This window comes from Neovison vison, chromosome 7 (assembly GCF_020171115.1).
Source record: "Neovison vison isolate M4711 chromosome 7, ASM_NN_V1, whole genome shotgun sequence".
NCBI classification, from domain to species: Eukaryota; Metazoa; Chordata; class Mammalia; order Carnivora; family Mustelidae; genus Neogale; species Neogale vison.
In genome coordinates this window covers 51,366,864-51,500,569 of record NC_058097.1, presented here as the reverse complement: position 1 = coordinate 51,500,569, position 133,706 = coordinate 51,366,864, and the positions used below count along the sequence as shown (strand labels likewise).

Genomic DNA, 133,706 nt, shown 5'->3' with positions numbered 1-133,706 from the left:
CCCCATGGGAGGAGGGTCAGAGTGGAGGTCAGGAGGCTGTCCCTCCATGTGAAGGCAGCAGGGAAAGGGCCTTGGGGGCTTAAGGATAGGAGAGGCCTTGAGTCAGAACTTGGGGGAGGAGGGTCTGGGAGCCTGGAATCCTGGTTGAGGGCCCCAATTCCTGGAGCCTGGGGGAGGAAACACTGGGTGGGATCTATGAAGGGAGACCCTTCACCCACGGGGTGAAGGGACAGCTCAATATTCTGAAGGTACTAGAATCCAACACCCTTGATCAAGAGGGGAAAGGGACCTGGTAGTTCCTGGGGAATGGGAAGGGTCTTTGCCACCTGCGTGGGTGGGTGTCAGCCACCATGGTCTGTGAGGAAGGGACTGGGACCAGAGAGGTGACAGAAGAGTTAAGGTGGGATCCCCCCGCCCCCATCCCAGGGGCTTCTCACCAGGTGAGCTCCGCGCAGCAGTGCTCTGGAGCGGGTTGAGTCCCCCGATCTAGGCTGCAGGCCGCAGGGTCCGCCCCACCAGCCTGGGACCGCCTAGGACACCCCTTTCTAGGGCGTGCCAGGAGCCTGTGGAATGGGGCGGGGCGGGGTGGGGGAGACTGGAGACCCGCCTGGGACCCTGAAAAGGGGCGGGAGCACGGGTTGGGAGGGACTGGGGCGGGGCGAACGTCGGGGTTCCCTGGGTCGCTCCTCCTCTGCGTCCTGAGGCTGCGGGGTCGGGCGGGGCAGCGGCGGGCGGACTGACAGACGCAGGTGCCTGGAGAGGGGCGCCGGTTGAGCAGCGGGAGCAGGTGGTCGCGACCCAAGCCTGCGGGCAGGTGCCACCTGTCGCTTATTTTTTCCCTGACGCAGCAGCAGGAGTAGGATTTAGGGGAGTGGAAAATTCAAACTGGAGCCCCGAACTCCTGGATCCGAGGAAGACGGGGGCTGGGGACCTGGACTCCCGGGTTTGAAGGAGGAGTTGGGTGGGGGCCCGGACTTCCGGATGTGAGGAAGGAGGGATGCCAGCACAAGGACGAGAGATGTTGGGATTCAGCAGTGTGCCCGACAGGCAGAAATGTCCAGATGGGGGCTGGGGACCCGGACTCCTGGGTCTGAGGGAGAAGAGGGCTGGACTATAGTCTTTGGGGTCGGAGGGAGAGAAGTCTGGCTCCCTCCGGCAGGACTAAGGGCCTGGTATCTGGCAGACCAAGCTTAGAGCTCTGTCCTGAAATGCGTGGGAGGCCCCAGGTCTCCGGGTTTGGATTTCACACAGCAGGGCAAGCTGAGGCCGAGGCTATAAATACCTCCTCGGACTCGGCAAGAACCCAACACTCTAGTCGAGGACCCTGGTGCTCTAATCCGCAGAAAATCATCACCACCAGCGTTCCCGAGTCTTACAAGTGAGGCGTTGCCAATACCACAGATACCTTTATTGCTCCTTGCGCTCACATCCCAAGCCCATCTTCCCATTGTCCCAACCTCTACTACCCGAAAACTCAAACTCCCGGCATCCCACGCGGGGAAAGAACTACAACTCCCAGAGAGCTCTGAGGTCAGACGGGCTCCGGGGAGTAGCAGCTGAAGAATTTTTCAAGGTTCGCGCGCTCGTCTGTTATTGGCTTTCAAGGAGGCGTGGCCACGGGAGGTCCGTGGCGGTGATTGGCCGGCAGTTCCTGCTGCTCAAGATCCCAGAGGAGGCGGCGGAGCCTGCGCAGTTCACGGTGTAGGGCGTCGTCCGTCACAGGACCCGTGAGGCGCAGGCGCGAGCTGCCCAAGGGCAGGATGAGGGGAGGATGGGAAGAGAAGCTTTCGAAGATGTCCCCTAAGAGACCAAAGAAGACGGAGTCAAACTCTGAAAATGGGCGTGGGGCAGAAGTGTTGGGGAGAGGCTGTGTCACGCCCGAAGGAAGGAAAAACTTCGAAACCCCAGCAATTCCTAGAGCTGGATCCACGCCATCAGGACTCTCGGGAGTCCTCAAGGATCATGGGAGTTGTAGTTTCAGACAGAGAAAGGCCACCGTTGCTCGGGAAACGGACGAGGTGTTGGGTTCTTAGCTGCATAAGGAAGGAAGGTCTGGGAACTTAGTTTTACGGAAAGGAGGGGACTGGAACCTGAACTCCTGGGTGAAGAGGGAAGGTTGTCGGGGGAAGAGACTGGGGCCCTGAAGCCTGGGGGAAAAGGGATCTAGGGGTTGAACTTATATACCCTGGGGGAGGAGGGTGTTGGGGTCCATCACTTAAGTCTTGATGGAGGAGAGGGCTAAGGGTCCAGAATCCTGGGTCAGAAGGAGGAAGGGGCTGGCGCTATGGATTCCTGGGTCCTGAGACCAAGAAGAAACAAAACAAAACAAAACAAAAAACGCTGAGAGCTCCAGTGCCTCTGTCCCCGTCTCTCCTCACCTGTGTCCACAGCATCTCGCTCTGCAGGGGGAGGGTCCCAGGCAGGTGGTGGCCCACGGCCAGGACCCAGCTGGTAGTGGCTGAGCAGATGGTGGAGCTGAGCAGGGGTCAGTGTGGGGTGGTCAGTTCGTAGGCTGCTCCATGAAGCCTGGTGGGAAGATCAGGTGAGAAATCTATGGTCATTATTGGGCAGCTGAGAAACCCTAAAATGGAAGGCCCTCCATAAAGGGCATGGATGTGGTGGGTAGATTGTGGTGTCTGTGCGATATCTTCCAGACACTGTGAGGCCAGGCTGTCAGCCAAAGTGACAGTGGGAAAGGGCGCTTTCAGTGGGAAAGGGCACTTAAATAAAATGTGATTTGGGGCACCTGGGTGGCTCAGGTCTGTTGTCTGTTCAAGTCAAGATCCCAGGGTCCTGGGATCAAGCCCTGCATTGGGCTCCTGGCTCAGAGGGGAACCTGCTTCTCCCTCTCCCTCTGCCTGCAGCTCCCTCTGCTGTGTGCTTTTGCTTCCTCTCTCTTTCTCTGTCAAATAAATAAAATCTTTTTTAAAAAAGTGATCTGCTTCTGCATAGATGAGGATGTAGGAGTTGGTGGGGAGGGTGGAGAAGAACAAAATTGGCCATTAGTTTGTATTACTGAAGCTGATGACATGTACCGAAGCCTTCATTACTGTACTGTAGCTGCTTTTTGTATCTGAAAATTTCTACACCCAACTGAGATGACATCTGAATCATCACTGGAGTAAAACCCAAACGCTTGGAACCCAGACTGCCTGGGTCCAAAAATCCCAGCTTGACTACTCATTACTTTCTGGCAAGTCACTGTCCCTCATTTTCTACATCTGTCAATTGGGTGTGGGCAGGAATAGCGACTACCTAACTGGGTGGTTCCAAGGATTCAATAAGGCAAGATTGCAAAGTGCTTTGGACACTGCCTGGTGCTTATCGAATGCTCTATAAAAGTTTGGTAGATATAAATAAATGAAATCAAGTCACTTATTCTACCTGATTCTCAGTTTCCTTGTCCGAAATGAATTATCAGTTAATAACCTATTTCATGAGGCTTAGTCAACATTCGGTGAGAAGCGCTAGACAGTGTCAGGTGTGTCGTTTATGTTCCATGCATGATTTAACTATCACATTCCTTGGTCTCAGAGCAGACTTTCTGAATCAGCACGTCTGAGCGTGGGGGGCCTTGGAAACTAGCAATAGTGAGTCCCATGGGATTCAGATGCAGTTGGGGACACTTGTGGCTGATTTCCTTCTACTGTCGATGCATCACCCACAGTGTCAGAGCTGGGACCAGGGATAACACAAAGTCCAAGGGGAGATCCGAGGGTGACTTGAAAACAGATGATGGCTGAGTGGGGTGGGGAATCAAGAGGTCAGGGATCAGCAGTCACCTTGAGAAGGGAGGTGCGGGGCACGCAAAGGAGGTTCACAGCTATCGAGAGTTTCCGGAAGAATTCAGTGGCAATGTCACCCAGCCCAGCCCCCTGCAGCCAGTCCAAGACAAGGTCCAAGTTCGTTCGGATTTGGACCGCTCGGGACCATTGATAGAAAGGTCGACCTTGACCTGTGGGGAAGAGTATGAAAGGCAATGGGTGTGTGGACCTGGCCCTCCCACATCCCAGATCCTTCCTATCCTTCAGCTTGGGATCTGGAGCTTGCTCTCCAGAGTCCCTAAACAGGCTGGATCCTGGGGCGTGGTGTCTGATTTGATGGGTCTCAGAGGTTCCCATGCTTTCCTCCCTGCCCCTTCCCCAGTCTGACCCTCACCTCGTTCCATCAGCGAGTTGAGAAGGGATGCATTGGAGAAGAAGAACAAATAACCGAAAGTCTGAGACACAAGGTCCGGGTGCAGCTCACACTGGCTGGTCAGTTCCAGGGCCGCCTGGAACACGCCCAGGGTAGGTCTCAAGCCTGGAGGCATGGCCCCCAGGTCTGCGCCAGGCCCTGGCAGCTCTGCCCCAGCTGTGAAAGGGTTACTATCCAGGAGAGCCGGCAGGGTTGAATACAGAGTCTAAGAACACACAGAGATGAAAACAAGTGATTGGACTGCACTTCCTGGAAGTTTCAGGGTGACAGAGCTTCTGGGAATTCTAGTCCACTCTACCTGCAACACGATAAAGGTTCTTTGTGAGAAAATCCCTACTTTCCAGATGGGCATCTAGCATTCATCAGGCAAAGGACACCTCAAGTCTTAAGAAAACCTCCCGGAGTTTCTTGGGAATTTTAAAACCACCTCTCCTACCTCATAGGACTTGTAATTCTCAACAGAGACAGCCCAGAGTTCCCGAAGGAAAGAAAAAGAATGAAGAGTCAGGAAGTGGGGGTTGCATGGCAGTGAGCCAGTGGAAAGTGAGATCAGGCTAAGGACAGGAAATGAGGTCAGAGGCAAAGAAAAAATAAAGCTACACTTGGCAGGGATGGACAAGAGGCGAAGCGTTGGAGGAACAGGCTTCACCAATCAAGGCTGCTAAAGGAACAGAAGGACTCTCCCCAAAGATCTCCTTTGCTGTTACAGATAGGGACTCAGGCCCACCAGAAGTCTGAAATCCTAGAATTCCAAGACACCATTTTAAGGTCAAAGGTGGTGGGGGACTGGGGCAAAGTCCTGCAGGACTAGCACTCCAGGGAGAACCTCTGTGGCTCGGAAAAGGGAGTGAATTCAGAGCTGTAGGAAGTAAGTCAGCAAACACCGGAAGTGAGGCCAGATTCGAGAGGACCTTTCATTTAAATGACAGTGTCCGGCACTGTTTGAGTCCTATCATCTATCCATTGATTGATCATCTATTAAATTTACCAGTGGACTTAGAAAACAGGAGCTTAAAAAAGTGAAAATGGTGATAGAACCATAGGTAATAAAGTTAGCCTGTCAAGAGGGGATCGTTATAGAGACAGGAAGAGAACCGGAAAGACAGGAAGTGATGTAGGCTCAAACAGGAAGTGGTACCAGAACAGCAAAATGCTTCGGTGAATGGGAAGTGATGTCAGAGAAGCAGGGACTCTTATAAGGTCAAACAGGAAGTGACATAGGAGCGATCTGACATAATTCCAACCGGAAATGAGATTATGTCAGACAGGAAGCAGGGGAGGAGACCAACCTTGGTGAGGTAGTAGACAGACTGCTGGAAGGTACACATGATGACCTCGTCCAGGAGGGCCATGGCCTCATCACATAATTCCAAGTCATTGCAGAGCTGTGGGTCTGAGGACAGACCTGGGGGTGAGAGAGAGAACCGGAGGCTGACAGGCAGGAGCCCAAGTCCCCAAGCAGCAGGAATGACAGGGGGCTTGGACAGGCTTGGGCTTGGGTCAGAGCTCACCCTCCTGGTCAGCCTCCTTCTCCATCTCCAGCACCTTCTCCTGCACAAAGCTCAGCAGCTCCGTGGTGTTGGCCATCCATAGCATGAGCGGCCGCAGCTCTACGGACACAGCCTCGGGAGTCAAGGGCACCTCCGGGACTCCCTCCGGGTGGCTGGGGAAGGAGAAAAGGACCTGTGATCTTTGCCCAATCCCCACTTTGTCCAAACCCCGAAATTAGACCCCAAGGTCTAATTGGGGACCGAGACCAATCCTCATTTCAGGGCTGGAAAAGTTGAGCGGTGAGGAAGAGCAAAAACCTGCACTAAGCCAGGAATGGAGTGAAAGAGCCCCCGCTGCAAACCCCCACCCCTGCATCCCTTTAATTCCTTCTCCCCAGAACTTCTCTTACTTCTCGGGCTGACGGTCTCCAATTTCCTTAATCTTTTCCTGTAGAACAGAAAGATCAGAGTCAAGGGTGGGGGGGGGGGTTGGGGAGAGGCCTACGAGTTAATACCCTAGTGTTTCTAGAAGCACCTTTTTGACAGAGACTCTCCCCACTCAAATGGACTCTAACCCTCAAGCATCAGAATGGTCTCTCCTCTTCTTACCTTTTAAAACACAAACCCTTATGATTGTGAGTGGTCTATCGCCCTCAGGTCCGCTCAAATAGTATCTTCTTACCCCGCCCCCGCCCCCCCCCAAACAAGACGCTTCCTTAACCTTCTAATGAGCCCTAGCTCAGTGGGCTGGAACCCATTGAATAGAACCATATAACTCAGTGGGAATGGAAACCCCATTCTGGATGATTTCTCCCAGGCACTTCCATCTGTAAATCGGACAAATTTGTTCTTCCTCCCCTCCAAGAATGGTCTGGACCGCGACTACTCAAAGCCCCGCCCAAGGGGCTGCGGTTCTCAACTCCCACAATGGTCTCTCCCGACTTCTCATCCAACGGGATCTCGCCCGATCTCCCAGAATGATTTCTCCCGTTATCCCACAGGTGCAAAGGTGGTATTTCACTGCCTTCTCTTCTAGCACCGTGGATGAATCCACAGCTCCCAGTATCCCCGTGAGCCCCCTTGCGTAATAGCCCCAAACACCCCCCCACACACGAACATCCTGGAAGGAGTGGTTTCAACCCGCCCACACAGCTGGAAGGTGGAGAGGAGGCGTGGCTGGGGAAAGAACCTAGGGCGCCGACGGTGGCGGGCGGCACTCACCCAGACAGCCTCCTTGATTAGACGGGCCAGGCGGCCCAGCAGGCGTGGGAGGTGGCCCAGCTCCAGTTCCCGGGCTGAATGCTGCACGCACAGCGCCAGCAGCGTGGCGGGCCCGAGCGGTGGCAGGTCCCCAGCGCCCGCAGCCGCAGCGCGCACAATCTCGCCCAGGAGCGCCTCTTCCTCGCGCGGCCGGAAGCGCAGCACCGGCTCGCGGCCGTCTAAGTAGGCCGCCAGCGCCTCGCCCCGCTCCTGCAGGCCCCGGCCGCATAGGCGGCAAGAGAAGGCCCAGCCGGGACCCGGCGGGGCGGCCCCAGGGCGGGCGGGCAGCCAGGGTGGCCGCGCCGGCCCCGAGCCTCCAGTGCGGGGGTCCTTGTACATGAAGAGGAAGTGCTCGCCCAGCCCCAGCAGATCGCCAGGGTGCAGCTCCGCCTCCCGCAGCAGGAGGCACCCGTTGTGCGTGACTGGGGCACCCCGGGATGGGCGCACCATGGCCGGGGGCTCAGGTCCCGCTCGCACAGTGCAGTGCCGTGGCAGGATGTCAGGGGCATTGAGAAAGGTGTCCACATATGGGGCCGGGGACCCCCCGCGGGCCGAGGAGTTCCCGCCCCGGCCAAAGACATGCTGCTCCCGCGTCATCACATATACCACGAAGTCCTGGAGGGGAAAGGAAGATACAGGAGGGACAGCTTCAGGCGAAATGGACACTTGCAAGGAGGACCTTTTGTCACACTCAACTCGCCCATCAACCACCTTCCTTAGAATGAACACTTCCAAGGAGATCTCTTGGGATGTCAAGGACTCACCAATTACCTCCACCCAAGCATGCATGAGTGGACTTCTCAAAGGCACTTCCTGTGACAGACTGCCCCCTAACACTCATCTTGAAGATCAGCTGCTTATAAGGAAATCCCTTTCTTTACAGGGGCTCTAGAATTCCCCTCCCTCAAATTGTTGATGCTTTCCAGGAAGCCTTTGTCCAGTAGACTCTCCCATCTTCTCACCTCCTCTGAATGGACCCTTACAAGGCAATCCGTTCCCACAGTACACTTGTCCCACAACATCCAGCTCAAAGAACAGGTGCTTCCAAGAATACCACACCCCGCTACTAAAATGGACTGTCCTATTACAAAGAAAGAATGGAACTTTCCAAGGAAATCTTTCTTTTAGGAACCCCATGATGGAGACTACCAAAGACGTTTCTCCTTCCAATAACAGCTTCTCTGAATATTTCCAAAACAAGGGATAGATATCTCTAAAGATATTCCCCCTTCGAACAAAGGTTTCTTCCATTTTCTCCACCCCACAAGTATGCACTCTGGGGAGATACCCCTTTCTACAATGAACTCTCATTTTTCCCCAACCCATGCTGGACTCACTTCCAAAGAGACATAGTACTACAATGGACTTGTCTACCACCCTCATTCCCATGATAGAGAATTCCAAAGATGGCCACTCATGACTACATGAGTGCAGATAAATTCCCCTCTATGAGAGATTCACCTCTTACTCCTGATCCCAAGGAAGAAAGACTTCCAATGAAGCCTCTTTCTTAAAAAGGAATTTCTTGTGAACCTCACTCAAAAGAATGAATGCTTCCAATGTTTTCCCCTCTTCCAATAAGAGACACTCCTATACTCCCAGAACAGATCCTTCCGATCTTCCCAAAATAGACCTTCCTATTCTCCAACCTTGCCTGGAGAAATAGGCTGTTGTAATATATGCAAACTCCTCCCTATAATGAACTTGCCCCATCCTCTTGCCCCAACAAGGAAGAATGAATTCTTCTAAGCGAGCCCTTCTCTAAATAGTCTTCCTCATTCACTCAATTATAAAGCCAGGCCACCTAACCCGATTGATCACTCTCTGTGACAGTAAAAATGGGACTAATCACTAAGTTCCACCAGTGGCCTTTCCCACTGATTCCCAGAAGCACCTGTTGAACGTGGCTTGTACCACTTGGCTGTTACCCAAAGTTGAACAACATCATGAAAATGACTCTCCCAATCATCACCTGCACAAAAGTGAGTATTTCCAATAATACATTATGTTTCTATTAATGAAATAATTTCCCAGTAACTCACTAGTAATTTTCTAACTCCTAATCCTTTCTCCCCCTCTGCTTCCTAACACTCAAGCAAGTTCTATTGTCACCCAAATATAAAAAATAGAAGTATGAGTATCACCTACCCCCATCAACAATAGTCAGATCGTTCTAGTGTAAACCAGCACCTTTAAAGAATGGATTAGTCCACTCCTTTCCAAAAAAATGCAGGCTTATTCAGAACAAGATTCCATTCATCCATCAAATTATCTTCTTCCCAAACAAGACAGACACTTCCATTACTCCTCATCAAGAAACAGAACCTTACATGGAGATCCCTTTTTTACAATAGACTCTCACAACCCCTCCCCACCAAAGACAGTGCTTTCCCTCAGTTTGGCTGAAATGAGCCATGGGCTACTTATTCTTCCATCCAGATCTTTTCAGCCATCAACCCCCACCACTACCACCATCCCCCGGCCCTCCATGCCCCATCTCTGACAATGACATCTCCTACCCTGGAACCTTACTGGGGCATACCTGAGACTACCAAAACCCAAGGAATTCTGGGAGTTGTAATTTTGTCTCCCTGCCACGGAAGGGTAGAGCATAGGTCTCTCCCAGTGGTTTAGACTGCGCTTACCTGGGCGTCTTGATAGCCCTGGAGCAGCAGGAAGTAGGGACGGTTGCTGGGAGCCTGGATGAGGCACTGGGTTAACTGATCGAAGTCGCCAGGGTCTGCGGGTCCGATCTGGGCGTCCGCTGCCCCCGGGGCCATGCTAAGTGCCTGCTGCCGGCGCTCCTGCTGCCGCCGCCGCCGCCCCTGCAGGCTGAGCTCCGACACGCTGCGCCGCAGGGACAGGTTTTCCGAGCGCTCTTTGCCTCCGGTCCCAGCCGGGGGCCCTGACCCGGATCCCGGGCCCGGACTGGCTAGCGCCGCCCCGCCGGACGCCGCCCGGGAGCGGTTCTTTTGTGGCCGCCACGAGGGGGCGCCCGTGCCTGCCGAGAGACACCGAGGGATGAGGCTGAGACTGGAAAGAGGCCGATTGTTAAGAGACGAAGAATTTACCAGAGAAATGAGGCGGTTTCCCACATTTAGGTTTTTGCATACGCAGTTCCCTGTGCCTGGAACACACTTTCTGCCTGACTCCTACCCACTTTGCAGTTTTCAGCTCAGAAATTCATTCTTTCAACTGTTTTTTGAGGGAGAGGGGGCACCTACTACGTGCGGGGCACTGCTGCACCACACCGGGCCCAAGGAGTGAACTGATTGTTCTCACCAGGCTGTAAAACATAGCAGGGTGGGACCTTTACCTGTCATGTGCTCACTGCATTCCCCCACGGCCCTAAATAATGTGTGGCCAACGGTAGGCGCTCAACGAATGCTTTTGGGAGTTGGGGGGAGAGAGCGATGGTTATAATCGCCATTCTTTATTAAGCAACTACTATGTGCCAAGTCTTGTACTAAAGCCCTGTTATACATGATCTCATCTCACCTTCGCCTAGGGTTTCGCTCAGTTTAACTGGCAAAGGATAGATTGGAATTCAAGCCAGAGTTCAAAGCTCATGCGTATAACTACTACAACACTTTATCACTCAAAGGGAGATTCAGAAACAGAAAAGCTGTAGAAGGCTCCCTGAGCGGCCCGTGGCCCTGAGCCAGGCCCCATCCCTGCCAGACCCGGCTCCGCGCGCCCTGTTCCACCAAAGGCATCACCTGCTGTTCCAGGCCCGGCCTTCTCCGTGACCGGGCCCGCATGCAAGCATGACCTTCCTCGGCCTCTACAAACACTCTCTCTCTTCATTTCCCTTGAGCCACCCTCGTCTCCCATTCACACTCTGCAGTCCACAGAGCCTAGGGCACCTGCTCCAAGGCCAGCTCCCTTGAGGCTCCGCCCTACTCTAGGCCCAGATCAAGGAGTCCATTTCTTCACTTCCCAAGTCCCTTCCCCTTATACGCTTAATCTACACGGGCCTGGTCCCTCATGAACCCCTTCAACCTATTGCTCTGCCAGAGGCCAGGCTGCCACTCAACACCTCTGTTCTGCAGGCCCCGCCCACTAGCTCTGCCAAAACCTCTGGCCTGGCCCCAGCTCCACTCCCCACTAGACCCGGTGCTATAGGTCACTCCCAGCCCTCTTCTCTACGACTCGTCGCTCCAGTCCCGCCCGGATCCTGCCCTGCCCCGGCCCCGCCCCCAGCCCCGCCCTACCTCCCGCAGGCCCCGCCTTAGCCCGCAAAGCCCCGCCCCCAGAATCCGGCTGGCAGGCTCACCATCGCTGTCCGCCGCCCCGAACGCCTCCTGCTCCAGGCGGCGCGCCTCCTCGCGGCCCCGCAGCTCGAAACGCCGCGCCCAGCCGGGCCGCGCTCGCCACAGCTCCTGCACCAGCAGCGGACGCTCCGAGTCGCCCAGCACGCGCAGGTGCTCCGCCCGCCAGTCGCCGCTGCCCACGCCTCCCGCCGCCGGCCGGCCCAGCGCGTCGCACAGCGCGAAGGCGTCCACGCAGCTGCTCTCGCCCGGGCTGCCGGCGGGGCTGCCCGCCAGCCCGTAGCGCTCCAGCGCCTCGGCCACCAGCTCACGTGCCGTGGAGCGCGCGGTGGCCAGTACGCTCTTGTAGTTGGCTCCCGACGCCAGCCCGGCGCCGAAGATCTTGAGGACCCCTGGGGGCGCCGTGGCGCGCGTGGCCAGCGGGGGCTCGGGGGCCACGCCGGCTGACAGCTCCGGCAGTTTCTTTTCGCTGGCCCAGCGCTGGGCGCCCCCTGGAGTCCCGGGGCCTCCCGCGCCGCCGGACCCCGTGGCCCCGGTCCCCGAGCCCCGAAAGAGTTGGGAGATGCGCTTGGCGCGACTCCCCGAGGCTCCTCCGGCCGCCTTGACCGCACCCACTCGCCGCAACTCCACGTGCGGCGGCGGCGGGGGCAGCGGCTCGCTGCTGCGGCTTCCCGTGTCCGAAGAAGACGACCTGGGAGCCCGCCGGGGAGTGGAGGCGGGAGAAAGACCCAGAAAGACAGGCAGAGAAGGGAGTAGATGGTAGAGAAGGAGGGAGGTGGGCAAAGATCCAGACAGAGGGGACAGAGACCCAGGGAGGAAGGGATGGCGGCGGTGGGGGCGGGGGCGTGGACAGAGACCCATTGAGAGGGAACAGGGAAGCAGAGAAAGGGCAACAGAAACCCAGAGAAAAAGAGGGACGGAGCCCCAGAGAACGAAGAAGATGGGAGACAAGGTACCCACAGAAGGGTGAGAGATTGGGGTGGGGGCGGGGGGGTGTGAAGCAACAGAGATGAGGTTGGGCAGAAGCCAGAAGCAAAGAGAGAGATAAATACATAAATAAAAGGCAAGTCCCCCAGAAGGAAATTCCAAGAAGCAGGGAGGGGAGGAAGGAAGGTGAACCAAACCCCTGTGTCCCCATCCCCGTGTCCATCCAGCCTAACCCCATCTACAGCCCCAGGACTCCCCACCCTGGGCCTGAGAGCGCTGAGGCCCACGGTCTCCTCCTGCCTGCCAGCTCACTTGCCGTTCAGGACAAGAACTGGAAGCCAATCCTTGGGGCCCCTGGCATTACCTGGCACAGAGACTGGGTTATAAACGGGGACAAATGGGAAGCAGATGGGACAGGGGAAGGAGTCGGGGGGGTGGGGGGACTCACTTAACAGAGGCAGCACTGGGCCAGCGACGTCCCAGCTTGGCCAGCTGCTTCCTGGGGGAATTGATCCACAGGCCCACGGGGAGATGTAGCTTCCCGAAGCGGGGGCTTCCGCCCTCCTTCCGCTCACCAGATAGCATGGCCCTAAGGAAGAGTGGGTAAGACCCCAAATTCTGAGGCCCTGAGTGGCAGGGTAGGGACAGAGGGGGACTGGGACTCCTCAGTCATAGAGGGGGGCTGGGGCTCAGACATTCTGAGTAGAGGAGAAAGATGGGAGCCTAGACTCCTGGGTGCTGAGATGCGAGGTGGAGGAGGACTGACTCCTGGGTCTGGATTCCTGGGACCCTGGCACTTACCCTGCGTCAGGTCCCAGCAGCACCCTGGGGCCCTGGCTCCGTTGGCCCTGTTGGTTCCTGACCCCGCTGCTCCTGTTCAGCCTTTGCCTCTGCCCCAGCTCCCAGCACTGGGTGGGGGACAGGAAAAGGCAAGAGGAAACCCGGCAGGAAGAGCGGGGAGGGGGCGTCCTGTGAGGGGACTGGGCCTGGGGGAGGAGATCTGCGTAGGGCTGGCCTTTCCCTGCTCCTTGATTCTGGAATTACGTCTCAGCCGGTTGGGCCCTTCCAGGACTCCAGGAGCTGGCTTCCCGGCCCCTCCTCTTAGACAGGAGACCATCCCCAGACCCCGACCTCTGGGGAAACCAAAAGTTAGGATCAGACCGGAGGAATGAGTCAGATATCGAGACAATCAGACAAATCTTTATTTGTGCCTTGACGATGTGACTTTTTCCTTTGAAACCTGTGGTGGCGTGGCAGACTCCTTCATGGTGCCCAAACAGTCTTTGATGCAACTGATCACCCTCTCAGGCCGAAAGCAAAGTATCCTGGGGGTGGGGGTTGCAAACAGCAGAACCAGATTAGGTCCTGCGTGAGGGACACCCCTCCCAGCCTCCCTACATTTGATCTAATTCTAGCAGTGATCCAAGCTTAGCCCACCTAGATAAGCCCCACCCTGTTTTCTAAGACCCATCCCCAACGGAAATACAGCTCCCAGTACTTCTCCCTAGCTCCCAGACCCCCTCCGGCGTTAGGAAGTTGGAAATCCCGCCCCTTGCTCCAAGCCCTGCCTTCTTCAGTGGGCGGCTCACGCGGTCGCAAAGCCGATTATCAGCACCACAAAGCCCCAGATCAGCAGTCCGATCAGACGGCCTCTCAGCATGTTCTCGGACTTCGGACACTGTGTCGATGTAGGCTGGCCGGCTGGGGGCCTCGGGAGGCTAATCGAATCCCCCGGACCTGCGGACTCCCCAGCCTGGCCTGACGGTAGCTCTTCACGGATCCTTTCGGGCAACACTGACAGAAGAGAGGGAAGACGTCCCGGGAGGGCACGAAGGTCCCGCCCGAGCAAACGCAAGCCTGCTCCACTCCACCCAGCCCCAGGACCCACGCCTTGCAGGAAGGAATCCAGCCCCTAAGTGACTGAACACTGTGTTGGGAGGGCCACACCCAGGGCACGAAGCCACACCCTCGTGACCTGAAACCACACCCCTGCAGAAAGGGAATGTGGCCCAGACCACGCCCCTGAAGGGGACTGCTTTCCCCGCCCGGACCTTGAGTCCCATACTGCTGTCAACAATGCAGCACTAACCTGTGACTCGAAAGCGGAGGACCGTGGCGGGGATGGACTGGACAGTGCCCAATCTGCAGCGGTAGACGCCTGCGTCATCTGCGGTCACCGCGGTCTTGGTCAGGATGGGATCTTTCCCCTCGGACAGCAAGGTCTCAGAATTTTGCCCCCAAACCTAGACCCAAGCTCAAGGGGTCACAGAGGCCTGGGGAATTCAGGGTTTGGGGTTGTACAAGGGTGAGATCATCATGGGGCCTCAGCGGGGGAGATGGGAGTCCCGGGTATACTGGTCGGGACATGGGGCCCTCAGGTATCAGTAGAAACCAAACCTGGTAGGTAGGTCATGGGTCATAGGGATTGTGGGTGCAAGCCTGTGGTGGATACAGGGATCAAGGAGCTCACACAAGCCTGATGGACTTGGGGATCAAGGATTACAGGATTTAGAGGGCCCCACCCTGAAAAAGCTGTAATCGGTCAGGCCTTGAGAGAGTCGATGCCAGTTGAGCTCACAGTTCAGGATCATATCTTCCTTCTCGTGGACGAGTACTAGGCGCTCTGAGGGTAGGGGGTTACGGTGCGATGCTTCTTCCAAGTTCGGTGCCCTTCAACTCCCTCCCGCTAGGTCTCCGCCCAGCCTTCTCCTGTCTGCCGGCTCCAGGCTCCGCCCTCTCTAGATTCAGGCTCTCCTCTGGCTCCGCCCCTCTTGCACCGCCCCCACTCCTGCCGGCCCCAGCTCTCTCACCCCCGCAATCAGGGTGCTTCCGACAGGCGTGAACCTGCCTCTCGCAAGAATTGCACCAGACCAGACTCTGCAACATCACACCTGAAGGAGCGGGATCAACGCTGTATTCGCCCTGAGAGAGGAGGCTAAAAGGAGAGGGCAGGGCCAAGGGCTGGGGCGGGGTCAGGTGCCCAATCCCGGGGAGGTCAGCCCAAGGGGCGGGGGTAGAAGGCACCCCCGCTGGAAGAGGAATGGAACCAGGCTCGGTAAAGAGTGCAAATACAATATGACGGGCTCTCCAGTAAGCCCGCAGTAGGAAAGGACTGTGGAACCTCTCAGACGTGGAGAAGGGAGAAACATCGAGACCCAAAGGGGGAGGAGAACGGCTGGGTATTACCGGAGCGACCATGAGGGATAAGGACCAGTTCCCAAATTCGGACTCACCACATTGGTTGGGACAAAAAACTGCCTCAGAAGAAAGAAAGAAAAAAAAATGATTATCAGATTGCTAAGTTAAAGGAGATGAGAGGAGGCAATGGGTTGGGGTTTGAACTCTTGTGTTTGAGGGAGGAAGGACCCAGGTGCCTGGATCCCAGGGTCCGAGGGAGGACGGAGTTGGGAGAGCGGAGGGGCGGGGGGGCGGGGGGGATGGGGACAGGGACTCTAGGACTGTTGAAAAAGGGGCTGTGGTCCCTGAGGGACTCGCGTCTTCCCTCACCCTCTTTTTGGAACTGAGCTGCAAAGCGGGCAAAGATATCCTTCTGCAGGCTCAACATCCAAAACATCTCCTTCACGAAAAGCTCACCTGGGAAGGAGCGGGGTGACACAGGCCCTCACTCAAAGCCATGCGGCTAGGAGATGACAGAGCCGGAATTTGAACCTGGGCAGTTTGGCTCACAGAGCCACTACCAGACCAGTTGTCACCAACTACCATTTCTCCGAAAGATTCTGGAGCCCCTCCCCTGGCCCCTCTGTGTATTTACCTTCTACGTTACTGTCTGTGATACGTTTCAAATCCTTCAGAAAACTCCAGGATGCGTTTTCCAGTGTGGGCTCATCTGGAGGGGTGGGAGGCCGGGATGCGGGGAGGGGGAGATAGAAGTCCAGATTACAAGCCCTACTGCCTCATTGGCTCGCCTAGTGTCAGAAACTACAATACCCATGAGACTACTGGGCAAAGATAAGACTGGTAAAGGGCTTGTCTGCCCATTGCCTTCTGGGAGTTGTAGTTTTTTAAAATGTAGCTTTAAATTTTGTTTTATTTTTAAGCACAAAAGTGGAGGCTAAAGTGGGGGAAACAGCATTTGCCAATCCTGGGTAAGGCCCAGAATCTGCATTCCAGCCTTCTCCATTCCCGAGCCCAGTAGGCTCTGCCTCCAGCCCTGCCTTCCCTTCCCACTAACCCTGCCCCCGCCCCGGCACCCCGCTATCCTAGCCACAGACCCCTCCTTTCCCAGGACTCAGGATTTCTACGCTCTTCCCTGCCCTCACCAAGAACCCCCATATAGGATTCCTCGTGAATTGGCAGGTTCTTGAAATCCAGCACGGCATCTTTCACCCTTTTCATAAAGCTTCCGTGGCTCTCGGCCGGCAGGTGGTCAGGCAGGTAGTCCTTCTCCAAGGAGTCTAGCGCCTCCACGACCTTTGTAGCACACATGAGACAGGCCCGGGCAGGAAGCAGGCAGCTGGCCAGCGCCGCCACCAGGAAGGGAAGTTGCGGACCCATTGCGACCGGAGCGCTCAGGCCGCGCCGAACCCCGGGGAGGGTCCTTTTACCCCACACTTTCACGCTAAGTGGAAAGATGCCCTTCTCCGAGACTAAGACCCTTAATTTGCAGGGCGCACACTTCTCGGTTAGGAAACCGAGGAGTCCGGAGACCCGATGAGCCCTAAACAGCCGCTGCCCGACCTTGAACTTGAATGCTGTGTCCTCAAATACAAGGACCCGCTGAAGAGCCGAATCCAGGCTGAGGGCTTTTAGGCAGGATGAGCAGGCCACGTCGTTCCACTCTGCTATTTTCCCACGACTAAAATTAAGGATTTTGTTTGGGGGCGAGGGTGAGGTCGGTCCCGTGATTTGGAGAGCTTTTTGACTGGAGTCACGGTCACGGTTCGCCCCGGTCTACGAGGAATTTCCACAGCTTCCCCTTTCTAGCTTCTCACATGGGCCCAATTCCCCAAAAGATACTCCCAGGGAGTTTTCTCGGCCCCGCCCACAAGCCCAACGCGGAGTCTGAGAAGACCGCAACAAAGGGAGACTCCGCCTATCGTTCCATGATATCACAGAGGCGGCCGCCTTTTCAAACTAGAATTTTCCCCGCGCCTACCCGAAAGGAAAGTATCTTGTCCCCTCCGGCTTCTAAAACCAAGGAAAGGACTTCTGGCTTTCAGCTTCCTCCCCTCCCTGAGCCCCCGGACCCAGGCTTCCGGCTAGGTGCACTTGGCCTTTTGCAAACCTGGCGTGGAGCCACGAAAATGAAGAAAGGGGCCCTTTCTAGCCCTAGGACTACGACTCCCAGGAGGCCCTGGGGTCTCGCCCGGCCAGTCCGATGGCTCTATGGGAAATGTAGTTCCGGAGTTGCACACTTCACTCGCTTCCTCCTACACTTTCTCTCCCTACCCCTTGGGGCTTGATGCCCAGGTCCCAGAGGAGAGAGGCCTAGGGCTAATACTGAGGAACTGGGGTTCTTTGGGTCCTGGAAGGTGTCTCCTTTTCTGCATCATTGAAACAGGCCACCAGAAAAACAGGGACCATGACTCACACAATTCTGAGAACAAGAGATGGCCAGATTTGAGCAGGACAATATCCCTAGATGTGAATGAATCCCTAGCGGTTCTGAAACTTTCCTCCTACACACACACACACAGGACTCCAAAACACTGCAGGGACAGGCATTAGTGATGTGGCCTTTTAATTCATACCTCCCTCTCCCCCACCTGTGGCAGCCGAATCAGGAATAATCCCTCAAAACTCCCTTAGGAAGACTGAAAAAGGGGTGTGCATTCTTCTGGGTGGACAGATGTGATCAGAGTTGTCTGTAAGAAAGCTAGCAGGCCACCTTCAACCCCTTCCAAAAGCCTCAAGGCGTTCCTGGAATCTGAGTCCAGAATCCCATCCTCCTTGGCCAGACCCTGCATTCCCTTCTGCCTGGGTCTGAGGACAGCCTGGGTCTGAGAACTGCTGAGGGTCTGCACACCCTCCATTCGTTTCAAACCTGAAGTCAGATTTAGTGGTTCTGTGATATCAGGGGCAGACCAGGGTTGGCAAGGGGCACAATGCCAGGAGCTTTCTGCAAGGAAGAAGGAAACATTTAAGCTGGCTGAATTGCAGAAAATGGATTCCATCATCCCTCCCCACCCCTCACCCCTTCACCCCCCCACCCCCACCTCCCCCAGCCCAGTGGGTGGGGGGGGGATGAGGGGGTGAGGGAAAGGGACGCAGAAGAGGAAACTTCCGTAATTGGGAGGGGCCACCTCAACTCAGACCTGCCTTGTGGGGCACTTGTCTTTGACAGTTTTTGAGCTTGAAGAAAAAAGAAAAGTGTTCCCACATTTCTGAAAAACTTCACTCCAGGACTGGCTACACTTCTGAATCTGTCCCCCTCTCGCCACCTCCCACATTTTCGTCCATCTGCTCAAAAAAGAGTCTTGGTCTTTCTTTTCAGGGGCTGAGAGGTCAGACATTTCGGGTCAGCTCTCAGCTAGCTACACATAATCTGTCTTCTACCCATATTCCCGGCAGTGGTTGAGGTGTTAAGATTTGGATTGTACCTTCCTGAGATTCTCCTGGAATTCCAGAACCCCACCCCTCTGGAAGATCCCTGCAGGATTCTCCACAGGTAATCGAGCTGGGGCTTTCTAGAATGACTCCAGAAACACAGAACGGGAGTTGGTGGGTGCTTGCTCTAGGACACCCACAAGTTCCCTCAGTCCTGGGGACTGGACCTCTCTTCTCAAGAAGACCAGGGGCAACATTCGAAGGGGGAGTTGCCTGGACTTGGGTGCAGCCAGCCAGAAAGTACTCTGGATATGGGCTGGGATGAACAGGTAGGCGCTGCCTTCTAGAACTGATATGAGCCTCTCTGGGCATTGCCAACCCACAGAAAAAGATCTTCTGCTGGTTCTAAAATGTCCAGACAGCTACAGAGAGCCCTCCTTTCTCTCGAAGTCTAGCCGGCTAGAACTGCTCTAGAAATGGGGGGGAGGGCACCAGCTGTGGGGCTCCCATAGGTTTCCCCAGAAGCTGCCAGGTAAATGCCGCCCTGAGACTGATCAGCGATTCCGGAAAGTCTCCCTGCTGCTCACAGCCCCGCCAGCGACTGGAGTGCAGACAAGTTGGCATTAATGCCCACCCACTCGGGCAGGAAGGCAGCCTCTGGCTTAAAGATCTTCAGGAAGTTGGAGTCAGGCAGGGTGAAGTTGGCCAGGTAGACGGTGTCTCCACCAGCCAGGTAGGCGGCCCAGAAACCGAAGGTCCCAATGGTCATGATGGTATGGTTACACTGCATGAGCAGCGCAAAGTCCTTCCCCGGTGAGCCCTCCTGCCCATCGCCAGCAAAGATCACGTCCCCACGGGAGGCGTCGATGTTCTCCCGACACCAGGCCATGCCATTGCTGACAACCACAAAGACAGGGGCTTCGTGCCGGGCCCGGAACCAGTCCATAGCCTGCTGGAGGTAGGCGCGATCGCCCACCACCCCTTTCCAGCGCTGGGGCATGACTTGCAGGTAGTCCCCACGGCGCACGTGGACCCCCACGAAGGTGCGAGGGCGGACCCCTGCGCGGCCCAAGCGGAGCTGACTCAGGAGACCCTGGGCCTCCTGCCGTAGGTGGTCGTGCAAGGTGAACTCCCTGCGGATCTGGGCGCGGAGATGGTGGAAGAAGGTCCAGGAGCAGGGGAAGCCCGTAAGCTTCAGGAAGGCGTCCTCCAAGTGTGCGTAGTCCTCTGACATCCAGTCGTGCAGCTGTAGCTCCCGCCACGGCGTGCGGCCATCCACCTCAGCGGCGAGCACGGGTAGGCTGATGCGGAACACGGGGGCGAGCGCGGCGTGCATGGCGGGCAGGATGAACGCCTGGCGACCGTTGAGCTGGGCCAGGGCCAGCAGCGTGGCGTACTGCCCCATCTGGTTACCAAAGCGGCCATCTGGGTAGATGGTCCAGATTCCTGAGAGCGAGGCAGGGGGCTTGAGACAGGGAAAGGAGGCGTTGGGCGCCATCGGCGTGCCCGACAAGCAGAAGACGGCCACAGGGGGTGTCAGCAGGTGGCGGGCCGGACACAGGGCAGTCAGGTCCAGGCCACTGTGAAATAGGTCTTGGTGGATGTGGAGGAAGAAGACAGCTGAAAGAACACAGACTAGCAGGAAGGTCAGACAGAGCTGCCGCCGGCTGGGGGCCCACATGGCTGAATGGGAGGAGAGATGAGTTAGCAGTGGCACAAGGGGCCCAAGGACGTATGTCAAGGAGCAGAGGCCAGGATACTAAGGATTCAGACTCCTGGGTCCGGGTGAAGGGGGATCGGGGTCCTGGATCTGAGGGCGGAGAAGCGGGATCTTGGAATTTCAGGGGACGGGGATGGAAAATGGTGTTTTCCAAGAAAGCAACAGTCTGGGACCCAGCAGTCATCTCCGCATCTTGGGATCTGGTTCCCCTGGGGCCCCGGAGGCCCACTGAAGTTGGGCAATGTTCCACCAACTCCTTTCTCCGGTGTACCCGGGGCTAGGGAGAAGTGGGGAGGTGGGCAGCCTCCACTATGAAGGTGAGGGGAAGACACAGGCCAAGCAGAACAGGATAAGTCTGGAGGCCCAGACTGGAGGAAGGGATCTTGGTTCCTGGAGAAGCAGGAGTTGCAGGCGGGGTGGAGACTCCCCGGATCCTAAGGGGCGAGTGGTTGGGGGTGCGCCTCCCGGGAAGGGAAGGCCCAGGTTCCTAGGTGCCAGGCATCTGCTAGGCCCACTCACCTGAGCTTCTGGCGGATGGCAGATCCGCAGTCGGCTTGGCGAGACTGCAGCGAGCCGTCCTCAAGTGCAGTCCACATCCGGCCGCCCCCGGAATCCCGAACTCCAGGTCCCAAGGCTCAGCAGCCCTCCCCTCCATGCCGCTTCCCCCGACTGGCTCCAAGGGCTCGGGGAGGAGAGGAAGGAGATGGGCGCGGTTCCGAGGCTCGCAGCCTCCGCCCCTCCAGGGCCAGGCAGGTAAGTCCGAGGCGGAGCCCCGCCCCCGTCCTGGAGCCCCAGGCTGGGGTGGGAGCCTCCGCCCCCTGCCCTCCCCAGACCCCGGGACCGGCGCCCAGCCCAATCCCCTCCGGCCTCGGCCAGCCACAGGGCTTTCCAGGATCCGCCTACCTGGCCTCCAGCAGCGGCATCCTTCCGTGGACGTGGACTTCTAGCGCCGGACGCGATGCTGGACCCAGGTGTTCGGGTCCATGGACTTCTCCCCCTTCTCTGGCGCCCGGGCTCACAGCCTGCCCCGGGTACCTGGAGGCTCGGAGTCCGGCCACTCCCCGGACACTAGGCCGGGGCTGGGAGTAAGATCCTCCGCCCTCTGTCTGCCTCGTCCTCCCTGTGGGGGTGAGGAACCCGTTCGCCAGGCTGCTCCTGGAGCGGATGGAAAACCTCCTCCAGCTGTCAGGGTCCCAGACGCGGGAGCCTCAGGTCTGTGGGTGTCCCCACGCACACCAGGTGCCGCTGATCGCCTCTGTCCACACCGCACACCTCCAGATGCCAGAGCCGGGGCCCCCAGCCTCCTCCGTGGGGAATGGATGGTCTGGTGCCGACAGCTCCTTTCTAGACGGGCCCCTCCTGGTGGCAGCCTCTCCTTGAGCCCGGAAGGAGCTGGCAGGAGGGAGTGGAAGCCTGTTTATCCTCCCACAGTCCCAGGTTGGGATTCAAAGGCTTTGCTTTGCAGCACACCTGAAATTGTTCCCATGGTCAAGGTGGCCCTACCCAGCCCCACCCTGGGCGGCTGCAGCAGGTGAGCATGAACATTCAATAGGGATTTGACTTCACTGTCCAGAGACTTGTCCATAAATGTCTCCAGACCCAGGAGTGGGGCCCCCAGGCCTCTCCTTCCTCAGACCCTGGACTTCCAACCCCAGCCCCCTCCCCTCTTTAGTTGGAGAAGTTCAGGCCCCCAGTGCCCTCCTCGCTCAGACCCAGGTGGCCAGTCTCTGTACCTTTGGTTTCCAGGAAACTGCCCACCCCCTCATTCCCTTTGGGCTCCTGCCTCTCAGCTCCCCCTCCAGAGCCTGGCTGGGCCACCAACGCTGAGTCAGAGACTCTCACCCTCCCCCTGCCCCAAGCTATTTTGAGAGCACCCTTCTGGGCCTGGGGATAGCTTCTCTGGTGAAAGAAACACCACGATTGCATCAGGGAGGAGAGAGAGAGAGAAACTAGGACCTTTGGTGCAGGAGGAGCATCTGGGCTGGGGTTGGTGACTTTGAGGTCAGGATGCCTCTGTCCCTGCAGGGGACGGTTTGGTCATGTGGCATTCGCAGCCTTCCTGATGATGAAGGAACGCGTGTGACCCCCCAGAAACCTAGAAATTCAGGTGGCGTGCAGAAATTCCAGTTATGGGACACAGTCTGAGTCTGTCAGTCAGGGAAGCAGATTTCCAGCCCCCTGCCCCCCCCCGAGATTCCAGGGGTCCCGGCCCCCCAGCCCCTGTCACCCAGGTCCCAGTTCTTCCCACCCCTCTCCCCCTAATTCCTCAGACTGGGAAGTCCAGGTCCCCACCTGGAAGGACCCCCCGGATTGCATCATCCGTTCAGCCCGATCTGGCCACCGTGGAATCCTGGTTCCTGCCAAGTGGGTCAAATATCATGGGTCAGGTGTGGGGAAGGTGATGGGGCGGGTCTGTCTGGATATAAATTTTGGAACGCCTGCATCCCTTCTAGGAGACCTGGGTGTTCGGTTCAGCTGGGAATCCATGTGCGAGAGGACCCAGGCGATCAGGCTAAGCAGCGATCCGTGACTCTGCTCTCCCAGACAGCCAGGATCTGGAACAAAATCTCTACCATTCCGCTGGCTTGTCAGACCCCAGACCCCAGATCTCGCCCGAGGACGTGAGCCATTGATGGGCTGGGAGGAGGCCAGGTCCGAGCACCTGGGGCTGTGGGTCCCTGTGCTGGCGGTCCTTTTGCTGGGAGCCTGCCAGGCATACCCTATCCCTGACTCCAGCCCCCTCCTCCAATTCGGAGGCCAAGTTCGACAGCGGTACCTCTACACAGACGACGCTCAGGAGACGGAGGCCCACCTAGAGATCAGGGCTGATGGCACGGTGGCGGGGGCTGCCCGCCGGAGCCCCGAAAGTGAGTATATAGACCAGGGGTGGTCTGCGGGAGGAGGGACTGGAGGCCTGGACTCCCAGGTCCAAGAGAGAGGGGCCTGGGAAGAGGCCCTCTGAGTCCCTGACCACTTTCTCCCCCTCAGGTCTCTTGGAGCTGAAAGCCCTGAAGCCAGGGGTCATTCAGATCTTGGGAGTGAAAACATCCAGGTTCCTGTGCCAGGGCCCGGATGGGACACTGTACGGATCGGTGAGTTTCCAGGGTGCCCCTCCTTGTGCTCCACTCTCCCTCCTGTCATCTTCACCCATCTGGGGTACCATGTCTGACACCTGTGGCCTGGGCCAGGCTTGGTCCTGTGCTCTCCACGTTCCTGCACCATGCCAACCCCCCTACCTGTGGGAGCTGACCTTGTCCATGTTTACAAGGAGAGGAAACTGAGGCTTACACAGGGACACGCCAGCTGCGAGTCACGAGGCCTGCGAATGAGAGTGGCCTGAGAGGCTGAGTCTTGTGACTCAGAACCCCTGGTGGCCACATGGTCCTCCTACATGTCCCGTTCCTGCTGGGCACAGGGTCCCTCTGAGGACCCATGGCCTGTAAAGTGACTGTGACCCCTGGGAGGAAGCCAGATGCTGCTGTCTGAACTCAGAGAGCCTCGACTGCTCCCTGGGCTGGAATAATCCTCTCTGGGAAGTGGAGTTGGGAGGTGGACTGCCCAGAGGGAAAGGAGGAGCCTGCTTCTGTTTGTGTCTGGGGACTTGGACTCTGGATCTGAGGGAGGAGGGGCTCCCCCAGCTCTCTAGGGGGAGTCTGGACTCCTGTATCCTGTTGGAGGGGAGCACTCTGTGGTCAGAAAGAAGAGAGAGCTGGGGGCCCCCAGACGCCCAGGTCCGAGGGAAGAGGGCGCCGGCCTGGATGCCTGGGTCCTGCAGCAGAAAGATGTGAAGGGATCCCATGTTTCTGATCTCTCTTCTTGTTCCCGCAGTTACACTTCGACCCCGTAGCCTGCAGCTTCCAGGAAGTGCTTCTGGAAGATGGGTACAACATCTACCACTCTGAGACCCTGGGCCTCCCACTGCGCCTGCCCCCCCACAACTCCCCATACCAGGACCTGGCGCCCCGGGGACCTGCCCGCTTCCTGCCCCTGCCAGGCCTTCTTCCGGCCACCCCGGAGTCCCCAGGGATCCCAGCCCTCGAGCCTCCGGACGTGGGCTCCTCAGACCCCCTGAGCATGGTGGGGCCTTCGCAGGGTCGTAGTCCCAGCTACGCTTCCTGAAGCCGCGGGCTGTTTATTACGGGGTCTCCTCTTTATTTATTGGGTTATTTATCTTATTTATTTTTTTTTTTTATTTTTCTTACTTGGGATAATAAAGAATCTGAGAGGAGGACCCGAGTGAGCCTGTGTGAGTTTTTGAGGGAGGATATGGATCTGCTTCCCGGTCTCCCATCCACCCCAAGCACCCCTGCCGCCATTGTCAGGAAGCTGTGGGAAGGTCCCAGTTGCCCTCTGGGCCTCAGTTTTCTGCTCTGCTTTGGTGTCCCCAGGGACTCTGGACTATCCCTGCCCTTTGACAGGAGAAGGCTTGTTAACCTCCCATCCCCTCCCCAACCCACCCCCAACCTCGTGCTTGTGGTGTGCAACTATTTTTCTGAGGTACCTCAATAACAGGGAGCATTTAAACAATGACACTGCAGACCTACAGCCTCATGGGAGATGTAGTTTTCTGGATCCACTTAGCACAAGGAATGGGATGACATCTGGGTCCTCAGGGCCCAGGCAAATGCTCTTGGATCCTAGGGCTATAATTGGTGTGAGATGGGACTCTTGAGTCCTGAGGGATCGGAGAGCTGGATATCTGGACACCTGGGTCCCAGGAGAACAGGGGAAGAGGAATATGGAACGCCGGTCTGAGGGCAGACTCTGGAGACTGGGAGTCCTGGTCCTCAGGAGAACACTTGAGGATCTAAATGCTTCCATCCAGGTGCTTAGGGACTCCAGAACTTAATGACTATTATAGACCCCAGTCCCAGGGAGTTGCCTGTTCTCCCTCCCTCCCCACCATCCAGATTTCCACATTGCTCCTAGGGTTATTTCCCAGTTAGGAAAGACAGGAGGACAGAGATACAGATGACCCCTCCCCCGGGGCTCATGGTCAGTGCCCTTTAGGTCCTGGGTGTCTGACCAACTACCGCAGGCCCTTGGGACTTGTGGTTTTGGACCCCTCATTTTAATTCCCCTGTTCCAATGAGAGGAACATCTCCGTGGAAGAGTAGGGGGATATCAGTGCAGGTCCCTGCAGATCATGGGAGAGAGTCAGTGCCCGGAGGAGATGAAAGTCTGTATTTGTGGAAGGGCAGTTTTCTGCTCTGATGACAGAGGTTGGCTCAGATGGGGGAGAGTATTTTCACCGGAAGCAGGAGCCGAGATGCCACAAAACTCACCGGCAGCTTTCACAGGGTGGGGTGCAAAGTGTGCTCAGTGGGGAGTTGCAAAGTGCACAGAAGGACAGCAGGGTCTGGCCCTTGAAATTGGCAGCAACCTGGGGAGCCAGCCTGGGAAGGGATCCCAGTAAGTGAACTTATTGGTTCAGCTCTAGGGCCTGGGGTGCCCTTTGTCAGCTCTTGGCAGGTGCTCTAGCGCTTGAGATGCTGCAGAAAGGCCAACAGCATCAGCACCGCCTGGGAACTTGCTAGAAATGCACGTTCCCGACCCCAGACCTCTTGGATCAAAAAATTCTGAGGACTAGGCAAACTCCTAGACACAGAAATCAGTTTAGTGGTTGCCACCAACCGGTAGGAGGGTGGAAAGGGGAGCGTATGATTTTCCCCAGGGGCCGCCATACGAAGTACCACAAACTGTGATTTAAAACAACAGAGATGTGCTCCTTCACAGTTCTGGGGCATAGAAGTCTGAAATCAAGGTGTTGGCAGGGACAGCCTCTCTCCCAAGTCTCTTGGGAAGAAGACTTCCTTGCTTCTTCCCAGCTTCTGGTGGTCCGCTGGCAATCCTTGTCATCCCTTGGCTTAGAAACATGTCACCCCAATCTCCGTCTCCATATGGTCTTTTCCCCAAGTGTCTGTGTGTGTCTGCGTCTAAATCGCCCTCTTGGGGTGCCTGGGTGGCTCAGTGGTTTAAGTCTCTGCCTTTGGCTCAGGTCATGGTCCCAGGGTCCTGGGATCGAGCCCCGAGTCGGGCTCTCTGCTCAGTAGAGATCCTGCTTCCCCTTCTCTCTTTGCCTGCCTCTCTGCCTACTTGGTCTCTCTCTCTCTGTCAAATAAATAAATAAATAAAATCTTAAAAAAAAAAGGGCTCAGTAGGAAGAGCATGGGATACTTAATGTTTGTAGTTTTGAGCCCCATGTTGGGCATAGAGATTACTTAAAAATAAAATCTTTTTTTTTAAGATTTTATTTATTTGACAGACAGAGATTACAAGTAGTGGAGAGGCAGGCAGAGAGAGAGGAGGAAGCAGGCTCCCTGCTGAGCAGAGAGCCCAACTCAGGGCTCGATCCCAGGACCCTGGGACCATGACCTGAGCCGAAGGCAGAGGCTTAACCCACTGAGCCACCCAGGCACCCCTAAAATTTTTGTTTTTTTTAGATTTTATTTATTTATTTGGCAGAGAGAGGTCACAAGTAGGCAGAGAGGCAGGCAGAGAGAGAGGAGGAAGCATGCTCCCTGCTGAGCAGAGAGCCCGATGTAGGGCTCGATCCCAGGACCCTGGGATCATGACCTGGCCCAAAGGCAGAGGCTCAACCCTGAGCCATCCAGGTGCCCCAAAATAAAATCTTTTAAAAAAGGAAAAGATACATATATATAACCTCTCAGTACATCAAGCTCTCCAAAATTGTATAGACAGGTCAGTTTCCTCTCCCACTAGTATCTGAAGCTTTTCTCTCCTTTACTCCCAGAGCTTCAGTTTTCACAAGACTAGAGCTACTAGACTAGAGCTATCTTTTCTAAAAAGAAAGGATAATTATGTAATCCAATAGAAGTGTCCATTATTGCTATAATGACAATCATATTACAGTATGTAAATGTATCAAATGAACAGGCTATGTGCCTTGAATTTATACAATGTTTTATGTCAACTATAGTTCAATAATACTATTTTTTTTCCTTTTTAAAAAATTATTTTTTTGTTAACATATAGTGTATTTTTGCCCCAGGGGTACAGGGCTGTGAATCATCAGGCTTACATACTTAATAATACTATTTTTTAAAGCATGGAGTTTTGTCCTTCCAAATGAGACATTCTGGGGGCGCCTGCATGGCTCAGTCAGTTAAGCTGCAGACACTTTTTTTTTAAGTTTATTTATTTATTTATTTACTTACTTATTTGAGAGAGTGCACGAGAGAGAAAGAGAGAGCACAAGTGGGGCTGGGGCTGTGGAGATGAGGGAGAAGCAGACTCCCCGCTGAGCAGGGAGCCTGATGCAGGGCTCAATCCCAGGACCCTGGAATCATGACCTGAGCCAAAGGCAGAAGCTTCACTGACTGAGGCCCCCCAGGCACCCAAAGCGTTAGACTCTTAATCTCACCTCAGGTCTTGGATCTCAGGGTTGTGAGTTCAAGCCCCATGGAAGATTAAGAAACCGTGCCACCCAGCCTGAATCTAATCGAGAGGAGACATCAAACATTCTCCAGTCAGGAGACCTTCTGCCCAAGAACTGGCCTTGACTCTTCAAAAAGGTCAAGGTGGAGAAAGAGGAAGAGGGAGGAAAGTCATACTAATGGACTCCAGAGGCAGTCCTTTGAGCAATCAGGTGATATCCCAGTTGTAGGACGCTTTATGAAATTTGAGTGAGTTCTGTGCATTAGATCATAGTAATTGATCCACGTGAAGTTTTCTGACTTGAATCATTGCATTGTGGTTCTTTTTTTTTTTTAAAGATTTTATTTATTTATTTGACAGAGATCACAAGTAGGCAGAGAGGCAGGCAGAGAGCGTGAGAGGGAAGCAGGCTCCCTGCCGAGCAGACAGCCCGATGCAGGACTCGATCCCAGGACCCTGAGATCATGACCTGAGCTGAAGACAGTGGCTTAAACCACAGAGCCACCCAGGTGCCCCTGCATTGTGGTTCTTAAAAAGAATGTCCTTGTTCTTAGCAAATACACACTGCTGTATTTAGGGACAAAGGAGAGTGGTACCTCCGGTGTTTTCTCATATGCCTCTGGAAATGTAAATATATAATAATACAGAGAGAGAACAATGGGATGATAAGACAAAAGGGGGGTGGGGACAGCGAGACCTGGAGCCTGGTAAAGCATCTGTGAAATTCTTTGCACTAGTCTGGGAACTTTTCTGTACGTTCAAAATTATATCAGGTAAAAGCTACCTCTGTGGGGGCAGGGTGGGGGGGAAATCCAAGCTGTGACCTCATTGTCACCTCACCTCTTTCCAAACATCCTTCTAAATGTATGGAGAGCCTGTGAGAAGACAGAAATTTCCAGATCTCCTCCCTCACAAAAGAAGACGATGATGAAGAAGAAGAAGGAGAAGGAGAGGGAGAGGGAGAGGGAGGAGAAGAAAGAAGGAAAGAAGGAGGGAGGGAAGGAAGGAAGCAGGGAGGGAGGAAAGAAAGAAGAAAAGGACAGAAGGTGACAGGAAAGGTAAAAGAAAGGGAGGGAAGAGGCCAACACAGGAAACAGTGAAATCAGAGTAGAATGCCAACTGAGCAGGAAGGAGCTTTCTGGAACGTTCAGACACTATGACAGGGATGTCTATGAAGAGAAAGCTCCACGGCCAGAATTTCAGTGAAAGCCTGACGTTTAGGGGCCCCTGGGTGGCTCAGTGGGTTAAAACCTCTGCCTTCAGCTCAGGTCATGATCCCAGGGTCCTGGGATCAAGCCCTGCATCAGGCTCTCTGCTCAGGAGGAGCCTGCTTCCTCCTCTCTCTCTGCCTGCTTCTCTGCCTACTTGTGATCTCTGTCTGTCAAATAAATTAAAAAAAAAAAAAAAAGCCTGATGTTTAATAAAAATCCCACCAATGGAGGGCGCCTGGGTGGCTCAGAGGGTTAAGCCTCTGCCTTCCGCTCAGGTTATGATCCCAGGGTCCTGGGATGGAGCCCCTCATCAGGCTCCCTGCTTGGCGGGGAGCCTGCTTTTCCCTCTGCCCCTCCCCTTGCTCATGCTCTTTCTTTCTCAAATAATAAATAATCTTGAAATAAAAGAAAATCCCACTGACCTACCTCCAATGAGACATTACTTAGCCTTAAAAAGGAAGGACACTGGGACACAGGCTTCATGGCAGAGGAAGCCTGAAGCCATTTAGGCCAAAGGCCACGATCTGGGGGAAAGAGGATGGTGTGGAGTTGCCCATTGGATGGGCAGAGTCTCAGTTTGGGAAGATGAAAAAGTTCTGGAGGAGGAGTCCTGCCTGGGTGTCTCAGCGGTTGGGCGCCTCCCTTCAGCTCGGGTCCTGGTCCTGGAGTCCTGGGATCAAGTCCCATGTCCGGCTCTCCACTCAGCAGGGAGTCGCCCTCTCCCTCTTTCTCTGCCCCTCCACGTGTTCATTCTCTCTCTCACCCTCTCTCTCTTGCTCTCAAATAATTAAAGTTTAAAAGAAAGAAAGAAAAAGTTCTAGGGGAACAGATGACGGTCATAGTGGACCTCAGCGTGAATGCTCTTAACGCCACCAATCTGTGCACATATGAACAGTTAAAATGGCAAGTGTCTTGCTATGTGTCTCTCACCACAGTAAAAATGAAGTCTCTGGGGCGCCTGGGTGGCTCGGTGGGTTAAGCTGCTGCCTTCGGCTCAGGTCATGATCCCAGGATCCTGGGATCGAGTCCCGCATCGGGCTCTCTGCTGAGCGGAGAGCCTGCTTTCCTCTCTCTCTGCCTGCCTCTCTGCCTACTTGTGATCTCTGTCTGTCAAATAAATAAATTTTAAAAAAAATCTTAAAAAAAAAAAATGAAGTCTCAGGGTGCCCGACTGGCTCAGTCGGAAAAGCACGTGACTCTCAATCTCAGGGTCACGAGTTCCAGCTCCACATTGGGTGTAAAGATTCCTCATACAAATAAGTAAATGGACAAAATTAAAATAAAAAATAATCACACACACCCCCCCAGAAATAATCACCCAGTGGCTCTAGGAGGACCTCCAGGAGCTTTTCCTATTTGTGCTTGGGCTCTGGATGGCAGAGAAATTATTCTCTACTGATTTTTTAAATTTAATTAATTAGTTAGTTTTAATTAATTAATTAATTAAATTTTAAAAATCAGTAGAGAATCATTACCCTGCCAACCAGAGCCCAAGCATTAATTAATTTAGTAATTTGAGAGACAGAGCGAGAGAGAGCAAGAGGGCACAAGCAAGGGAGTGGCAGAGGCAGAGGGAGAAGCAACACAAACCCCACACCCCACTGAGCAGAAAGCCGGATGTGGGACTCGATCCCAGGACTCTGAGATCATGACCTGAGCCGAAGGCAGAGGCTTAACCCACTGAGCCACCCAGGCACCCCCTCCACTGAACGCTGAGTGACCACCCAACCAGTCTCATGTGGAATGGGCTGGAAATCAAGCTGGGTGGTTGAGGCACTGACAAGCTGAGAAATTAATGGTATAGCGGTTGGGCTGGTGATGTCCCTAGGTCTCCCGCCAAAGCAAAGAGAAAGCTTCTCTAGAAAGACATCACCCAGCTCAGATTGAACAGAGGAAGGCTTGAGTGAGCCCATCATGCAAAGTCACAAAACACAGGAGGGAACTAGGCACATAGCTGGTAAGCCAGCAAGGACATTGTCCCACCCCATTCCACCCCTTCTCACCCTGCAATAATTTTTTTTTTTAAGATTTTATTTTTAGGGGTGCCTGGGTGGTTCAGGCGTATGTATGTTACACAACATAACAATCACTCACTTAACCATTTTTTTAAAAACATTTTATTTATCTGACAGAATACAAGTAGGCAGAGAGGCAGGCAGAGAGAGAGGAAGGGAAGCAGGCTCCTTACTGAGCAGAGAGCCTGATGTGGGGCTCGGTCCCAGGGTCCTGGGATCATGACCTGAGCTGAAGGCAGAGGTTTTAACCCACTGAGCCACCCAGGCACCCTCACTTAACCATTTTTAAGTCTACAGTTTAGCAGTCTTTTTTTTTTTTTAGATTTTTAAAAAATTTATTTGACACAAAGAGAGATCACAAGTAGGCAGAGAGGCAGGCAGAAGAGAGAGGAGGAAGCAGGCTCCCTGCTTAGTAGAGAACCCCTCCATCCCCGATGTGGGGCTCGATCCCAGGACCCTGAGATCATGACCTAAGCTAAAGGCAGAGACTTAACCCAATGAGCCACCCAGGCGCCCCTACAGTTTAGCAGTCTTGAATGACTAATGTCATGGGGCAGACAGTTCCAAGAACTTTTTTCATCTTGTAAAATTCAACCTCTGTACCTATTGAACAACTCCCCACTCCCTCCTTCCCCTAGCTCCCCACCACCACCATCTGCTTCCTGTTTCTATGAATTTTACTGCTTCAGATAAGTCAGTGGAATCATAGAATATTTCTGTGTGTGTGAATGTCTTACTTCACCCAGCACAATGTTTCCAAAGTTCATCCAAAGTGGTGTACAATGTATCAACATACCCTTCAAGGTTACCTAGTATCCACTGTAAGGACAGACCACATTTTCGTTTCCTGTGTACCCATCCATGGGCATCTGGGCTGCTTTCACCTATTGGCCATTGGGGAAAAGGCTGCGATGAACACATATGTACAAATAGCTCTTCAAAAACCATGGTTTCCTTCTTTGGGGGATACACTCAGCATTGTATTGCTGGATCATATAGTAACCCCATTTTTATAATCTTTTGAGGAGCTGTCATGGTTAGTTGTATAGGTCAATTTGACCTGACGGAAGGGATACAGAGAGACGACAAAACATGATGTCTGGGTGTGTCCGTGAGGGTGTTTCTGGAAGAGATTAACATTGGAATCAGCAGACCCATCAATGTGAGTGACATCATAGAAAGCTGTAGAGATACACACTAATCCCTAATCACATATGTGATTTGCAAATATTTTCTTTTATCCCGTGGGTTGACTCTGTTGACTGTCTCCTTTGATGCACAAAGGTTGTCCATTTGGATACAGCCCCGTTCTTCTATTATTACTCTTGCTGCCTGTATTTTTGTTGTAATATCCAGGAAATCATTGCCAAACCCAATGTCATGACACGCCACCCCTACCACCAGCCCCGCCATGTTGTCTTCTATGAGCTTTATAGTTTGGGTCTTTACGTTTAGGTCGCAGATTTAATGAGAGTTAATTTTTGCATCTGGCGTTAGGTAAGGATCCAACTTCATTCTTTTTTGTGTTGACATGCAGTTTCCCCAGCATCATTTGCTGAGAAGACTGTGGTGAGGTCTTTTAATGTCACTAAAGCTTTTATGGATGGACACAAATATTCACAACTATTTGTTTCTCTGGTAATGATTAACGAATTTTTAAGCAATCCACTTTCCTCTAAACATTAGCTGACGACATCTACCGCTAAAAATAGCAAGCTGTGCATTTCACAACTTTAGATTTTTCCAAACATTTGAACATTGCAAACGTAAATCAATGAACTTCATCTCAGATTCCCTTAAATGAGTGAAGTGCCTTGAAGAGAAGACAAACAGTAATACAAGCTTGATCGTATTTTTTGCAAATCAAATATACAAGATTTTTCTAAATGCCTTAAAATCTCAAGGACAGACAGACAGGAGTATAGTGCATTCAAAAGCATATCAATTTCTTTCTTTTAAAGATTTTATTTATTTATTTGACACAGAGAGAGACAGCAAGAGAAGGAACAGAAGCCAAGGGACTGGGAGAGGGAGAAGCAAGTTTCCCGGCTGAGCAGGGCACCTGATGTTGGACTCGATCCCAGGATCCTGGGACCATGACCTGAGCCAAAGGCAGACACTTAACAACTGAGCCACCCAGGTGCCCCAGCAAATCAATTTCTTTACATTCAACTGGTTACAAGGGTGCCAGTGTCCTGGATATAAATCTGTTTCTTCAGAACCTCTATTCTGATCAGGATTTTGACTTCACAGTCTTGATACTTCTAACTTGTGATTTTTCCTACCTTATACCTTATATACCTTATAAGGAGGCTTCACTCACCCAGGAGCTGAAGTTAATAGTCTGAGGGTTGAAGATTCAGTCCTAGGACATGAGCTGGCTACCTTCCAAGGTAATTCCCACCACGCTCGAATTCCATCCAAGTTAGACTTTGTCACCATCACACGGATGAAGAAATTGATTTTGGGGGGCGTCCAGGTGACTCTTGGGTTCGGTCTGGGTCATGATCTCAGGGTCTCAGGTCACGACCTCAAGGTCATGAGATGTAGCACCGAGTCAGGCTTCATGCTCAGCGGGCGGTCTGCCTGAGGCTCTCTCCCTCTCCACCCACCTCCCTGGCCCAGGTTCTCTCTCTCTCTCAATTAAGTAAATTTTTTTGTGTGTATGTGATTTAACAGGGGCACCTGCATGGCTCAGTTGGTTGAGTGTCTGCCTTCTGCTCAGGTCATGATCTTGGGGTCCTGTGATAGAGTCCTGCATCAGACTCCCTGCATCAATGGGGAGTCCACTTCTCCCTCTCCCTCCCACTCCCCCTGCTTGTGCTCTCTCTTTCTCTGTCAAATAAATGAATAAAATCTTAAAATAAAGTATTATTTTGTTATATTGTCAGAAAATCCCTGAAAGATAAAAGCAACATTATATCCCCATTTTGCAGATTAGGAGACTGAGGCACATATGGCTCATAGTTGGCTGCTATAATTAAATGATGGGGGCACCTGGCTGGCTCAGTCGGTTGAGCATGTGACTCTTGACCTCAAGGTTGTGAGTTTGAACCCCACCTTGGGTCCATGTGGAGTTGGCTGAAAAATAAAATCTTAAAAAAAAAAAAAAGATGTAACTCAATACAGCTTTATCAGCAAACAAAAGATTTGAAGCTCCAGATGAAAAGGATATAGCCTAAGGGGAGTCTGCTGACACCAATTCTTCTAGAGGTGTCTCCAAATCCCAGCACGGTGAGGGGGGGGGGGTTCCCCTGCCCCACAACACCAAGCAGTTCCTGCCCGTGTCCATGAACTCAACTCCATTCCGACACTCTCTACACAGAGGCAGCCTCAGACGCCACAGGTTCATACGGCTGCCCACCCCACCCTCCAGACATCAGTCTGTCTAAACCTCGGGCTGTGCATCTGACCCCCCCGCCATAGATTGGTGGTTCCAACGACCGTCTCTGTGATGCTTTTAACTGGCTAGGCTGGCTCAGGGAAACACTTACTTGTGTTTAGCCGCTTATGAAAGGATACGATAAAGAAAGTGAATCAACAGCCAGATGCAGAGATATACAGGGTGAGGTCTGGGAAAAAAACAGGGAAGCCTCTGTACCCGCTGCAAGTCCACCCCGCTCTCCCAGACCTCCACGGGCTCACCAGCCCAGAACTCTCCAGACCCCAACCCTTTCGGGTTCTTATGGAGACTTGACTGCAGAGTCACGATTGACTAAGTCATTGCGCCATTGGCTGATTCAGCCTCGCCTGCGGTTGGGGAAGTGGAGGTGGGAATGAGAGCTCCACCCCCTCGGTCACAAGGCTGGTCCTCCTGGTAACCAGCTGAGTCTTTGGCTGGGGTCCAAAAGTCACCTTCGTGAGTTACGAGACAGCCCTGGGGCGCCTGGGGCGCTCAGTCTGGCTGAACATCCGACTCTTGATTTCGGTTCAGGTCTTGATCTCAGGGTGCTGGGCATGGAGCCTGCTTAGGTTTCTCTCTCTGCCTAGAATGGACACGATTCCCGCCCCCCCCCCTTCATGAAGGGTCTCTCTCTCTCTCAAAACAGAAACAAAAACAAAAAACAAGACAGCCCTTTCACCTGCAGGGCTCTGAAGCATTTGCAGGAACTGCATGAAGACGAAATACAGCTGAGAAATATGTATTTTGGTCATCCGAATGACCAAAATACATATTTCTCATAAATCATTGTATTTCAGGGAGATTGATACAGAAGAATAATCAGTATCAAATTGTACCCTATTGAAGTTAACGGACTTTAAAGATTTTTTTTTAAAAGATTTTATTTATTTATTTGACAGACAGATCACAAGTAGGCAGAGAGGCAGACAGAGAGAGAGGGAGAAGCAGGCTCCCCGCTGAGCAGAGAGCCTGATGTGGCGCTTGATCCCAGGACCCTGGGATCTTGACCTGAGCTGAAGGCAGAGGCTTTAACCCACTGAGCCACCCAGGCGCCCCTAAAGATTTTATTTTTAAATGATCTCCACACCCAACGTGGAGCTCAAACCTACAACCCCTGAGATCAAGGGTGGCACGATCCACTGACAGAGCCAGCCAGGTGCCCCAAAGTTGATGGACTTTAAAAGTAAACAAAGTATCCTCTCAATAACCAAGCAAAATGTTTAAGGTTTGTTTGTTTGTTTGTTTGTTTGTTTTTTCATTTATTTGACAGAGAGAGACCACAAGTAGGCAGAGAGGCAGGCAGAGAGAGAGGAAGAAGCAGGCCCCCAATGAGCAGAGAGCCTGACGTGGGGCTCCATCCCAGGACCCCGAGATCATGACCTGAGCCGAAGGCAGAGGCTTTAACCCCCTGAGCCACCCAGGCACCCAAGTTTTTTAAGAAGAGAAACTAAGGGATGCTTGGGTGTCTCAGTCAGTTAAGCATCAGCTTTTGGCTCAGGTCATGATTCTAGGATCCTGAGGTCCGTATCTGGCTCCCCACTCAGCAGGAAGCCTGCTTCACCCTCTGCCGGCTGCTCCCCCTGCTTGTACGATCGCTCTTTGCTGTCTCTCTCTCTCTCTCTCTGACAAATAAATAAATAAAATCTTTTTTTTTTAAGATTTTATTTATTTATTTGACAGAGAGAGATCACAAGTAGGCAGAGAGGCAGGCAGAGAGAGAGAGGGAAGCAGGCTCCCTGCTGAGCAGAGAGCCCGATGCGGGACTCGATCCCAGGACCCTGAGATCATGACCTGAGCCGAAGGCAGCGGCTTAACCCACTGAGCCACTCAGGCGCCCCTAAATAAAATCTTTAAAAAAATAAAGATCAGGGGCACCTGAGTGGCTCAGTGGGTTAAAGCCTCTGCCTTCAGCTCAGGTCATGATCTCAGGGTCCTGGGATTGAGCCCCACACAAGGCTCTCTGTTCAGCGAGCCTGCTTCCCACCCCCTTTCCCCCGGTGCCTCTCTGCCTACTTGTGATTTCTATCTGTCAAATAAATAAATAAAATCTTTTAAAAAAAAAAGATAAAAAACTTTTGCACAGCAAAGGAAACAGTCAACAAAACCAAAAGATAACTGACAGAATGGGAGAAGATATTTGCAAATGACATATCAGATAAAGGACTAGTGTCCAAAATCTATAAAGAACTTATCAAACTCAACACCCAAAGAACAAATAATCCAATCAAGAAATGGGTAGAAGACATGAACAGACATTTTTGCAGTGACATCCAGATGGCCAATAGACACTTGAAAAAGTGCTCAACATCACTCGGCATCAGGGAGATAAAAATCAAAACTACAATGAGATCCCACCTCACATCAGTCAGAATGGCTAAAATTAAATCAGGAAATGACAGATGCTGGCGAGGATGCAGAGAAAGGGGAACCCTCCTACACTGTTGGTGGGAATGTCACCTGGTGCAGCCACTCTGGAAAACAGTATGGAGGTTCCTCAAAAGGTTGAAAATAGAGCTACCCTATGACCCAGCAATCGCACTACTGAGTATTTACCCTAAAGATACAAATGTAGTGATCCGAAGGGGCACGTGGCCCCCAGTGTTTATAGCAGCAATGTCCACAATAGCCAAACTATGGAAAGAACCTAGATGTCCCATCAACAGATGAATGGATAAAAAGATGTGGTATAGATATATACGATGGAATATTACGCAGCCATCAAAAAATGAAATCTTGCCATTTGCAATGACATGGATGGAACTAGAGGATATTACACTAAGTGAAACAAGTCAATCAGAGAAAGGCAATTATCATATAATCTTGCTGATATGAGGAATTTGAGAAACAAGGCAGACATTCATAGGGGAAGGGAGGAAAAAATGAAATGGGATAAAACCAGAGAGGGAGACAAATCGTAAGAGACTCTTAATCTCAGGAAACAAACTGAAGGTTGCTGGAGTGGAGGTTGCTGGTGGGAGGGATGGGGTGGTTGGGTGATGGGCGTTGGAGAGGGTATGTGCTATGGTGAGTGCTGTGAATTGTGTAAGCCTGATGAATCACAGACATGTACCCCTGAAACAAATAATACGTTAAATGTTAATTTAAAAAATAAAGAACTATACTACTTAAAAAAAAAGACTATAGACATGCTCATATATAAATATAGACATAAAGCTATGATATATATATTTCCATAGTATATGATGTGATATATATATGTAGATACTACTTAAAATGAAATCTTATTTATTTATTTATTTTTAAAAGATTTTATTTATTTATTTTATTTGAGGCAAAGGCAGAGGCTTTAACCCACTGAGCCACTCAGGCGCCCCCTTAAAATGAAATCTTAAGAATAATAATTTTTCTTAACTTTGAAACAATCACAAGCGTATAGAAATTCTGGAAATACGTACAAAGAAGAGTTATTTTCCAGAACTTTCTGAGTGTAAGATATTAACTAAAAAAGCACATAATCGGTCACCCCTCATGACCCCCATGCAGCTCTTTCTGCCCTCAGGTCCTGTTCCCATGCTTTAATAAAAACATCTCTTTTTTGCACCAAAAACGTCTCAAGAATTCTTTTCCTTTCTTTTTACCTTAATTTACTAGCTTCTTTTTCCCCCTTTCAATTTTTATTTAAGTAATCTCCACACGCAACGTGGGGCTGGAACTCACGACCCCAAAATCAAGTGTCCCATGCTCCACCTACTGAGCCGGTCAGGTGCCCCTGGAGAATTCTTTCTTGACTGTTCCCTCCTTGCCCTGCAAGACATCATCTGTTTTCCTTAATAGACTTCTTCATTCAGGTTGTGTGGCTGGCTCAGTCCAGGGAGCGGGCGACTCTCGATCTCAGGGTTGTAGGTCTGAGCCCCAACACTGGGTGCAGACATCACTTAAAAAAAAAAAAAAAGCAAAATCTTAGGGACACCAGTGGGTTAAACCTCTGCCTTCGGCTCAGGTTATGATCTCAGGGTCCTGGGATCAGAGCCCTGCATCGGGCTCTCTGCTCCGTGGGGAGCCTGCTTTCCCCTCTCTCTGCCTGCCTGTGATCTCTGTCTCTCTGTCAAATAAATCTAAAAAAAAAAAAAAAAAAAGCAAAATCTTAAAAAAAGAAATAGACTTCTTTGATCAGTTCCCTTGTCTGTTACACCTCCCCTCCTCTGCCCCCACCCAAACCCTTGCCACCTACCTTGGGCTGCTTCCATACCAGCTGGCCACCCCAGCTCCCAGCAAAAACCCCTTGGGCGCTCCCCACTATGCTGAGCCCTCCCCAACCCACTAAGGTCAAGACACCCCATTCTGGACCATTGTTCCTGCATAAACTGACCTTGTCTGCTCCACCCAAGGGCCTTAGAACTACTTGTTCAAAAAGAAACAAAAGAAGAAAGAAGACGGTTTGATTCCATTCCCCGTGTTTAAATGCATCAGTTTTCTTTTTCTTTCTTTCTTTCTTTCTTTCTTTCTTTCTTTCTTTCTTTCTTTCTTAAAGATTTTATTTATTTATATGACAGAGATCACAAGTAGGCAGAGAAGCAGGCAGAGAGAGGAGGAAGCAGGCTCCCTGCTGAGCAGAGAACAGATGCGGGGCTCCATCCCAGGACCCTGGGATCATGACCTGAGCCAAATGCAGAGGCTTTAACCCACTGAGCCACCCAGGCACCCCAAGAAGTCCTGTTTTATTTCTCTTTCTCCTCTCATACCTGACTGGTAGGGGTGTGATCTCATGCATCCCGTCTGACCCTTTGGTCTGACCGTCAAAATGCACCAGAATCCCATGACTCTTTGCTTCTGCCACAGTAACCTCCTTGGTCTTGCAACCTCCCCCCACCCCGCCCCCGCCCACGGGGACTGTTCTGAGTCCTCCCAACTGAAATCTCCCCGCATCCATCCTCTCCTCCCTCAGTCTGTTCTCCAGACGGCCGCCAGAGGGCGCCCGTTCCCACCTACCGAAGGTCAAGTTCCTTTCCTGCTGGGAACCTTTACATAGCTCCAGGCTCATTCCTAGAAAAGCCTCAGGGCCAACGGGCTTAGAAGTAGCTGGCCCCTTCTCTGTCTGCCCTCACACGCCACTGTCTACCCTTGGCTCGCTGACTTTGTGCTGGCCACACCTGCCTTACATTTCCTAGAACACTAACGGCAGTTTCCAGTCTCAGTGCCTTGTACTGCTGTTTTCTCTGCACACAGTGCTCTTCCCCCGGACACCCACGTGGCTCATCCCTCACCTGCTTCAGCGGGCTGCTCCAGTTCCACCTGCCACGGGCAATTAAATGACATTAGGAAATCGGTTTTTTTTTTTTTTAAGATTTTATTTATTTATTTGACAGAGATCACAAGTAGGCAGAGAGGGAGGGGGAAGCAGGCTTCCTGCTGAGCAGAGAGTCCGATGCGGGGCTTGATCCCAGGACCCCGAGATCATGACCTGAGCTGAAGGCAGAGGCTTAACCCACTGAGCCACGCCGGTGCCTCGGGTATCATTGTTAATTTCATTATGTGTGGCCAAGTGATTTATAGTAGAGAAAAAACGGCTTCATTGTTGGAAGACACAAAGTGAAGGGGGGCGGTGAAGATGTCTGAAACGAACTCGAAGAACTCCAAGGAATCTGGGTGGTTCAGTCGGTTAAGGGCCCTTACACTTGATTTCTGCTGGGGTCCTGCTTTCAGGGTCATGGAATCCATGCCCCAGTAAGGCTCCCTCAGCAGGGAGTAAGCTCTCCTCCCTCTGCCCCTCCCCGCTCCCTTCACCTTGTGCTCCTGCGTGCTCTTTCTCTCTCTAAAATAAATAAATGAATACTTGAATAAATAGATACAATCTTTTAAAAAATAAAAAATTTGGGTTGCCTGGGTGGCTCAGTCGGTTAAATGTCTGCCTTGGGCTCCAGCGGAGAACCTAGAGTCCTGAGATGGAGTACCACTTCCGGCTCCCTGCTCAGTGGGGAGCCCGCTTCCCCCTCTGCCTGCTGCCTCCTCCCCACTGGTCATGCTCTGTCTCCCCCTCTCTTTCAAATAAATGCATAAAATCTTTAAAAAAAGGAAGTGGATTGGTTGTGGCAAGGGCCCTTCCTTTAGGGGACAGCAGGGGACCTCAGGAGGGCTGATGAGGGGATTTGCAAATAGTTTAAGATGCCATTTCTGAAAGGGGCTGAACCCTTACCTAGATTGGGTATCAGTCTCTGGTGATGTGGGGCTGGCCTTTGCACTAGTTACTCCCTGTTGGACCTTGTGTCTCTTTTCAAACAGTTTCGTGTTTGGTTTTTAACAATATAGGGACAGCTCTCTCCAGCTACCAGCCCTAGCGTGACCCGGTAGCCATAAGGGCAGTGTGCAACATCAAGGCAGCCGGACCCCAGGCTCCTTCCAGCAGTGACACCTGGGCCGAGACTTGTGGCCACTGGGACGCTGCCAGCCTCTTTTTCGGCTTTGAGGGTGGGCCCCATTCTGGTCACTGAAGTGTGGGAGGTACGTCTTGGGAATCTCGGTGTTGAATTGCCCCCAGATAGGCAAGGGCATTGCCAAGAAACTGACCAACGTTCCTGGATGGTTGAGCTGCTGATTTAACAGAGCCAGGACCAATGTTCTTGCCTCCTTCTCTTTACCGTTATTCTGCACGACTTTTCAGGCCATGAAAGATCAGAAAAGATGCAAAAGGGGGGCGTGGGTGGGTGGGGCCTCAGTGTGTGAAGCACCTGACTCCTGATCTCCACTTGGGTCCCGATCTCAGAGTTGCAGGATCGAGCCCCGTGTTGGGTGCCAGCCTCAAAGAGGAGTCTGCTCAGAAATTCTCTCTCTCCCTCTCCGCTCCCCCACCGCTTTCACGTGCTCTCTCTCCAAAATAAATCTTTTTTAAAAAGAAGGGAAGAAAGAAATGACATAGGACGTTCCCCCCCTGGGAAGAGTGTAAGCAGCCAGGTGGAGAATGGAAATGTGGGATCTCAGATTGGATCTAGATCACTGGTTGGTTGTAGCCGGATATAACCCAGGAACGGGCAGACGATAAGACACCGAGGACCAGGCCTAGGGAAGGGCAAAGAGCTTCCAAGGCCTCCCCAGGTATCTTTCCCCCAAAATAAGTCCTGCAATTAAGAAGCTGCAACAGGAGCAGATCTGTTGCTTATTTTAACATTTAACCAAGTCTCGCATGAGCTTGCTAAGTGCCAAGCATCGCTCATGGACTTTTTGGTCCTGAGACCTCTTGATCTTCCTCAAAAGCCATGAGGACCACCCCCCCACCCCCACCTCAACCAAGGGGCCTTAATGTGGGTCACATCTACCCATATTTACAGAATTAGAAATCGCAACGATTAGCCAAATAGGTATTCATTAATTCATTTTAAAAATAACAATCCTTAACTAATGATAAGTTATGTTTACTTCGCAGGGACTCAGTCTCTATTGGAGGGCTTCTGGTTTTGTTAACTTCATAATAATAGCTATTTACGCTGTCCTTTCCCTTCAGATGGAAATCTATGATAAAAATGTGGCCTACGAGGGCACCTTAGTGGCTCAGTGGGTTGGGGCCTCAGCCTTCGGCTCAGGTCATGATCCCAGGGTCCTGGGATCAAGCCACACATCAGGCTCTCTGCTCCGTGGGGAGCCTGCTTCCCCCGCTCTCTCTAGCTGACTCTGCCTGCTCATGATCTCTGTCAAATAAATAAATAAAATATTTAAAAAAAAATAAAAATAAAATCTGGCCTACCCTTTTGGGGCACAGTTACTGCCCAGGAATTCAACTGGCTGCCAGAGTCAGGGATTCTCCTTGGGTATAATTAGCTCTGGCCATTGGGACAAGTAGCAAAGAAGCAAAGAATCTTTGACTGCAGGTCACAAAGCAAAACAAAACAAAAACCCTATAAAATACAAAAAAACCCAAAAGCAAATCACAATCTGACAAAAGTGGCTTAAACCAGTTTTGTTTGTTTGTTTTAAAGATTTTATCTATTTATTTGACAGGGATGACAAGTAGGCAGAGAGGCAGGCAGAGAGAGAGGGTAAAGCAGGCTCCCTGCTGAGCAGAGAGCCTGATGCGGGGCTCGATCCCAGGACACTGGGATCATGACCTGAGTTGAGGGAAGAGGCTTTAGTCCACTGAGCCACCCAGGTGCCCCTTGGTTTTTTTTTTTAAAAAGATTTTATTTATTTATTTGACAGAGAGAGATCACAAGTAGGCAGAGAGGCAGGCAGAGAGAGAGAGGAGGAAGCAGGCTCCCTGCTGAGCAGAGAGCCCGATGCAGGACTCGATCCCAGGACCCTGAGATCATGACCCGAGCTGAAGGCAGCGGCCTAACCCACTGAGCCACCCAGGCACCCTGTTGGGGTTTTTTTGACAGAGAGAGATGACAAGTAGGCCCAGAGGCAGGCAGAGAAAGAGGAAGGGAAGCAGGCTCCCCGCTGAGCAGAGAGCCCGACGCGGGGCTCCATCCCAGCACCGTGGGATCATGACCTGAACCGAAGGCAGAGGCTTCAACCCACTAAGCCACCCAGATGCCCTTAAACCAGTTTTTGTTTAATTTTGACTTTTTAAAAAAAGATTTTATTTATTTATTTGGCAGACAGAGATCACAAGTAGGCAGAGAGGCAGGCAGAGAGAGAGGAGGAAGCAGGCTCCCCGCTGAGCAGTGAGCCCGATGTGGGGCTCGATCCCAGGACCCTGGGATCATGACCTGAGCCGAAGGCACAGGCTTTAACCCACTGAGCCACCCAGGTGTCCCTTGACTTTTTTTTTTTTAAAGCAAAACAATCTAGAAATCAGGTGGGTTTTTTTGTTTGTTTGTTTTTTAAGTTTTATTTATTTATTTGTCAGAGTGGGTGAGAGCACGAACAAAGGGAGCGGCGGGCAGAGGGAGAAGCAGTTTCCCCCCGCTGATCAAGGAGCCTGGGATCTTGACCTGAGCCGAAGGCAGACCCTTAACCAACTGAGCCACCCAGGCATCCCTAGAAATCAGGCTTAATGGCTGGAGAACCTGACATCTGTGTGTTTGGCAGTCAGTGTGTGGACAGTGTCACTCTTGGGTGTGAAATGGCTGCGGCCACTCTAAGCATCACAATTCCAGATAATCGCAGCCAAAGGGAGGGAAGAAAAGAAAACGTTGTCTTCTTTCAGAATTTCTTTTATGGAGGGAAGAAAGCTTTCCCAGAGGCAACCACACAAATATCCCCATAGCGCGCATGACCTTCTCTTGAGCAATCACTGACAAAAGGAGATGAGAGGGGATGACAATGGTGATCCACTAATTGGAATTTTGTCCCAGAGCTGATAACTAACTGCTGGACAGACTGTGTCTGTCCTCGTCCCACGTGGGTCACAAAGGGAGTCAGAGCAGGTCAGAGATAACGACCAGCCCAAGGTCACACACCAAGCAGATAACGGAGGCATGTTTGTCTCTACACCTGCAATCGAATGGATATGGCTGCGATGTGGGATGCAAAGGCAAAAGAAACATTCAATTTCCTTATCACTTACAGCCCATTGACAAGTCCTTGAAACAGGAAGCATGACATTCCTCTAGAAACTCAGCTGCCTCCATGTTAATACTTGGCTAAGCGCAAAAGGCCGAATTACCTTAACATTATCCATCCCGAACCCCCAGGGTCCTGTCAATCCATTTTAACATATAAAAATTTCTTTGGGGAACGCCTGGGATCCTGGGGTCCTGGGATCGAGTCCTGCATCGGGCTCCTTGCTCGGCAGGGAGCCTGCTTCCTCCTCTCTCTCTGCCTGCCTCTCTGCCTGCTTGTGTGTACTCTCTCTCTCTCTCTGACAAACAAACAAAATCTTTAAAAAAAAAATTTCTTTGGAAACTTCTCTTATTTCTACCTGCCCCTCCCCCAAGATGTATGTTGACTGTTATCCCCCAAGCATAGGACCCACTGATATACATCCAAAGGGTCTCATGACAGAGGTTTTATTAGACAGTAATAAATGATCTTCTCCTAACAATAGTTAGCCCCCTCAGGGTCTTGGAAATCTTGCTTCCAAAATTTCTTAGAGACTTACATCATCCCTAACCCCCTTCCAACTTTGAAGTATGTAACAGGCCACTCCTCATGACCCCAGTACAGCTTTCTGCCCAGAGATCCTATCCCCATGCTGAAGTAAAATCAGCTTTTTGCACCAAAGACATCTCAAGAATTCTTCCTTGGTTGTCGGCTCTGAACCCCAACATTTTCCTACATTAGCCCAGTCCTAAGGTCTGGCTCTTTCTATAGCTACACATGACCATTATTAAAGTATGTGTGTGGGGGTGCGTGGGTGGCTCAGTGCCTTTGGCTCAGGTCATGATCCCAGGGTCCTGGGATCGAGCCCCACATGGGGCTCTCTGCTCAGCAGGGAGCCTGCTTCCTCCTCCTCTCTCTCTCTGCCTGCCTTTCTGCCTACTTGTGATCTCTGTCAAATAAATAAAATCTGTAAAAAAGAAAAGTGTATGTGTGAAAGAGCCAAGGTTGGGACACAAGGTATGCCACAGGGAGGGAACGGGGACTAGGTTTTACAGACTTCTGATGTTCACCCTCAGCAAAGGGTAAAGCATCCTGCCCCACTGCTCACCCACCAGGGCCTACTATCTGCAGTATTGGCCATGGGTGCTGGGACAACCTGGGAAAAGAGTGAGCAGAGGCAGCTTTGGGTGGACAAATACCCTTTGGGGGCCTGACTGACTGCAGAGAGCTGGCTAGGTAGGGCAAGGGTCTGGGCAGGAGAAGACAAGAACTGGGTTGAAGCGGGGCTGAGAGGACACAGAGGAGGAGACAGGGCAGAGCTGGGGACAGGAGGACTGGGGTTTTTTGTTTGTTTTTGTTTTTAGATTTTATTTATTTGAAAGACAGAGATACAGCGAGTGGGAACACAAGCAGGGGGAGTGGGAGAAGGCGAAGGAGGCTTCCCACCAAGCAGGGAGCTGGCTCGGGATCGATCCCAGGGCCCCAGGATCATGACCTGAGCCAAAGGCAGAGAAGCTTAATGACTGAGCCACCCAGGTGCCCCAGAGGACAGGACTTGAGTGTGATGGACTTTGGGGAGAAAGGCGTACAGCCCGGAGGGATCTGGCCTAGTGACTGGATGTCCAGTGGGGCTTTCCCAAAGATGGGAAAGTAGAGGAGGCAAGAGGCTAGACTCAGGGTGTGAGGAGGTGCGAAAATCTCCCACATCAGAGAACCCGCCAGGTCACTGGGTGCCCGGATTGCTGGGTCTTTGAAAAAAAAAGAAGGCCCAGGACAAGGATCGCCTGTGAAAACCCTAGAGCATCTGAGTTGCATCATTGGAGAAAACAGTTAATGGCTTGTTCTTTGGCATTTATTTCAAAATTGCAGCAAAAGGAAAAAAAAAATCAACAGCAGCACCGGGAGATCCGGTCCGAGAACGGAGAGATGCGAAGTCGAGTTGGGTCGGGTCAAAGTGTATCCTTGACCCCACAACACGGAGCAGCGGGGAGCCCAAATCCCCCAAGATCTGAGAGGCGGGGCTGGGGCCTAGACGCCTGGGTCTGACCCTTATGGCTTTGGGAGTGTCAAGACCATTTGGGGGCGCCAGAGACCCAGGCGTCCCGGCAGCCTCCGGCCTTTTATTTCATATTGCACTTCAGGTGAGTCATTGGTAGGGAGGGGAAGGCCCGCGGAGGACTAGATGCCGCGGGGGTGGGGGTGGATCCGGGAAGAGGTAGGGCTGAGTCTCTAGCGTCACACTGGCAGCATCCAGTCGTGGGCTCCTGCTCCGTACTGAGGGACAACAGAAGCGAGGTGTCAGAGGAAAGTCACACTGCAATTTCTAGCAAGCCCGGCGGCCCAGGCTAAATGGTTGCGGATGTGCGCCCCGGGACCTCATGGGAAATGTAGTCCACTTCCCGCAAGCCGGCCTACAGCCGTAGGGAAGGGGAACCGTGGCGGAGTGGGCCCAGAGCTTAAGGGAGATGGAGTTCTGCAAAGAGTTACTGGAAGGCCTGAAAGGCTTTCGGTGGAAAAGGAGTCGTTTTCGGCTGAGATGTCCTGGAGAGTGAGGAGAGGTGTTGTTCTAGGTCCCGATGCGCAGGACATTAGAGAACCTCACAGGAAAGGCAGTTCTAGGTCGAGTGCCAGGAAAGGAGCCCACAGGTTCTCATGAATGATACCTCGGCCGAGATGTATGGAAACACCTCCGGAGGCTTATGAGAGGGAATACTCCTGGGCCACAGAGGGGCACGAGGGTCCAGGGACTTGCAGAAGGAAATTTCTCAGGCCAAAGGGAAAGCCCAGGGCTCCACGGGCTCCCCGCGGGGCTTTCAGCCCGAACTCCCACGGGTCCCTGGGAAGGGGTCCCCACCGCAAGGACACCTATGAGCCACAGAGGCGGAGGGAAGGGGATTTCTCGAGTCACCATTTAGAGGTTCCCAGGAAAGGAAGAGTGACTCGGTCTGGGGCCCAGAGGCCCACGGCAGGGGCCTAGTGGCTCTTGGGACTGCGGGGCAGGAGGGCTCCCAGTCCAAAGGCTCCTGGGACGGCAACTTCCCGGGGAGCAAACATCCAGCCCACGTCCTAGCCGGTGCATCTCACCTGGATCGCCTTCAGCTCCTTCAGGAAGCGGAGGATAAGCTCAGGCCCGTTTTCCATGGTGGGAATGTGCAAATGCTGGAGAAGACCGTGCCGTGAGGACCGGGAAACCCCTCTTCTTCCCTCCCGTTTCCGAAGGCAGCCCCACCTCACCTTGCCTTGGTACAAGATTTGGTGCACAGGGCAGACCTGGCAAGCGGTGCCAGAGCCAAAGACTTCCCGGACCCGCCTCTCCTCCAGCGCCCGAGACAACTCCTTCATGGTGATCTTCCGCTCTGCCACCCGGAACTCACCCTGCCGGGCGATTCCCGTGAGCCCAGGACCAGCCCCCACCGCAGAGCCCTGCCTCATCCTCCCAGGGCATGGGGAGGAGACAGACAGGGCATGACCCGAGGAGACAGACACCCAGAGAGAAGCGGGAGTAGAGACGTGCTGATGCGGTGTCACAGCCCCCTCTGGAGCCTCCTGAAGTTCTGCGCCCGCCCCCCGCCCCGCCCCCGGCAGTAGCCCATCATTCCAGCCACCCACGGACACGGCGCCCTCACCCAGGTCCTAGCCAGGTCCAGCAGACTCTGTCTGACGACTCCGGGCAAGATGACACCGTCCAGTGGGGGGGTCACCAGTTCCAGCACTGGGGCAAGTTCAAGGGCTGGAGGGTTACCTCATGCCCTCGGGCACACCCGCCCATCTTCTTAGAGACCGCCCAAACCCACCCCCCACCACACCCCCGATCCCCCACAGCCGGCTAGGAGTTATGATAGACCCACTTCCGGGAGGGGAGGGGGATGTCACGGAAGGGCTCACCCCCATCCTCGTGGGTCCAGTAGATGAAGATGTTCATGGTGCCCACCTCGGTGAGCTGGTGGTCAGGCCCGTAGAGCCAGAGCACCTGTTCACAGCCCCTCTTTTTCGCCTCCTGCTGCACCAACACGGTGGGGCCGTAATTCCTGGCAGAGAGCAGCGTGATTGACCAGGAACGACTCCTCCCTCAGACTCACTTGAGGGCTCACTCCCCATCACAGTGAGCAGTGCCCCAGCCATTTCCATCACAGCACCCGGGGCTCTGGGTACTGGGGCGCCCTCTAGCCTGGGAGCCCCTGGAAGGCAGGGCCTGCACCTCATTCATCTGTGTCCCCAGCTTCGCTGGGCACAGGGTCTGGCCCTGGGAGCCTCACAAGGGAGGTTTGTGGAAAGGACCCGTATGAATCTCCCAGCTGGGGCCACACTTGGTATCCCCAACACACCATCACTCCACCTCCTGCCTGGATCACCTGGGGGGAGTACCCTCCCTGCCCTGCTGAGCCAAGGTTCCTGGCTTTCCACAGGAAGCCCCCACAGAGCATGGTGGTCACTGGAGGCCCAGGGGACTAGGAGAGCTGTGTGTTGGGGTGGGGAGGGCAGGGTGCTGGCCGAGCCTCGGTGCTCAGGGGAGACACTGATGAGCTAAAAATAAACTTCATTTCTGAAGGCTTCCCGGGTGACCAATCAGGGTTTCTCCACTGACTTTTATCCTCCCCCAGCCAAATTCTGAGCCAATGTGTCCACAGCACTTAGCACAGCCTCCCCTGGCACCCCCACCACAGTGCCAACAGCATCCCATTCCCAAGGGCAAGCAGAGCTGTCCCCAGCCACGTGAAACAAGACAGGAAGGGCAACTGACATCCAAAGACACAGATCCAGGGGCGCCTCGGTGGCTCAGTGGGTTAAAGCCTCTGCCTTAGGCTCAGGTCATGATCCCAGGGTCCTGGGATTGAGCCCCGCATCAGGCTCTCTGCTCAGCAGGAAGGCTGCTTCCCTTCCTCTCTCTGCCTGCCTCTCTGCCTATCTGTGATCTCTGTCTGTCAAATAAATAAATAAAATCTTAAAAAAAAAAAAAAAAAGACACAGATCCACACCTGAAGCACGACAGCCAGTGTCTCGGATGTCCAGCATCCCGGACAAGTAGGGGGATATGGAGGGTTGGGGGAGGGACTGCTGCAGGGACTACTTACCCCCCCAGCTTGTAGTCACCCACCCCACCTGTCCAGGCCCGGATGAAGGTTGGGTCGGCCAGGAGGGAGACAGGATCCACGGCGTCTCCAGGGAAGTATGCGCCCACGGGGCAGAGAATGACAAACAGGAGCGCTTGCGAGGAGCGGGTGACGCCTAGGGAGGGCTGCGGTGGGCGGAAGGTGGCATCAGGGACCCAGGAGTCCAGGCCCCCAAACCCAGCCCCCCGCCGCCCCCAAGTCAGGGAGTCCAGCCCACCTCGTTTCCGATGAGCACAGGCCGGATGTAGAGGCTGGTATCCTTGCCCTCAGGGACCCAGTCCTTGTCCACTTCCACCAGCCGGCAGATACACTCGAGCAACTCGACCTTATCAAAACTCTGGGCAGGATTCCCACGAGTCAGCCCCCTCCCCCACCTTACCCCCCACCCCCACCCCCAATCTGCTTCCCTGGGGCCAGCCAGGGTCCCTCACCGGCAGGCAGAGGCGCAGGGCCGAGCGCAGCATCCGGTCCATGTTGAGCCAGGGGCGGAAGAGGCGCACTCGCTTGTCGCTGCCTTTGAACGCCTTCATGCCCTCGAAGAGCTGCGGGGACGGGCGTGTGGGGGACGGAGCTCAAACCCCACCTCAGGGAACCCCTGAGCCACATGGAGAGATCCCGAAACAGCACCTGATACGCAAGGACTGAGACACAGATGCAGAGACAGACTGGAGGAGAGATCACCCGCTGAGCTCAGAGAGGAAGAGGAGGAGGCAGAGACAGAGGGACAGAGAGAGACCAGAAGACAGGAGACACACTCCCAGAGATGCCGAGGGATCACCCTGCTTAAATCCCTTCCGTGTTACTGGTCCGATTTCTCCGGAACAGCGATGGCATGCAAGTTCTGTTTTTTGTTTTTGTTTTTTTCCTTTTAAATACTTTTATTTATTTATTTATTTATTTATTTTAAAGATTTTATTTATTTATTTGACAGACAGAAATCACAAGTAGGCAGAGAGGCAGGCAGAGAGAGGGGGGGAAGCAGGCTCCCCGCTGAGCAGAAAGCCCGTGCGGGGTCTTGATCCCAGGACTCTGGGATCATGACCTGAGCCGAAGGCAGAGGCTTTAACCCACTGAGCCACCCAGGTACCCCTGCAAGTTTTGTTTTTAAAGAATCCTGGGGCATCTGGGTGGCTCAGCCAGTTAGGCATCTGCCTTCAACTCAGATCATGATCCCAGGGTCCTGGGAACAAACCCTACCTCTGGCTCCTTGCAATGGGGAGCCTGCTTCTCTCTCTGCCTGCAGCTCCCCCTGCTTGTGCTCTCTCTCTTTCTTGCTGACAATAAATAAAAATCTTTAAAATAAAAAAAATTAAAGATTCCTTGCATTCTTGAGAAGCACTGAAGTTGCTATGGATGAAATACAGAAAAGTCCAGGGTTTGCTTCAAAATCTTAGAGAAAGGTGGGGCACGAAGATGGGAGTCCAGATGGGGACCCGCAGGCGCTCGCTGATGAAGCAGGGTGGTGGTGGGGGGCTTATATATCATTCTATTTTTATGTTTGAAATTTCCCATAATAAAAACTTTAAAAAAATTTTTTTAAGTCCTCTCTACAGCCTTTGTGGGGTTCCAACTGATGACTCCCGAGATCAAGAGTCACATTTTCTACTGCCTGAGCCAGCCAGGTGCCCCAAAACATTTGTAAAAGTAACAACAACAACAACAACAATAAAAAAATCCCACGAAGTTGATCTGCACCCCCAGCCTGTTGTTGACCTTGGCTTTGGAGGCCTCACAGGATCTGGTCCCTCTTATCTCAGCCTCCTGAGCTGACACTGCAAACCGGTTACAAGGGCGGAAACATGTTCATCCAAATTCTTGTCAGCACGGAAGCTGCCTCAGGAAGACTCTGCTTCTAGCCATAGCTTTGAGTCATCACCTGAATGCCTCCTAGATCTCTTCCCTCAAAGGCCCCTCAGCAAGTTCGGCAAAGCCGATCTCCAGAGGAGTTCCCACAGGGGGACAGCCCCATGGCCTAGCTGGTCACCTTGCCCACACCTCTGGGCGCCATGCTTGGCCCTCCATTCTCTGATCTTGTCCAGCCTGCCAGACCCTTCCTTCTGTCCCTCCCCCGGCTCTGGCTCCAGCTCTCCCCTCCAACCCATCCTCCCATCAGCCTAAAGGGGGTCACTACAGCCAGAGCTGACCTGCTCCATGCCTCATCAGAGCCCTCCATGGCTCCCAGCGCCCTCAAGGGGGCTGCCCTCCTGACAAGGTGCCAGCCCTCAGCCCCTCTGAGGTCCCTGATGACATCCTCAGTCTCCCCTATCACGTTCAACCCCCCAATTCCCCTGAAACACCGGGCTCTCCTTTGTACTGTGTCTTTGTACTGGTGGCTCCCTGTCCCACTGACACCCTATGCTTTCTTTGCCAAAAGAGACCCTACCACCTTTCAAGTTAGAGGTGGGACCGGTGCCTGTTCTGGCTCCCACCATGCCTCAGCGGCCTCCCTCAGGGCACAACTGCCTGGGGCTATAACCCAAACATGGGGTTTTCGAGGGGAAGAACTGGGTCTGCTCTTCTTGGGGACCCCGGCATCCCACTGCAAGGGGCCTGGAACACGAGAGACCTCAGGGAACATATCTTGAGCAAGAAGAAACACACAAAGCACGCACGCCCAGGGAAAAATAGACTCAGCAAGAGACACAGCAAGGGGGAAGAGATGCAGAGAGACGGGGAGGGAGGCTGGGGCCATGCCTGCATCGAGTAGTGGAGGCCAGAGCAGGCGGGGTGCAGCATGAGGTTCTGGAAGGGCTGGATACGGGGCTGGCCCCAGCCCTTCTCCTCCTTCCATTCTACCACCAGCATGTGGTCAGTGAATATCTTCCCAAACACCAGGGGCTTGCTGGGGTCAGGCTTCTGGTGAGGCTCCTGCGTCATTTCCAGCTGCAGGTCTGCAGCCTGAGAAAAGACGGGGACCCAAGCATCCTGAAATCCGGTCGCAACTTCAAATTGAAAAACTACAACTCCCATGAACCTCTGGGGCTAAGATCCAAAGACGAAAAAGACCTGTAGCCCCAGAGGCTTCTGGGACATACCCTATCTCATCTTTCCCACAGCCTTACAGCGGACTAGTAGGACCCCATTGCCAAACACCTTCACCTTTGGACCCTGGACCCTTTTGGAGATGCCCAAATCCAGCTGCCCACCTCTTCCCTCAAACCTAAGAGTCCTGAACCCCCACCCCCTCCCCCCCTCAGGCCCAGCAGTCCTGGCCCCAGTCCCATCTTGAGATCCAAAAGTACATTCCCCTCCATTCACCTTGAAGTTAGATGAGGCATATCTTCTGGGGCCACATAGAAGCCAAGAGGCAGGGAGGAGTTTTCGGGCCCAAATCTGGGGATGGGGACAGAAGTAAGAAAAGCAGTGAGGCCAGGAAAGGTAGAGAAAGCAGGGGACCCTGGTGCACCTGCACTTTTCCACCATGCACTTGGGAGGCCCATCTGCCCTGGTCTGTCCAAGGCCCAGTGCATTCTAGATGGACAACGTGTTCCCGGACAAGTCCACTCCCCTATCAGATCAGCACCTTGTGGGAGGAAGTCTGAAGGAGGCTAAGCCCCCTCCCTGTCCTCACAAGGACAATCCCCAGCAAGGGCTGAATCAGCTCCCATCGCCTCCCAGCCAGGGCAAAGTCAAACACAGGCACCTCCCACCCCTGGGAACTTTGGCCCCAGCCCTGAGATCAGCTCAGACAGAAGACAGCGAGGCACACTGCACAGGTAAGTGAAAGCCTACCCCGGGGACCCAAATCCTGATAAGAATTAGAAAAGAGGAATGTAGAGGCCATATTTCCCCAGAACCCAGAAGCTGGGCCCCTGTCCCCCTCCTCCCTCAGACCTAGGAGTCCAGACCTCTGACCTCGTCCTCCCTCAGACCCAGGAACCCAGGCCCCAGCCCTTCTTTCCTAAGACTCAGGAGATCAGTCCCTGGTCCCACCTTTCTCAGATCCAGGAGTCCAGGCCCCCAGCCCCCTCGTCCCTCAGACCCTGCTGTCCAGACCTCTGGCCTCCTCCCCCCTCAGACCCAGGAGTCCAGACCTCTGACCTTGTCCTCAGACCCAGGAACCCAGGCCCCCAGCCCCTTCGTCCCTCAGACTCAGGAGATTAGTTCCCGGTTCCACCTTTCTCAGACCCAGGAGTCCAGGCCCCCAGCCCCCTCATCCCTCAGACCCTGCTGTCCAGACCTCTGGCCTCTTCCTCCCTCAGACCCAGGAGTCCAGGCCCCGAGCCCTTCTTCCCTCAGACCCAGATCATCAGTCCCCAGTCCTTCCTCTCTCAGACCCAGGAGTCCAGGCCCCCAGCCCCTTCTGTATCAGATCCAGGAGTCCAAGTCCTTATTCTTTCAGGATATTAGACCAACTGGGCTCAGATTACCTAAACTCCCAGCCCCATACCTTGGACACCAGTGACCCCAATTCCCTTCAGATCCCAGGGCTGAGAGGCAGCCCCATGGACCTGGGGTGTGATCCTAGTCATTAACAAAGACCCTGCTCAGAAACATCTGTGGCCTGCCTGAGACAAACAAGGGAGAGCCAGTCTGTCTGTCCATGAGGGTGGCCTCTCCCCAGTATTCTTTGACCTCACAACACCTCTTTCCCAGCCCAGCAGGAAAGCAGCTGGGTCCTGAGACTGGTGTAGACAGAACAGCCTAGCCATTTCCTGCCCTGTGAGCTGGGCGAGCGGACACCAGTCAGTGAGAACCAACATGAATGGCAGCGGTCACCGGTCAGTAGGTGAGTCATGGGCCGATGCGGTCTGTGGAGCGTGAAGTCTGAGGTGTGGTTCCCCATCGTGCAGGGCCCAAGGGCTTCTGGGCGGATGAGAGTGTGGGTCCGCGGCATGGCCTCTAGGTGGCGCCGTGTAGCACACGCAACTCTGGCAGTGAGCCCCAGAGCACAGAGAAAGGATAGACACCCAGGGCAGACACAGCCAGTATCTGGGCAGGAGAGCAATGCTCAGGAGAAGCCAGAATGGGGAAAAAAGGGGGGGGGGGCAGGGAAAAGCAAGAATGAGAAAACAAATAGACATAGAAATAGAAAACACAACCGAGGTGGGTGCGTAGCTTGCTCAGTTGGAAGAGCAGGTGATTCTTGATCTCAGGGTCCTGAGTTCGAGCCCCAGGTTGGGTGGAGCGATTACTTAAAAATAAAATTAAAAAAAAAAAAAAAAAGGAAACAAAACTGAGAACAGAAATCAAGAACACAAGATGCCAAAGCAGGTATGATCATAAACAGAGACTGATACAAGAGACAGATTGGGAGACAAACTCAGGTTAAGTCAAGTCTGGAGAAATCTAGACAAATGCCAAGGGTGAGATACAGAGAGGCTGAGGGAGGAGAAAGTAAATAGACAAAGACCAGCCTTCAGGCGAGAGCACAAAGTGAAAGGAGACCCAGAGAAAGGAGAAAAGACAAAGAGCGATGCCAACACCTGGAAAGAAACTAACTAGAGTATATCCAAGAGATAGAGAAGGGAGAGGCAGAAAAACACACCCACGGGGCAGAGAGAAGGAGCCGGGCAGTGCCCAGGTTGACAATCAGCAATGGCCACCACGCACTTGGGAGGTCCCTCTGGCCATCAAGACCCTCTTGCCCTGGAAGAAGCTGACTTTATCCTTCCAGGACATTTCTGTAGGGGTGTGTGTGGGGGGGTCTCACCTCAGCTCAGGGAAGGGGCTTTACCATCTGACACCCCATGCCATGGGGGTAGACCAGCTACTGGGACAAAGAGTGTGAAAAGATTGGGCGGAATTAAAAAAAAAAAATGGGCTGAATTAAAAAACAAGGAAGGGGAGAGGGAGGGGGACAGGCACAAAGTAGGGCTCTGCAGCGTGATGGAACCTCCTGGGGTCTCATTACAGCCTAGGACTGTCCCCAGCACAATCCAGGGGTGTCCTCTCAGCAGGGATGTGACCATCAAAGCCCAGCACGGTCTTTGCATAGCTCAGCACTGCCCTTCATGCTTCAGGACTGTGCCCCCATCACAGCCCAGGAAGGGTCCCCCTGGTAATGCAGTGCTATCTTTTGTCTCAGCCGGGGAATGTCCCTATTACAGCTCCAAACAGTCCCAGTCAAAGGCCCAAACTGTCCTCATCATGGCCCAGGACCGATCCCATCACAAGTAGATCTGTCCCATGATAACCCAGGACTCTCCCATCGCAGACCAAGACTGCCTCACAGCAGCTGAACACTCCACCAAACTGCCAGGGACTCTCCCACCGCAGCCCCGGAGTGGCACCATCAGAGCCCAGATGGTCCCAGGGATAGCCCAGCGTCAGTCACCCCAAAACTCAGAACAGTAACAATGGGCCCTGCTCTCGATCAAGCTGGAGCAGGAGTCCCCGGGCGGGGCAGGAGCGGAACAGGACGCGAACACCCCTTTTCCTAGTGGGACGGTGCTGCTGGGCACGGCTGTACAGATCCCTTCTGCGAGCTGTTAGCGTTTCCTTCCTGGCGGAGAAACTGTGCTGTAAAACCCCACTCTCCGAAACTCTGCGGGTCGACCTCTTCGGGGTCAGAAGGGACCGGGAGGACCCATCTCTGGGACAGCGGGAAGCTGGAACGCTGATGCGCAGCTCTGGAGGAGAGCTTGCAGGGACAGTCCGCATACATCTTAACTTCTAGTTCAAGAGAACTGGGCCGTGGGTCCAACTCCCAGTCCGGACCTGAGATCCGCGCCTTCATCCTACGCGCACCCCCAGAAGTTCGGGGCGTCTTACCCCGGCGCCCCCACAGGCTGGCGGTTACCCCCTCCTTAACCCCCACCCGCCCCAGCCTGTCCCATTACTGTACCCTCTTCCGTGTTTCCCTCGCACCTCCCGCTGGTGGCCCCGTCCCACCAACTACCTCCCTCCACCTCCCTCGCCCTTAAAGCCTCGTGCTCCTCTCCAAAAGACCCCCTCATTCTCGGCGCTCCGCAGCGGAACCCGAGCGCCGGGGGCGCGAAGCCGGACGGGGCCGGGAGCTAGTGGTCCACCCGGAAGTGGGCCTCCCCCGCCTCCCCACCCCCTCTCCCGTTTCCCCGGTCCGGGGCCGCGAACCCACCTGTCCCAGTGCGGCTGCGGCCATGGTCGGTGCGGCGGGTAACTGTGCCCGCCCGGGGCGCGGCCCGGGAGAAAGACGTTCCGGCCCCGCCCCGCTCACGCCCCCTCCCGCTGGAGGGCTACTTGCCCTACGCGGCAGGCGGGTCGGGCCGCCCCAATTATAGGGCGCGGGTGGGGTGCTGGGTCCTGCCAGAGGGCGCATGCGCTGGAATCAGGGGGGCTAGGGGAGTAGGTGGACATGCACCCTCCTCTCAGCTCCCACCCAGATTCTGATCCCGCCACACGATCGCTGTGCAAGACAGTGCATGAAGTTTTTTTTGTTTGTTTGTTTTAAATGCATTTTAATAGGTACTGTCACGGAACCCTAACAAGGATAAGCAGCCTGAGGTAAGAGCTAAAAGACCAAGAACTGGAAAGTCTGCGTGTCTCCATCCCTTGGTGATAAGGCAGAGAGTGCTTTGCTGTAAGTGTCGTGGCGGGCGCATATAGCATGCAAATGAAAAGGAAAGGGACCCTGGAAGAAGGCCTCTGAAAAGGGTGGCACATCGGGATGGATGAAGAGGTCGCAGTCAACCCCCCAGTTGGAATATAGTTTTTCCTTCCAAGGAGAAAATGTATGTGTATTCTTTATAACTTTTTTTTAAATTTTTTTAATTTTTTTTAAGATTTTATTTATTTATTTGACAGAGAGAGATCACAAGTAGGCAGAGAGGCAGGCAGAGAGAGAGAGAGAGAGAGAGAGAGAGGAGGAAGCAGGCTCCCTGCTGAGCAGAGAGCCCGATCCGGGACTCGATCCCAGGACTCTGAGATCATGACCTGAGCCGAAGGCAGCGGCTTAACCCACTGAGCCACCCAGGCGCCCTCTTTATAACTTTTTAAGAGATCCAACACACATGGGGCTGCTGGGTGCCTCAGTCCGTTAGGCGTCAGACTCTTAAGTTTCCACTCATGTCATGATCTCAAGGTCCTGAGATCGAATCCCACATAGCGCAGAGTCAGCTTGTGATTCTCTGCCTTTCCCTCTCCTTCCCCCTCTGCCCCTCTTCCATGCTCACATATTCATTCTCTCTAGAATGAATAAATACCTGAAATAAATAGGGATGCCTGGGTGGCTCAATAGGTTAAGGCTCCCGCTCTTGATTTCAGCTCAGGTCATGCTATCGGGATCAAGAGATAGAGGCCGTCGCTGGAGCCAGCACAGAGTCCGCTTGTCTCTCTCCCTCTCCCTCTCCCTCCCCCGCCCAAAAGTAAATAAATATAATTTTTAGAAAAGATAAAATACACATGGTTCCAGTCCCATCAGTGAGACCCGAAAAACTTTAATCCACCAACGCATGAGTGAGCCTCTAAGGACAGAGGCCCTAGAGGCCCTAGGGTAGGGTTAGCTGGTTATGCCCCCTTGTGAGTGTCTCCCCAGTGACAGAACCCCCAGGGACAGTGTTGCTAATTACAGCTCATCAGGATCCTTCTAATCCCTAGCAATTCAAACCTGCATCAGTGCCCCCTATACCGAACTCCTCGGTCACTGTGGCCCCAAAACCTCCTGAGGTCAGGATTCCCCCAACTCCTGCATCCGGATTACAAGAACCAAAATCTTGTTCCTGTTGGGTCCTCAAACTCCAATTCCTGGGCCACTGTGCCTGCATAATTCTACTCTGGGATATTCTGCCCCGAAATCTGTCCCCGGGTCACTGTCACCCAGCCCTAACACCACAGGCCTCGGCAAATTGCCAGCCTTCCCACACAAAGTCTCACCAAGTTTGGTTTCCTATGCCCCAGTCTCCCTCTCCCACAACCCGGCCTGGAGGCCGAGGGGGCGTGGCAGCCACGACCGCACCCACCCCCGCCTCAGCCAATCAGCGGTTGCCGCACACCCTCTGAAGCGGCCAATCCGCAGCAGTCCTGCGGCCCCACCCCCCCACTGGGGAGACTCAACCCAAACTGGGCCCCGCGCCCCTGAGGGAATCCAGGGTATGCTCCTTCCCTAACTGGGGAGTCCACGCCCCATGTTCCCTCCTCCCACAAACCCAGGAGTCCAGGATCCCAGCCCCTCCTCCTTTTGACCAAAGGACTCTCAACCCTTGCTGCTGCTTCCCGCAGAACTTCTGGAACCCGCCACCCTCCTATTCCACAGCCAGCGAGCTCAAAACTCCATTCCCTTAAGGACCTAGAATAACGAGGAGGCCCTTTTGTTTCACCTCCACTGTTATCTCCTAATACGGTTTAATTTTTTCTCCCCTGCGGGCCTTTGTATTAGCTAGGGTAAAGCCGACCGGCAATACCTCCCCCGGAGCCTGCTGCAAGGCCTGCCGGGAGTTGTAGTCCCTCGGGTCGAGGCTACGCGTGGGAACACCTGGGACTGGGAGCGCGGACGCCGTCCTTGAGTGGCAGAACTCGAGGATAGAAATAATTGTCGTGATGCCCTGCTTCTCCTGGCTGCAAACTGGTTTTATGGGAACTCGCGGGGTGGTTTGGCACATTGGTAAGTGGAGTTAATGTCTAGAGTTGGGGTCTGTAGATGGTAGAAGCTGAAATCTGGGATACTGAGTTTGGGGTGGGAGTCTAATCAGGAAGGCCCGCGTGGAAATTTGGGAAATCAGGAAGGGATGGTGGGGGGCTCCACGGGGGTGCCCGGAATGGCCTTGCGCCCATACCCCAGCTCTGCACCCCCAGTCACAAACAGCTCAATCCCGGTGCAGAAATTGGCTTCCGAGGCCAGGAACACGGCAGCGGCCGCCACGTCGGCTGGCTGGCCCATGCGGCCCAGGGGCTGGGGAGAGACCAGAGGCAAAGGAGAACACGTGAAGCACCTGGCCTGGCTGCCTTGCCCTAAGCCACTCCCACAGCACCTGGATCGGGCCCCCACCCCTACCTGGGCCAGGGTGCCCTCTCGGATTGTGGCGGCAGGGTCAGGCGTGAAGGCTGCCAGCTCCTCCCACAGTGGGGTCCAGATGTTTCCTGGAGAAATGCTGAGGAAGGGAGAAGAGGGGGTCAGGGATGGGTGCCACCAGCGTGGCCTCTCGGGCTCACTTCCAGCCTTCTCTGCCCAGCTAGAGCTGCTCACCAGTTGACCCGGACGCCATATTGACTCTCATCCAGGGCCAAGGCTTTGGTCATGGCTGTTACTGCCCCCTGCAGAAGAAGATTTGGAAGCAAAGTTCAGTCCAGGGAAGAGAAGTTTCCTCCTGTTCTCTCCTCCAGCAGCGGGTGTCAGGTTGGGGCATGAAAACAGGGTAGTCATGCCTCGGGGCTGAGGTAACTGGAGGGCCCAGCAGGGAGTGAAGGAAGGGGGAGGGTACCTTGGTGGCCACATAAGGAACCGCCTGGACCTGGCCAATGGCCCCCACCAGACTGGAGATGTTGATAACGTTCCCCCGGCTCTTCCGCAGGTGGGGTAGGGCAAGCTGGGGAGACAGAAGGCAACGTCAGCCACGCGGCCCCTTGGTTCCACCAGCCACACCAAAACACATCCTGAAGCTTGGGTCAGTGGCCATTGCCCTGGTATGCTCACTAGCGGATCGCAGTGCCTTGTGGGGACAGCATTCTAGAACTCTAGAAGGCCTTCACCGGTTTGCCCCACGGTCTCCGGGTCTGTCTGGTTAAGGAGTCCCTCCATGTCTGGAAGGCATTTTTCTCCATGTCTCCTCTCCTACCTTCCTCCCTCCCCTTTGTGTCCCTGACCCTCTCCCCTACCTCCCTCCCCACCCCAGCACGGCCTGCCCCCCTTTCTCTAGGTCTCTGTCTCCCCCCTCTAGGTCTTTGTATGTTACTCTAACTCGGGTCCAGATCAAGACAGGAAAATGCAAGATGGCTGCATATTTTGCAAAAATGGAAAAAAAATGGGTCCAAAAATGGACCCAGAGGTCCCTAAACTAATTCTTTCTCCCTCTCCTCCCTTCCTCTGTCTCTCAGCTCTTTAACTACACATGACCTTGAATAAATTCAAATCCTATCCTTCCCCTCACTTTCTTTTGACAGCTGAGCTGGCCAGTCAAGACCTGTTCCTGCCACTAAACATTAATGAATGCAAGCAGGCTCCCCTGGGGGTTCCCAGAGTGGGAATTGAAATTCCCTCCCTCTCTGGGTCACCCCACCAGCAATTTTAAACTTTCTCTGCTCCCTTCAAAAACAGCCTTCACCTTTTCTGAGGACCATGTCTTCAAACATACCCTGCGTGTCCCAACCTCAGGGCCTTTGCATTTGTGGTTCCCTCTGTCTGGAGTACACATGGGACTCACTCCTAGAGTGATCAGCCACTCATCTGCCCAGCACCGAAGGGCTCCTGGGGACATGGGATATTCAGTTCACTTTCATGGCTCACCTGGGACAATCCTGGGTAAACCGAGTCCCTCAACAATTCCAAATCTCATTCAGATGTCACATTCTCAATGAGGCCAACCCTGACCATCCTATTTATTAATTTAAAGATTTATTTATTTGAGAGAGAGCACAAAGAGGGAGAAGCAGACTCCCCGCTGAGCAGAGAGTCCGATGCGGGGCTCCATCCCTGCACCCTGAGATCCTGACCTGAGCCGAAGGCAGACACGTTTAACTGACTGAGCCACCCAGGTGCCCCTGAATTTATCTATTATGTGCCTGGCCCTGTTGTCAGCTCTTCACACAGATTAGCTCATTTAATCCTCAGGACAATCCTAAAAGGGATAGTCCATAGCTCCTTTTTCCAGGTGAGGAGACTGAACAGGTGACCGAGGCTCTGAGGGTCATGTGACAACTGTCAGAGCCGGTATTTCCACCCACAGTGAGCAAAGACCAAAACCCACAACCACAAAAAGAATTTCTGACAATCTAAGTCTTAAGAACTTTAAGATAGGGGCGCCTGGGTGGCTCAGTGGGTTAAAAGCATCTGCTTTCAGCTTGGGTCATGATCCCAGGATCCTGGGATTGAGCTCTCTGCTCAGTAGGAAGCCTGCTTCCTTTTCTCTCTCTGCCCCTCTCTCTGCCTGCTTGTGATCTGTGTCTGTCAAATAAATAAATAAAATCTTTTTTTAAAAAAAAAGAACTTTAAGATAATATGAGCACGAGTGCCATCATTATGTGGGCACTAGGGGGGTTGACTCCTCCAACCTCTCCCCGGGGACCTGAATCCCTCCCATCGCCCCCCCATTCCTTTCTCTCCTCTCCCTTATTGACCTTGGAACCCTCCTCCCTCAGCCTGGGCCTTGCCCCTCCCCTCCCCCAGGTACTGCCCCTGCCTTTTCTTTCCTTTTTTTCTTTTTTTAAAAGATTTTATTTATTTTTTTGACAGAGAGAGACACACTGAGAAAGGGAACAGAAGCAGGGGGAGTGGGAGAGGGAGAAGCAAGGAGCCCGATGCAGGGCTTGATCCCAGGATGCTGGGATCATGACCTGAGTCGAAGGCAGATGCTTAATGACTGAGCCACCGAGACACCCCTGCCTTTTCTTTCCTAAACCTTCTCCTTGCCCAGCCTTATAACTCCCTCCCCACCCCCACCCTGCAACCTGTGAGGTCCCTAAGGACCTCACAGGTTGCATGATATGGGTCATTCGCCACCCTTCTCCTAGCACTGGGCACACAGCTAGCACTGAATAAATATTTGTCCCACACTCCCTGAGGTCCTTTTCTCAACCTTCCCACACACATTCTTTGGCCCATAGCCCAAACCCCACCTCCAAGGTCACCTAGGACCTCGGAGTAGCCACATCAAGGATGCACTGGAATCTTACTGGCCTGCCCTTCCCTTCTCACCCTCCCTCCCTTCGGACACCTGACTGTCCCAGGGAGCCTGCAGCCTTGCTCTGGCCTGACTCCATTTCTCCTAAATGTTGGGGTTCCTGGGTCTGCTTCTCCCTGAGATCTGCCAGGGGAGCCCCTGCTTTGCTGGTTTCCCATCAGTGTATGCTAAGTCTCCCTTAGAACCACCTTCTGGAGCTCCCCTGCCACCTTTGGTTCCCTCCATCTCTGAAGTCTCCAGGGCAAAACTCACTCCGTTGTCTCCTCCTAGAATCTGCCTTTCTTCCTGATTTCCAGCCTCAGACCTGGGGTCCACTCACATCCAGCTTCTCAAGGCAGAGAGGTGAGAGCCTTCTGGAGCCTCCCTCTCCCTAAGTTCTCAACTGATTGCTCATCAAGCCCTGGCCATTGTGCCTTCTAAGGATCTAAGGACCTCCAGAATCTCTACAATTGTCTCCCCCTCATTCATTCGACGAACATTAACGGAACACCTCGTATGTGCCAGGTACTGTGGTACATCAACAGGGATACCACAGGAAATAAGACCAAAACTTCTGTCCTCACAGAGCCCAAGATCTGGGGAGGAAGCAGCAATAAACAAATAAAAGAGTATAATGGAATGTGCTAGAGTGTGGTCAGGGAAAGTAGAGCAAGATGAGGAGAATGGGAGTATTGAGCTGGGTGCAGCTGCAAACCCAGATATGAACTGTGGGGAGGTCTTGAAGAAGCCTGGGCCTGGGCCAGGCAGAAGGAACAGCATGTGCAAAGCCTTGAGGCAGGACAGAGCTGGTGCGCTTGGCACAAGGTCACAGTGGTGGGAGGAGAGATCAGAGGAGGAACCAGGGCCAGATGATATGAGGCTGTGAAGGCCACCTCTTTTTACTTGCACAAATGCCAGTGTCCTAATACTGGTTTTCCCACTGCCACACTCTGTCTTCTGATTTGTTCTGCAGACAAGAGCCAGAGTGATTTTTTTTTTTTTTAAAGTAATCTCTACCCCTGACATGGGGCTCAAACTCATGACCCTGGGATCAAGAATCGGGTGCCCTACTGACTGAGACAGCCAGGCGCCCCTTAAGTGATCTCTTAATATTAATGATCTGTTAGCATTTTTTTAATTAAAGCTTTTTTTTTTTTTAAACAGGTTTTTTTTTTTTTAAAGATTTTATTTATTTATTTATTTGAGAGAGAGAGACAGTGAGAGAGAGCATGAGCGAGGAGAAGGTCAGAGAGCGAAGCAGACTCCCCATGGAGCTGGGAGCCTGATGCGGGACTCGATCCCGGGACTCCAGGATCACGCCCTGAGCCGAAGGCAATCGTCCAACCAACTGAGCCACCCAGGCGTCCCAAAGCTTTTTTTTTTTAAAGATTTTTTTTTAAAGATTTTATTTATTTATTTGACAGACAGAGATCACAAGTAGGCAGAGAGGGAGGCAGAGAGAGAGGAGGAAGCAGGCTTCCTGCTGAGCAGAGAGCCCGATGCGGGGCTCGATCCCAGGACCCTGGGATCATGACCTGAGCCAAAGGCAGAAGCCTAACCCACTGAGCCACCCAGGCGCCCCTAATTAAAGCTTTTTTAAAAAATATTTTATTTCTTTGACACACAGAGAGAGATTACAAGTAGGCAGAGAGGCAGGCAGAGAGAGAGGCGGAAGCAGGCTCCCTGCCCAGCAGAGAGCCCGATGCAGGGCTCGATGCCAGGACCCCGAGATCATGACCTGAGCCGAAGGCAGAGGATTAACCCACTAAGCCACCCAGGCGCCCCTCTGTTAGCATTTTTTAAAAGATTTTATTTATTTATTTTGAAAGAAAGAGAGCGAAAGAAAGAGGGTATGTATGCATGTGTGGGGGAACTCCACACCTAGTGCGGTGCCCAAGAGGGGCTTCGACCTCATGACTGTGAGATCATGACCGGAGTAAAACCAAGAGTCAGAAGCTCAACCAACTGAGCAACCCAGGCGCCCCACAATCTGTTAGTATTGATGGCATCACATCGCTTCCTTGCTCAAATACCTTCCATGGCTCCCTATTGCACTTGAGAGGAAGACCAGACACTTCAGCATGGCCCTCGGGTCCCCATATGATCTGCTTCCCCAACATCTTCCTCACCAGCCCCTTGGCTTGCAGGACTCAGCCTCTCCACAGTGCCCAGCTTTCTGTGGCCTCTGTGGCTCTCGAAGGCCAGGCCTTCGCATCAGCTGTTCCCTCTGCCAGGAACACTTGGACCTCAGTTGTAGCCACATCAAGGACCCCTTTGGACTATGGTACGTCTGGCTCTCCTCCCCCCTTCTCCCAGCCTGGAGAGCCACCCCCCACCACCTTACCCCACTCTCTAGTCAATGCTATTCATTTTTCACTTACACTGGGAAGCCCACCCTGAAATTACTTAAAAATAAAATCTTGGGCTCCTGGGTACTCAGTCAGTTGCGCATCTGCCTTGGGCTCAGGTCATGATCCCAGGGTCCTGGGATGGTGTCCTGCATCGGGCTCCCTCTCCCCCTGCTCCCTCTCTCTCCCAAATAAATAAATAAAATCTTTTTTAAAAAAAAGAATTCTAATAATCTGAATAAGAAGAACTCTGGATTACCCAAGACCACGGTGTCAATGTTAATCTTACTGTGACTGCATGAGAGAATGTTCTCATTTTTAGGAAATATTCCCAGATTTGGGGGGGTGAATGGACATCAGACACCTTAGGAGACAAGAATGGACGCCTGCAATTTACTGTCAAACCAAGAGGCAGAAAAATAAAGCAAACAGAGTAAAATATGAGCAACGAGGACTCTGGGTATACAGGCGTTCTCCGTACTATTCTGACAAGATTTTATGAGTCTTAAACTATGTCAATAACTATAAGTAAACATTTAAATCCATTGGTAGTATTTGTGAAGTTCCTACTGATGAAATTATAGGATGTCTCGGTAGGAGGTGGCAGGAGGCAATGGATAAAACAATTAATAAAACGCTTCTAATTGCTGAGCTACAGGTGTGGATGGGAGATGAGCCTCTCTTATTCTTAAAACACACCTGGGTGGTTACAATCCCCAGGACGTTTGCACAGTCTTTTTTTGGTAAATGAAACACTCTATGGCCTAGTTCTCCACTTCCCTTCCTCCCACTCAGGATTCAGCTTAAAGCTCACCTTTTCCCTTCTAACTTCTGCCAAGTTTCATCTGCCCCATGTATATTTCTGTGAGCTTGACCTGAGTGGGGTAGATTACTGGAAACAGAATGGGGCAAAGTTCACGACAAGCCATAAGAATGTGCAGATAGTAAACTGTGCCAGGCATGTTCTAAGGGCTTTATGGGTATTTTATCCTCACACAATTCTCAGGAACAACCCAGTGAATGAGATGCCATGATAAGCTTCATTTTTCACAGGAGAAAACCGAGGTGTATCAAATAAATAAACAAAATCTTAAAGCAAATTTTTTTTTGAATTCCCATGTCTTTTTTATTTTTTTAATTTTTTAAAAAAAGATTTTATTTATTTATTTGACAGAGAGAGATCACAAGGAGGCAGAGAGAGAGGGGGAAGCAGGCTCCCCGCTGAGCAGAGAGCCTGATGCGGGGCTCAATTCCAGGATCCTGAGATCATGATCTAAGCCGAAGGCAGAGGCTTAACCCACTGAGCCACCCAGGTGCCCCTCGTATGTCTTTTTTAAATAAAGATTTTATTTATTTGACAGAGACACAGCGAGAGAAGGAACACAAACAGGGGGGTGGGAGAGGGAGAAGCAGCCTTCTAGCCAACCAGGGAACCCAATATGGGGTTCGATCCCAGCCTGGGATCATGACCTGAGCTGAAGGCAGAGGCTTAATGACTGACAACCCAGGCGCCCTAATAAATAAAATCCTTTAAGAAAAATAAAATAAAAATAAAAATAAAAAATAAATACTGGGCACTGAAAGATTATATATATAATTACGTATATAATATTTAATTAGATATATACCCTCTTTGTGGGCTGTGGTATATGTCTTACCATATACAGGTGAACACAAGTGAGGGCTAGGAGTGAGCGCTCATGGGTTGAACAAGGGCACCCAAATGCCCAGAAACATTTCACCTGGAACTCTGGTGAGACCTCAAAAACAGTGCCTGAGGGGCACCTGGGTGGCTCAGTGGATTAAAGCCTCTGCCTTTGGCTCAGGTCATGATCTCCGGGTCCTCGGATCGAGCCCCGCATCCGGCTCTCTGCTGGGCGGGGAGCCTTCTTCCCCCTCTCTCTCTGCCTGCCTCTCTGCCTACTTGTGATCTGTCAAATAAATAAATAAAATCTTAAAACAAAACAAAACAAAACAGTGCCTGAGCTTCCTCACACTGGTGACCACCTTTCTCCCAGCCCCGCCCACTCCTGGGGCTCCTCCCTTCTCTGTCTACAATGTCTTTTCCGATCTACCCTAGCTTCAGGCTGGTGAACTCCCAACTGATGACTCCAGGCCTCTCCCCAAACGCCAGACCCAAGTATCGCAAGGGGACATGGGCTAAGCACCCCACCCCCACCCTTACTCCCACCCAAAGGGCGTCCCGGTGGCAATGGATGGCAACTCAGTTCCATGGCCAGTTGCTGGCAGTAGGGGCGGGAGACCAATAAACCAAAACCTCCACTCTGTTCTTTTTTGAGTCCACTCCCCCACATCTAGTCTACAAGGAAATCCCAACGATTCTACCTTCAAAATGGATCGGGAATCAGAATGCTTCCCTACCAATCCACAGCCACCCGCCTGGTCGGATTCAAATCACCTCCTGCCTGGAACACTCTGGGGCCACTGCCTCCACCCTCACCCCCACCTGTTCCGAACGCAGCCCTCAGCCAAGGTAGGGCTCCGATTCCCACTAATGGCCACTCACTCCGTGGGCTTTAGGTTCAAGTGCCAAAGTACTGTGTGGTGGATAAAGCCAGATAGGATCTAGGCCCTTTCGTCATCGTTATGTGCCCTGCTTCAGTCGTGCTGGCCTCTCACTGTTCCTCCTCCGCTTGGAGGCCCCACCCCAGGGCCTTTGCACAGGCTGTTCTCTGCAGGATCACTCAGCCTCACCCATATCCTTGACTCAAGGATACCTACACCTAACTCAGTCAGTTAAGTGGCTGCCTTTGGCTCAGGTCATGACCCCAGAGTCCTGGGAATGAGCCCCGCATTGGACCCCCCGCTCAGTGAGGAGCCTGGTTCTCCCTCTCCCTCTGCCTGCTTCTCTGCCTACTTGTGCTCTCTCAAATAAATAAATAAATAAAATCCTTTTTAAAAAATGATACAAATAAAAATAAAATACTCCAGCAAAAAGAAAGAAAAAGAACAGGAAAGGAAAGCAAAGTAAAGCAGGAAAACAGTAAGAGGTCCACGGGAAGAATGACAGAATGTTGCTAAGGGTTGCTGGGTGATAGGTGTGTGGAATTCGGTCCACAATCTCTCTGCTTTTGGGTATGCTTGCAAAATGTCAAAATAAGGGGCGCCTGGGTGACTCAGTGGGTTAAGTGTCTGCCTTTGGCTCAGGTCATGATCTCAGGGTCCTGGGATCAAGGCCCCTCATCAGGCTTCCTGCTCAAACAGGGAGCCTGCTTCCTCCTCTCTCTCTCTCTGCCTGCCTCTCTGCCTACTTGTGGTTTCTGTCTGTCAAATAAATAAATAAAATCTTTAAAAAATGTCAAAATAAAAAGTTTCGTAGGGGCGCCTCAATGGCTGAGTCGGTTCAGTGTTCCACTCAGTCTCAACTCAGGCAGGTCAGGGTTGTGAGTTCAAGCCTCACACTGGGCTCCACAAGGAGCAAGGAGCCCACTTTAAAAAAAAAAAAAAAGAAAGAAAGACAGAAAGAAAAGGGGGCGCCTGGGTGGCTCAGTGGGTTAAGCCTCTGCCTTCGGCTCTGGTCGTGATCTCGGGGTCCTGGGATCGAGTCCCACCTCGGGCTCCCTGTTCAGTGGGGAGCCTGCTTCCCCCTCCCCCTCTGCCTGTCTCTCTGCCTACTTGTGATCACTCTCTCTCTCTTCTCTGTCAAATAAATAAATAAAATCTTTAAAAAAAAAAAAGTTTTCTAAAATAGTCTTTACACTTGCCCATCACCCTTCTGGCCAGCATTTATCACTCCCTGGCATTATATTCTATTTACTTGCTCACTGCCTGTCCCCCACTACCAGTCTGTTGGCTGCCCAGGAACAAGGATGTTTGTCCTCTGTTGGGTGCACACGGCGGGTACTTAGCAAATAATTGTTGAATGAATTAAAATGTGCTCTGATGAAAATAAACAAGCTGTTACAGAGAACAGATATGCACGTGCATGCACACTGGTGCTAGAGAAGCAAGGATGCTTGGGAAGGAGAGGCCCTTAAGCAGGAGACCTTTATGGGATTCAGAGGGCAAGATGGGGGAGGTAAAAAAGCTCTTCATTCCCCAGAGCTCTTCACAGGGTGGCAAAGCTGTTAATGCCTATCACGGACCCCCTGCCCCAACACTTCGCCCCTGTTCCTAACATCCCCCAACACTACCAGCATAGCACTCTGGAATGTTCTGGAAGGTTCCTAAGGGGACTGGGCTAAGTAGCCACACAATTAAGCTTTGGCTGGATGTTGGGATTTGCTCCCACCTACTTGCTGCAAAGAACTGAGTGCTTTTGGAGTCAGGTCAAACCAAGGCAGAGGAAAACTTCTGCTCTGAGAAAAAATGCATCTGAGAATCTCATCATCAGGAGGCCCCCTGGCCTGGCAGCCAGGGCTGTGATCCTCACCTTGGTCAAGGTGTATGTCCCCAGCAGGTTCAGCTCCAGCAGCTGCCTGAAGCCCTGGGCAGAGGTCTCCTCGGGCCACTGCGGAGGTGGGTCTGAGGGTGAAGGACAGAGAGGTGGAGAGAATGAGGGAGTGACACAGAGAACAGGGAAGAAATAGAGATATGGCAAGGAGGGGGCACCAGCGGAGGACAGGGGACAGACAAGAGGGTCAGGGATCCTGAAAAGGAAGGGAGGTTGCATAACAGTGAATTAAAAAGCCACCTCAGGCCAGAAGGCCTGGGTTCTGATATGAGCCCCTGCCACTTCCTGGCTGTGTGACTCTGGGCAAGTCACTTTGCCTCTCTGTGCCTCAGCCTCTCTATCTACAGAAGGAGGATGACACTTTGCTCTCAAGCTTAGAAGTTTCTCAAATCTGGGGTCACCTGAGTGACCCAGTGGGTACAGCACTTGATCTCAGGTCTTGATCTCAGAGTTGTGAGTTCAAGCCCTATGTTGGGCATGGAGTCTACTTTTAAAAAAAAAAAGGAAATTTCCCAAGTCAGCACACCTGGCTGTCTGGGTCAGTGGAACAAGTGGCTCTTGACCTCGGGGTTATGAGTTCAAGCCCCCACGTTGGATGTAGAGATTACTTAAAAATAAAATCTTTTTTTTTTTTTTAAAGATTTTATTTGCTTATTTGACAGGCAGAGATCCAAAGCAGGCAGAGATGCAGGCAGAGAGAGAGGAGGAAGCAGGCTCCCCGCTGAACAGAGTGCCCGATGCGATGCGGGGCCCATCCCAGGACCCTGGGATCATGACTTGAGCTGAAGGCAGAGGCTTTAACCCACTGAGCCACCCAGGCGCCCCTTAAAAATAAAATCTTATACTCTATGTTGGCTAACTGAATTTAAATTAAAAAGATAAAAAATAAAGTCTTAAAAGGATTTTCTTTTCATGAGTCCATATGTGTGCCTGACACTTAGTCCCATAACGTATTTGTAAAATAAATAGGAGGAATTGGGGGTAGGGGTTAGGTTTAGAGAGACAGAAAAACCAATGTTCAGAAGAAAAGGAGCTGGGAAGATAGAAGACAAGGGGAGGAAGAAAACAAGACGGCGGCCAGAAAGTTGAGGGAATCTTGGATTGTTCTTTCCCAGGGACCCAGAGCTTGTGTCCTGGCTTGCTCAGGGAGCTGTTCAAACATCTTTAGAGAATCCGCCCTGGATCCTCTGTTGAAAACAGCCCCTGCCATTTTCTAGACCCTAATCTTTTTTTTTTTTTTTTTCCTGGAAGTAAGCTCTATGCCCAACGTGGGGCTCAAAATCACAACCCCGAGTTCAAGAGTCGCAGCCTCCCCTGACTGAGCCAGCCAGGCAGGCTGACTTTATTTTTATTCATAGCCTTTATCACCACCGGACATACTCGTATATACAGCCAATCCTGTTATTCAAGGCATTACGCTCTATAAAATTCCAATGACAATGAATTAGTGATCATTCATCCACTGCTCCCAAGGGAAATAGGACCTATTATGTAATAAGATGTAAATATTATGGACCAAACGTGTTCCCCGCACCCCCCAAATTCATATACTGAAATGCTAACCTTCGATGTGATGGCACTTGGAGGGGAGGTCTACAGGGGGATTTTCCCAAGGATGGACCCCCTTAGAAAAGAAACCCAAGAGATCCCGTTGTCCTTTCCACCCTGTGAGGATACAGCAAGAAGCAGGCCCTCCCCAGACACGAATCTGCTGACCTCTCCGTCTTGGACTTCCCAGCCTCCAAAGCTGTGAGAGATCGACCTTTGTTGTTTAAGCCCTCCCCATCTGTGGCACTTCTGTTCTAGAACCCCTAAGACACTATATATATATGTCTGTATGTAGACACTGTATATACATAAACTTAATAGATATTTGCAAATCAGATTAGAGCCTTAAATCCTCAAAACAACTCCTACCAGGACACTCTATTTATTTATTTTGCAAACAAGGAAACAAGGATCAGAAGTGTTAAGCCATTAGCTGGAGGCTACCAGAGTTGGGATGCTAAATCATCCAGACGGCCCCAGGGCAGGTCCATCCTCTGAAACTAGCAGGCAGGGGTAGACCTGGTCTGGGAACAGGTGCTTTGGGCAACTAGGACTTTTCTCACCACTCCCCATGCAAATCTGCAAATCCCTGGGAAGCAGTGAGGACTGAGGCTGGTGTTACAAAAAAAAATTTTGTGTGTGAGTTGGTGATTTCATGAATACGGAAACCACAAATGGGGAAACTTAACTGTATCCTTTCTTGTCTATTTCCTTCCTCGAGTGTGTGAATCCCAAGAAAGCAAGAATGTTTTTGTCTGTTTCATTCACTGCCTACTCCGCCATCCCCAGGAAAGTACTTGGGACATAGTAAGCGCTCAGTAAATATCTCTTGAATGTACACAGAGAGAAAAGGATGAACTAGTATTCGCCATCTTTTTCACCTTTACAGCAATTTAAAGAGGAAAATGCAGCCCAGAGAGGTTGAGCCACTTGCTTAAAGTTGCCCAGCCAATAAGCAGGGGGAGGGTAATAGAAGAGGGTGTCTCTTTGATCACCGCTTTGCTGTGTGACCTCAGTGTGAACAATTCACCTCTCTGAGCCCTGGTTTACCAGCAGAGAGATTCTTAGGAAGGGTAGTCATTAACCTGATGGCATTCTCCCTTCCAAGTCACCACACTAAGACCCATAAACTTTCATGCATAAGGATAACTTCATAGTCATCAGCAACGAGAAGGGCCATCCACGTCACTGCATGGATAAGCTAATTGAGACCACAAGATTTCTGCAAGCTGTTTGCCCAAGATGGTTCTGGTAATTACGAGGCTGAGTAGTTCACCTTATTCAATGCTCACAACAACTCTGCAATGATGATGATCGTTACCATCATTCCCATTCTAGAAATATAGGAACTGAAGCATGGAGAGGAGAGGGCATGGGTCTGGAGGCACCCGGCAGGGACAGAACAGAGCCAGGACGTAAGCCCAGGAGCTGGGGAATCCCAAAGCTATACTGTCCCATCCAAAGGGAGAGAGAAGGGGATGGGGAAGATGAAGGGGAATCTGAGATGGGGGGAGGAAGAGATGGGAAGCCGGGTTGACAGCAGCGGAGAATGGCCTGTGGGCCTCACAACTCACGGTAGCCAGCGTTGTTGACCACACAATCCAAGCGGCCAAAACGGCGGACGGTCTCAGAAATGAGGGTCTGGGGACAAAGATGTCTTGTAAGTGAGCATTGCCGGGCACCCAGCCTGGACTCCCAAAAGCAAGGTGGGGAGCAGGAAGCTGGATCACAGCTGAAAGGGGACTCCCCCAAATCACCAAGCATGGCAGGATAAGAGGAGACAGGAAGCCAGGGTTGCCAGAGACCAGAGGGCTGGTTATATTCACACAGCAGAGAACTCAGCGGGGTGGGGGTGGGGGACGGAGGGCGCATATCAGAGAGACATTGACTGAAGGGAAGGGTTAGACACCCAGAGGCAGGAGAGGAAAACTCTTCCGGAAGGAGGTCCACTGTAAGGAGTTTTTTTGTTGCAGACTCTGTGACAGGTGTGACAAAAGCCCTGAAGTAGGGAGAGATAAAGAAGAACTTTCCCAGGAGACCCAGAACCTGGCCAGCAGGGAAAGCTTGGAAATGAGGCTGAGCCTAAACCTTTGGGATGAGACAGGGATGAAAATAGCTCACCCTCACATCTTCCTCCCGAGTCACATCACAGAGGAGAAAGACAGTTCCAGCAAGCTCCTGCTCCAGGGCCCGGCCCCCTGACTCTGCAGGGAAGAAAGGGCTGGAGGCCTGGACGCCTGGGTCTGAGGGAAGAGGGGGCTGAGGGCCAGGACTCTTGGGTCTGAGGGAAGAGGGGCTAGGGGTTTGGACTCCTGGATCTGAGGAAGGAGGGGGTTGGGGGTGAGGACTGAGGGACACTTACCATCTTTGTCACAGATAACTACTTGGGCGCCGCTTTGCACTGAGAATGGAAGAAAAGGTTAGCACCCCCTGCACAGACTCTGGCAAAGGCCTCTGCTGCCCTCTTGTGGCCACCTGGAATGGGGGCCCATCTTCCCGAACGTTCCCCTCGTGACCCCAAAGTCTCATGATGATCCTCCAGAGCAAAGGGCAGAAAACTTGACACATATTCTCCCTAGCCACTCCAGGTGCCTGCTGGGGTTCCTGAGCCCCCCATCCTCGGTTCCAGAATAAACCCCAAACCCGCAAGCGCCATTTCCCAACCACCCACTTTGTAGGTATAATAACTGAGACCCAGAGAAAGGGAATAACAATTTCTGGAGACCCGCCAAAAGCTCAGACCCCAGGGTTATACTGCCTACCCCTTCATTAGCATCGCAAATTGGTTTTTTTTTTTTAAAGATTTTATTTATTTATTTGACAGAGAGAGATCACAAGTAGGCAGAGAGAGAGAGAGAGAGAGAGAGGAGGAAGCAGGCTCCCTGCTGAGCAGAGAGCCCGATGCGGGACTCGATCCCAGGACCCCGAGATCATGACCTGAGCCGAAGGCAGCGGCTTAATCCACTGAGCCACCCAGGCGCCCCGCAAATTGGGTTTTAATAAGAACGTTGGCTCCAGTACTGAAGATCCCACGCCCACTAGTTCCCAGGGTCCCTCATCTGCTAGGCTTCACTATTCCTGAGCAGCCAGAACCCTACTCACCGAAGGCTCTCACGATCCCGGCTCCGATGCCGCGCCCGCCCCCTGTCACAACCACCACCTTCCCGGCATAACGCGTTCCCGTTGCCATTCTGCTTCTGTCTGTCTTTCCTGTCGCTCTTCTGTGCTTCTTCCCACCTCCAAAGTCGGGTGAGGCCGTGGAGCAGAACCATTAAATAGGGGCTGGTCCACGAAGCCCGGCCCTTGGTGGGGGCGTTGCCAGGAAGGCCCCAAGCCTGGCAGCTTGGCCCCGGCCCCCTCCGCCCTCAGACCCAGGAGTCCGGCTCCCCCCGCCACCCATCCCCTCCTTCCTCAAAGTCAGGATTTACGGCGTCCAGCCCCCTCCTCCCTCAGACCCAGGAATCCAGGCCCCAGCTCTCCAGGTCAGACCTACAGGTCCCAGACCCTCAGGACGCAGGAGTCCACGACTAGCTCTGCCCCGAAAAGACCCCGCGTCACAACCCCAAACAGACAGAGAAAGCTATTGACTAAAAGTTCAAAGTTTTAATCCGAATTTGGACAAGCGTTGGGAAAACCAAACTTTGGCCATAGAAACTTCTCCCTCTCCTGGCTACCGAGGGGACCGGGCCACGCCTCCAGGCGCCCTGAGTGGCTCCAGATCGCGGGGCGGTACCTCCGGGCCACGCCCTCACACTCCGATTGGCTGCGGCGCGCCGGCGGGTCAGAAGCTGGACTGCAGCAGCGTGACTCGCAGAGGCCACGCCCCCTCCTCTTGGGTCAGGGCGGGAGGGGCGGTCCCGGATTCCCAAGTGGGCTCCCAGGAGGCGGGGCCTGCGCCGCGCCCACTACCTCCGCGGGACAACCCCGCGGAGCGGGAATTAGCCACTGGAGATCTGGGGGGCGAGGTCACCTGGGGGCTGGGGTCTGACGGAGGCGGTGGCGCAGGGGGAAGAGGGTCTCCTCGGGAGTCCAAGTTTCCACCTGGACGGCACGAGTGGGTAGTGAGAATGGCAAACTTTGGGACACAGGAGTCCGGACCCCCAGGGCCTTTCCTCTCAGACCCGGGAGTCGAGCCCCCAGTCCCTTCCTCTCTCAGGCCACAACTCTGGTCCCACTCCCACCACCAGACTCAGGAGTACCAAACCCCTGTCCCCTCCTGCCTGGGATCTGGAACTCCCAAACCCCCTAGGGCGCTCTCCCCATCCGGATATAGGATCCCAGCAGCTCTCAGAACCCTCCTGACCAGAAACAAGGATTCCAAGGCTCTGGCTCCCTCTTCCCCCAAACCCAGGAATCCAAGATCCCCAGCCCTTGCTCACCTGTCATCATTCTGTGCCACTGCGACGCCTCAGTAGCCAGAGCTTGAGAGAGGCTGAGGACTCTCTCCCGGTGCCCTTCGGCTGTCGGCAAATAAGGGGTGGTATTCCTGGGACTAGGAAAAAAAAACAGATTTGGGGGACATCTACAGGGAGCCAGTTCCACTGTGCCGCGCGTCTTTCTGGGAATTGTAGTCCCTAGCCCGTGTCCCTAAAAGACTTTAAACAGGCCGTGGCCCTCAAAAAACCTGTGTGCGTCGTGGGATTTGTAGTCTAGCCCTCCCTAAATTTCACCCCCTTTCCTGACACAGGAGCAGGAGTTAGATACCGACCCAGAGAAACTGCAATTCTCATGCGGATCTATGTGCTTTCTGATGCCCCAGGAAATCAAGCATCTCTAAAAGGTTTTGCAGTCTGTACTTTAGTACTCAAAAGGCAGCAATAATAATGCTTTCCCTTTGACAACTTGATTTCCTCCTTCTTGCCTCACTCTCGGTTCTTTACCTGCTCCAGGATCCAGAGCTTCTGAGCCATTTGGGGGCTCCTGAGTGTCCCTGGACTGGCTGCAAAGGAATTGGGGCATTAAAATTCCTCCTCATCAGGAAGTTCCCATGTTCTCATTTTGAGGGCGAAATGAGGGGGACTCTAAGAGGGAGTGAAATTGCCTCAGAGACAATATTTAACTTTACATGCATTCCTGGAAAACAGCAAGCATTAAGAAAATCCTCCCCACCCCCAGCCCCCAACACAGATCCCTTTGACTTCCGGGAAATGGCCTACCACAGAACCTCTCTTCCTTTGTATGATCTCCACAGGGCTGACAGATGACCACCCCCTAATTTACCTATGACAAGGCCAGGAAAGGGCCCTCCAAATTCACAATTTTGGGCTCATAAAGAATTAGCTGAACTGCTTGTCCCCTTCAAACTAACTAGACACAGAGATAAACATTCGGTGTTCAACCGAGATGTCTCCTGATTACAAAAATAATCCCAGCTGTAAAATCACCCCACCTATGACTTGTCTAATTACTCCCTAGAAAAGTCTCAGATGAAACCATGGGCCGAGACATTTATCTTCAGATCTGGAATGCTCTCCCCATTGCGACAGGATGAATATAATCATTCCCTTACTTGCTCATTGTTTTCCCCTTTGATAACACATAATAACGAAAAAAAAAAAGTGGGACCCACAGTCCTGAACTGTGACCCCCGTCCTGAAGGAAAAACATTGGTGATGTGAAGAGGTCTCTGCCTCCCCCACCTGCACCCCCCTAGGGGAGCCATCAGCAGCACAGGGACATATTGGGGTGAACCTCGAATCCCAGCTCTGGGAAAAGAGGGAGGGAAATGCCCATTTCACAGATGGGAAAACTGAGGCTTGCACTAGGCACGGAGGACCCACTACCACCCCACCGCCCCACGTTGCACCCTCTGTTCCCTTCACCCTTGGTTCTGTGTCAGGCTGGCGTCTGGCAGGGGACAGCGTCCTTCCCAGAGCGAGAAGCCGGGGGGAGGCTGGGCGAGGGAGAGGCCGTCCAAACTCCTGGTTTCGGCGTATTCTCTCCATCTGCTCCTGAGCGCTCATCCGAGGCCGGGCAAGGGGAGCCTGGGGAGATGAGAAACACTTTGAGCCCCCAACTTTAGGGCTCCTCTTTCTCTCTTCCCTGAACTACTCAGCCTCCAGTCCTGCCCTTTCCAGTAAGTTCCATTCCTAGACTCAGAGGGATTTTTAGGCAGCCAGAGCTGAGGCTGTCCTCCCAGGTCTCCAAGCACTCTCAGGACAAAGGTCTCTGAGGCCCTCCCTGCCTCTCTGGCCTCATTTTCAGCAGCTGCCCTGCTTGGATCCAAGGCCACAGCCTAACAAACACCCACAGGTCCTGGACACTCTCAGCTTTCTAGCCCTGGTAGTCAGGAGCCGGGCTGTCAACTCTCAGTTCCTGGTGATGAAAAACAACTCTGAGTCAGCTTAGACCCAACAGAAGGAAGAATGACAGACATTCACTAAATTATTACGAGGATCCTTTTGGATTGGTCTTCAAAAGGGCTTTTCTGAGCTCGCTCTCTCTCACTCCTAAAACCAGATGGATGACACACACAGGGACAGCGCCATAACGCTATGTGGTAAGTCCAGGGGCGTGGCTACAAGCCAAGGACCTTCCAGAAGCTAGGACAGAGGCCTGAAACAGATGCTCCCCCAGCACCTTTCAGAGCGAGTCTGGCCTCACTGACAACTGAACCATGGCCTTCTAGACTTAAGAACTTCAAATGCGGAAGGACAGAGACAAATCAAAGAAGAAGGAGGAGGAAAAAAACACTCAAAGGAAACTAGAACTCTGGAGAGAATCCCAAGGGTGTTGCTGAGAGATTAGGCATGTGATGTGCGCATCTGGGAAGTCAGCTCAGCGGAAATGCCACCAGCCTGATCTAAAGGGGAAAAGGCTGGGGACGAAATGCAGGAAGGCTGTCATTCGGGCAAGAACCAGGCAGACAGATCTCTTAGGCCTCAGACGTGTCATCCTTCAGGAAAGGGGGGCCATGTGGACACAGACACATACAGTGAGAATGACAGGGGCCACCTGGAGTTCTCTTGCCACTAGCCAAGATGCCTGGGAACAGACCCCTTCCCACGTGCCTTCCCCAAGGGCATGCTTTTGGACTTCAACAAACAAAACCAGAGAGAAGAGAACCCTTAGCTGCAGCCTCTACCCAGAGGATTCTAGGGAGCCGCCTTGGATCAGCTGCCTAGCGGAGGGCCAAACGCTGCTGTTTACTCTGGTTTGCCCTGATCGGGGCCATTGTGAGTCACAGGTCCACCTGCTGTAAAAATGATGGCCCCAAACCAGCCATCACCAAATTCCAAGGTTCACACACGGACTTGTTTTACACATAGCCCACATAGGCACAAAACTGTAGCCATTCACAGCCTGCCTGCTTTGAGGACTCCAGGAAACAGTGTCCCATGTCTGCGAACCACAGATAAGATAAACTCACAGCTATTAAAAAACCCCAAGTGGCTGCTGCCCTCAGGAGCTCTCTGACACGGAGACCCACCATTGAAGCTTCTGGGCTGCGGCCTCCAGGCAGTGACCTCTGCCCCAGTGTGGACCAAACACAGCCCGCGGGTGTTCCTTCTTCCACCTCCCCAGTCATATCACTGTCCTTGCTCAGCTCTGAAATCCTTGGAACTCACAACAGACACCATCCCAGAGCTGTAAACAGCCACAGTCCCCAGAACCACGTGACTGGTTCAGCCTTATTCAAAGCAGCCCCAACTGTCCCCGTCCTAGACACACCCCTTTGAGAATCACACAGTGCCTCTCCTCCTCGGAAACGACGGACGGACTGTTTTGTATCTGCGATAATAAAGAAATCACCAGACATGCTTTAAAACGTTCGATCAAGAGGTGCCTGGGCAGGGAACCCTGGGTGGCTCAGTTGGTTAAGCGGCTGCCTTTGGCTCAGGTAATGATCCCAGCGTCCTGGGAGTCCCACATCGGGCTCCTTGCTCTGCAGGGAGCCTGCTTCTCCCTCTGCCACTCTGTCTGCCTGTGCGTTCTCACTCTCGCTTTCTCTCTTGCAAATAAATAAATAAAATCTTAAAAAAAAAAAAAAAAGAGGTGCCTGGGGGGCTTGGTCATCGAGTGTCTGCCTTCGGCTCAGGTCATGATCCCAGGGTCCTGGGATTGAGCCCCGCGTCAGGCTCCCTGCTCAGCGGAGAGTCTGCTTCTCCCTCTCTCTCTGCCCCTCCACTCCCCACTCGTGTTCTCTATTGCTAGCTCTGTTCTCTCTCCCAAATAAATAATCTTTAAAAAAAAAAACTAAAAAACTAAAAATAAAATATAATAAAATGACACTGCAAGTGAAACGTATGGGACCTCCTATCCCAAAGTCCTCAAGCAAAGATCTGGGGTCTGGTGAGAAGATAATCCCCAGCCTTGTTATTTCCACCCACAGTGGTCAGGTGTATATAAGAAGCCCGTGCTGGACCTGGCAGTGACTTAGTGACCCGCCAGGTGGGCATTCATTACTCTGACAGTCAGAGATTCAAGAGGATGACCCCTTGATGATGTTGAGGACATTGGGGGCACAGGGGAGAAACTCCCCATGGAAGAAAAGGTGAAATGAGTGATCATTTGTTGGGGGAGCAAAAATTCCTGTGCCCATCAAGAGTCCTTCCAGCCAGACCAAGCATCGAATTGACAAAGGATAGTATTAAGTGGAGAAATTCCGGTTTAATAGCATGTGCAAGGGGAATCCACACGGATTTGGAAATTCTAAAGGTGGATGGGCAAAATGAGGTTATGTGTGTTGTTCTGAACCAAGAAGGGGGTGGAGTGTCTGGGACTTCAGCGGGGAAGGAAAGCACTTCACAGGGTGATTAAAAGGGGAGATGTTGGGGCGCCTGGGTGGCTCATGGGGTTAAGCCTTTGCCTTCGGCTCAGGTTATGATTTCAGGGTCCTGGGATCGAGCCCTGCATCGGGTTCTCTGCTCAGCAGGGAGCCTGCTTCCCCCCTCCTCTCTGCCTACTTGTGATCTCTCTCTCTCTGTCAAATAAATAAATAAAATATTTTTTAAAAAAAGAGGAGATGTTTAGGAATTAGATGGTTTGCCCTGGGGGCACCTGGATGGCTCAGTCGTTGGCATCTGCCTTTGGCTCAGGATGTGATCCCAGGGTCCTGGAATTGAGTCCTGCATCAGGCTCCCTGCAGGGTAGGTCTGCTTTCCCTCTCCCACTCCCCCTGCTTGTGTTCCCTCTTTCCCTGTGTCTCTCTCTGTCAAATAAATAACTAAAATCTAAAAAAAAAAAAGAAAAGAAATAAAAAGTGCATATTCATAATGGGTTTTTATTCCACTCTGACCCAATCGATTATTTAGTTGTTCAATGCTCTATTTTTAAAAACCACAAATTTAAATTGAGACGTTATTTATAAACTGAAACCCATTTAAGTACGAATCATCATATGTATAGCTAGAGGAATGTAATGTGTCTGATTAAGGGCTCTGTGCCAGACACCGCTAGACGTCTTATATAATACACAGTATCTGAATCCCATTACCAGCCTAGAATTGGCAAATCCTTTGCCTAATCATATATTTTTTTTATTTATTTGAGAGAGAGAGAGCGCGTGCACAGCATGTACAAGCAGGGGGAGCGGGAGAAGGAGAAGGAGAAGCATCAATAGGAATCTGACTGAACTATGAGCAGGGAGCCTGACTTGGGGCTCGAGCCCAGGACCCTGGGATCATGACCTGAGTTAAAGGCAGATGCTTAATGGACTGAGTCACCCAGGTGTCCCCAGAATCTGCAAATTTTTGCATTTTGAATTAAATATGGTTCCCAGGGTTTTGGATATATTTTGAAGAGCGGTGTAACTAGAATCTACCTCCCTCTCAACATACCCAGTTCTTCTAACCTAGTGGGAATTACCGTTATTTTCCATCTGGACTGTCCTCAACGGGTCTCCTGCCTCACTCACTGCTCACCCCACAGCTTGTTCCCCGCATGGCCGGCAGAGGTCGCCAGCTCCCCTGGCGTTAAGAACCCTCCTTGGGACTCCCCTTGAACCACAGTCCCAACACCGTCCAACCCCATACCATCTCTCCTCTTCTCTCCACCACTCTCCCCCTCGCTCCCATACTCGGTTCTAGCCACTCTAACTTTCTAGCGGCTCCGGCAACACGGCAAGCCCACTCCTCCACCCCTCCAACTCACAACCACCCTCCACCCCCCCACCTCCCCCCAGAACTTCTTCAAAGGCTGTTCCTTTGCCTGCAACGCTTTTCCACCCAAGTCTACCTCCCTCACCTCCTTCAGGGGGCTGCACAAACGTCACTGGTCCAGACCAAGCCATTTACAATTGCACCCCTTCCTCTGCCATCCAAAACCTCCTCACCATGTTCGTGTTGTTTTTCCTTCTTTAGCACTCATGACGTTAAAATAGTATAGAGAAAGTTGATTATTATGTGCCTCTTCCCGCTAGAATGACGGATTCATGAGGGAAGGATTTTTTTTTTTTTCTCTACTTTGTTCATATTTGTGCCCTCAGTGCCTGGACAGCTCTATGCAAGAGAATTTTCTGGAGGGTGGCAATGTTCTGTATCTGCTGTGTCCAGAAGGATAGCCACTGGCCACGGGGTGGGGGGGTGGGGGGCACTAAGCACCTGAAATGCAGTGAGCGCAAGTGATGTTTAAATTTTATTTCATTTTAATTTAAATAGTCCCATGTGGCTATTGGCTACCTTATTGGACAACCATGACAAGACATAGAGATATATAGATATTTTAAAGATTCATTGATTGATTTGAGAGAGAGAGATAGAGCATAAGCAGGAGGGTCAGAGGGACAGGAAGAGGGAATCTCAAGCTGACTCTGAGCTGAGCCCAGAGCCTGACTCGGGGCTCAATCCCACGACCCTGAGATCATGACCTAAGGCGAAACCAAGAATGGGATGCTCAGCAACTTAGCCACCCCGGCGCCCCCAGCCATAAGGACATTTAATAAATATTTGTCAAATGAATGAATGAAGTCCTTATCACATGTAAGCACTATTTTCTTCTTTTTTTAAGATTTTATTTATTTGAGAGAGACATAGGGAAAGAAAGCAGAAGCAGGAGAAGGAGAAGGGGAGAGAGAGGGTCAGAAGCAGGGCTCGATTCCAGGAACCTGGGATCAGGACCTGAGCCCAAGGTAGCTGCTTAACTGACTGAGCCACCCAGGTGTCCCTAAGCACTATTTTCAACCTTAGCTTGAAGTCCACTTTGAATCCTCACATTAGTTTTAGGCAGAGGTGGGTGGGGGTAGGGGGGTGAGGGGGTTAGTGCCAGGAGCTCCATTTTGCAAATGGGCACACACGGGCGGAGAGGTTTCATAACCGACTCCAAGTCACGCAGCTTAGAAGTGGTAAAGACATGCTGCAGGCCATGGGTTGGCGGGAAGGCTCCGGTTTGGGACGAAAGTGTCAAGGCATCACAGCTCCCATCGAGGCTCAAGTCCGGCTAAAAGGAGCTGGCCTGGGAGCCAAAGGCAGCGCATATGGACTGTCGGGTGCAGATTCCTACAAAGATGCTGTCCGGAAGGCCATGTTTGCTCGGTTCGCTGAGATGAAGTGAGGCTCAGAGAGAGAGGGAGGGAGGGAAAGATGACAAGGAGCTCCTCGGAGCACAAGGAGTGGTCCATCTCCTGAATTCACTCTTAACACCTGTCTCTTTAAGGGCATGCCTTGTGCTGTTAATAGTTTTTAGGGCGAACCACTCCATTCTACAAGGTTCTCCCACTTACAGGAGTTCTCCTTATATGGACTGTCTGGCGAATGGCCTTCCTTCCTGCCAGAGGGCTTGTGAGCTGGCCAAGGGGACAGTGGGTCTTTTATACTTCAGTGTACATAGTGTAATGTAGTGTGTTTTACGTGTATAGCCCATGTCATGGTCTGTCAGCCCCTCACACTCCTAGGGGGTGTTGAGATGCCCTAGGTGGTATGTGACACCAAAGCCGCCTCTGTCATTTGTTGTGCTGTCTTTTCTTGGCAAAAGCCTTGTGTATATTTGTATATTACACATTTGTACAGAATTTTGGAAGATTTTCAGTCTAGTTGCCAAATCTGGCTCCTTTACAAAAGAAATACCTTGAAAAATGAAAAAAAAAAAAAGAAGTGGTAAAGACAAAATTCAATCCCAGCACTCAACAAATCTCACTCTCCCTACCCTGGGGTGTGATCTCTGAGCTCTTTTCTCGCAGCTGTTCCCCCTGAGTGGGTGGCAGTCAGGTTAAAGGGTTAAAGATGGGCATGAGGATGTGGAGATGGATCCCCCCCTACCTTGGTTCCTGCCTGTGGGGAAGCCGGGCGGCGACTCTCGGGGCTGGAAGCCCGGGAGACCCTCGGTGATCCAAGACCTGAGAGGGCAGAATGGGACTTGGTGAGGCCAGGGAATGCCCAGTAAGTCCCATCCAGCCCCAGACGCTCACCTGAGCGAGGGCTGGAGAGGTCTCTGTTGCCCCCAGGGGGCCGCCCCCAGTCAGCCTCAGGCAACCGGGTTGAGCTCAGTTCCAATGACTCAGGCAGGCTCTGGAGGGGTCAGGAGAGGAAAATACTACTTATCATCATCATTCTTACTAGTTGTCAGGCACTCAGCAATGGAGACACAGCATCAATAGGAATCTGACTGAAAACTGGTCTGTTTTCAAATCTCAGCTCTGGCATTTTGAGCTGTGTGACGCTGGGCCAGTCACTTTACCTCTCTGGGCCAGCCATATTTCATCTTTGCTATGCAGATTGAGTCCATACACGTAAGGCACCTGACACGTGGCGAGGCATTGTAAGCACAGGTTTTGTAATGATTGTGCAGTTGGAGCTGTGATAAGTCCTTTACCTGCATTATTTCATTAAATCTCCTCCATAAACCTACAAAGTGGCCATTATTATCCCTACTTAGTAGACGGGGAAGCCAAGGCTCCAAGAACAAAGTCGACGAGTGATATCACAAAAATGGCAGAGCTGGGATCTGAGCCCAGGTCTCTCGGATCCATGATCTGAGGGCCAAGGCACACAGCCACTCTAAGCCAGCTCGGACAACAGCGGTTCTTGCCTGCTGAGGGCCTACTCCATGTCTGACACTTTCTAATCATCATCTCTCCTTTTTACAGAACCCTACAAGTTGGGGGTTATGATCAGCAGTGTCTCGTAAATGCTAAGTAAATGTCTCTCCGGGAGAGAACAGCCCCGATATGTAGCGATCGCCAGTCTCTGTGGTGCAAATACTGCCACCATGGTCAATTTCAAGCAACCAACAGGAAATCACTGAACACGGTGTTGAGAGGAGATGCGCCCAAGTGGCTCCTTAGGAGGTGTTGGGAGCTAGCTGGAGCACACCGCTGGACTACGATCACAATCTAACAAGCAAAGAAACAAAGGCTTCTGGAGCTTACAACATTTGCCTGTGGTTGGTTAGCTGAGAGAAAGAAAGGAAGACAGAAGAAGGTGGCGTGGGTGAGGAGTTGGCCAGGGCAGATGAGACAGGAAGCTGGGGGTGGGGAGAGAGGCTTGTGAGTCTCACCTCCCTCTCTGATGACTCCTCCGCTTGGAGCGCAGGGGAGGGAGAGTCAGGTTCTGTGTTGGGGGGTGGCTTCTGGGGGCCCCCCAGACCTGCCAGCGTGTCTTCCACCATCCATAGCTGTTGCTGAGCTGATGCTCTGTCCTTGGGGGGAAGGAACGGAATCTGTTACTCAAAGGTGGGAGAATGCCAGAAGTGTTAGAACTGGGTCTGAGGGCACCTGGGTGGCTCAGTGGGTTGAGCCGCTGCCTTCAGCTCAGGTCATGATCTCAGGGTCCTGGGATCGAGTCCCGCATCAGGCTCTCTGCTCAGCAGGGAGCCTGCTTCCCCCTCTCTCTTCCTGCCTCTCTGCCTACTTGTGATCTCTCTCTGTCAAATAACTAAATAAAATCTTTAAAAAAAAAAAGAAAAAGAAAAAGAACTGGGTCTGAAATCAGAGAGGCTTTATTTATTTATTTATTTAAGGGTTTTTGTTTTTTTTTTAAGATTTTTATTTATTTATTTATTTGACAGACAGAGATCACAAGTAGGCAGAGAGGCAGGAAGAGAGAGAGGAAGGGAAGCAGGCTCCCTGCTGAACAGAGAGCCCGATGCGGGGCTTGATCCCAGGACCCTGGGATCATGACCAGAGCTGAAGGCAGAGGCCTTAACCCACTGAGCCACCCAGGCACCCCAGATGTTATTTCTTTATTAAAGAGAGTAAGAGAGCAAGTGCACAAGGGGTGGGGGGGCGGCAGGCAGGGGAAGAAGGAGAACCAGGTTCCCCGCAGAGCAGGGAGCCCAACACAGGGCTCCATCCCAGGACCCAGAGATCATGACCCCAGTCAAAGGCAGATGCTTAACGGACTAAGTCACCCAGGTGTCCCTGCGAGGCTCTATTTATGGAGTCATAAATGGATTATGTATGCAGGGGAAGAGATCAAGACCTCTCAGGATGTGAGATCAAGAGTCAGACACTTAATCAGCTAAGCCACCCAGGCACCCCTAGAAGTCAATATTTAATGGGCACCTGGGTGGTACCGTTGGTTAAGCCTCTGACTCTTGGTTTTAGTTCAGATCCTGATCTCAGAGTCATGAGGTTGAGCCCCGAATCCGACTCTGGGCTCAGCCCAGAGTCTGCTTCAGATTCCCTTTCCTTCTCCATCTGCCCCTCCCCCCCTCTAAAATAAATCTTGAAAAAAAGAAGTCAACATTTTAAACTAAAGATAGATGATTTAGAAACTCAATTATTCATCTTAGATTGAAGAAGGCGGGGGAGGGGGGCCTGGCGCACGTGACTCTTGGTCTCTGGGTTGTAGGTTCCAGCCCCACCATGGGTTTTGAGATGACTTAAAAATAAAATCTTGGGGTGCCTGGGTGGCTCAGCGGGTTAAAGCCTCTGCCTTCAGCTCAAGTCATGATCCCAGGGTCCTGGGATCAAGCCTCGCATCGGGATCTCTGCGTGGTGCGGAGCCTGCTTCCCTCTCTCTCTGCCTGCCTCTGCCTGCTTGTGATTTCTGTCTGTCAAATAAATAAATAAAATCTTAAAAAAATATATTAAAAAAAAAAGTGGGCCTGAGGCTAAGCAAGGGGACTTCTACTTCAGAAGTGGAGCTTGAACCAAGGGATTGGATTTAGAACTAGAAATTCCATAGGATAAATATAACAACGAAAGTCAGGACGCAGGATGGGGACAGGGCTGAGGGGTGGAGCTGCGAACTGGAGGGCCGAGCTCCAAAATTAGAGGAGAGAATTTAGAACCAGAGGGGAAAGTGGTTCCGAACCTGAGGCAGGTGTTAAAATAAAATGCAGGATTTGAAGCACAAGAAGGGGTTTAGAATGAAAGGACAGGATAGGAGGGAGGAGCTTCAAAAGAAATGGGAGGAGCTTTAATGGCCTGAAGGGTTTCCAGGGCAAGATGGCGGAGAGGGTGGAGTTTGCAGGGGACATACCTGGGGGGAACCAAGGTGCAGCAGGTACTCCAGGGTCTCCCTCAAGGTGCCCAGCTCCTGTTCCAAGCTGCTGTATGCGTCCCAAACGCGCTCCCGCTCCTCGGGTCCCAAAAAGGGGGAGACACAGGGTTAGTACGCCCACCCACCAGATCTTTCCCGACTCCCATTTTTTTTCAATTGACGAGGAGGAAGAGAAACAGGGTCCCTGGGGTGTCTATGGACTACAACTCCCAAGAGCCTCTTCACTCAGACTATTAGACTCCTAGAGTCTCTATGGAACGTGCCATTCCAATGATCCGCTAGTATTGATAACTAACAGATTTCCCTGAATTCTCTGCTGACTTCTGGACTACACTAGGGTGGTAAACTCTACAGATCCAGTAAGTTCTTGTAAGAGTCAAAATAATAAGCCCCAAGTGCCCCTGGGAAGCCTCACCATCATCGCGATCATCATCACGGCCGCTAACAGTGATGAGGCACTTAACCACGTGCCAGCCACTATTCTCAACTCTCGTTTAATTAACGCGGGGTAAGTATTATTAATGTCTCCATTTTACAGGTAATAATTATAACTAACATTTCTTACCTCATTAAGTATTCATATATTTATATGATATATATTTATATGTAAATTTATATTTATATATTAAATATATATTTACAAGATAAATACATAAAATATATGTGTGTTAAATATGCATTTATTATGTTGTGTATAAATATATGTATTTATGAAATTCTTGCAAGGACTCCATGAAGTAAATACTGTATTTATCACTTCAGTTTTACATAAGAGGCATCTAAGGCCCAGAGAGGTTAAGTAACTTCTCTAAGGTGACACAGCTACCATGAGTAGGAAGTAGGGGCTGAGTTTCAAAGCGAGGAAGCGCACGTCAAATTCACCTTCTCAAACCGGTAAATTAGGTCTGCTGTTTCTTGGCTGCTTGCCTCTCACCCTCTAAGACTGTCAAGATGACTGATTTAAAACTTAGGGAGGGGAGGGGAAGGGGAGGCGGGAAGAAGAAGGGGAGGGGGAGGGGAGGATAGGGAAGAGAGGAGGGGAGGAGGGGAAGAGGGAGGGCTCGTGGGCAGTTGGGTCAGTGAAGCGCTCCAATCTTGAAATCAGCTCAGGTCACAATCTCAGGGTTGTGAGATGGAGCCCGGGGTCCAGTTCCATGATCGACGTGGAGCCTGCTTAAGATTCTCTCTCTCCCTCTCCCTCTGCCCCTCACCCCCCTAAAAAGAAAATTTGAGGGGATTTATCCAGAAAACCTTGCAGTGGGATTCTCAAGAACGACCTTCCCATGAGCTTCTGCGGGAGTGCACACCCCTTCCCAGATGCTCACCTGAGTCAGGTGACAGAGAGTAGCCCTTACACTGACCAGCCGGTCCTGCAGGAGGCGCTGGCGCCCCCACGCCCTCCCTGGAGCCCCTGCCTCTCTGGCTGTTTGGCCCAGTTGCTGCCTGGTCAGCTCCAAGGCTGCTTCCAGCTGCTCCTGCACGGAGAGGGAAGGTGGTTAGACTTCTGAATCCACATTTGGCCCCAGCAAGAGAGAAAAGGTGTCCTCCCAAATCCCTGGGCATGCTGGAGAGCAGGAGGGGAAAGGCAGGTGGAGAAGCCAAATGTCCCTCCCCATCTCAGAGCCTCACACCTTCTCCTCCTGCCTCTGGTCTATCTCCTCCCGCAGCATCCTCAGGAGCCGGTCCTGCCCACACAATTTGGTCAACAGAGTCTGGAGAAAGGAGAACAGGAGCAGCTTATGGACCAGATCTGGCTCTTCCCCGTCCTCCCCGCCACACCCCACCCCATCTAAAGCATTCTCCCCCCAGCTCTGAGTATTTGGAAGGGTTTACACCACAGAGAACTTACATCTGTCTCCAAGCTATGGTGAAAAGTTGAATCCAGCGGGGGACCCGGCTGAGGAAAAGGAGAAAAGCCAGGTGCCACATAGACAGACAGTCTTTATTGTAGCTCAGTGCTCAGTCAAGTCCTGTTTCTCAAGCCCTGCTTCTATTGGCAGATCCCCCCACCCTTCTTCTTACTAGCTTTTTTTCTTTCTTTCTTTCTTTCTTTCTGGGCTCAACCTGGGGCTTCAACTCACAACCCTAAGATAGAGACCTAAGCTGAGATCAAGAGTTGGACGTTTAACTGACTGAGCCCCCCAGGCATCCCCTTATTAGCTTTGTTCCAAGCTTTAGCAAAACTTGGTAGACCACCTGCCAAATTCCTGGCCTTAGGAAGATCCAAGGACTCTGTTACCAAAAAGCTTCAGCAATGTTATAATTGGTGGAGAACATTTAGACATTTCTTTTACAACTGAAAATAAAATAAGGATGCTTACTACTACTGTTACAGTTTAACACTGTTTTAGAGATCTTGACCTATGCTATGAGAAAAGAAAAAGGAAACAAATAGAAGTGTTAGGATGGGAATTATATGCTTATCGACCCAGAGAAACCAACGAAATCAAAGAGTGATTAGAGTAAGAGAATTCGGGGTGCCTGGCTGACTCAGTCAGTGAAGCATATGCCTCTTGTTTTGGGGGTCTTGAGTTTGAGCCCCATGCTGGGTGTAGAGATTACTTTAAAAAAAAGTTTTTTTTTTTAAAGAATAAGAGAATTCGGCAAGAGTGCCAGGTGAAAGATGAGTTTCCAAACATCAATAGTCTATCTCTACACCATCCATAGCTAGAAGATATAATTTGAAAAAAAAATAAGATACCATTCAAATAGCTATAAAAACTATCAGGAATTTAGGAGTTACCTTAACTAAGAGTATACAAGAGCTCTATGGAAAACAAAATTTAAAACTGAAATAAATACCTAGAAGATGATATCAGTGAATGGAGAGATATTCTATATGTATGCTACCCAGTTTGTGGCAGTCCTAAGAAACTAATGAAAGCATTGATCAAGGGACCTTAAAATATCCAATCTTCTCTAGGCACACTAGTCCAGGAGATGACATTCATCATAGCCAAGAAAACAAGGAAGGGGGCTCTGGCAGATTCGAAGTACCAAGGACACCTACCAATAAAACCATGGAAGCCCGTGTCCCGGGAGCTCTCGGGGGTAGTTGGAGATATGTGGAGGAGCCAGAGGGGGCCTGGGAGGAATAACAAAATAGAGATGTTTCAAAATTCACATGTTTAGTAACTGATATTACAGTGGGTGCATCCAGAATTGGTGTGACTTAGGAGAGTCTCTGAGGTTCAGAACAGGCCCCCTGCAACTTCCTCAACTACCTGTTCTCCAGCTTTGTGCCACTGCGGGGACACATGGGATGATAATAAATGGAGAAACCTGGCAAAACTGCCCCAGGGGTCCATAAATGTTGCAATCTACTTTCAGTCCCACATTTGTGGTTAACTATGGATATTCTGGGCCTACAATTCCATCTTGGAAAGATAAACTGGAGACACAAGACAGGTGCAATCCCCACTACCTCTCCTGGCATTGTCCAGGACAGTATTCTGGACTACAATCCCCATAATACATAAGGTGTAATGGTCAGAGGCTTGAAAAGACTGCCTTGAGAACTGATGGGAGATGAAGTCCCCTTTCCCTCATATCTGAAGCCAGCTGTGATTATGTTGAACCACAATTCCCATGATGCCAAGGGGGCCATGGCCGGCCGACCAACCTGGAGAGACAGACCATGCCCATCTGCTCACCTGTGTTCTGGCCTCCTGACTCCAGTGCTGGGGACTCCTGGGGGGCCTTCCTCCCCCAGACTCAGAGGAGGGTCCTCGCCGGGGAGTTGGGGGCCTGGAGAGTGTCTGGCGCTGAGGGCCCCAATCCAGGAGAGGCCGGACATCGATGCGACTCAGAGGGGTATGGGGTCTAGCAAGAGGTGCTATGTCACCAGAGGATGGAGGGGGTCTGCGCACAGGAGCAGAACGGGGCCGGGGAAGGCTCAGAGGGGAGGGAGGGCGAGAGAGGGGTGTGAATAGGCTGTTGGGCAGAGAGAATCAATCAGGAAACTGGGTGAACTAGAGCCTCCTCAGCCCACTACCCACCCAGTCAGCTTCATGTACATGTCCCCTTTCAGTGTCTCACTGTCTCTCTAGAGTAGAATCCCTCTCTTAGCCTGATCCTGAATAATTTCCACCTTTGAGGCATCTCCTCCTTAGACTACCCCCTATGGGTTCTGATCCACAAGAACTCCAACAACTCACATCCACTGAAGGAAGAGAGCACTAAGCCCTGCCCTGAATCAGCCACAGTCCCCGCCCTTCTCTTAGACCACGCCCCCAATATAGCTCTTCCTCTGAAGCTGTGGCCTGTGGAACCTTCTTGTCCCCAGACTCCCTCAACTCACTCTGGGCTCCTGGTCCTCCGGATCCGAGGTCCAGATTGAAGGTCGGCTGTGGGGCTGGGAGTGGGCAGCCCAGGTCGTCCACGAAGTCTGGAGAGCCGAGCCACCTCTGGTGACTCTAAGCCGTGTCTCTCTTCCCCTCTGCTCACCTCTGGGGGGCCACCAGGGCCGCCAGGGCCCTCTCCAGGCTGGGGACGTGGGGGTGACCTGGGCCGACCACTAACGAGTGTGCACAGAAAAAGACATCGCTCCTTTGTACCTCGTTACAACCCATATTTCCATTTCACAGATGAGCACACGGGAACCCACAGAGTTTAAAGGGTAAATGGTGTACTATAAATCATTGTTCCCTCTTTGCAGATGGGAAAACTGAGGCCCCAAGTGTGGAAATGACTAGTGCAGGGCTACAAGGTCCTCTGGGGTCACTGAGCCCAAATTCCCAGACTATGAGTCTCCAACGTGAAACTTTGGAAAGGAGGACGGAGTTTGAAAAAAGCCTTTCTTTTTATATTTGATCGTTCTTAAGTAGCAGCCTTGGGGGTGGAGACTTTTTAAAAAAATATTTTGTTTATTTATTTGACAGACAGAGATCACAAGTAGGCAGAGAGGCAAGCAGAGAGAGAGGAAGAAGCAGGCTCCCCACTGAGCAGAGAGCCCCATCCAAGACCCCGGGACCATGACCCGAGCCGAAGGCAGAGGCTTTAACCCACTGAGCCTCCCAGGCGCCCGACATTTTTTTTTGTTTAAGATTTTATTTATTTGGGGTGCCTGGGTGGCTCAGTGGGTTAAAGTCATGATCCTTCACCTCAAGTCATGGGATCGAGCCCCGCATCGGGCTCTCTGCTCAGCGGGGAGACTGCTACCCTTCCTCTCTCTCTCTGCTTGCTTCTCTGACTACTTGTGATCTCTGTCTGTCAAATAAATAAATAAAATTCTTTAAAAAAAGATTTTATTTATTTATTTGACAGAGGGCGAGAGATCATAAGTAGGCAGAGAAGCAGAGGGGGAGGGGCGGGAAGGGTCTCCTCAGCAGGGAGCCCAGTGCGGAGCGTGGGATCAGAACCTGAGCAGCGGAAGGCAGAGGCTTAAGCCACTGAGCAACCAGAGTGAGGGGCGGGGTGGGGGACGTGGGGGGAGTGCGGGGAGGGGGGAGACACGGATGACACCGACGGGGACTTCTGAGGGAGCCAATCAGAGAGTATGGAATATTGATGAAGGGTAGGTCTGGACAAAAATGGTGGGCGGAGCTTAGAGGAGAAAGACTTTTTGCAGAAGTTCCCTGGAGTAGGGACCTGAAGGGCGGGAGCTCCTTAGCTAGAAGACGCGTGATTGGACGTTGAAGAGGCAGGACCTAAAGGGGAGAGGCTGGGGCTAATTAGATGGACTAGGATTAGAAGTGCAGGTCAGGGGCGTGGCCAGAAACTATACGCACAAGTCGTCCCCCTCCGCTCTTGAGGCCCGGCCCAGCGCCTTCAGCCAGCCTCGCAGGTCCTCCAGAGTGTCCGCGGCCAGAACATAGGTCCTCATGCCTGGGTGCTCAGCCTGCGAGGGAAGAGAGAACTGGGGATCTGGACGCCCGGGCCCTCTAAAAAGGAGGATGCCATGGACCCTGGTCAAGGCTTTTTTATCTCCAATAATGGATGTTCCCATGGCTGCCCCCATGGCCTAGTGCCTTAAGTGCCCACGGGGGATGGACGGACTCACGGTGAAAGTGAATCGCCGCCCTCGGGGAGCTCCTGGCCCATCAGGCCTGATGCTGTAGCTAGGGAGCAGGACGCTGCCCAGGACGCTCTCCTCGCGGCTGTCTGCAAAAGATGGGCTGGGATCAGGCAACACACAAGAGGCTAAAGGAAAAAGGGGGGGGGCGTCCACCCTGTGCCAGCCGGGGCACTGACCCTTGTAATAGAAGAGGCAGTGGCCGGAGAGGACGAACCAGCGGCGTTTCCAGAGCCGGAGCCCGGAGCTGTCCTGGGGAAACAGCGGGAGGCGAGGTCTGAGTAGAGGGCCAGTGGGGAGAGGAAACGTGGAAGTGAAGACAGTGACACCCGGGGACAGATAAACCCAGAAAGAGGAGAGGAACAGACACGTGTTTGCTGCAACAGAGTGAGCGGAGAGCTGTACAGGGTGTACAGGGGTTGGTTGAGCTCACAAGGATTCTGGACACAGTCAGACCTGAGTTGGGCTCCTGGCTCCGCCCCCTCAAACTATGCCATTCGACTAGTCATTTCCTGGCTAGGACACTTGTGTTTTTTCATCTGTCAATTGGGGATTGAGAAGTTACCAGAAGGCTGGAACACGCAACTGTACAGCCCGTGCACCAGAACTTTACATACTCAGACTTTTGATTGGATTCTTCTGGAGTCTGAGACACAGAGGCCAGGAAGGTGGTACTGGGACCCATAATCTGAATCCTGCGTCTCCCATCTCCTCTGCCAAAACCACTCCATCTCCAACCTTGTGCCCCTCTTCTCGCCAATCCATTCCCACTGTAGTCAGTAGGATCTTTTTCAATTATGTCAGATGGTGGGAGTCCCCTGCTCAAAACAGAGCCTCCCATCACACTCAGAATAAATCTCGAATTCCTTCTCCTCTTTTACTGGCTTGCAGGGAGCCTCAAATATGGGTCTGCACAAAAACCACCAGGGGAGCTTGCTAAAATACAGTTTCCTGGGTCCTACCCTCAGAGTTCCTGAGTCCATAGATCTAGGGTGGGTGGGAGCTGACAGTCGGCATTTCCAGCAAGTTCCTAGCAGGGACACGTTGGGAACCACTGCCCTGCCATCGCTCCTGTCTCGACCTTTGGCTGGCTCCAAACACCAAGCTTTAGGCTAAGCCTTTTGCTCTCAGATTCCCTCCATCCCCCAGCTCTTAGCATGTTGGGTTCCTTCTTGTCTGTTCGTTCTCATCTCAAATGTCATCTCGGGGACACCTTCCCTGACCAAGAGTCAAAGGGCAGCCTCATCCCTCTGCCACTTTTGTGTGTATCCTCCTGTGTTATTTCTTCAGAGCAATTCCAACAATTCCTAGAATTGAAATAGGCTACTGTCGTACCTGTCCCTGCCCCATCCCCTCTTGAACGTAAGATAGATACTAGTTTGTCTTATCTGCTCTTGGAACATTACGGATATTCAGGAAGTGCTTGTGGAACGAACAGGTGCATGGAACAAGGACAGAAAAAGGAGAAGTCACATCAGGAAAAACGAAAGGCATTTGGAGACTGGGAAGGAGAGAAACAGTGGACAGCCAGGGGCCCAGCCTCTAGCGTCACTCGGTGTCCCTTCCCTTCTCAAGCTCACTCCACCTGCTTATGAAGCCAGCCTCGGATGTGCACTGGGAGGTTGGGATCTCTTCGGAGAGCATTGCCTCTTTTCCCAAAGGCATGCACCTTGCTTACTGCCCGGGGAGGCTTCTGAGGAGAGAAGGAGGACAGAAATGAACGGGGCCTCACTTGGGCTTGGGGAGGCGGTGCTGGGGGTTGAGGGGAAGGCAACCCGAGGCCCTCGCTCAGCTGCCCTTAGACACCAAGCCAAGGAAGGAACTGAGTTTTGAGATCAGAACTGGATATTCATGGTACAGAGCTGTTAGTCTGAATGGGTGGCTAGAGGTGTTTGGGGGAAAGGAAGAAGCTACTGGCTGAAGGGGGAAGGACGGGATTCAAGGGTCTACTGCCAAGGAGAGGATGCCGTTGGCCACCAGAGCCTGAAGTGTAGTACAGTCTTTGGGATCAGAATTGGAAATACTGGGGCGCCTGGGTGGCTCAGTGGGTTAAGCCTCTGCCTTCAGCTCAGGTCATGATCTCAGGGTTCTGGAATTGAGCCCCATATCAGGCTCTCTGCTTGCCGGGGAGCCTGCTTCCTCCTCTCTCTCTACCTGCCTTTCTGCCTACCTGTGATCTCTGTCTTCAAATAAATAAATACATAAAATCTTAAAAAAAAAAAAAAGAATTGGAACTATTGGGAGGTGCCCCCTTAACCAGGAAGGACTTCCATGCCACGTTCTGGGTGCTGGATAGGTCAGCTGAGGAGGATGTCTCCGTGCCAGGGAGTGACATCCCTAGCAACCATGTCCAAGGCAGAGAGATGACTCCCAACCCCTCCACCCACAACAGATGGAGCCCCTGTCCCGTCCATGCAGGCATCTCAGGTGTCCACAGCCAGAGTCCCACAGGACTTCCTACGGGATGGCGCTGACCAAGGTTGGGATCGAATCTCTAGATTCTGAACTGGGGAAACTGGAAATGAGTAGAGGGTGGCAGAGGACAAGGAAACGAGTGTTGTCACTGAACTTTGGGTGACAATTTGTGATGCCAGTTTCTTGGACCTCTTGGAGACATTGTCAGAGAAAGGTTCTTTCCTTATCAGATTTCACAACTGATAAGGTAGGTTGGTTAGAGGTAGGACAGGAAGTGAGTTCTCAGTCCCAGTCAAGGGTAGCGACAGCCTGACTTCCCGGAGGGACCCTCTTGGCTGGGGAGTAGTCCTATCTTAGCAACTGGAGTGCAGCGGGACTGTTACTTTGCTTGAATTGGGAAAATCCAAAGGGTGGGGACAGCTGGGAGTGCCTCTGAATTCCTAGCTGGGGCCGATGGGCAGTTTGGGACCTTACTGGGTGTGGCCAAGCCCATCGCTAAGGATCCTTACCCTTAGCAACGGGAAGCCCTTGGGTTGGCATGGAACCCCAACCCCCGGTGCTGGGAAACAGGAGGATGGGGCGGCCCAGAGCCCCGCCCTCCTCCCCGGCCCCTCCAAGAAGCTCGAACCTTGGTGCTCAGGCTGCCCAGCGAGGAGATGGTGGAAGCGCTGCTGGCCAGGCTGAGGCTGCTCCGAGGTCTGCCCTCCTCCATCAAGGGCTTGGGGAGAGAAAGAAAGGGGCTGTGTGCCTGTCTCTGCAGCTGACCCGGCTGCGGACAGAGACGGGTCAGGGGCTTGCAGGTCGGAGGAGGCTGAGGAGAAAGAGCCCGTTGTCTGGGGACTGGGGGGCTGGGGGAGGCCCAGGCCGGGGACTGCATACCGAGCGCGGTGCCAAGAGAGGTGGGCGGCGCTGGCAGCTGCGGGAGGGGGCAGCTGTCTGCCGCCCAAGACAGAGAATAGGGGCTCCTTTATTCTTGCCCCCCTGCACTCTAGCCAGGAATTTGACCCTCTCTGTGCTCAGGGAGCCCCCATTCTCTGCCTCTTCCCAGCGGCCCCCAGCTACCTGTCTCCCGCCCGCCCACACGCATCACGCCAGCTATCCCTGCCAAACTCGGGGTTGCCAGGAATGTTCACCCAGGCAGTCCCTCCCAGGCCAGCCCGGGAACTTACCAGCTCTGGGGTCCCAAGGACGGGGCAAGAAGGCCGTGTGAGTGCTGGGGCCCCCAGCTGCGGTGTCCCTCCTTTTCTGGCTGGCAGGGGGGGGTGGGGTTACCTCTCAGACCTGTCTCCCTTCTCACCTGCTCACTCACACCTTTTTTGCTTTTTGTTTCTTCTCTCTTCTGGTCACTCTTCCTTCTTTCAGAGCGTCTCAGCCTCCAGCCTCACCTTGTCTCTAATCGGTCTCCTCCAGTCTCTCTCTCACTCATTCTCTCCCCCCCCTTCGTCCAGGACTTTCCCTTCAGTCTTTCTGTTTCTGTCCCAGATCTTTTCCCCCCTCGGACTTTCAGAGTCTCTCTTCCTCAGGTTTCCATCTCGTTCTCTGCCCCCCTCTCTCCCTCACCCTCAAGCTCTTCCTCTTTCTCTCTCTCTGTCCCACCGACGTTGTTTCCTCCTCTCCCTCAGATTCCCCTTCTGTCTTCCTTCCCTCTCCGTTTCTCTTTCCTCCCTGCTGGTCGGCCAGCCAGCCGCCCACGCTGTGGTCTCCCCTTCCAATCCCGGCTGACCCCGCCCCTCCTGGCCTCCCCCCCAACTTCCAAGCCTGACCCCTGGTTCAGCTGCCCCCACCGCCCAGGGGAGGGGCGGGGGGGGGGCTGCCTCCTGGGTCCCTGCTGGACTGGGATTCTTGTTTGAAGAGGAGGAGCTGGGCCCCGACAACTCTGGGGTCCAGGTCACTGGCACACTGAGGGAGGTAGCTGGGATCCTGGAACTAAAGGGGGCTCAGACTTCTGGGTCCCTGACAAGCTGTGAGCCTGGAGTCAGGACTCCTGAGTGGTTAGTGGAGCCGGGCAGCTAGAAATGTGTTTCTGAGCCAATGGGTCCAGGTTTTCCAAGGAAGAGGGAGTGACCCTGAATTCCTGGATTATGACTAGGGCAGAGTCAGGAAGCCATGGTCAAACATCTACCTGGGATCCAGGTGAGAATTGTGTTCTGGACTGAGGATGTCCCCGTGTTCTGGACTGAGGATGTCCCCGTCCGGAGGGAGACACGGTCCCTGGGCATATCCCGAGGAGCAAAATCATGGTAAAGGGGATGGGCCAGGGAATTGGGAGTGTGTCCCTGGGCCTGGTAAGGTTCAGTGGATTCTGCCCAGGCAGGATTTCAATTTGTGTATGAGCTTGCATTTTTTTTTTCTTTTTTAAAAGATATTTATTTATTTATTCATTTGACAGAGAGAGAGCGAGCGAGCGAGCGCACAAGCCGGGGAACAACAGAGGGAGAGGGAGACGCAGGCTCTCTGCTAAGCAGGGAGCCTGACACAGGGCTCGATTCCAGGACCCCGGGATCATGACGTGGGCCAAAGCAGACACTCAGCCAACTGAGCCTCCCAGGCGCCCCTGTGTATGAGCTTTTGTCTGCGTCTCAAGTGGGTGAAACTTGTGCTTGAGACCAGGAAGGGGAGTCTGAGTTTTTGGTTTCCAGTGCACTCACCCAATATTTGTTGAGCACCTACTATGTGCTGGGCACTGAGGGAAAAAAAATTAGTGAGCAAAGCTAAGTGCCTGCCTTCAGGGTGCTTACATTCTTGTTCTCCTTTGCAATTCATCTAGACTCTGCTGTGGCCACTTCTTCGGGCACATGGCATTCCCAAGCCTCAGTTTCTCATCCGTGAAAATGGAATGTGAAAAAACAATGCTCTGCCCCACCAGGAAGGAAGCGGACCGGTAGTGACGGTGGGAGACTCTAGGCTGTGGCCTGCTTTTTTTTTTTTTTGGCCTGCTTTTTAAATCCGGGCGGGAAGCCGGTTTCCACCCGGAAAGGAGCTTGGAGAGCGCCCAGGCGGCTGAGGCCGTGCCCGCGTTTGATTGACAAGCTCGCTTATTTCGGGGCGTGGCCGCGTTCGGAAACGCCGCGGTGTCGTCACACAAAACCCCCCCGAATCTCCGCGAGAATTCCGACCTCACTTTCCACTTTCCTCCCCCACCACCCCACCCCACGCCCCGACGCCTTCGTTTCGAAACCCCCCCTCCCCTAGTGACGTCATCACGTGCGGCCGCGTTGGCCTATAAAAGCTGTGCGGCCCGCGTCAGTTCCCAACCTCAATGTGGATCACACCCACCTACGACTGGAGCCCCGTATCCTTTCGTTGCGACAGTGCTTGCCCCCGCAGGTGATAACCTGAGACCCCGAGCCCGGCACCGGAGGGCGAGATGAACGCGCTGGCCTCCCGAGTCGTCCAGATCTGCGATCGCTGGTGGCAACCCGAGCCGGCCCTCCTGCCCCCAGGGTGAGGCGCAGCCCCGAGTCGGTGAGTGAGGGATCCGAACGCCTGGTACCGCCCCCCCACCGGCAGTTGGGGGCTGGGGATCAGACTCCTGGTCAGTGAGGAGGGAGTTTACATTTCTGGGTACCGAGACAGAGGGTTTGAGGCCGGGACTTCCGGGGTCCTGAGGAGCGAGGGCCTGGGAGCCCAGACTCCTGTGTCTGGGGTGAGATGGGACAAGGACGCACTCCAGGGAGAAGGAAGGAGAAGAAATTGGGAGCCTGGAGGCCTGAGCCTGGCGAGAGGAGGGTTCTGGAAGCCAGACTCATGAGTCCCCGGTGGAATGGATGGAACCCTGCGGAGGTCTTAACTTTTGAGTCTCAGAGGGAGGAGAGTGATGAGGGCCTGATCTGTTGATCCTCAGGAGGATGAGAGAGCCAGGGACTAGGACCTTGTCCCCAAGGGGACCAAGTAGAGGACCTGTATTCTCAGTTCTGGGGACTGGGACTTCTGGGTCTGAGAGAAGAGGCTGGGGTCTGGCTCAGACTCCTGGGTATGGAGAGAAGAGAGGTGGGAACCACTGGGCCTCTGCTGGAGATGGGAGTGGCAGGGATCAGCAAGGAATGTGGGACAGGAATCTCTTGTTGCTATTTGTGTTACTATTTCCGTTGCTGTGACTCACAGTCATCCCTTGATGCTCTCCCCTACGTGACTTCTAAACTCTATTTCCTTTTGTTTATTTCCAGCCCAGACAGATGGCCCCAGGCCAAGTGCCCCATCATTGTGCCTCCTGGAGGGAAACCTACCCCTTTTTCCTCTTGTGCCCACTGATGGGCCTTCTCAGCAGGGCCTGGAGCCACCTGAGGGGCCCAGGACCCCCAGAACCCTGGCTGTTGGAAGCAGTAACCGAAGCTGATCAGGGAGAAGCTGGCCTGGGGGTAGAAACCAAGACATTTCCGGCCACCTGCCATGCCCCCTGGGTCAGGCACTTTCAAGGGGAAACTGGAGACAGTGGAGCAGCTGAGGAGGAGGGAGAAGCATTCTGGGAGGCCTGCCATGATTTAAAAGCCAACCGTTCTCCTCTTAAAGCCTGGGAACTTTCAGAAGTTGATGACGAAGAATATGCTGGGGACCAAGCAGCCAGTGTCCCTAAAGAGCAAGGAGGTGAATTTAGAAATGGCCAGCCTGCTCCCCTGTCCCCCAGCCTTCTAAGAACCCTGCAAGAACCTCGTGGAGAGGAGCCATCTGTGGAAGGAGGAGCTGCTGAAAATGAAATGATCACGTTCTTCTCTTTTCCTCCATCACTCTGGGAGTGTGGTACAGGGGAGGAGGAGGAGGAAGAAGCTGTACACAAAGAAGCTGCCAGAACACCTACTGCCCCTTTATCTCCGGGATCCAAGCCCAAAGCTCAGGTGTACTGTGCTGGAGAAGAAGGGGTTCAAGCCACAGAGGAAGAAAGAACAGAGAACAGAGAAGTCAGAAAGAGCTGTGTTTCCCCCTCATCTTCAGGCTTTCACCCTGGGGCCTGGGAGTGGTGTTTGGGAGAGGACACAGAGGAAGAAGATGAGGACAGTGATACAGGACCAACTGAGGAGGAGGGAGAAGCTGAGGATCCCTGTTCCATCTCATCCACAAGTGCCCTCACGAGGGCTTGGGTGTATCGACCAGGAGAGGACACAGAGGAGGAAGATGAAGACACTGATACAGGACCAGCTGAGGAGAAGGGCGAAGCTGAGGGTCCCTCTTCCATCCCATCCACAAGTGCCCTCGTGAGGGCCTGGGTGTATCGACCAGGAGACGACACAGAGGAAGAAGATGAGGACAGTGATACAGGACCAGCTGAGGAGGAGGAGGAAGCTGAGGGTCCTTCTTCCATCCCAGCCACAAGTGCCCTCGTGAGGGCCTGGGTGTATCGACCAGGAGAGGACACAGAGGAAGAAGATGAGGACAGTGATACGGAACCAGCTGAGGAGGAGGAAGATGATGAGGGTCCCTCTTCCATCCCACCCACAAGTGCCCTCGTGAGGGCCTGGGTGTATCGACCAGGAGAGGACACAGAGGAAGATGATGAGGACAGTGATACAGGACCAGCTGAGGAGGAGGAGGAAGCTGAGGGTCCTTCTTCCATCCCATCCACAAGTGCCCTCGTGAGGGCCTGGGTGTATCGACCAGGAGAGGACACAGAGGAAGAAGATGAGGACAGTGATACAGGACCAGCCAAGGAGGAGGGAGAAGCTGAGGCCACAGATACCTTCTCAAGGGCCTGGGTATATCGACCAGGAGAGGACACAGAGCAGGAAGAGGATTCAGAAGCAGCTCACTCTGAGCCAAGTCCCTCCCTTCAAGCTCAGAGCACCCTCCACAGGGGCTGGACATATCGGCCTAGGGAGGAGGACATGGGGGCAGGGGCAGTTGCTGAGGAGCGGGGAGAAGCTGAGCCCTGCCCCTTCCGAGTGGCCATCTATTTACCTGGAGAGAAGCTACCACCTCCGTGGGCTCGTCCTCAGCTGCCCCTCCGACTGCGGAGGCGACTCAAGCCCACAGAAACCCCCACCCGGCATCCAGACCCTGAGACGTCCCTACAGTCTCGAAAGGTGGGTACTGAGGGCTCAGTTTATCGAGTCTTAGGGAGGAGCTGGAACTCCTGGGCCTGGGGAGGGGGGTGCAGGAGGGCTGGATGCCTCAAATTCTGGGTCCCCCGCGTGTTGCAGAGGGTTGCGTGTGAACTCTTGTTGGGAGGGCTGCATTCACTGTAATGCAATCCTTTGCAAGAGGCTGGGGCCCCATGGGAAGGGGGAGCAGCTATGGCTCAGGTCAGCTCCTGGAAACAGCCTCCACCTGCAGAGAGTCACGTGGAGAATCCCGTGGGCTCCTGATGAGTGAGTGACTCAGACAACAAGCATTTTTGCGTCACTCATTTTTGTTTGGGTTCTCTCTCTCTCCCCCTCCCCCACGCCCCCTGCAACACACGTCTGTGCTGCTCCGTCTCCAGGTTCGCTTCTCTGAGAAGGTCTCTGTCCATCTCCTGGCTGTCTGGGCAGGACCAGCCCAGGCCGCCCGCCGGGGACCCTGGGAGCAGCTCGCCCGGGATCGCAGTCGCTTCGCCCGGCGGATTGCCCAGGCCCAGGAGCAGCTGGGCCCCTGTCTCACCCCTGCCGCCCAGGCCAGGGCCTGGGCCCGCTGCGGGAATCCTACTTCCCTTCTGGCTGCCACACCTGCTGTCCCCCAGATCTCACCACTGTCCTCCATCCAGGCCACACCCTTGAGTCAAGTTGGGGCATCTCCCCCCACTCCTGTGTCCCCGTCTCCTTGCCTGGACCTCAGTGGGAGGTGTGGCTAAGATCACGAAGTTCTGTGTTTCTATTATTTATTTTTGTGTGTCATTTTATAATAAGAAATAAAACTTGCTGATTTATAACAAGCAATGTCACCGTCACTGTGTGTACTAACCTGACAATAATCCACTACCCTGGGGATAAAGGCTTGTACCTCAATAGAGGACAAACTCTTATTTCCCATCATCCCTCAGATTTGCCTCTTCTTGTCTTAAGCTTCTTTTGAGCTAAGGGTTGGTGGGTCTTTTTTCTTTTCTTTTACTTATTTATATATTTGGGAGAGAGAGCGAATGAGAAGGGAGGTCAGGGAGAAGCAGACTCCCTATGGAGCTGGGAGCCTGATGTGGGACTCGATCCCAGGATTCTGGGATCATGACCTGAGCCGAAGGCAGAGCCTTAACCCACTGACCCACCCAGGCGCCCCAAGATTTTATTTTTTAAGATTTATTTTATTATTTAAGATTTTATTTATCTATTTGATAGAGATATAGTGAAAGAAAGTACAAGCAGGGGAGTAGCAGCCAGAAGGAGAAGCAAGCTCCCCACTGACCAGGCAGCCCGATGTGGGGCTCAAATCCAGGACCTTGGGACCATGACCTGAGCTGAAGGCAGTCACTTAACCAACTGAGCCACCCAGGTGCCCCAGGTCTTTTTCTCCTTTGGTATAGGCCTAAATTTTATTAAACTTGCGACAGTTATCTCCCCAAGGGGGCTGGGGGCTGGAATCCCTGATCTGTAGAAAAGAGTTCAATTCCAGTTTTCTGTGCCTCTCTTGAATATACTCGTCCTCCCGCTGGCCTTTAACTGCTGGCTGCTTGAGGATTTCAGCGGTCCAATTTCACCTTCTTAAAAGCCCTGTTCCATACTCTTCTTACCTATACGACTTGACTAACAATAGCACATGCCTTATAGGACTGTAAGACCCCCAAAGGAGTTCATATTTATTTATTTGCATTTTTTTTAAGATTTTATTTATTTATTTATTTATTTATTTATTTTTAAGATTTTATTTATTTATTTGACAGAGAGAAATCACAAGTAGATGGAGAGGCAGGCAGAGAGGGAGAGGGAAGCAGGCTCCCTGCTGAGCAGAGAGCCCGATGCGGGACTCGATCCCAGGACCCTGAGATCATGACCTGAGCCGAAGGCAGCGGCTTAACCCACTGAGCCACCCAGGCGCCCCTTTATTTGCGTTTTTAATAGGTTTTATTTTTAAGTAACCCCCACACCCAGCGTGAGGCTTGAACTCACAACCCTGAGATCAAGATTCCCACCGTCCACCAACTGAGCCATCCAGGCATCCCAAGTTCATATTCAAAACAATGTTCGCCAAATAATGTTAGGTAAGTGTAGCTAATATTGTAATCATTCTCTCTCACCCATGCATGTCTTCAATGACCCATCCAAGTTCATGTCTCCAACTCAGAAGTCTTTTCTGTCGCTCAAATACCTTGCCCCTCTCCAGTGGTTCCCCAGGCTCTGGCCACACTAGTCTCCTTTCATTTTCCCAAACCGATTGAGCCCCCTTTTCACCTTATGACCTTTGTATGAGCTGTGCCTACTCCCTGATGTTCCCACCCCTGACCCCTCTGGCCCTAGTTCCTTGTGGTTTTTCAGATGTGGTGTGAAAATCACTTTTTTTTATAGATACCTTGATGTAACCCAGCTGAATTGTGCCTCCACGTGCTTTTCTCCTTTGTGGCAAAGGAGCATTTTGATTTTGTGTTGTTGTTTAAGGCCCATCTCCCATGACTGTGACTCCGGTGAAAGCAGGTGTCGCTGAAAAGCCCACTCCCCAGAGCACAGGACTGGGCACGCAGGCAGAGTAGGATGTGTTGGTTATGAGTAAGGTGGTGCAAAAGGAGGCTCGCGGGGGCCCTTCCTCCAAATGAACAGGCACAGAAGCTGGTGAGGGCATGACATTTCATTGCATTACTCACATGCTAGCTTGCCACCGAAACTGGACAAGCAGATGGCAAAGGCTTGGAGTGGGCAAAGTGGGAAGCGGAAATCCATGGTGAACGTGTCTGGGGCCACGCGGCCGAACTGGAGCACCAGGTAGTCGGCTGAGGAGGGAGTCAGGAACTAAGGAAACCTAGCCCCCACTCCTCAACTTCCTTCCGCGGGTCTCTGAAGTTCGAGATTACCACTTCCCAGAGGCTCGTCGACGCTCCCACTAAGTCCAGAACCCCTGAGGGCTGTTTAAACTACAGTTCCCAAGAGGTTTTGCAATAACGCAGACTCGGCCCTGCCTAGAAAAAAGCTCAAGGGCTGATGGGGGAAGTAGTTCTGTCCGCTCATCCCTCGCCCTTCCAGCCCTGGCCCAGGTAAACCGGTTCCTAGGAGCTCACGGTCATCCGGATGCACGATCTGGAAGTTCTTGACCGAGGCCCGAGTGACTCGGCCGTGAAAATTGAGTACGTAGGAGCCGCTCTCGTTGCTCCACGACGGGGCTTTGTTTTGCAGCAGGACCAGCCCCTGACGGGCCCCGCATTGGAGGCGACTCAGTAGCGACTCCTGTTCCTAGAAGATGAAGCAGGGGGCGTGGTTAAGCTACAACCACTGAACTTTTTTTCTTGGGATGCAGATTTTGCGTCCCTAATCTCTCTTCCTTGAGAAACACGGAAATCTGACAGACTCCCTCTGGCTTCACATAGGACCACCTGCAAGCCATGGGCCCCCTTCTCCCTTAGGACCTAGGGCAGATCTCCCAGGCCTTCCTCCCCGACTGACCCAGAAATTCCCAACCTTAACCAACTCACGTTTTGAGGTTGGACACGGATTCTCTGGTTCTGGGCATTGATTTCTGGAATGATCACAGTCATTTTCCGGGGCCCTCGGAATCCCAAGACGTTGGTTTCCTGAAGGTATTATGCTCCCGTTGGCCTGGCTCTTTCTCCCTCCCCACCGTCCTGCTTCATTGTCTCTTGTCTCCCAGACACTTACATAACACACAGCCCCCAGCTCCTCTCTGATCCGAGTGGTCTCCGGGAAGAAATTCTTCCTTTCAGGATTTACCCCATTGTCAAAGATGGTGAACTTGGTGCCCAAGACATTAGATCTGCCCCAGGAGGAGAGTGGTCAGGGTAAAAATAATTACTGTTTTGCTGTATATTAAATGCTTTCCCATATCGTGTCATCAACTCTTCCCATTAACCCTCTAGTTGGCACTTGGGTTCCGTGTTCCATGCATCTACAGTCCCAGCCCCTTCTGTTTCTTTGATGAGCCATGATTTTTAGTCTCCTGCCTTTTAGGCGCCTTCTTCCCCCTAAAATACAAGAATACGCACACCACAGCCCTGGCCTATGGGAATTAGGAGTCCCACCCTCTTGCCACTCAGTAAGTCAAACGTCTTAAACGTCAACCTCTGCTCCAAATCCCTTAGTTTTCTTATTTCCACCCATGCTGGGGCTACCACCTAAGATATACACAGCCCATCAATCCTTACGATGAAAGGTCCTAGAACAGGTGGAACTTGTGCCTGGTGGCCCAATTGTCTTCTCTCCCCCAACCCTCCTGGCACCCCCCAGCCCTCCTGCCACCTGTTTCTCACACATATCAGGGCTCTGCCCACCTGACTTTGCCCACAAAGTTGTCCCCATCCCGAGACAGGTCTGTGGGGTCCAGGGAAATGAGGTAATTTGAGGTTTTGCTTCTTTTTCTCTTGCGCCCAGCCAGGAGGAAGTGCTGTGGGTAGGAAGCATGGCCCATCAGAATCAGTTTCTAGTATCTGGCTAGGGTTAGGGATCCAAGATAAAAACAAAAACAAACAAAAAAAACCAACCAAACAAAAAAAACCCAAAAAAAAAAACACAAAACACCGTGTCCCCAAGGCAGAGGAGAGGGTAATAGAGCAAAAAGTATCTCGAGCCTTGCTCTGGTTCTCTCTGAAGGAAGTCATCAGCTGGGTCCTGAAGGGGAGCTTCACATCTTAATATCCCCCTCATTCCTTCGGCCATTGGGTCCTGGGTCAGAGCTGAGCCCTGGCAGCCTTGAGCCTAACTGTGGCAGGCTGGGTGGCTTTGGAGACTAGGAAGGAGCCTCCAGCGGGACTTTGGTAGGCATTTGATCAGGCAAAAGCAGGTCTAGCACTACTGAGTAGGGGGAAACCCTCCCTTTGGAAGACTGCCTTGAGGAGAGACCGCCAAGCCCCTGCGGAGGTGGAAGCTGGCAGTTGAGAGGGGCGTGGTTTGGTTCTAGACTAGGCAATCCGCGAGGGGAGGGGCTTGGTTCCTAGGGGGTGGGACTTATCCCAGGATTGGTGGGGGGGCTGATGATTAGAAGGTTCAGCGAGAGGCCGAATTTGGACAAACACAGTAGAGCCAACACTTCAGGAGGGTGTGTAAGGGGTAAGGTTTTAGACCCTCAGACGGCGTGGCCTGACTTTGAGAAAGGTGGGCCCAGCCTCAAGTGGACGAGGCTGTTACGGGCTTGGTTAGGGCCTATGCTACCGCGAGAGCAGCCTAGTTCGAAGAACGGCAGGATTTGGCGTTGGAGTTCAAAAGTCCTTGCTCAGTGTCATCACTGAGCAAGACCTGGATTCGTGGAAGTCTTGACCTCGCTCAGAAAGGGGCGGGACTTGCTCATGGGAGGTGGGGTTTGCTGGAGAGGAGGCCAGACCGCACCTTCCGGCCTTCGGCGGCCTCCAGGTAGAGAGTGTAGAAAGGGAACATGCCCTTGTCTACGCCGCGCTTGTCGCGGCTGATGCAACACTGCATTGTGCGGCCGCGCACCGCCGGCCGCAGCACATAAGCTTCCATGTCCTCTCCCAGACGAGGGCCTGGCGCGCGGAGAGGCGCGCGGGGCGAGCTGCCCACATCACTGCTTCCCGCGCCGACCTCGCCTTCCGGGGTCTCGGACACCTCTTCGGCTGCCGGTGGGGACGTCCTCACTCTGGACTCCGACTCCTCTTTCTTCTCTTCCAGGTCTTCGCCCTAGTCCATGCGCCAAATTAAAACTGAGGCATGGTTGAGACCCGCCTCCACCGCAGGCTTACCAACTGCTGATTGGCCATGCCGGCGCAGGGTTACGCCCTCTCCCAACCATGTTTTCTGACTATTGGTCAAACGTCTTAGCTACGTGCTGATTGGCCAGCACCTTCAAGGGGCCCACCCAGTCAAGCCTTCATCATCTGTTCATTGGTCACCACTAATAGCGACCCTCTGGAGCCACGCCCGCCCCATCTACCCATTGGGAGAATCTCTTCGACAGCACTGTCTGTTCCGTTAAAACCAGTGTTGTTTCGGTTCAGATAACATCTAACATGGCCCAGATCTCAGCAGCTGAAACTGTCTTACTCACTCAGCGTGAGTGCCAACTGGCCCTTTACTATCACTGATTCACCCCCTCCAAAGCTCGCTGCCTTTCGGTGGGCTGGATTTTGATGTATGCCTACATCAATATAAATCCTCCAGATTGACTTCATAAACGGTGCACACCCAGAGACACTGGTAGCCCAATCATAACAGGTTCCACCCACCAGCAAAAAGGGCCTCTGATTGGGCTTCAGACCCACCCTCTCTCGAGTCCGAGGCTAGCCCTCCACTTAAATCCTGATTGGCTGTGCCACCTCCTACCTTGTTGGAGGCCAAGTTTCCGCGTCCCAGGTCAGCATCCATGCCTGGGTTTGGTTGTGGACTGGGGGCCTCGTATTCATTTCCAACATCCTGGGGTTCACTCTCTTCCTCCGCACTGGCCCCTAAGGGGTGGAAAAGGCCAGAAAAAAAGACTGATTCAGGGCACCTGGGTCCCAGGAGTTTAGGACCAGGTCACCAGTGCTGCTGGAAAAGGCCAGATATCCTGGGTTCCTGGCCTCTCCATATTACTCATGCCAGATCCTCCAGCTCCCCCATGTGCACGGTGTCTACACTGGCTGAGAAGTCTCTCCCCTGGGTCTAAGGTCAGGGGTGGGGTTAGAGTCCTCCCTTTACCTTGTCCCAAAGAGCGCATCCGAGAGATGGGCAACTAAAATGGGAGGGAGGAACGGGGTTTGGGGTGATAATCAAGGACCCTGTTATTGAATCGCTGGTCATGTCATGAAAATAGAAGCAATTGTCATACAAGAAATAACAGTAACGAAGTACTAATGATGCTACAACATAGAGGGACATTAAAAACATGCTAATGAAAAGCAGCCAATCATGAAAGATCATATACTATGTTATTCTATTTCAAAGAAATGTCCAAACTGAGAGGGGGATGGGGTAACTGGTTGATAGGCATTAAAGAGGACACATGATGTGATGAGTACTGGGTGTTATACACAACTGATGAATTATTGAACTCTACATCTGAAACTAATAATGTATCATATATTGGCCAATTGAGCTTAAATTTTGAAAAAAAAATAAATGAAGTGTCCAGAATAGGCAAATCTAAAGAGACAGTACATTAGTGGTTGCCTAGGGCTGGGAGAAGTGAGGTGTGGAGAGGAGGGTGTTGTGGGGGGGGATGGCATCACTGCTAAAAGGTACAGGGTTTCCTTTGGGATAATGATAATGTTCTAAATCTGATTGTGGTGATGATGGTTGCTCGTCTCTGTAAATATACCAGAAACCATGGAATTGTAAGCTTGAAATGAGTAAATTGTATGGTATGAGAAATATATTTCTTTTCTTTTTTTTTTTTAAAGATTTTATTTATTTATTTGACAGAGCGAGATCACAAGCAGGCAGAGAGGCAGGCAGAGAGAGAGGAGGAAGCAGGCTCCCCGCTGAGCAGAGAGCCCGATGCGGGCCTCGATCCCAGGACCCTGAGATCATGACCCGAGCCGAAGGCAGCGGCTCAAACCACTGAGCCACCCAGGCGCCCCGAGAAATATATTTCAATAAAACTGTTACAAGAGGGGTGCCTGGATGGCTCAGTCGTTAAGCGGCTGCCTTCAACTCAGGTCATTGTCGCGGGGTCCTGGGATCAAGCCCAGCATTGGGCTCCCTGCTCAGTGGGAAGCCTGCTTTTCCCTCTCCCTCTCCCCCTGCTTGTGTTCCCTCCCTCACTGTGTGCCTCTCTGTGTGTATCAAATAAATAAAATCTTTAAAAAACAAAACTGTTACAAGAAAGGGGGCCATATGGACCAGGGGACCGGATTCCACCCAGTGTCCCCGAAATTACCAGGTCGTTGGTGGGCTGGCCAACCCCTGCGTCGAGTCCCTGGAGGCTCTTTATAAGGAGGTGGAGAAGCGGGGACATCCTCCACGGAAACTTCCTCCACCTCTGGATCGGAATTGTCTGGCAGCCAGGAGAAGGAAAGGGACTAGAGATCAGGATTTCAGGAGGTTGGGGAGGTGGGAAAGGGGCCTGGAGATTGAGATTCCTGAGTGTTGGAGAAGTAGTAGTTTCAGGATCTGGATTCCTTGGTGTGAGGGATGGCAGGGCCTCTGGGGGCCTGGACTCCTGGTTTCTTTGGAGAACAAGGATTGAGATTCCAGACTCCTGGATTCTGGTGAGAGTGTAGTTCTAAGGTACAGGCGGCCCAAGGATTCGAGATTACCTCCTCCTGTCGGCGATGCCAGTGGGCCACGCTCACCGCTGCCATCTCCGCCGCAGCTCACGATGCCCAGGGCACTGTGGACACCAGAGCGCAGGTGTGCCTCTGGCACGTTTTCCTGGAGGAAAGGGTTCCCAAGGCCTAGGAGAAGGTGCAGCGAGGCCCATTAACACGATGTACAAATTCCAGTCCTCTGCAAAGATCCGCGCTCTCAGTGACTCCCTGCGTCCTGGGGTTTGACCGCCCAAACCCCGGAGACCCATGCAGAACGCAAAGTCCATCCTAAGGCTCAAGCAAGCACATCCCTGCGGCTAACTCCGTGCCTGCACAATCGCACACGCAGCTCTCGGTCTCTCTGGGACCGGTCTTGAAGATCCAGGCCTGGGCCCCCACCCGCCCCCGGGGCTTTGTTAATTCCAGCCTTCACTCTCCGGACTGAGTCTCCGCCTTTCTGCCTTTTCCAGGGCGGGCGCCTCCCCCGCCCCCGCCTGGACACCGTCCCCTGCCGGACACCGCCGCAGCCCTCGCGCCCCACCCTCTAGTTCCACCGGGCTCCGCCCCCGCGCTCTCCTTGCTCTGCCCCTGAGCTCTCCCGGGTCCTGCTCCCCGGTGCCCAAGGGCCGGGTACTGGTCTCATCAGGACTCCGCTTGGATCCTCCCCTTTCGGCCCTTGGGGGCCCGGTCCCAAACTCCCGCAGACCCCTCCCTCTGGGACTAGGCTCCTGCCCGACACTAGAACTTTTCCTCACTGCTGTCACCCGCGAGGCGCTCCTCCCGTCGCCATGGTCGCCGGGGCCACAGGGAAGCGTCGGGATTGGCCTGAACCATGAGGGGCTCTTGGCGCTTCCGCCGCTGCTTCTTCTCAAAGAGCCGTCTCTACGGAGTGAAAAACGGGGGTGTGGGGGCCAGGAACCGAACGGGAAGATGGGGCGAAGAAGGGCCTGGGGTAAGGGGAGGCATGCCTGGAGGGGAGTCCTGGAGTCCAGGCTCTCAGTCCCTCATCTCCTATTTCCTTGGATCCAGGAGTCCTGGCACCCCGTCAGGTCCCCCAGGACCTAGAAATCCTGCCCTCCAAAATCCTTGTTCCTTAGAAACGTTGCATTCTCATCACCAAGGTCTGTTTCTTTAGGATCCCCAACTCCTATTTTCTCATTTCCCAGTTGCAGACTTGAGGCTTGGAGAGAGCCAAGGAGGGCCAGGAGTCCCAGAACAAAGTCCTGGGGTGGTGCCCCTTGAAGCTTTGGAAGACCCACGGGTGGGGGTGAGGGATGGGGGGATTGGGGGGTGTCAGTACTCCTTGGCATAGTACCTGCTGTTCCAGCTTCTGCAGCCTCATGGCGATGAGCTCATCCCCCAGCACCCTGAGAGAGGTGCAGGGTCATAGTGACAACAAGCAGGGCACCCCCACTGCCCCAAAGCCCCCCCCCCCGTCCCTTTCTTCTTGCCCAACTTTGGTTTCTGAGCACTCGTGAGGTCACAGAAGGAGCAGAACCTCAGTCTGCCCCACCAGTTCTGAAACTCTTTTTTTTTTCAGCACTGGCCTGTCTAGAATGCAGGATGCAGGAGTCCAGGCCCCCAGCCCCTTACTGTGAGGCTGACAATGCTGAACTTGCACACATGGCCATAAAGCCATGAAGTGAGTGTAGGCATAATCAAACCTTAAGCCCCTCCCGCACCCCCGTTTCCATCCTTGCCCATCCTGTTGCCCCACTCACTCTTTCTTCCATGTGTCATTCTCCTGAGACATTCTGGAGAAACAAGAATGAAGAATCAGGACACAGACCCAAGATCCCAGTGGACTCCACCCTCCAACACCTGATCTTAAGCTTTAAAATTTTCTCCTGGACCCGAGCAGCCGGAATTCTAGCACCTCCTCCATCAGGGATCCAGCCGCCTGTTTCCAGCTTTCATGACTTTGATGGGCGCAGGAATCCAGTTCTCTCTCCCTCCAAATAGCTAACTCTCCTTTATGCAGGCATGGGAACTTAGGACTCTTGGCCCCAAACACTCGACCCCTGTTGACCCAGGTGGCCAGCACCCACCTGACTGGGATCAGGCAGCTCCTCTCCTCGTGCCTGTGGAGGCTTTTCACACTCACACTTTGGTACCTTGCCTCTCTGACCAATTTCTAAATATACCTAACCCTCTCTTTAGCTGGGGACTTAATCTCTGGGTCTCTGGGAATTAAGCACGCAAAGAAAGAGGGCTCAGAGGGAGGGGGGTAATTCCCACTGGGACCTGCCCTTATCCCCTCCCTCCTGGCCCCCCACACTCCACTTCCAACAAAGCAATGACCCTTGACCTCCACTGCAGCTAGGCAATCCTGCTCCAGGGTTCTGAAATGGAAGGGCGTGGAAGGTGTTCCTTAAAGGGACCCAAGAGAGCTGGCATCTCTGGGTCGCTCTACTACACACGTGTGTGTGTGCGTGCGCATACAACATGTGCATGTGTATATATGCACACACGTATGTGTACATACGTATGTCTATACGCATATATACATGTATATGTATATCCATGTGTGTATATGGGGTATACATATATGTCTTATAGTAGATGTACATGGCTTTTACTAGATATATCTATCTATCTATCTATCTCATATATTATATGTTAGAAATTTATGACCTGTGGCAATTGCTACCGATCTGTAACTTGCAGCCACTTCTTGTGGAAAAATAGATGCGGAAAACTACAACAGCCAGGAGGCGGAGGCAGGCGCCTCCTGGCCAGCGGAAGTGGCCTCATTTTCCCCTGCCTGCAGGGAATTGTAGTTCTCTTCGAAAGCCTCCGCTCTCCTTCCGCCTGAAAGGCAGGAAATGCGGCGTCAAGAGTTAGAGCTTCCGAGAAGGGAAGCGAGGCTTTCGAGAACAGACGAGCGACTTCGGCAAGGGGCGGATCGCTAGACCCGGACCTGGGGACCTGGAGCCAACGCGGACCAATCAGACCTCTGAGGGCGGGTCCTCTGCGGGAAAGTGGGCGGGGCCTCGGGGGGAAATCACCCGAACGCGCCGGAGGTCTCAGCCCGGGAAAACGCCCTCTGCGCGGAAGAGAAGGTGAGTGTTTGGGAGGGTTCCTAGATTGGGTCATGGGGAGGAGCGGGAGAAGGGGACCAGAGGGCTGGAAAACTGGGTCCCGGGGGGGATGGACTGGGCACCAGTACTTCTAGATCCTGGCGAAGAGGGAGGCTGGGGGCCTGGACCTTTGGTTCTGTGGAAAAGGGGTTGAGATCTCGGATTCCTGAGTCTGAGCGAAGAGACTGGGTGCTGGGAGCTAGGACTGGGTCTCAGGAAGGAAGAGCTGGAGGTGCGGAATCCTGTGTCCCGGGAAACGAGACGCTTTGAGTCTTGGCTCTTAGAAGAGGAACGGGGGCTGGGCGCTGGAGGCCCAGACTCTTGGGTCCATGGGAGTCCTGTCTGACTTGGGACAGACATTATCCACCTTTCTGCCCCCCACAGGCCACGCCGCCATGCCTTCCTCTGGGCCCCGCGCAGCCCTCCTTCTCCTGTTGCCACCGCTGCTGCTGCTGCGCACTGTCCTGGCCTTGCCCCTGGAGCGGGGGACGCCCAAGCAGGAGAGCCCTGCGACCGAGAGCCCAGTGAGTGGCCCTGCCCTGCTTTCCCGCCAGGTGTTTGCAAGTGGTACTACAGTCCCGCGGATCCGCGTAGCTCCTGGGTGGATACTTCCCCCACGGCCGCGGCTTGAAGTTTGCCTGCCATTCTTTGCCGTCCTGGGGCTTTGACGTGGTGAAAAACTCGGGGCGAGTATACGTGTGTATGTGCATATTTCTAAGTCCCTGGCTCTGAGGCGTGGGGGAAATGAGGTCAGATTTTAAGTGACAAATCTGCATTAGCCCCCTATGTTTTAAGTGCCATCCCCAAGAAGGAATCTGAAAAAAGAACTACATTTCCCTGTAACACCTAGGGCAGGTGGAGTTCCCTAACTGGGGTGTGCTGGCTTTCTGGAGCTCGTGGGAGTTGTTAAAGCTATGAAGGTAGTCCCGACATGTGTTTATCAGATGCTGTGAAACCTTTGGTCTTAGGGAATTTGAGACTCCCAAGGCTCAGGCGCTGATTTCTGGCCTGACTGCTCCTACAGCCTTCATCAGTAAGGGTCACGTCACTGTCTCTGGAAGGGATGGGTCCATGCTCCTGTGTGGCGGTCCCACCTTGTGAGCTAGGCCTGTGCTTGGTGACATCTTGGCAGGCACAGAAGGCACTTCTAAGTCCCCTTTCCCTTCATTCATCCCACACATTTCTTGAGAGTGGACACCAGGGTGATGGTCAGAGAGGAAGGATTGTGAGCTGAAATGCAAAATGCAAGGAAGGACATTCCAGGCAGGGGGAACAGCCTGGGCCAAGACACTGTGGTGTGGAGAGCAGAGTGAGTAGAGAGACATGGAGGTGGCCAGTGGGACTGGAGCAGAATGGGGAGGGGGCAGGTCACGTGGGGCCTCAATGGGGAGCTCCCAACCTTACTTCACAGGTGAGGCTGAAGCACAAGAGGGTTTAAGTAACTTGCCCAAGAACTGAGGTTTCTAGGTGTAGCAAATAAAAACACAAGATGCCCAGTTAAAATTGAATTTCAGACAAGCATGCATAATGTTGCATATAAGTAAACTCTTGCAGTATATTTATAAGTTATTTGTTGTTTATCAGAAATTTAAAGTGAACTAGGCATTCTAGCTGTCCTAACAAGGTCACCTAGCTAGTAATTGGCAGATTTGGGATTCCAGCCCGTTGGCTAAACAAAAATGTCCACACCTTGGGGCACCTGGCTGGCTTAGTCTGTAGGGCATATGACTCTTGATCTCGGGGTTCTGAATTTGAGTCCCACACTGTGGTGTAGAGATTACTAAAAATAGAATAGAACAGAATAGAATAGAACAAAACAGATAAATTAACTTTAAAAAAATGATGTCAACACCTTAATTCCCAGAACCTGTGACTATCTTACCTTACAGGGCAAAAGAGTGTTTGCAGGTGTGATTGAGACAAGGCTCTTGAGATGGAAGGAAAAGTTAGCCTGTGTTATCCAAGTGGGCCCAACGTAAACACAAGTGTTCTCTATAAGAGGGAAGCAAGAAGGTCAAAGTCAGAGGTGATAGGATAACGTAAGCAGAGGTCACAGTGATGCAGAGTCATGTGGCAAGGAACACGGGCAACCTCTAGCAGCTGGAAAAGGCAGGGAAACATTCTCCCTTAGGGTTTCCAGAATGAACTCAGCCTTGTCCTGTTCTGAGCTTCTGACCTTCAGAACGCTAAGGGAATACATTCGGGTTGCTGTCAGCCAGTGGGAAGTCGGTATACCCACAGGGGCCTGGCTGAGCCATCAGGTTATCCGGCTCCTACCGTGTGCTCGCTACTTACGAAATGATGGCAGTAATAGATTGAGGATCGTGCCAGGCCCTTCATCTTGTGTAGTTTTCACCATGGCGCTGAGAAGCAGGGAATTTATTGCCTATTTTATTTTTTATGATTTTATTTATTTGTCACAGGAAGAGAGAGAGAGAGCACTAGCAGGGGAAACTGCAGGCAGAGGGGGAAGCAGGCTTCCCGCTGAGCAAAGAGCCTGATGCAGGATTCGATCCCAGGACCCCAGGATCATGACTCACCCTGGCATGCCACCCACCTACACACGCCAGTCTGGGTCTAGGAGCGTAGGGATTTTTGTCTGTCTTGGTCACTTGCCGAGTCCCTAGCAGAGCACCTAGTGCGCGGTAGGAGCGCGGGGATTGCCTGATGAATGATGGATGAGGGTATGTTTCACGGCTCGCCAGCAAATACTGGTGTGTCCACCCTGAGCACCCGCTCCATGTGCGGCGTCGGGCTGGGTGTCTGTCTCCCCGTGTGATGTCTAATTTGTCTCCACCAATGGCCTGGGAGGAGACAAGTGCCTCGGCCCAGGGGATCAGCCTGGTCTTACGGAGCAGCTGGGGATCAGAACTAGGGCCACCTGGCTCTAGAAGCTTTGTCCCAGGGGGCAGGCCTGATTTTTGCTCCCAGCACGGGGCCTCGGGGTCCTTCAGCCGGCCCCCAGGGATGTGGGCCCTGGCTCCTAGGCTCAGGGAGAACGGGGGGGTGGGGGCTGGGTGCTATGTTCATCCCTGTCCCCTCAGGACACTGGCCTATACTACCACCGGTACCTCCAGGAAGTCATCAACGTGCTGGAGACGGACGGGCATTTCCGTGAGAAGCTGCAGGCTGCGAACGCCGAGGACATCAAGGTGCGGCTGGGCATGGGCCAGCGGGGAGGGAACAAGGGGCGCGTGCTCTTTCCTGTTGCTCTACGCTTCCATGCCATGTGACCACCCCGCGCCGTGCCTCAGTTTCCCCATCTGTAAAGAGGGCGCGCTAGCCGAGTCTACGTTACAGGGTTCAGCTTAGGATCATTAGAGGTGAGACGCGTCAAGGATGGAGATGCACAGGGTGGCGGTCCTCGCACCTGCCATGCACATGCAGGTCCCCCAAGGGCCAGGCTGGTGTGTCCTGCTCAGGAAGAATTCAAGACACAGGAGATGTGGTTGCAGCTCGCCTCCCCTCTAGCTCACGTTGGGCCTCCAGAGGGGCCGAGATTGTCATCATTTTATGAAGGGGGACATGGAGGCCCTCGTGGCAGTGTTTGTCATCCATATAGGCTCTGTGTCGTCCCCGCAGGGCTGGCTGATGACGGCCTCCCCCTCCACGAGGAGATGGGGCTGACTGGCCCCCTTTCCTCCTTCCCGCCCCGCCGCACACAGACTCCCCCACCCCGTTCAGGTGTGTGTGGGCATGCCCCACCTAGAGGGGCCTCCTTGAGTCCTTGGTCCCAGAGAGGACCAGGTGGCCCTGCTCCCCCAAAGCCTCCTGGCATTTCTGGGGCTCCCATGTCTCCCCATCTACCTGGCCACCAGTGAAGGACCAGCAGAGCCAGAGACCCTAAAGCTCAGTCCCTCCCATTACCCAGCTGGGATAACCTGAGGTGCAGCCGTCCCCAACACGCTGCCAGGGTTCAAGGTCATATCAGTGGGAAATGATCTTGGAAACAGAAGGGCCAGTGAGGCAGGCAGGGTGTGGAGAGCGACGGTGCCCAGTACAATGACCAATCCCAGCTCCTCCTCATGTGCTCTGGGCTGAGCAGCCGCACCCTCTGGACCCCGGTGTCTTTCTCAGATACTAGGGGTTCTGATGCAACACTTTCCGGGATGTGAGAGGTGTAGGATGGCAAAGATCCCCACCTCAGGGCCTGCTCTGGCACATCGTGAGGCCACGGTGGATGTCAGTCGTCATCCTTGGTGGTGGGAGTAATATCTGCTTGAGTAGGAAAAGAATATGGGGAGACACGACTCTGACCTGATACCCAGTGGTTTTTGCTGGGCCTCAGTTTGCCCATCTGTAAAATGGGGCTGTGGGCAAGATTAGAGGACAGACCCCGGGAGTCCAGCGCAGGGCTTGGCCCAGAGTAGATGCTTGACTGGTTGGGTGAATGGGGCTGTCTCCATGATCACTGTGTCCTGTTGCCTCTCGAGGGCCATGGGCCCTATGGGCTGGGGAGCCCCATTGTGAGTCTCAAGTGACCAAAAAAGCAACCTGAGCAATGACAGATAGCAGAGGGCCCTGGGCGGGCCTCAGGAGGGTACAGTCCAGCATGACAAGTGAGAGAGAACTTTTGGAGCAAGGGTGTCCCTTGCCCAAGTGAAGTCTGAAGTCTGAGTGGGGATATCTGTGGTGTAGAAGTTGTTGTGGTATGTGTGTGTGTGTGTGTGTATGTGTGTGCATGGGGGGGTGAAGGCGTGGCACTTCAGACAGCGGGAACTGTGTGTATAAACAAAGCATTCTCGTACTTTCCGTGTCTCCCCGTGGTTCATGATCACTGCCACAAAGACAGGGGCGATGGGACTAGAGAGGTGGATGTGTGCAGGGTCTCGGGTACCGGCCGCAGGGATTCTGTCCTGGGGGCCCTGGGGAGCCGTGGGGGCTGTGAGCAGGAGAGGGTTGGGGTCAGCTCTGAGCAACAAACAGAATCTGAAGTGACAGGAGGGGCAGCCCAGGGAAGGCACCCCAGGGAGGGGGGCGGGGAGTTGCCCAGAGGATCTTTCAAAGGAGGTGCCTTGTACTTTGAGTGTCTAAGGGCAGTGAGGATCTGCTTAGGCCTAGAAAGGGGGTGGCGGGAGAGAATCCTAGGCAGAGGGACCAACCAGCATGTGCAAAGCCCAGGAGGGGGGAAAGAGCCTTGAGTGTGGAGGCTGATGCCCAGTTAGTGCTGCTGGAACCTAGTGTGCTTTGACGGGTGGCGGGCCTCGGGGCTCCCGGGGTGGGCAGGGTCTCAGATGCCAGGCTGCAGGGCTGGACCTGGTTTCGGAGGCTTGGGGAGCGGGTGGGCCAAGGGTCTGTAAGCTTTCCAGGCTTCACAAAGCTGGTAGAAGTCTCCCGGGAGGGCAGAGAAAGGACGAGGCTGCCCCGTGCACCCCCTTCAGGGCCCCCAGCCTGACCAGTGTCCCCTCCACCTGGGCAGAGTGGAAAGCTGAGCCGTGAGCTGGACTTTGTCAGCCACCATGTCCGCACCAAGCTGGACGAGCTCAAGAGGCAGGAGGTGTCTCGGCTACGGATGCTGCTCAAGGCCAAGATGGATGCGGAGCAGGAGCCCAGTAAGCAGGGGTGGGTGGGGTGGAATGGCCTCCCTCCTAGGGACTCACCACCACCCCCCTACCCCACCCCTGTCTACCACCTAAGATGTGCATAGAAAATTGACCGAGTTTTCTTTCTAGAACCATCTACCACTAACATGACTGGTGGATTGTTTTTTGCTTCTCCGTTTCATTTTTTAAATTTTTATTTTTAAAAACCATTTTCATTTAATGGGGCACCTGTGTGGCTCAGTTGGTTAAGTGGCTGCCTTCGGCTCAGGTCATGATCCCAGGGTCCTGGGATCGAGTCCTGCATCAGGCTCCCTGTTCAGCAGGGAGTCTGCTTTTCCCTCTCCCTCTGCCTGCTGCTCTGTATACTTGTACTCTCTCTCTGTCAAATAAATAAATAAAATCTTTAAAAATAAATAATAAATAGGGGCACCTGGGTGGCTCAGTGGGTTGGGCCGCTGCCTTCGGCTCGGGTCGTGGTCTCGGGGTCCTGGGATCGAGTCCCGCATCGGGCTCTCTGCTCAGCGGGGAGCCTGCTTCCCTCTCTCTCTCTCTCTGCCTGCCTCTCCGTCTACTTGTGATTTCTCTCTGTCAAATAAATAAATAAAATCTTTAAAATAAATAAATAAATAAATAATAAATAAATAAAAACCATTTTCATTTAAAATATTGATGTAGGGATGCCTGCGTGGCTCAGTTGGTTAAGCGTCTGGATTTGCCTGTTCTTGGACACTCCAGATAAATGGAGCCCTACCGTCTGTGACCTTTTGTGTCTGGATCTTTCACTTCTCCTAAGGTTTCCAAGGTTCATCCAAAATGTAACGTGTGTCAGCAACTTCCTTTTTTGGGGCCAAGTACTATTCCAGTGTACAGATAGACCCCATTGGGTTTATCGACTCATCGGTTGATGGATATCTGGGTTGTCTGCACCCTTTGGCTATGGACCTATGGACTGTAGTGGTATATATTTTTTAATTTCTAAAAAAAATTTTAAAGATTTTATTTATTAGAGGCAGAGAGAGAACGAGCCGTGGGGAGGGGGAGCGGGGGAGAGAAGCAGACTCCCCACTGAGCAGGGAGCGCGATGTGGGACTCGATCCCATGACCCGGAGATCATGACCTGAGCTGAAGGCAGGTGTTGAACCGACCAAGCCACACAGCCCCCCCACCCCCCGCCCCACCCCACCCTGCCCCGCCCCGCCCATGGTGTTATACTTACTGTGGCTCTGTGGTAGTCTGGTATGGGGTGTGACCACATGTAAGGAAACGCCCCCTTTCTTGAGATGGACCCTCTTATCTCTGGACATCCTGTGAGGCTCCCATGTTATGTAAGGAGGCGCTGAGCCTTGGTGGATGGTGTTGATGGTCAGTAGGAGAACTGGGCTTTGTTTTCATTTCTTTCTTTCTTTCTTTCTTTCTTTCTTTCTTTCTTTCTTTCTTTCTTTTTTAAGATTATATTTATTTGACAGAGATCACAAGTAGGCAGAGAGGCAGGCAGAGAGATAGAGGAGGAAGCAGGCTCCCCGCCAAGCAGAGAGCCCGATGCGGGACTCGATCCCAGGACCCTGAGATCATGACCTGAGCCGAAGGCAGAGGCTTAACCCACTGAGCCACCCTTGCGCCCCCCCCCCTTTTTTTTAAATGAATTGTTCGAAAGAGAGAAAGCATTAGCAGGGGGAGGGTCAGAGGGAAGGAAAAGGAGACTCTGCTCTGAGCACAGAGCCATTGCGGGGCTTGATCCCAGGACCCCGAGACCACGACCCGAGCCAAAGTCAGACACGCCTGTTTTCAGGACTTACCTGATTCCACGGGTCCACTGACGAACACGTGTCTCCGGTTGTACTGTGTGCCGGGCACCAGGTGGGTGCTGGAGCTCCACGGTGACCAGATGGCCTGCGCAGGCACCCACGGCTGTCTGCTGATTTAATTATTACAGTTCCAGAGTTGACCACTTCACCATCCATTGCTGTTGCCTGGGTACTGCTTGGATCACTGCAGTCGCCTCCTCCCTGGGCTCCCTGGTGCCTCCCCTGCTTTGGGTCCTAGTCCCTGCCTCCGCCCTTCTTCAGCAGCCAGGGGGATCCTGTAGCTGTTTCCTGTGGCCACTGCAGCAAATCACCACAAATTCAGGGGTTAAACAACACACACCAATTCCCTTACAGTTGGGAGATCAAAATCGGAAGTCAGTTTCACCCAGCAAAAATCAGTGCATCAGCGCAGCCACACTCCTTCTGGAGGCCCTAGGGGCAGCCTGTTGCCTTGTCTTTTCTGGCTGCTGGAGTGGCATTCCTTGGCAGGTGGCTTCTTCCTCCGTCCTCAAAGCTAGTATGTAGCCTTTGTGTTCAGTGCTCACATGGCCTTCCCCCTCTGCCTCCCTCTTTTTTTTTTTTTTAAAGGTTTATTTGTTGGAGAGAGCGCGCACGCGCATTCTTGAGAGCATGAGCAGTGGGGAGAGGCGGAAGACAGGAATAAGACTGTGCTGAGTGTGGAACCCAATACCAGGCTCGATCTCATGACCCTGAGATCATGACCTGAGCCGAAATTTCAAGAGTTGGAAGCGTAACCCGCTGAGCCACCCAGGCACCCCTGCCTCCCTCTAAGAGGGACCCTTATGGTTACATTGGATCTCCTGGGTAACCCGAGATCACCTCCTCATCTCCAGATTCTTAATTTAATCACCTGCAAGTCACACTTTGCCACCTGAGGTCCCCTAGTCATGGGTTCCAGGGTTTAGGGCATGGGCGTCTTGGGGGCAGTGACGCAGCCCATCACAGCATCCAGTCCACATCCTGTCCCTCCTCTTCTTAGGACCCACCCCGGCTCCCCAGAGGTCAGCAGACCCAAGTCCACGGTCCTCACGGCTGCACTGCCTACCCAACCCCTCCCTTTACAGGTGCCCTCTCCTGTCAGCGTTTTTTTTTTGTTTTTTTTTTTTTTAAAGATTTTATTTATTTATCAGAGAGAGAGAGGGAGAGAGAGTGAGCACAGGCAGACAGAGTGGCAGGCAGAGGCAGAGGGAGAAGCAGGCTCCCTGCCAAGCAAGGAGCCTGATGTGGGACTCGATCCCAGGACGCTGGGATCATGACCTGAGCCGAAGGCAGCTGCTTAACCAACTGAGCCACCCAGGCGTCCCCCTGTCAGCGTTTTTAATAATGCTTCCGGGCAGCGTATGTCTGTCACCTCTGGACCTTGACCCTGGCACTTCCCTCTGCCTGGGATGTTCTCAGGGCTCTTTGCACTGCTGGCCAAGCTTCTGTCTCAGCTCCTACCCTGACGGGGCTGCTCAAGGGAGGTTCTGTTGGTTGCTGTCCCTGGGATTGCTAGGGTCATGTGTGTTGGTCCTCTGTCTCCTGCTGGGTGCTGGGGGCAAGGGGAGCCCACGCTGCTGCTGTCTGGTTCCCATGGCGGCCCCAGGGCCAGGCACCACTCTGGCCCAGGGGTAGGGGCTCAGCCCCCAATTAGTGGCATGAATAATGCATCATGAAATTTGATCTGTGTCTGTGTCCTGTGAGCCTGCCCCTCCTCTGGGCTCTCCCTGAGCAGAGCTGGCCCCATGGTAACACAAGACCTCAGGGTCCCGGCCTTCCCGTGTGTGTACAGCTCTCTCCCTTCCCAGAACGGGAGCCACTGGAGAGCCGGCCTGGGTCTGATTCACATGTCCCCCTGCCCCTCACAGGCTGGCTTTAGCACCCCGGAAGTCCCAGGTCAGGTTGTGGCAGGATCGGTTTCTTCTGCTGGGAATCAGTTCTGGGTCTCTCTTTGGCTTGGAGATGGCCAGCTTCTGCCTCGTGTCTTCCCTGCAGCATCCAAATTTTTTTCCCTTATAGAAGGAAACAAGTCCTCTTGGATTTGGGTCTCCCCCGAGACCTTGTTTTAACTTGGTCACCTCTGGGAAGACCCTCTCTGCCAATAAGGTTACATTTGGAGGGTCTCGGGGCAAAGACCCCAACAAATGGGTTTTGGGGCACATAATTCAGCCCATAACAGGACTTGTGCTCTGGAGCCCGGCAATGGGTTCTAATATTCTCTCTGCCACTTCCTAGATGATGGTGACCTAGACAAGTCCCTGACCCTCTCTGGGCCTCAGTTTTCACATCTGTAAAATGGGATCATCATAGAACCTTTGTCTTAAGATTTTTGTGAGAAATAAATGCTCTAGAGATGCCTGGATGGCTCAGTCGGTTAAGCTTCTGCCTTCGGGTCAGGTCATGATCCCAGGGTCCTGGGACTAAGCCCTGCATTGGGCTCCCTGCTCAGCAAAGGAGTTTGCTGCTCCCTCTGCCTGCCATTCCTCCTGCTTGTGTGTTTCTCTCTCTCTTTCTTTCTGACAAATAAATACAATTTTTAAAAAATGCATTAAATAGGAGTGCCTTGGTGGCTCAGAGGGTTAAGCCTCTGCCTTCAGCTCAGCTCATGGTCCCAGGGTCCTGGGATTGAGCCCCTCATCAGGCTCTCCACTCAGCAGGGAGCCTGCTTCTTCCTCTCTCTCTGCCTGATGTTTGTGATCTCTCTCTCTCTGTCAAATAAATAAAGTCTTTTAAAAATGCATTAAATAGGGGCGCCTGGGTGGCTCAGTGGATTAAGCCGCTGCCTTCAGCTCAGGTCATGATCCCAGGGTCCTGGGATCAAGCCCCGCATCGGGCTCTCTGCTCTATGGGAAGCCTGCTTCCTCCTCTCTCTCTGCCTGCCTCTCGCCAACTTCTGATCTCTGTCTGTCAAATAAATAAATAAAATAAATCTTTAAAAAAAATGCATTAAATATATTTAATGTATTTAAAGTAGAGCCTAGCATATAGTGAGTACTCAGTGCATGTTAATTATTATTATGGTTATTGTTTTAAGCATCAGAGTCAGCTGTGGTGTCACCTCCTCCAGGAAGCTCTCCCTGATCGCCCCAGCTTCATTCAGGACATCCTCTGGGCTTTCCCAGTACCTGCTGTGACCTCCTTCAGAGCAGATATAGCCCAGGGATTTTGAAAGAAGGAACATTCTGTGCACATTTTTTTTTTTTTTTTTTAAGTAACTTCTCCCTCATCCAGATGTACAGGTGGATCACCTGAGCCTCCTGAAGCAGTTTGAACATCTGGACCCTCAGAATCAGCACACCTTCGAGGCCCGGGACCTGGAGCTGCTGATCCAGACGGTAGTGTGGAGGGGGTGCTCTGGGCAGTGGACTGAAGGAGGCTTCGTGGACAGGGAGAAGGGAATGGAGCCTGGGACATGTGCTCCATCACCCTGGTGTTCTCCGAGGTCAGTGGCTGCAAAGGCCAGGCAGTCCCCGGAAGCCTCCCCAGATTCTCTCTGGGAGAGCAAGGTGTAGGCAGAATGGGCTGGGCTCCATGTAGACCATTTTAGATCCTTCCTCGGCTTTGTCCTTCCCCATATGACTTGGGTGGGGGCGGGGGTGGCAGAATCATGTAGAATCACGCGGCTGCCCCCCCAGAGATGTCACACCCTTCACATCCCAATCAGCGGAACCTCTGGCTGTGTAGACCTCTCGTGGCAAAAGAGATTTTGCAGAGGGGATTAAGCGGAGGGTCCTGAGCGGGTGAGATTACCCTGGGTTATCCAGTGGGCCCTCCGTGTCCTCACAGAGGGAGGTGTGACTACCTTTGGAGGTAGCAGTGTGAAACAGAAAGTGCTCAGTTCCTGGCTTTGCAGACAGGAGAAGGAGCCGCCAGCGTGGAAGGCAGTTCTAGAAAGGAGAAGTCTGTAGAAGGAGCATGGCTCGGCCTCCACTGTAATATGAGCTCCGTGAAACTATTTTCACATCTCTGGCCTCCATAATACGAGATGATCAATGTGTGTTGTTTTCTCTCTCTCTCTTTCCTTTTTTTCTTTAAGTAGGCTCCACACCCAATGTGGGGCTTGAACTCACAACCTTGAGATCGAGTCATGTGCCTGACAGACTGAGCCACCCTGGTGCCCCTGAATGTGTGTTGTTTTACACCATTTACATTTACATCAAGTGTACAATTATAGCAGCCATAGGAGCTAATAGAGCCCTTATCTGAGAAGCGGGATCGCCAGCCCAGCCTCATGGGGACAGCCAAGGGTTGTGGGGCTGGGGAGTGCAAGGCTGTGCCCAGACTTGACCCTGCCTCTCCCCTGCTTGCATTCCTTCCCTGGGTCCCCAGTGCCTCCAGGACAAACCTGTTTCTGGCCTCCTGGAGCTTCATCTAGTGGCCGTGAAGATAATAGCCGTCAATTGAGTATTCCTGGCATTGGGCTCAGTCCCTGAGAAATGTTTTTGCCAGTCACTTCCAGAATATTCCAGAAACTGTCCGCTTTTCTCCAGCCCCACCATCCTTTTCCTAGCTTCAGCTCGCACCATCTCTCATAGCTGCTTCTTTAGTGGGCTCCCTGCTTCTGCCTTCCGAGCTCACCAGGACTTCTCAACTTAGCACTCTTGACGTTTGGAGCTGGATAATTCTTTGTTGTGGGGGAGGTTTGTGCATTATAGGACATTTAGCCGCATCCCTGCTCTCTACCCACTCGATGCCTGTAGACCTGTCCTCGTTGTGAGAACCTGTTCCCCACACAGCAGCTGTGTTCGTTTCTTATACCGCCCCATAACAAATTACCACAAACCTAATAGCTTAAGACACCTTGAAATTACTGCATGGTGTAACAACTTACCACAGACTCAGTGGCTTAACCCAACAAATGTGGGGCGCCTGGCAGGTTCAGTCATTAGAACGCTTGACTCTTGATCTCGCGGTGGTGAGTTCGAGGCCCATGTTGGGTGTGGAGGTTACTTAAAAAATAAAATTCTTTTTTGAATTAAAAAAATAAAAAATAGAATTGTATTCTCTCCCAGTTCTGGAGGCCAGAAGTCCAAAATCAGTATCCCTGAGCCCAAACCAAGGCTTTGGCAGAGCTGTACTCTCTTTAGAAGCCATAGGGAAGGGGTGCCTGGGTGGCTCAGTCGTAAATATCTGCCTGCAGCTCAGGTCATGATCCCAGGGTCCTGGGATCGAGCCCCACATTGGGCTCCATGCTCAGCGGGAAGCCTGCTTTTCCCTTTCCCACTCTCCCTACATCTGTTCCCTCTCTCGCTTTATCTCTCTCTCTCTCTCAAATAAATAAATAAAATCTTTAAAACAAAAAAAAACTAAAAGAAGAAGAAGAAGCTATAGGGAAAAATCCACTTCTTGCCTCTTCCAGCCTCTGGAGGTTGCCAGCATTCTGCAACTTGTAGACCCATCATTCCAGTCTCAGCTTCCATGGCGTTCTCCCCATGTCTCTCTGTATCTTCTCTGTGTCCTTTTTCTTTTTTTGTTTAAGACTTTATTTATGTATTTATTTGAGAGCAAGCGAGAGAGAGAGCATGAGAAGGGGGAGGATCAGAGGGAGAAGCAGACCCTCCGCTGAGCTGAGAGCCCAACACGGGGCTCGATCCCAGGACCCCGGGATCGTGACCTGAGCCAAAAGCAGACGTTTAACCAACTGAGCCACCCTGGAGCCCCTCTCTGTAGCCTTCTTATAAGGACACCACTCATTTGGATTTAACGAAGATCCTATTTCCAAATAAGTTCACATTTCAGCATTCTAGGTGAACAGTAATTTTGGAGGGGATACTCTTCAACCCAGTGTCATATTGTTCATTCCAAATTATAGAAGAGGAAACTGAGGCACAGAGAGGCTAAGTAACTTACCCAAAATCACACAGCCTAGTGGGATTTGTTCACACAGCAGAGCCTGGATTAGAACCCTGGGCAAAGTAATTAGGGACCCAGGGTTCTTTATCACCTATCACTTTTTTCTCTGAGATCCTTATTTTATTTTTAAGTCATCTCTGTACCCAATGTGGGGCTTGAACTCAAAACCCTGCAATCAAGAGTCACATGCTCCACCCACTGAGCCAGCCAGGCGCCCCTGTTCCTCCAAGATCTTGAGATTGTGGAGGACTTGAAAGAAGTGGGTTAATGTTGTTGCTGTGTAGGGGTGCTTGGCTGGCTCAGTCGGAAGAGCCTGGGGCCCTTGATCTCACAGGGTCATGAGTTCGAGCCCCATGTTGAGTGTAGAGATTACTTCAATAAATAAACTTCAAAAAAAAAGTTGTTGCTGTGTGTTTTGAACAGATAGGCTGTGTTACGGGACAAGAGTGGGTTGTAAAGATCAAGAAGTGAGCTCAGGGGGCACCTGGGTGGCTCAGTTGGTTAGGCAACTGCATTTGGCTCAGGTCATGATCCCGGGGTCTGGAATCGAGGCCCGCATCAGCCTCCACCTGCTCTCCGGGTAGCCTGCTTCTCCCTCTCCCTCTGTCTGCCACTCCCCCTGCTTGAGCTCTCTCTCTCTCTGTCAAATAAAAAAATAAAATCTTAAAAAAAAAAAAAGTGGGGGGCGCCTGGGTGGCTCAGTGGGTTAAGCCTCTGCCTTCGGCTCGGGTCATGATTCCGGGGTCCTGGGATCAAGCCCCACGTCCAGCACTCTGCTCAGCGGGGAGCCTGCTTTCCCCCCTCTCTCTCTGCCTGCCTCTCTGCCTGCTTGTCATCTCTGTCAAATAAATAAATAAAAGCTTTAAAAAAAAAAAAAAAAGAAGTGAGCTCGGGACATGGAGCCCAGGACTGGGTGGAGATTGGGGTCGCCCTTGACCAGGTTCATGGCTGAGAGCCTGGAATTTGGAGGTTGAAATTAGGACCTGGGTGTGACCGTCTGCCTCTCTCCAGGCCACCCGGGACCTCGCCCAGTATGACGCAGCCCATCATGAAGAGTTCAAACGCTATGAGATGCTGAAGGAACACGAGAGACGCCGTTATCTGGAGTCCCTGGGAGAGGAGCAGCGAAAGGAGGCAGAGAGAAAGCTGGAAGAACAACAACGCCGGCACCGAGAGCACCCCAAAGTCAATGTACCTGTAAGAACCCTCATTTGTGGCTACCCCACACCAAGTCCAACTCTTCAGGCACCGCAAGATGAGAAAGTAGCCAAAGAACTACAATTCCCAGCAGATCCTGAGGCCAGAAGGCCCTTTAAATATGCTCAGCCACCTACAGGAGCTGCTGGGAGTTGTAGTTTTTCTTGCTTGAGGGGCATGACATTTGAGGGCTGGGAGGGACTCAGACTTCTTGCTCATGAGCCCCTGGCTCTCCCCTCCACAGGGCAGCCAAGCCCAGTTGAAGGAGGTATGGGAGGAGCTGGATGGATTGGACCCCAACAGGTTTAACCCCAAGACCTTCTTCATACTGCATGGTAAGGTGGGGAAGAGCCCCAAGACCCAGGCTGAACCCTGAGGCTCTGACCTTTCTGGGGCCTGAATTCTAAGAAGTGTCCCCATTGCAGTGAGGCTTAGGCAGGCCAAAGAAATCTGAGCCTGTCCCTCCTATTGGTCTAGAAGCGTCCACCCTTCCGCATTGCTAGAACCTTCTAGTGAAGATCTAGTTCTCTTTTCAGGGATACACTAGACTCCTCGGTTCTCAGGCTGATACCCACTAACTGAGCCATCAGGCTTGGCTAGGCTGGGCGTGCCTCCCACAGTAGCCTAGGAGCCCTGTTGCCAAATAAACAGGCCTCCAGGGACTGGAAGGCTACCTTTTCCATGGTGGTTCAGACACACGTATCCCTTCATTCTCCTCCTCTGAAGGAACCCAACCCAGAGTTGCCAGGACCCCCTCAGATGTGCTTGTCCCAGAAGCTGCCAGCAGTCCGCGGAGCTTAGCTGGGCCTGGCTCATTGATTCAGCAGACATTTCCTCAGCTCCCTCTGAGACCAAGCTTCATGGAGAATCTGTGGATCCTGCTGTGAAGGGAACCGAGCTCCCCTCTCTCACACAGCCAGTGATCAGGCAGACTGATAACGCTGTATTTCGGTGAATCTAAAAAATCCAGGCAGTGTAAGATGTTCTAGAATTTTTAGACAAGCCGCCCATGAAACTCACACACCACCAATGCCAAGATGCCTCTTGATCTTGGGGGTGGGGGGTGGGGGGGTGACAGTCAAGGAAGGGGATTTGATAATAGTGCCCCGAGAAGTGCTAAGAGATGAGTAACGTGGAAAAGATGACAGGAGGATTATGGGCGGAAAGTGTATTGTACCCACCAGCCCCCATGTGGCTGTTTAGCTCTTGAAACACACCAAGGAACTGAATTCTCTAGTTTTGAGACATGAATTTTTTTTTTTTTTTTTTTTTTAATTTGTAACTCTGGTGAAATACACTCAATCATGAAATGTCCCATCTTTGGCCCTTTTGAAGTGGACGGTTCAGGAAGGCTAAGGACACCCACGTTGTTGTTCAGCCAAAGTCCAGAATTATTCTTCATCCTTTCCAAAGGAAAACTCTTCGGTCAATCAACAACTCCCCACTACTCCTCCCCACCCAGCCCCTGGCCACCTCCCTTCTGGGTGCTGTCTCTGTGAATTCTAGCTATTTCACACAAGTGGACTCATACAGAATTTGTCTTGTTTGGGATTGATTCTGTCTGCCTTAAGGGCTGACAGAATCCAGCTGTGTGGAGGATAGGCAATATGGCGGGAGGGCCAAAAGCCTGGAGAAGACGGGACATGCTGGTGGCTTTGCAATGGGAAGGAGGGAAGAGCCGTTGGATTGTGGGTTTACCTCGAAGGGCAAGCTGGTAGGACTTACAGATGGACTGGATGAGGATTATGAGCTAACAAAAAGGGTCAGGGGCGACTCTGAGGTACTCGGTAGGAGCAGCCATATTTGGGAACTAAGTCCGTTCGTGTTAAACTGCAGATGTCTGTCAGACACTTATGTGGCCAGGAGAGTTGACAGTTGGAAATTCAGTTGTAGAGGCACTGGTAGATGAGGGACTGGAGGGACCCATCTGAAGAGGGGCGGGCCAGTCACAGTCTTTCTGTAATGATCCAAATGTTCCGTGCCATCCAATATGGCAGCCACCAGCTACATGTGGCTGTTGAATGCTTGACCGATAACAAGTGGGGTGAGACACTGGGATTTTTTTTTTTTTTTTTAGATTTTTATTTTATTATTTCTTTGAGAGAGCAGGAGCAGGGTGAAGGGCAGAGGGAGAAGCAGACTTCCTGCAGAGCAGGGGGCCTGACGTGGGACTCAATCCCTCGCAGGATCATGACCTGAGCTGAACAGTTGAACAGTTGCTTAACCCACTGAGCCATCCAGACGCCCCCTGGGATTTTTTATCTTAATCGATTTAAATTTAAATGGCCAGTGTGGCTGGCGGCTACATGATGGATTCTAGCATTAGATGGCCTGAGCCCTGGGGCCCACCGATAGGTAGCATTCCGGAGGAGGATGGAGCCAAAGGAACCAACGAAGGAGAACGAGGGGTATTTGGGAGGAGAAAAATGATGTTCTGGAAGCCAAGGGCAGAAAGTCAAGTAAAATGCTGGTGAAAAATTAACCATTGGCAGGATCCCCTAGGTGGCTTGGTCAGTGGAGCATGTAACTCTGGATCTCGGGGTTTTAAGTTTGAGGCCCACACTCACTGTAGAGGCTGCTTAAAAAGAAAATGTTTTTTAAAAAATTAAACATTGTATTTACGAGGTCAGGGTTTCCAGCCTCCTCTGAAGGACCAGTGTGGGCGCTGATCTGAGTGAGCGAGGGTTGGGGGCGGGGGGACAGCGAGCGTGGCCCATGCGGCTGAGAAACCTGGAGCCTCAGAGCCATACAAGCTGGGTGGCAGGTGGAGAGATTCCTGTGGCCGGGGTCTCTGGGACAGAGGCCTTTGACACCCCTGGCTCCTGGGCAAAGGGCTTGATCCTGTGCCTAGATCACCAGGGGTTAGGGATCAAGTAGTCCCGCGTTATGACCATCCCAAGAGTGGTCCTGGCAAAGCCCGCCTTCATTTACTCCCTTCTGGGGACCCTGGTTGGTAGGGATCTGGCTGTCCTAGCAACTGGCCAATGGGGTACTGAAGCCTGAAAGGTATCATTGTATTGTTGGAGACCCAAGGATACCTGTCCTCTCATAACAGAGCCCACATCAGCCCCCAATTCTTTCTCTAGCAGGTCCCTCAGGGACCTGACCCACCCTGTACTCAGTCCCCCCAAGATACCCTATTGTCTCCCCCCTCAGATATCAACAGTGATGGGGTCCTGGATGAACAGGAGCTGGAGGCCCTCTTCACCAAGGAGGTGAGCGAGCATTTTGGAAACCATGGGTGCAGAGGATGCCCGCATTGGCCATGTGTCCCCTCCGGTCCCCCTGGATGGGAACTCAAGAGAAACTACAACTCCTAGCAGCCCCTGGGACAGAAGGAGGCTACCAGGAGTGTCTGGGTGCCTCTGAGGACTTCTGGGAGTTGAAGTTGCGTAGTCTCTGTGTGTAAAGAAACGGAGTAGCCTAGGTGAGAGGTCGCCCTGGACCCCTCAATGTGTCCTTCCTCTCCCTTGACCCTGCTGCAGCTGGAGAAGGTGTATGACCCAAAGAACGAAGAAGATGACATGCGGGAGATGGAAGAGGAGCGGCTTCGCATGAGGGAGCACGTGATGAAGAACGTGAGTGGGGGGACAGGGGACATGGGGAGGATGGGGGCTGGAGTGGAGTGAGGCCCAGCTCTGTTGCTTACCCTGGCTTCCCAGGTGGACACCAACCAGGACCGCCTCGTGACCCTGGAGGAGTTCCTCGCATCCACCCAGAGGAAGGAGTTTGGGGACACCGGGGAGGGCTGGGAGGTGAGACCATGGAGGATTCTCTGAGTCCTGAATGCCTCTCTCCCCACAGCCCGAAGCCTTCTTTCAGAGTCTCTGGACACTTCTTTTACCCTCTGGGTCTCTGTCCCCCTACCCTGGCTCTCTGCCTCCCTCTGTCTCTGGGTTCAGTCTCCATCCCCCTCTGGGTCTCTCTTCTCCCCTGTCTCTGGGTCTTTATCACCCTCAGCTTCCACGCAGAGCTCTTCTGCCCTCACACGTGACCCAGGCTGCCTCTGTTAGCGGCGCCCTCCCCAGCGCGGGTGGGCTAAGGCTCACGGCATCCTGCTGAGATCCCTGTCCTCACCTCGCAGACAGTGGAGATGCACCCTGCCTACACGGAGGATGAACTAAGGCGTTTTGAGGAGGAGTTGGCTGCCCGGGAGGCAGAGCTGAATGCCAAGGCGCAGCGCCTCAGCCAAGAGACAGAGGCCCTGGGGCGCTCTCAGGGCCGCCTGGAGGCCCAGAAGAGAGAGTTGCAGCAGGTGACTGGCCAGGGAGGCTGGCCCCATCCTCTAAGTCCCTGATGGCCTCTGTCCTTGTATATTAAGAAGCTGGGAAGGCCTGTGGCCACCATGTTCATCACTACTAGACTCTCAGGTGGTGACCGCCATCTTTAGTAAGGGCGGGTGTCCCCATCCCTGACCGCTCTGTGGCTGCCATGTTGGATAAGGGCAGTGGGACTCTAAGCAAGAAAGTGGGAGGGAGGAAGACCAAAGACCGAGTGGGAGGCTAGACTCAGCAAGGGTTCAGTGAAGGCTTCCCGGTCCCGAGGTATGACCCAAGCCATGACAGGGGAGGGAAAACTCTATCTTCTTACTGTTAAGCCCAACTCTCAGAGAGAGAGAAAAATGCCAAGGCCCATAGGGAAGGGATGGGTTCAGGACCACTTAGCAAGTTGCCATGGAGACTTGGTATCATCCCCTCTTGCTCGTGCAATCTGCCCTACTCGCTGCAGGCCGTTCTGCAAATGGAACAAAGAAAACAGCAGCAGCAAGGCCAGAACAGCCCAGCCCCTGGCCCCGAGGGACAGCTCCAGTTCCACCCGGACACAGGTGCTCTGGGCCCCTGGGCACCCCGGGGGTGGGGAGGGTGCTGGCAGCCACTCCGGGTCCAAGGGAGGAAGAAGCTGGGATGCCTACTGCTACCATTGCCTCCCTGCATTACCAGATGATGCACCTGTCCCAGCTCCAGCGGGTGACCAGAAGGATGGCGACCCTTTAGAAAAGAAGGTTCCTGATCAGCCTCCACAGCTGCCCCAGTCGGACACCCAACACCTGTGATCCTCCTGGGACCCCCCCCAACACGCACGCACACACACACACACACACACACACACACACTCTGGGTTCCTACAGAGGCAGCTGGTGGGAGGGGGCTGTGGAATCGACATCAACCTCCCTGGGGGGCCAGCGACTTGTGTGGCCGCCTGGAGGAGGGGAGGGCCAGGTGGCTCTTCACACGTTGCTCCCTGAGCCCTACATCTGCCCCTCAGCTTCCACAGCCTCCCAGTATGTGCTCTCTTCTTTCCGAGACCCCCAAGTCTAGTTGGACCCTCACTGCATCCCTAACTTAGGGAAGTCCTCTCCCTCCTGAGAAGGGTTGGCCTTGTGCCTGCCTTTTCGAGATGGTTTGGCCTCAGCTGCCCAGATCATGGCTACCCTGGCATCCTGCCTTTGTCCCCACTGCTGCTGGAATGCCTGCTGTCCGGCTTCTGTCGGCTGATGAGGTATTTTTTGGGGGGTGGGTGTCTCTCGAGAGAACCATTGATGCCCAAGGATGGTGTCTTCCCCATGGCTGGCTGCAAGGGGCAGCAGAGTCATCAGCATAGCTGACTAGTGCTGACCCCAGGAACCCAGACTCTCCCTGACCCCTGGCTTCCAGCTGCCTGGCTCCTTGCCCTTTTACCACACAGCTCCAGAGGGGTCCTGGAGCCAAACCAGCCCCAGGATCAGGTTCCAGCCCCTCAGCCCATGGAGGAGGCCCTGCCCCACTTTCTGGTCTTTTTTCACGTGGCTCCAAGTTCTGCTCTATACTCCAGTTCCATCCAAATACACTTTCTGGAACACTTTCTATGCCTCTGTGTCTTTGGATATACTGTTCCCTCTGAAACCTCATCCCCAATTCCCCTGCTAAAGTCCTCATTCTGTAAAATTCACTTCAAGTGTAATAGCTGAGAGGCTTCATCCTGGCAACTTTCTGTCTTCTGATAAGTCCACCGTGTGTGTGTGTGTGTATGCGCGCGCACGCACACCCACCCACACCGTTCAGTAGGATCCCAGCCACAAGGATAGAAAGGTTTAGTATAGAAGAAGTATTATCTCCCAACACAAGACATCCTAGGGTGATTCCAGGAAATCACTTCCTCCCATAACCTAGTTCTGCTGTGGCCCCAGAGTGGCTGTAGCTGCTCCAGATATCACATCTGCACCAACAGCTGATGAAGGAAATTGGCAGAGGCGACAAATCAGAGCCTCCTCCTACCCCTGCATGCCAGCGCGTGTTTGCCAACATACCACTGGGCATAGCGTAGGTTCGGTTTGGTACCACAAAGAGGATGAAGTGTAAAGGAGGCTCAAATGATAAAAGCTATCTGAGGAGACACAAGACCCCTGGGCACCAAGGGCAGGCAAATCTGCTGGGAGGTGTCCTGTGTGGCTCTGGCAGAGCCCAAGCCAGTGGCCTGGAGCCAGCTGGTGGGCCTCCTCGAGGAGGCAGCAGTGCAGGGAGGCACATACTTTCCACCCTCACCTGCCCCACCAGGCAGCTGGGAGGGATAGCGACCCTGGGCCAGGTATTGGCAGCCTGTGGCCCAGGGACCTTTCTCTACTTTCAGAGGCCCTCTGAGGCTGCAGGCAAGTGCCTCCAGCTGCATGGAGTAAGGCCTCAAGGGAAGGTCACGGTCAAGTATGATTGCAAGGAGCTACAACCAGGAGGCATGGACCCAGAGCAGCTCCCCCCACAGAAAGAGGAAATTGCGGGGCTGGAGACTGTTGTGGAGAGATGGGTCAAAGAGCTGCTGGGTGACAGTTACAAACCCACTGAGGCCTTTGTCTCTGGCCTGCTGGTAAGATCCTGGACTTGCAGAAGCCTGAACACACCCCAGAAGTAAGGGTTTTCACTGCCATTGTGGGGATTTTTTTTTTTCTTTTCTTTTTTTTTTTTTTTTTTACTGTTACTGAACTGATGGGACTTTAAAAAAATTATCTGAGGGGCGCCTGGGTGGCTCAGTGGGTTAAGCCGCTGCCTTCAGCTCAGGTCATGATCTCAGGTCCTGGGATCGAGTCCCGCATCGGGCTCTCTGCTCAGCAGGGAGCCTGCTTCCCTCTCTCTCTCTCTGCCTGCCTCTCCATCTACTTGTGATTTCTCTCTGTCAAATAAATAAATAAAATCTTTAAAAAAAAAAATTATCTGAGAGGCTCATTAACAACGCAAATTCCCAGACCCTGAAATATCCAAGGGAGGGTTCTGGGAAGTTACATGACCTGCTGTGCGCCCCGGCTTGAACCCCAACAATGACCACAAACAGCAGCCACAGCCACTCGGCTTCTGGAACACTGGGAGCTGAGCCTCACTGAGCCAATCTGGAAAATGGGCATTAAATGGTAGAGTTCTTTGAAGGATCCGATAATAATACACATGAACAGTATGGCTCCTGGGTTGAAATTTGAGATCAACAAGCAGTAATTTGTTATTATATGGATACATTTACGCAATTAGTGTCCCTGGGCACCTGTCAGTGACTTCCATATTGAAGGAGGTCCCCCATTCCAGCTGCCCAGGACCTTTTTGTGTCAGGCTTCCTTACTCTCTCTCCATCAGTAGACTCTAAGTTCCAAAGGAGCCAGGAGAGGGAGGCTCACGTCTGTCAAGTTCGTGGGCCCATTCAGCAGCATCTATGGCTAGTATACATGGTCAAGAACCAGGCCATCTCTGTCCCGAAGACCCCTCCGCCCCACCACTGCCTCCCTGCCTGGCCTTTTGTTCTAGTCTTTTTTGTTGTTGTTGTCAGAGAAAGTGAGCACAGGCAGACAGAGTGGCAGATAAAGGCAGAGGAAGAAGCAGGCTTCCCGCCGAGCAAGGAGCCCGATGTGGGACTCGATCCCAGGATGCCGGGATCATGACCTGAGCCGAAGGCAGCTGCTTAACCAACTGAGCCACCCAGGCATCCCCTTTTGTTCTAGTCTTAAATCAACAGGATTATTTCGACTATTTATGTATATTCGGAAAATGATTTCTTGGTTGCTACTATTGGTGGTGGTCATTTCTTACAGCAACAGCGAGACACTAATACACAGCAGTGAACATTTCTGTAGCACTTGGAACGTGGCAGGTGCCCTGCTGAGCACATTATATGATCTCAGTAACAGCCCATTTCATCTTCACCTAAACACTGTGAGGCAATCACTGTCATCAACCCCATTCTAC

At 52.8% G+C, this 133,706-nt stretch overlaps 11 protein-coding genes and 2 long non-coding RNA genes across 22 annotated transcripts in view; 5 read left to right on the top strand and 8 right to left on the bottom strand.

The window, feature by feature from the left end:
- Positions 1-495, bottom strand: part of MAMSTR (MEF2 activating motif and SAP domain containing transcriptional regulator) — a 6,271-nt gene extending 5,776 nt beyond the window's left edge. The window contains exon 1 of the mRNA XM_044256954.1: positions 438-495. The gene's annotated coding sequence lies outside the window, so the exon portion shown is untranslated. The remainder of the gene's footprint in view (positions 1-437) is intronic.
- An 884-nt stretch (positions 496-1,379) lies between these two features.
- On the bottom strand, positions 1,380-13,074 carry RASIP1 (Ras interacting protein 1). Of its 2 annotated transcripts, none has more exons than XM_044256940.1 (12): positions 12,947-13,074; positions 12,594-12,734; positions 11,224-11,909; positions 9,593-9,948; positions 6,909-7,562; positions 6,098-6,135; positions 5,709-5,860; positions 5,487-5,602; positions 4,159-4,402; positions 3,783-3,955; positions 2,379-2,526; positions 1,380-1,800 (listed from the first exon to the last, which is right to left on the bottom strand). In XM_044256940.1, the coding sequence occupies exons 2-12, from the start codon at positions 12,728-12,730 to the stop codon at positions 1,601-1,603; spliced, it is 2,904 nt and encodes a 967-aa protein (XP_044112875.1). In that variant the 5' UTR covers positions 12,731-12,734; positions 12,947-13,074; the 3' UTR covers positions 1,380-1,600. The 2 variants fall into 2 exon arrangements, with proteins under 2 accessions (XP_044112875.1, XP_044112876.1); XM_044256941.1 differs by having other exon boundaries at positions 5,487-5,590.
- Positions 13,075-13,325: 251 nt separating this feature from the next.
- IZUMO1 (izumo sperm-egg fusion 1) lies at positions 13,326-18,306 on the bottom strand. Of its 6 annotated transcripts, XM_044256946.1 has the most exons (9): positions 16,426-18,306; positions 15,918-15,992; positions 15,653-15,739; positions 15,379-15,399; positions 14,956-15,036; positions 14,668-14,768; positions 14,235-14,388; positions 13,735-13,939; positions 13,326-13,470 (listed from the first exon to the last, which is right to left on the bottom strand). In XM_044256946.1, exons 1-9 carry the CDS (start codon positions 16,658-16,660, stop codon positions 13,347-13,349), a joined length of 1,083 nt encoding a protein of 360 aa, XP_044112881.1. In that variant the 5' UTR covers positions 16,661-18,306; the 3' UTR covers positions 13,326-13,346. The 6 variants fall into 6 exon arrangements, with proteins under 6 accessions (XP_044112881.1, XP_044112880.1, XP_044112878.1 ...); XM_044256945.1 differs by having other exon boundaries at positions 13,714-13,939; positions 14,956-15,399; XM_044256943.1 differs by having other exon boundaries at positions 14,956-15,399.
- A 177-nt stretch (positions 18,307-18,483) lies between these two features.
- Positions 18,484-22,221, bottom strand: FUT1 (fucosyltransferase 1 (H blood group)). Of its 2 annotated transcripts, XM_044256950.1 has the most exons (4): positions 22,106-22,221; positions 21,276-21,764; positions 20,892-21,054; positions 18,484-20,335 (listed from the first exon to the last, which is right to left on the bottom strand). In XM_044256950.1, exons 3-4 carry the CDS (start codon positions 21,025-21,027, stop codon positions 19,236-19,238), a joined length of 1,236 nt encoding a protein of 411 aa, XP_044112885.1. In that variant the 5' UTR covers positions 21,028-21,054; positions 21,276-21,764; positions 22,106-22,221; the 3' UTR covers positions 18,484-19,235. The 2 variants fall into 2 exon arrangements, with proteins under 2 accessions (XP_044112885.1, XP_044112884.1); XM_044256949.1 differs by having other exon boundaries at positions 21,276-22,221.
- Positions 22,222-22,642: 421 nt separating this feature from the next.
- Positions 22,643-24,718, top strand: FGF21 (fibroblast growth factor 21). Its single transcript, XM_044260517.1, has 4 exons — positions 22,643-22,736; positions 22,826-23,239; positions 23,361-23,464; positions 24,201-24,718. The coding sequence occupies exons 2-4, from the start codon at positions 23,005-23,007 to the stop codon at positions 24,489-24,491; spliced, it is 630 nt and encodes a 209-aa protein (XP_044116452.1). The 5' UTR covers positions 22,643-22,736; positions 22,826-23,004; the 3' UTR covers positions 24,492-24,718.
- Positions 24,719-45,668: 20,950 nt separating this feature from the next.
- BCAT2 (branched chain amino acid transaminase 2) lies at positions 45,669-56,075 on the bottom strand. Its single transcript, XM_044256937.1, has 11 exons — positions 55,985-56,075; positions 52,204-52,278; positions 51,640-51,843; positions 49,377-49,487; positions 49,163-49,282; positions 48,907-49,070; positions 47,720-47,862; positions 47,461-47,546; positions 47,069-47,209; positions 46,919-46,993; positions 45,669-46,108 (listed from the first exon to the last, which is right to left on the bottom strand). Exons 1-11 carry the CDS (start codon positions 56,006-56,008, stop codon positions 46,070-46,072), a joined length of 1,182 nt encoding a protein of 393 aa, XP_044112872.1. The 5' UTR covers positions 56,009-56,075; the 3' UTR covers positions 45,669-46,069.
- Positions 52,582-57,264, top strand: LOC122911853. The gene is made up of 4 exons (XR_006385515.1): positions 52,582-52,661; positions 53,542-53,674; positions 56,332-56,446; positions 57,130-57,264. It is a non-coding gene; the product is annotated as an uncharacterized LOC122911853 (long non-coding RNA).
- A 1,146-nt stretch (positions 57,265-58,410) lies between these two features.
- HSD17B14 (hydroxysteroid 17-beta dehydrogenase 14) lies at positions 58,411-73,494 on the bottom strand. Of its 2 annotated transcripts, none has more exons than XM_044256938.1 (9): positions 73,089-73,494; positions 72,349-72,387; positions 72,108-72,229; positions 71,561-71,627; positions 68,418-68,509; positions 59,283-59,387; positions 59,048-59,115; positions 58,856-58,952; positions 58,411-58,753 (listed from the first exon to the last, which is right to left on the bottom strand). In XM_044256938.1, the coding sequence occupies exons 1-9, from the start codon at positions 73,174-73,176 to the stop codon at positions 58,580-58,582; spliced, it is 852 nt and encodes a 283-aa protein (XP_044112873.1). In that variant the 5' UTR covers positions 73,177-73,494; the 3' UTR covers positions 58,411-58,579. The 2 variants fall into 2 exon arrangements, with proteins under 2 accessions (XP_044112873.1, XP_044112874.1); XM_044256939.1 differs by having other exon boundaries at positions 72,108-72,190.
- Positions 61,335-64,679, top strand: LOC122911854. Its single transcript, XR_006385516.1, has 2 exons — positions 61,335-62,039; positions 64,347-64,679. It is a non-coding gene; the product is annotated as an uncharacterized LOC122911854 (long non-coding RNA).
- An 80-nt stretch (positions 73,495-73,574) lies between the features above and the next one.
- PLEKHA4 (pleckstrin homology domain containing A4) lies at positions 73,575-95,402 on the bottom strand. Of its 2 annotated transcripts, XM_044256935.1 has the most exons (20): positions 94,964-95,402; positions 94,423-94,512; positions 92,965-93,072; positions 91,559-91,631; positions 91,368-91,468; positions 91,096-91,205; positions 89,667-89,882; positions 89,020-89,299; positions 88,377-88,451; positions 87,216-87,263; positions 86,998-87,078; positions 86,692-86,841; positions 85,346-85,444; positions 83,418-83,558; positions 82,330-82,429; positions 82,181-82,257; positions 75,809-75,970; positions 74,867-74,925; positions 74,366-74,478; positions 73,575-74,027 (listed from the first exon to the last, which is right to left on the bottom strand). In XM_044256935.1, exons 2-20 carry the CDS (start codon positions 94,504-94,506, stop codon positions 73,768-73,770), a joined length of 2,337 nt encoding a protein of 778 aa, XP_044112870.1. In that variant the 5' UTR covers positions 94,507-94,512; positions 94,964-95,402; the 3' UTR covers positions 73,575-73,767. The 2 variants fall into 2 exon arrangements, with proteins under 2 accessions (XP_044112870.1, XP_044112871.1); XM_044256936.1 differs by lacking the exons at positions 73,575-74,027; positions 74,366-74,478; positions 74,867-74,925; positions 75,809-75,970 and adding an exon at positions 81,163-81,478.
- A 1,633-nt stretch (positions 95,403-97,035) lies between these two features.
- On the top strand, positions 97,036-100,635 carry PPP1R15A (protein phosphatase 1 regulatory subunit 15A). Its single transcript, XM_044256934.1, has 3 exons — positions 97,036-97,259; positions 97,961-99,808; positions 100,207-100,635. Exons 2-3 carry the CDS (start codon positions 97,970-97,972, stop codon positions 100,552-100,554), a joined length of 2,187 nt encoding a protein of 728 aa, XP_044112869.1. The 5' UTR covers positions 97,036-97,259; positions 97,961-97,969; the 3' UTR covers positions 100,555-100,635.
- A 1,835-nt stretch (positions 100,636-102,470) lies between these two features.
- Positions 102,471-109,783, bottom strand: TULP2 (TUB like protein 2). Its single transcript, XM_044260110.1, has 13 exons — positions 109,752-109,783; positions 109,346-109,397; positions 108,786-108,912; positions 107,980-108,177; positions 107,847-107,893; positions 107,661-107,802; positions 106,127-106,248; positions 105,176-105,484; positions 104,125-104,237; positions 103,496-103,610; positions 103,312-103,410; positions 102,901-103,072; positions 102,471-102,615 (listed from the first exon to the last, which is right to left on the bottom strand). The coding sequence occupies exons 1-13, from the start codon at positions 109,781-109,783 to the stop codon at positions 102,482-102,484; spliced, it is 1,662 nt and encodes a 553-aa protein (XP_044116045.1). The 3' UTR covers positions 102,471-102,481.
- Positions 109,784-110,990: 1,207 nt separating this feature from the next.
- Positions 110,991-131,349, top strand: NUCB1 (nucleobindin 1). The gene is made up of 13 exons (XM_044256933.1): positions 110,991-111,092; positions 111,495-111,634; positions 114,155-114,262; positions 116,530-116,662; positions 121,690-121,793; positions 125,323-125,508; positions 125,753-125,843; positions 128,665-128,723; positions 128,994-129,086; positions 129,171-129,263; positions 129,593-129,763; positions 130,237-130,333; positions 130,449-131,349. Exons 2-13 carry the CDS (start codon positions 111,506-111,508, stop codon positions 130,559-130,561), a joined length of 1,377 nt encoding a protein of 458 aa, XP_044112868.1. The 5' UTR covers positions 110,991-111,092; positions 111,495-111,505; the 3' UTR covers positions 130,562-131,349.
- Positions 131,350-133,706: the final 2,357 nt, after the last annotated feature.

What these genes read in the sequence shown, in the direction of transcription:
- RASIP1 (XM_044256940.1), bottom strand. Translation starts at nt 12,730, where the DNA reads ATGCTATCTGGTGAGCGGAAGGAGGGCGGAAGCCCCCGCTTCGGGAAG. An exon ending in AGGGCTATCAAGACGCCCAG is followed by an intron (nt 7,563 to 9,592) that starts GTAAGCGCAGTC and finishes TTTCCCCTCCAG; the next exon opens with GACTTCGTGGTATATGTGAT. An exon ending in GGAGACCGTCAGCCCGAGAA is followed by an intron (nt 5,861 to 6,097) that starts GTAAGAGAAGTT and finishes CTCCTTCCCCAG; the next exon opens with CCACCCGGAGGGAGTCCCGG.
- IZUMO1 (XM_044256943.1), bottom strand. Translation starts at nt 16,660, where the DNA reads ATGGGTCCGCAACTTCCCTTCCTGGTGGCGGCGCTGGCCAGCTGCCTG. An exon ending in ATCCTATATGGGGGTTCTTG is followed by an intron (nt 15,993 to 16,425) that starts GTGAGGGCAGGG and finishes CCACCCCTCCAG; the next exon opens with ATGAGCCCACACTGGAAAAC. An exon ending in CACAGACAGTAACGTAGAAG is followed by an intron (nt 15,740 to 15,917) that starts GTAAATACACAG and finishes GCTCCTTCCCAG; the next exon opens with GTGAGCTTTTCGTGAAGGAG.
- FUT1 (XM_044256949.1), bottom strand. Translation starts at nt 21,027, where the DNA reads ATGGAGGGGAGGGCTGCTGAGCCTTGGGACCTGGAGTTCGGGATTCCG. An exon ending in GCCATCCGCCAGAAGCTCAG is followed by an intron (nt 20,336 to 20,891) that starts GTGAGTGGGCCT and finishes CCTCCCATTCAG; the next exon opens with CCATGTGGGCCCCCAGCCGG.
- FGF21 (XM_044260517.1), top strand. Translation starts at nt 23,005, where the DNA reads ATGGGCTGGGAGGAGGCCAGGTCCGAGCACCTGGGGCTGTGGGTCCCT. An exon ending in TGCCCGCCGGAGCCCCGAAA is followed by an intron (nt 23,240 to 23,360) that starts GTGAGTATATAG and finishes TCTCCCCCTCAG; the next exon opens with GTCTCTTGGAGCTGAAAGCC. An exon ending in ATGGGACACTGTACGGATCG is followed by an intron (nt 23,465 to 24,200) that starts GTGAGTTTCCAG and finishes TTGTTCCCGCAG; the next exon opens with TTACACTTCGACCCCGTAGC.
- BCAT2 (XM_044256937.1), bottom strand. Translation starts at nt 56,008, where the DNA reads ATGGCCGCAGCCGCACTGGGACAG. An exon ending in GGTGACTACAAGCTGGGGGG is followed by an intron (nt 47,863 to 48,906) that starts GTAAGTAGTCCC and finishes GCTCTCTGCCAG; the next exon opens with GAATTACGGCCCCACCGTGT. An exon ending in AGGAGCTGAAGGCGATCCAG is followed by an intron (nt 46,109 to 46,918) that starts GTGAGATGCACC and finishes GTTGTCCCTCAG; the next exon opens with TACGGAGCAGGAGCCCACGA.
- HSD17B14 (XM_044256938.1), bottom strand. Translation starts at nt 73,176, where the DNA reads ATGGCAACGGGAACGCGTTATGCCGGGAAGGTGGTGGTTGTGACAGGG. An exon ending in AGTTATCTGTGACAAAGATG is followed by an intron (nt 72,230 to 72,348) that starts GTAAGTGTCCCT and finishes CTCTTCCCTCAG; the next exon opens with ACCCAGGCGTCCAGGCCTCC. An exon ending in GAGAGGGCACCCTGGCCCAG is followed by an intron (nt 58,754 to 58,855) that starts GTAGGGGTGGGG and finishes GTCTCTCCCCAG; the next exon opens with CCCCTGGGCCGCATGGGCCA.
- PLEKHA4 (XM_044256935.1), bottom strand. Translation starts at nt 94,506, where the DNA reads ATGGAGGAGGGCAGACCTCGGAGCAGCCTCAGCCTGGCCAGCAGCGCT. An exon ending in ACCAGAGGCAGGAGGAGAAG is followed by an intron (nt 86,842 to 86,997) that starts GTGTGAGGCTCT and finishes CTCTCCGTGCAG; the next exon opens with GAGCAGCTGGAAGCAGCCTT. An exon ending in AGGAGTCATCAGAGAGGGAG is followed by an intron (nt 82,430 to 83,417) that starts GTGAGACTCACA and finishes TGACCCCTCCAG; the next exon opens with AGCCTGCCTGAGTCATTGGA.
- PPP1R15A (XM_044256934.1), top strand. Translation starts at nt 97,970, where the DNA reads ATGGCCCCAGGCCAAGTGCCCCATCATTGTGCCTCCTGGAGGGAAACC. An exon ending in CGTCCCTACAGTCTCGAAAG is followed by an intron (nt 99,809 to 100,206) that starts GTGGGTACTGAG and finishes CTCCGTCTCCAG; the next exon opens with GTTCGCTTCTCTGAGAAGGT.
- TULP2 (XM_044260110.1), bottom strand. Translation starts at nt 109,783, where the DNA reads ATGTCTCAGGAGAATGACACATGGAAGAAAGA. An exon ending in AATGACACATGGAAGAAAGA is followed by an intron (nt 109,398 to 109,751) that starts GTGAGTGGGGCA and finishes CACCTCTCTCAG; the next exon opens with GGTGCTGGGGGATGAGCTCA. An exon ending in TCAGGAATCTCAATCTCCAG is followed by an intron (nt 107,803 to 107,846) that starts GCCCCTTTCCCA and finishes CCTGATCTCTAG; the next exon opens with TCCCTTTCCTTCTCCTGGCT.
- NUCB1 (XM_044256933.1), top strand. Translation starts at nt 111,506, where the DNA reads ATGCCTTCCTCTGGGCCCCGCGCAGCCCTCCTTCTCCTGTTGCCACCG. An exon ending in CGAACGCCGAGGACATCAAG is followed by an intron (nt 114,263 to 116,529) that starts GTGCGGCTGGGC and finishes CCACCTGGGCAG; the next exon opens with AGTGGAAAGCTGAGCCGTGA. An exon ending in TGGAGCTGCTGATCCAGACG is followed by an intron (nt 121,794 to 125,322) that starts GTAGTGTGGAGG and finishes GCCTCTCTCCAG; the next exon opens with GCCACCCGGGACCTCGCCCA.